General features: G+C 33.5%; 18 protein-coding genes, 1 long non-coding RNA gene, 1 other non-coding gene and 1 pseudogene across 25 annotated transcripts in view; 16 read left to right on the top strand and 5 right to left on the bottom strand.

The window, feature by feature from the left end:
• LOC120278658 (protein VASCULAR ASSOCIATED DEATH 1, chloroplastic-like) overlaps positions 1–1,181 on the top strand; it is an 8,110-nt gene extending 6,929 nt beyond the window's left edge. Inside the window, exons 9-10 of the mRNA XM_039285388.1 lie at positions 258–527; positions 903–1,181. Coding sequence (XP_039141322.1) covers positions 258–494 — 237 coding nt within the window. The 3' untranslated portion in view covers positions 495–527; positions 903–1,181. The remainder of the gene's footprint in view (positions 1–257; positions 528–902) is intronic.
• A 1,710-nt stretch (positions 1,182–2,891) lies between these two features.
• Positions 2,892–6,776, bottom strand: LOC120278657 (F-box/FBD/LRR-repeat protein At1g13570-like). Its single transcript, XM_039285387.1, has 5 exons — positions 6,648–6,776; positions 5,989–6,181; positions 5,745–5,904; positions 3,442–4,137; positions 2,892–2,963 (listed from the first exon to the last, which is right to left on the bottom strand). Exons 4-5 carry the CDS (start codon positions 4,120–4,122, stop codon positions 2,892–2,894), a joined length of 753 nt encoding a protein of 250 aa, XP_039141321.1. The 5' UTR covers positions 4,123–4,137; positions 5,745–5,904; positions 5,989–6,181; positions 6,648–6,776.
• Positions 6,777–10,784: 4,008 nt separating this feature from the next.
• LOC120278690 (transcription factor MYBS2-like) lies at positions 10,785–12,720 on the top strand. Its single transcript, XM_039285420.1, has 5 exons — positions 10,785–11,069; positions 11,703–11,914; positions 12,006–12,080; positions 12,157–12,276; positions 12,367–12,720. The coding sequence occupies exons 1-5, from the start codon at positions 10,835–10,837 to the stop codon at positions 12,547–12,549; spliced, it is 825 nt and encodes a 274-aa protein (XP_039141354.1). The 5' UTR covers positions 10,785–10,834; the 3' UTR covers positions 12,550–12,720.
• A 2,510-nt stretch (positions 12,721–15,230) lies between these two features.
• Positions 15,231–20,906, bottom strand: LOC120278656 (annotated as a pseudogene).
• Positions 20,907–21,709: 803 nt separating this feature from the next.
• Positions 21,710–26,032, bottom strand: LOC120279184 (GTP-binding protein YPTM2-like). The gene is made up of 8 exons (XM_039286050.1): positions 25,830–26,032; positions 24,230–24,302; positions 23,599–23,646; positions 23,471–23,518; positions 22,928–22,999; positions 22,691–22,846; positions 22,109–22,212; positions 21,710–22,018 (listed from the first exon to the last, which is right to left on the bottom strand). The coding sequence occupies exons 1-8, from the start codon at positions 25,841–25,843 to the stop codon at positions 21,922–21,924; spliced, it is 612 nt and encodes a 203-aa protein (XP_039141984.1). The 5' UTR covers positions 25,844–26,032; the 3' UTR covers positions 21,710–21,921.
• Positions 26,033–27,915: 1,883 nt separating this feature from the next.
• Positions 27,916–31,307, bottom strand: LOC120279465 (monooxygenase 2-like). Its single transcript, XM_039286396.1, is given in 7 exon segments — positions 27,916–28,377; positions 28,379–28,722; positions 29,205–29,433; positions 30,350–30,512; positions 30,592–30,657; positions 30,757–30,903; positions 30,973–31,307. Coding segments are annotated over 7 exon segments (1,311 nt in total). The 5' UTR covers positions 31,155–31,307; the 3' UTR covers positions 27,916–28,197.
• Positions 31,308–32,155: 848 nt separating this feature from the next.
• Positions 32,156–35,586, top strand: LOC120278835. Of its 3 annotated transcripts, none has more exons than XM_039285573.1 (7): positions 32,156–32,328; positions 33,000–33,088; positions 33,178–33,253; positions 33,560–33,609; positions 33,687–34,013; positions 34,772–34,810; positions 34,897–35,586. In XM_039285573.1, exons 1-7 carry the CDS (start codon positions 32,178–32,180, stop codon positions 35,083–35,085), a joined length of 921 nt encoding a protein of 306 aa, XP_039141507.1. In that variant the 5' UTR covers positions 32,156–32,177; the 3' UTR covers positions 35,086–35,586. The 3 variants fall into 3 exon arrangements, with proteins under 3 accessions (XP_039141507.1, XP_039141506.1, XP_039141509.1); XM_039285572.1 differs by having other exon boundaries at positions 33,687–34,025; XM_039285575.1 differs by lacking the exon at positions 32,156–32,328 and adding an exon at positions 32,354–32,449 and having other exon boundaries at positions 33,687–34,025.
• Positions 35,587–52,173: 16,587 nt separating this feature from the next.
• Positions 52,174–53,971, top strand: LOC120279471. Its single transcript, XM_039286407.1, has 2 exons — positions 52,174–53,268; positions 53,347–53,971. The coding sequence occupies exons 1-2, from the start codon at positions 53,059–53,061 to the stop codon at positions 53,512–53,514; spliced, it is 378 nt and encodes a 125-aa protein (XP_039142341.1). The 5' UTR covers positions 52,174–53,058; the 3' UTR covers positions 53,515–53,971.
• Positions 53,972–54,857: 886 nt separating this feature from the next.
• Positions 54,858–56,397, top strand: LOC120279524. The gene is made up of 2 exons (XR_005541942.1): positions 54,858–55,046; positions 55,811–56,397. It is a non-coding gene; the product is annotated as an uncharacterized LOC120279524 (long non-coding RNA).
• A 7,828-nt stretch (positions 56,398–64,225) lies between these two features.
• Positions 64,226–65,602, top strand: LOC120278655 (uclacyanin-2-like). The gene is made up of 2 exons (XM_039285386.1): positions 64,226–64,358; positions 65,229–65,602. Exons 1-2 carry the CDS (start codon positions 64,226–64,228, stop codon positions 65,600–65,602), a joined length of 507 nt encoding a protein of 168 aa, XP_039141320.1.
• Positions 65,603–65,959: 357 nt separating this feature from the next.
• On the top strand, positions 65,960–68,127 carry LOC120278654 (stellacyanin-like). Its single transcript, XM_039285385.1, has 3 exons — positions 65,960–65,977; positions 66,826–66,949; positions 67,537–68,127. The coding sequence occupies exons 1-3, from the start codon at positions 65,960–65,962 to the stop codon at positions 67,950–67,952; spliced, it is 558 nt and encodes a 185-aa protein (XP_039141319.1). The 3' UTR covers positions 67,953–68,127.
• A 193-nt stretch (positions 68,128–68,320) lies between these two features.
• On the top strand, positions 68,321–68,393 carry TRNAA-UGC. Its single transcript has one exon. It is a non-coding gene; the product is annotated as a tRNA-Ala (tRNA).
• Positions 68,394–68,571: 178 nt separating this feature from the next.
• LOC120278712 (50S ribosomal protein L19-1, chloroplastic-like) lies at positions 68,572–71,187 on the top strand. Its single transcript, XM_039285439.1, has 4 exons — positions 68,572–68,988; positions 69,692–69,778; positions 69,867–70,000; positions 70,850–71,187. Exons 1-4 carry the CDS (start codon positions 68,641–68,643, stop codon positions 70,956–70,958), a joined length of 678 nt encoding a protein of 225 aa, XP_039141373.1. The 5' UTR covers positions 68,572–68,640; the 3' UTR covers positions 70,959–71,187.
• A 1,026-nt stretch (positions 71,188–72,213) lies between these two features.
• Positions 72,214–76,505, top strand: LOC120279270 (vesicle-associated protein 2-1-like). 3 transcript variants are annotated; one of them, XM_039286158.1, is made up of 9 exons: positions 72,214–72,297; positions 72,624–72,705; positions 72,842–72,912; positions 73,415–73,496; positions 73,609–73,724; positions 73,798–73,944; positions 74,038–74,064; positions 74,695–74,769; positions 76,240–76,505. In XM_039286158.1, the coding sequence occupies exons 2-9, from the start codon at positions 72,651–72,653 to the stop codon at positions 76,372–76,374; spliced, it is 708 nt and encodes a 235-aa protein (XP_039142092.1). In that variant the 5' UTR covers positions 72,214–72,297; positions 72,624–72,650; the 3' UTR covers positions 76,375–76,505. The 3 variants fall into 3 exon arrangements, with proteins under 3 accessions (XP_039142092.1, XP_039142094.1, XP_039142093.1); XM_039286160.1 differs by having other exon boundaries at positions 72,251–72,407; XM_039286159.1 differs by lacking the exon at positions 74,038–74,064 and having other exon boundaries at positions 72,273–72,407.
• Positions 76,506–77,213: 708 nt separating this feature from the next.
• On the top strand, positions 77,214–84,465 carry LOC120279268 (probable serine/threonine-protein kinase cdc7). The gene is given in 17 exon segments (XM_039286156.1): positions 77,214–77,763; positions 77,853–77,926; positions 78,800–79,400; positions 79,494–79,807; positions 79,950–80,013; positions 80,512–80,574; positions 81,276–81,339; positions 81,430–81,523; positions 81,597–81,680; positions 81,759–81,848; positions 81,961–81,985; positions 82,813–83,292; positions 83,415–83,476; positions 83,564–83,673; positions 83,743–83,830; positions 83,908–83,946; positions 83,948–84,465. Coding segments are annotated over 17 exon segments (2,760 nt in total). The 5' UTR covers positions 77,214–77,489; the 3' UTR covers positions 84,182–84,465.
• A 789-nt stretch (positions 84,466–85,254) lies between these two features.
• On the top strand, positions 85,255–89,383 carry LOC120279269 (peptide methionine sulfoxide reductase A3-like). Its single transcript, XM_039286157.1, has 2 exons — positions 85,255–85,803; positions 88,877–89,383. The coding sequence occupies exons 1-2, from the start codon at positions 85,297–85,299 to the stop codon at positions 89,126–89,128; spliced, it is 759 nt and encodes a 252-aa protein (XP_039142091.1). The 5' UTR covers positions 85,255–85,296; the 3' UTR covers positions 89,129–89,383.
• A 6,687-nt stretch (positions 89,384–96,070) lies between these two features.
• LOC120278955 (ELMO domain-containing protein A-like) lies at positions 96,071–101,159 on the top strand. Its single transcript, XM_039285733.1, has 10 exons — positions 96,071–96,256; positions 96,345–96,619; positions 97,403–97,512; positions 97,869–97,937; positions 98,604–98,719; positions 98,834–98,888; positions 99,437–99,557; positions 99,715–99,762; positions 100,695–100,789; positions 100,881–101,159. Exons 2-10 carry the CDS (start codon positions 96,535–96,537, stop codon positions 100,980–100,982), a joined length of 801 nt encoding a protein of 266 aa, XP_039141667.1. The 5' UTR covers positions 96,071–96,256; positions 96,345–96,534; the 3' UTR covers positions 100,983–101,159.
• A 226-nt stretch (positions 101,160–101,385) lies between these two features.
• Positions 101,386–103,452, bottom strand: LOC120278956 (nucleoside diphosphate kinase B). Its single transcript, XM_039285734.1, has 4 exons — positions 103,296–103,452; positions 103,145–103,193; positions 102,815–103,046; positions 101,386–101,772 (listed from the first exon to the last, which is right to left on the bottom strand). Exons 1-4 carry the CDS (start codon positions 103,344–103,346, stop codon positions 101,658–101,660), a joined length of 447 nt encoding a protein of 148 aa, XP_039141668.1. The 5' UTR covers positions 103,347–103,452; the 3' UTR covers positions 101,386–101,657.
• Positions 103,453–105,866: 2,414 nt separating this feature from the next.
• LOC120279029 (dol-P-Man:Man(7)GlcNAc(2)-PP-Dol alpha-1,6-mannosyltransferase) lies at positions 105,867–123,942 on the top strand. 2 transcript variants are annotated; one of them, XM_039285864.1, is made up of 20 exons: positions 105,867–105,963; positions 106,067–106,152; positions 106,710–106,751; positions 106,846–106,891; positions 108,083–108,169; positions 109,140–109,195; positions 109,877–109,994; positions 110,884–110,942; positions 111,681–111,752; positions 112,581–112,644; positions 112,753–112,856; positions 113,379–113,450; positions 114,262–114,348; positions 114,438–114,505; positions 118,437–118,505; positions 118,586–118,668; positions 119,184–119,283; positions 120,199–120,264; positions 120,472–120,565; positions 123,612–123,942. In XM_039285864.1, the coding sequence occupies exons 1-20, from the start codon at positions 105,897–105,899 to the stop codon at positions 123,690–123,692; spliced, it is 1,521 nt and encodes a 506-aa protein (XP_039141798.1). In that variant the 5' UTR covers positions 105,867–105,896; the 3' UTR covers positions 123,693–123,942. The 2 variants fall into 2 exon arrangements, with proteins under 2 accessions (XP_039141798.1, XP_039141799.1); XM_039285865.1 differs by lacking the exons at positions 105,867–105,963; positions 106,067–106,152; positions 106,710–106,751; ... (1 more) ...; positions 108,083–108,169; positions 109,140–109,195 and adding an exon at positions 109,219–109,676 and having other exon boundaries at positions 109,837–109,994.
• An 8,104-nt stretch (positions 123,943–132,046) lies between these two features.
• Positions 132,047–137,368, top strand: LOC120279255 (GATA transcription factor 26-like). The gene is given in 10 exon segments (XM_039286133.1): positions 132,047–132,566; positions 133,885–134,096; positions 134,098–134,257; positions 135,475–135,877; positions 135,967–136,039; positions 136,121–136,224; positions 136,302–136,368; positions 136,370–136,489; positions 136,600–136,714; positions 136,785–137,368. Coding segments are annotated over 10 exon segments (1,674 nt in total). The 5' UTR covers positions 132,047–132,526; the 3' UTR covers positions 137,165–137,368.
• A 3,671-nt stretch (positions 137,369–141,039) lies between these two features.
• Positions 141,040–141,070, top strand: part of LOC120278854 (cyclin-P4-1-like) — a 1,979-nt gene continuing 1,948 nt past the window's right edge. The window contains exon 1 of the mRNA XM_039285595.1: positions 141,040–141,070. This exon is cut by the window's right edge and continues 378 nt beyond it. The gene's annotated coding sequence lies outside the window, so the exon portion shown is untranslated.

The raw sequence follows: 141,070 nt of genomic DNA, 5'->3' as shown, positions 1-141,070 counted from the left end.
TGATGGTGGTGTTTGTCACAATTGGTAACACACATTAATAAAAAGCTTTGATGAATGTCTCAAACTGAGTCTAGATGCACCAAGATACTTTTTATTAAAAACTGCACTCAAATAACTTTTCTGGTATTAGATGCAATATTGTGCATGGAAATTGTTATAAACTTCCAGTGAAGTTGAAGTTTAATAAGTTGATTAAATTTTCAGATCTTCTCCAATTGCTCTGAGTTTCCTTTTTGGTTTCTGTTTGTTGCTGACAGGTTAGCATCATAGTTATACTGACAAGAGTTCCTGAAGTCCGCATAGTTACCGAAGGAAACTATATAAGCGGCCCTGGTAGTTACAATTTAGAGAATGCAGAGTGGTTGGAGAGACGTTTCAACTACCTAAAGGAGGAAATGCTTATGTTAGAAAGTAGGATGGAGAGGATGCGCCATGAGTATACATTGTTGAAGGCAACGCTACAAAGCATTGAGAAGTTAAAACCCAAATCATAACAGTCCCTTATGTTATCAAGCACACAAATTTAGGTAACCTTTCTTTCTTTCTTTCTTTCTTTTTTGCATGCCAAATAATATGGAAAATAGTTTCCTTTTGTCATCATATTTCAAATTTACACCAGGTCAAAGTTTGCTGAATGTGTTACATACTGCAGGGGCAGCATTTAGAAGCATGTTTGCATGATTTTGAATCAATTTTTTTTTTTCTTGCTCAATATTGTTAGGTCTAGGTCTAAAACCCGCCCGGTTTTAACTCTGATGCCTATGAAAATTACATTTATTTTGGTTCATCCAATACATGAAATCAGATTAAATCATGTAAGCATAGAGGTTTTACACTGGTTTATTTCACTTACTTAGCTTACTAATTTGTTTATGATTATATTGCCCTTTTTTGTATTGTAGGGGGCATGCCGGACATTCAGTTCCTGTGGAAATACTACACTTTATACTCCTAAAGGAAAGGCTTGCCCTCATCTCTGTTTAAATTCATCTGGTGTATATTTTGTGCCTTCAGTTCCTTTTATGTAAAATTTTACTTGTTTCAAGCATAATATATGAAAAGCTGTAATCTCAAAAATTGTGAATATAACCTCAATTAAATCCTTACAGTAAACAGGGGATGATATAACCCAATTGATGCAGTTAACCATAGTTTAATTTCCTCTTTATTGGGGGTTCTCATGATTTCTATTTGATTGATAATATGCACCATGATGCGCTTATTCATGAAATTTAACAAAGTTTTTGTGCATAGCTTTCAATTTGATTTTATTTTTATTTTGTATAAATGCGATAAGTGTTGTCAATGTTGTAGGGGTGTGTGTCCTGGTTGAGTATAAGTGTGTGTACTGACTAAGAATTGAGCATCCAGCATATGCATCTTTATCCGATGATGTGAAATTGAGTTGCAAATCTAATTTATAATCAGGGATTTGTTATCCCTGATTTTTGTTATCATTACAATGTTTGAATTTGGGATTTTTTTTAATATCCCACACCAATGTGTTTTCCACTGAATTTTGAATGATCCACGTCAATGCTTTTAATTTGATTTAGTTAATTTCATTAACTAAAAGTTGAAGAAAGATCTGAAAGGCAAATATAAATATAAATCGTTATGTTACCCCCCCAAAAATATTCTTTTATTAGTAAACGTAATATTTTAAGAAATAAGGAGTATATAATAAATTACATATTTGCAATTCTAATGAGTTTTTTAATTAAATATTAATAAAAGTGTTAATTTATAATCAATACAAGCCTGTGTGTAAGGAGGAAAAAAAAAAAAAAGAAATTGATATTTAGTATCATTATATGTTAATCGAACTTTCGAACTTTGGAATCCAAACCACGAAGAAATACATTAATTTAGAGGGGGCTTGGGATAAAAAACCCTTCCCAATTGAGCTAGCCTTAAATCAAACATTGTTAACTCTCCTTATTAACAGAAAACCAGGATCTGGACATGGACACACACAAAATTGAAGGAAAAAAAGGAAAAGAAAACTCTAATAATTCAAATGTAATTCAGACGTAGTGGAAAAGGATCGTAAGAATTATAAAGGGGAAGAAACCCCAAACCCTCCTCTTCTTCCTAATCACGGGGTGAAAGAAGAATTCATCTGGGCTGGATTCGATTTAACTGCTCTCAAAACTTTGAATTTTAGGATAATAATAATAAAGGGGAGAGGTTATTAGTTATTAGTGATTTTTTTGAAATTCTGTTGTTTTCTTACCTGCCATTCAAAATAAGAGCTTTTGAGAGAAAAATAATCATTTAAATTATATAGAGAAAAGTGTTCCTGTAAAAGCTCAAAAACATCACTTATTTTATGTATAATTTAAATAAAATAAAATAAAATTTAATTTAAATGTTTGACCTTATTCTTATAAAAAATGTTTTCTTTTATAATGAAAAGAAAGCAAGCCCCAAACACACCAACATGGTTGCCTGAGAAACATATCACAACATTGACCTCTCTTTTACAAAACCAAAGGGCAAAAGAAAGGACTAACAACAGCTGCCCAAACACACTACCTTTGAAAGAACAGAAGATAACAAAAATATCGGATTCATAGGAAAGGTTTAGCTCGAGCCTTTTTCTGTTAAACATTTTTTCTTTTAACTTTTCTACATCTACACTGAGCTGAGAAAATAAAACATCCTCAGTCCAAGCATATAATTTCAGCTTGGGTTGAAGCTCTTCGAAAACGCATTATTTCCTTGAAAATCCTTGCATCTTCGTGAGGATCGGTAATTACTCTTATGTTTAACGTCTCCAGCACCGGGCAAGCATTTACGTAGAACAAACTTTATGAAAGTCCAATTCAGGAATCTCACCACATATTTACGACCAGCTTCACTTAGTTCGGAGATAGTTTGAACTTGATTCAAGCATCCGCTCTCCATGCTGCAAAAGCTTTCTCAGCTGGAACAATCGCCATTGAATCATCAGAATCAGCCTGCAAAATGAAAAAAAAATAAAGAAAAAACTTGAAATATACTGGCATTCAAATAATTAAGCATACATTGGTTTCGAGTTCTTACCCTCAATTTTCGAAGGTCACGCAAGACCGAGACGAAAAGAAGCAACAGGATCATCAAAGGTTATGTCTCTCAGGTCATGAAAGTGACCATACTAAGGTATGGATTTAGTCAAATAATTGTAAAGATCGGAAGTTTTTCTAATATGCTGCACCTTTGGCTACAAAACTGCCATAGAAATTGAGGAGAAAAATTAGCTAGTCATAGGAAAGTATGCACCGGGAAGTCGGACTGATAAGTTTATTTACCTCGAACGATGTTAGTCTGCAACTCTAATCTCTCAATTTTTCAGAACACCGCTGAGGAGATTTCTCATAAATTATGATATTCTCCATTTCCGCGCAAATTCATCCCTCTCGAAAATCTTCTTCATTATCACATGATCTTCTTCTTCACCATCCTCCAAGCCAACAGATAGAGTAGCCTAATGATGGTGTATTTTCTAGGATCTATATCTTCAAAGAACCCATTCACAAACAATTCTTTCAGATTTGGTGCATTCACCTTGAGATGAGAACAACCATAGAAATCAGAAAACACCAATTTCCTCAGAAGCGGGCAGTTGGATATCAAACTCTCAAAATATTCATCAGAAATGGTAATATCTTTAAGAACCAGAGTTGCAAGGTTGATGAAGCCCTTGGAGACGCAAGGAAGAATAAATTCACAATCTTGTAATTCTAAAAAGGTCAATGCTTGACAATTGAAAAGAGTCGTTGGTAACTGGTAGAGCCGGGTCGGACAAAAGTTGAGAATCAACTCCTTCAAACCATTTCTAGATAGGTAGACTAGCCATCTGTCTACTCTTGTGAAGCTGTCATCATAAGTATACCCATCAAATGCGAATTTCTCAATAGGGCCAGAGTGAAGAAAGAGAACTTGATCGACAATTTCACCAAGTGCATGCCGTGAAGGCAATGGGAAACTATGTCTATCAAATACGAGTTGCGGAATGGTGCTCCACTCATATCTCCATTTGCTAGATAAAATACTTGATCTAACGGCATCCTTTAAAGGAAGATCCATGAGAATGATCCCAATGATATTGCTAGGAAGACTACTTATTCTGTCTTCCATTAGGGACCTGCGCCGCTGCCCATTTCAGAAAAAAGACCAAATCACAACTCCAGCAAAAAAATTATCATACATGAAGAAAGAAATAGTTTACAAGGAAAATCATCATGAAAGTAAAGGTTCCAAATTGACCCATTCCAAAATCAAAACTACAAAATTTTCATAATTTATCGATGCCTAGTAAAGGCGAGGATGCAATAACCAAAAGGGATAAAAAAAATCTAGGAAAAACTCGATAATGTAATTGTTGTCCAGTAATGTCAAGCATGCAATTAAAAAATAAATCTAGCACCAACCAAAAGCTAAGCTAGACGACAAAGTACCTTTATCCGCTTCTCTCAACTTCCCTACATCCTCCATCAAAAAAAAAAATCCAAAAGAAAACAAAGTAGGAAGGTAAATGAATGGGAATGAACACAAAATAGGAGCTAAATAATGGAAATCATTGCCAACCCCTTCCTTATAAGAGACGATCGAGATAAATAGATAATGGTGGAGACAAACAGAGAAAGCGATTAAGTAAGAAGATTCAGCTCATTCACAATTTCCATATCTCGATTAATGGCAGAAGCTCCTTAATTTTATTCACATTATGTGCTTTCTCTGAGAAACTAGGAAATTCATAGTAACAAGCAAATAGCCCTCCCCCTCCTAGTTCCAATAGCAATCCATTTCCATAATTAGATCTGATTTAAAATGTGCTCATTTAACGAAAACAACCTTTCAGATAAAACCAGAATGTAATTTCCTAGAATGTTGAAACTTTGAAAAACATAATACAAGTTTTTCTCTCTCAAAAACTACAAACAGGTATCACAAAGCAACAAATCACAATGAGAATGTGCTCTCTGCAACAAACAAAACAAAACCCAACCAAATACAAAGAATCACTTAATGATCACAAATCAGAAACCATGAGTTTTTCTTTTGAGTGGTTCAAGATATATTAACAAAATAACACTCTATCCAGGGCATTACATATCATGAGACCTTGATTTCCAAGTAAGAAACCTTAAAATGGAAAGCATATGATGTGCATAATCTATATAAGAGTAAGAGCAAATACAATATAAACTAAAAGGTGTATTAACCAAATATTTGTGCTTTGAAGCCCGTGGCTTTTAATACCACGATTTTTTACCAGTCGTCCTTCAAGTCTTAAGTGTAAAAATCAAGAAAATAAGCCTTTTACTTCTTCTGTTTCCATGAATCCCAATGCATTCATTAAATCACATTTAACACTTGAGTAACTAATCAAGCAGGATTTTTCAAGTCAAAATCACAGGTGCAGTACTGCAATTGAATTTACAAATGGCAATCAGGCAATCAACTAGCAGAATCCACTACACCAGAATGTGGTGAAAGGCTAACAACATATTCCAACAAGACAGTATGACGCTAGAAAAACGGAGCAACATGTGTACAACATCTAGATAAAACAAAATTATTTGTTTTATCGCATGAATTCGCGCCCTAACAGATCATTACAACTATAAGAAATCCAACAAGTACCAGGGCTCAACCTTCCCTGATCCTTTCGAAAACGACAATCAAACGCTAAAACCAAAACACAGATACAAAAAAAGGAAGGTGGAAAAATCTGACCAAAAAAAAATTGTCATTACCAATATATCAGGACTGACAAATAGATAGGTGATAGATCAAAATTCCTTCTTTGGCTGCAAAATCCAGTGCCCTAACAGATCAAACACCACTGGTGGTAACCACATTAGTCCAGCTTGGTGCCTAGGATCAATATTAAACTTTTCCCAATCCTTTCAAACACTAAAAAATCAATCCAAACCATGAGTTGAAACTACAATAAATATCAAACCAAAGCACGGATAAAGAAGAGGAAAAGTGAAAAACCTTAGAAGTTAAAACATACACCACCCATTTCTCAAGGTCAACACGTTAGAGTAGACCAAAATAGACCAAAATTCTTGCGGTTATCTTTGCCCTAAAGGATCACTCCAACAATGGAAAAAAATGCATTATTCTAAACAGTGCCCGCAATCAAGCTTAAATCTTTGCCAATCCTTTCAAACAAACCTATCAAAAGCTGGCCAAAAAAAAATCAAAATCAAAATCAAACCCCACAAAAACATCAAATGGGGGAAAATCAATCAGAAACACACATATAGAAAAGAAATAGAGTAAAAATCCAAGAGGCCAAACATACATTGCTCTTTTCACAAGGTCGACAGGTCAGAGAAGAGCTAAACAGATCAAAGTTCCTTCTTTTCTACCCCAAGAACCTATACCCCAACGGATCACACCAGCAATAAAAAAAATGCACTAACATATAATCCAGTTCCTGAGATCAAGCTTCAATCTTTCCCAATCCTTTCAAATAAAGCAATCAAAAACTAGCTAAAAATCAAAACCCCAACCCCTAAAACCATCAAAGGTCCCAAAAGGCAGAACAAATCAGAGAAGTACATGTATAGAAAAGGGAAAGTGAAATGAAAAAAAATTCAAAGAGGCAAAACATACATTACCCCCATTTCTGAACGTGGATACTTTACCTTGACCTTGGATGAGTGATTAATGGCGTTTGCCGTGATTCCGATTCAATATCCGAATTGTTGTTCCCTCCGCTGCCCTCTTTCTCTCGATCGACGAGAAAAGCCGAAAAAACGCAGGGGTTATCGAGATTTATAGAAAGAGAGCCTTTTATAGCCGTGAAGAAGAGTTGTACTACTTATAAATTCATCAGCTCACGGCTCACGGCTAATGAGCCATGGCTCTTAAATGGGCTGGGCCGTTTCACTCATGACATATGGGCCAAAGTAGGTCTAATGGACGATTGGGCTTGGTTTTGACTTGCAAGCTCATCTTTTACATGGAGCCCAACATAAACTCTAAATGTCCGTTGCGGATTTAATGATTTATCTTACCCACACCAGTAACGTATATATATATATATATAAGCCAACCCATCATTCATAAAGAGAGTTTCAAGGTTGATCCTAACACGATCCATCATCATACACAGGTGCGCTCAAACAAGCACGCACACGACATGTTACACTAATAATCTTTACACGATAATTACGCATAGATATTTATATATTACGAATAATAAATTGGCTTTTGATTATCATCCATCATCATCCAACACTGTGAAATAAATTTCATCCTAGTTGAACTCATATATAGGTAATTACAGTATTTAAATTATTAAGTAAAGTATTGATCTTTTAATAAATATGTATTGTAGTTTAGGTAAGTATTATAATATTTGTTTTGATATTAACTGTTAATTTATTTATTATTCTGCTTTTTATTGGGTGTAAAAAGAGAATTGGTAGTTATCATTATGAATTAATGTTAATCATGTTTTGTCATGAATGTTCTATTATTTAAATAAAAAAGTCTATTCACTTTCCTTTGATGTGATTTAAACATTTTAGTTAATATTATAAGTATTTGAGGTGGCTTTACATATCTTACTTTTTATTACTCTTATAGGACCAAATATTAAACCCAACTAAAACATATATCTTATCCCCACAGAGTCAGTGAAGTCTATGTCTTTATTTAATCAAAATTTAAAGTCAGCTAAACTTTTAACAACCACATTAGAAAAATAAACTAATAAAGGTTACATAATTATCATAGGTAATAGGTATTACATCTTTTCACAAGAATCACACCTTATCCTAGTAAATAAATTAAAATAAAAATAGAAATAGGCATGCAAGGATTGATTTTATTCCATTTTATGGTAGGTAGAGAAGATAAGATAAGAAGATATGTATAAAAGAAAAAGGTTAAGCAAACCAGACAAATGGTATGTGTTCTTCCAAAACTGGATGGCCATAAAAGATAAGTTATAGAAAACAACATGGCAAACATACATTTCGGATATTCTTCCACTTGTCTTGCCTTTTTAACCTATTTTGCCTTTTTAACACGTACATTTCCATAATACTAATTTCCTAAAAAAATTATATATATATATATATATATATATATATATGAAGGTGAAACATAATAATAACATATAATAATACCATTATTCAGTTTAATTAGATGAATAAATGTCAACCATCACCTACCTGGTTGAATATTAGCATTGCCGTTTCGTATAAATCGTCAGTTCTACTAATCAAGCAGCTCGAATCTCACCTCACGCAGCAGTACAACTGCCTCACACGCAGACTGATGCTCGACACGCGATTATTTTCATATTTATATTATAATTAAGAAATTATTATCCTTTAATAAATTTATAATAAAATAAATTTCTCACCTTTTTAAAACTCTGCTATTTCATGTTTATAATTTTATTATGCATTAAAAATTTTTGTTTGAAGTTTAAACAAGAGTTAATTAAAATGGAAGAGCTTTGAATCATTTAAATAAATAGTTTAGTTTAGAATTCAAATATATATATATATATATATATATTAAAAATACTGATCATAAAAATCTATTTATTATAAAACCCATTGAATCTCATCTCAGCATCATGCACTGTACTATAGGTTACATGATATAAAAAATATAGTTTAATAAAAATAAAGAGAATATATTTTTAATTCATCCACTACAAAGATGATGTACTCTAAAGTGATTATAAAAACCTCTCACTATATTAATTTATCTTGATAGTCTCATTCAATGTCCCCTTAAAAAGTTAGTATACAAAGTTCATGTAATCAATGAAAAAATCTTGCATAAAATAATATTTAGCATAAGAAATGCCATCACTTGTTTCTAAAACTTTGTTTGCTCCATTATTTGTACTCAAACTTGTCACAACCCATAGATTTAATTAAACTCAAAGAAAGTTTTTATTTACTATTTTAATCATAATATTATTATTATGTCCTCGATATTTCAAAGGAATTTCCAAAACACCAATGATTATAATTGAATTTCTTATCATTTCATATTTTACATGTTATTTTTGAGAAAATTTAGTTACATGTGTAGTCATCATTCTTTAATTAATCAAACATATATTTAATAAAATTTGGTAATATGTTATATTTATACTTATTTTATATTTATATTTTTAAAGTCTCTATGTTCAACATCAATTGGCTCATATTTTATGTAGTCTTATTTTAACACTAGTTAAATGTCACATGATCAAGTTGCTCACTAAAAATACTCAAGCTTTTAACTAAAAACTCAACTCAATATATATACAATTTTTTTAAAAAATAAATCATTTCATTCTCAACCATATATATATATATATATATATATATATATATATATATATATATATATATATATATATATATATATATATATATGAAAGGATAATCTAGGTAAGAACATTTAATCATAATTGTTGGATCATCATCCAACTGATATTTATTATATATGTGATTATACACCATTTCATGTTTACGTCACGCGCTGATCATCAGAAACGCGATTTAAACGCGCTGCGCGATGATAATAGCTGTTAGATTACCATTTGACGGCTATTATAAACATCCATAGATTACTCATTTTACTTATTTTCTGTGCATATGTATATTAAAAAAACCAAATAATATTAAAATTGTTATGAAAATTCAAAAGGTTTTTGAAGAAAAATTATCAAATGACAAGAATGGCCCTAACCATAGTTAGTTGGTGGAACCGTGTTGGTGAGGTGGGCCAACTTGTCCCAAGGAAGAATCCTATCCGTCCAATGCCTTGATAAGAAATATATTTGATTGGGAACCATTAGCTAATTACAGTTGGGCCACACACCTCCAAAGTTTGTCTCCCTCCTTGATACTAGGGGTGGCATTTTTTGTCATTGTCAGTTTCATCCATGGGCATTTGTGTAATTTGCTCTTTGAGATAGTGTCACCTCCGGTGATTTTAATATTTTGTTAGAGAACATCTACCCACCCCTTCTTAGTTGGATTAAATAATTTTAAATTATTTATAATTGTCCTTTATTATGCATAACATTTTGTATTACTTCATGTAAATAAATAAATGCTTCGGAAAAAGTTGCATATAAATGAATAGATGTTTATTTTTTTGAAAGATATCTTCTTTTCTTTTTCTTATTTTTCTTATTATAGTTTTTCATTATGAGCTTTTTTTAATAAATTTATTTAATTAGAATACTAAAAATACACATCTCTAAAAATTATAATAAAAAAATATAATTTTAAATATATACTATTTGATAATTACATAACAAAATTTATATATAAACAATGCAGTTTGAAAACAATCCCTAGAATTTGATATATTTCATATATTTCTAAAAACGATAAATATTATATACATCGAGAGGATTCATGGCATTTGAACTGAAAAATTAATCATTCAACTACATGACTCTCATCTTAGAAGAGCTCGTTTTTCGTAATAAAAAGCCCAAGTACTAACTAGAGCTATGAGCTCTTTTTTTCATGTTAGTTTGAATATAAATTTCTATTTCTAAAACCATTAAAAAAATATATATAGGAAAATTATAAATACATGTAATTATTTTGTAATGACTAATGAGTAAGATTAGTGAGCATTGCTAAGTCACACCGGGTGGTGACCATAACAAGCGATGATGTCATGACCGCGTGTAACGCCCACGAGGATAAAGGGCATTCATCGTAAATAACTACAAAGCCAATGGCATTTGTCGAAAGCAACCCACTATATATAACAAAGACGGGTGGATGTTTTCGGTTCTCATGAACCTCTGTGTCTCTTTGCCTCCGTTGTTCACAAGAGAAAGAGAGAGAGAGAGATGCGCCAAGATTCGTGCATGGCGGAGAAGGGGTTGAAGCTCTTTGGGGTGAGGATCGTCGGAGATGCGGCGGAGGATGAGGAGGAGGAGGTTATGAGGAAGAGCTCCAGCATGGGGAACCTCGCAGCAGCGGCGCCGGCGCCGGCGGAGAGTGGTGGAACGGAGCAAGGATACCTCTCTGATGGTGGACTTGTTCAGTCGTCGAGACGGAGAGGTGGAAATGAACGGAAGCGAGGTGATTCATCGATTGATTTCTCTTGTTTCCTTTTCTTTGCGAGATTTTGAGAAATATATATATATTTTTTTGTTGGGTCTTTTAAAATCGTTTGAGAAATCCGCTGGAGTTTGGATGGGTTTCATGTTTTAGGGTTTTTTTTTTAATTTATTTAAAGATTTTTGTTGTTTGATTTTGAATTGGAAATCTGGAAACATTGAATTGAATTTCAGAGGGTTTTTGAGACCATTTTGTTGCTAATTTCTTTACAATTTGTAGTAAAAAATTATGAAACACATGGACAAGTATTGTGAATTTTGTTTGATGTTTGATGTGTACTCACTGTTTGGTGGGAATTTCATGCTGTCAGAGGAATTAAGACTATTTTGTCCTTAATTTTCATATTTAAATTATGAATTAAAGACCAGTGCTTTGAATCTTGTTTCAGTTGCAAGTCAATGCATGACCTTATCTAGTTTGTACAAAGGACCATTATATTTGATGACCAAATGTGATCATTCATATCATAACAATTTTTTTTTTAAAAAAAAAAATGTGCTTCACATTAGCAATTTTGTACATTTATATGTTTCAGATTAGATTGTATTATTTCTGTAAATTTTATGTGGTATGTATTGCTTACATTACATGTAGGCGTGCCATGGACCGAAGAAGAACACCGAACGTTTTTAACAGGACTGGAAAAACTCGGCAAAGGTGACTGGAGAGGAATCTCAAGGAACTTTGTGACAACCCGAACTCCGACTCAAGTCGCCAGTCATGCCCAGAAATACTTTCTTAGACAGAACAATCCTAACAAAAAGAAACGAAGATCGAGTCTCTTCGATGTCGTGATAAATGACAAAGTAATTCCCTAACATCGACTTCTTCGACTTTTACCATGTGTTTCTGATGATTTTTGCTTCATTGTTATAATCATTGTCTTGAACTTAACAGGCTCCTTCAACTGAACCTTCAAATGAAGTTAAAGAAGCAACCAGTTCTAATCCTTTGCCGGAGGAGAACTGTTTGGTATGTCTTGCGACGTCGAACAACACTAAAGTTGATTATAATTCTATTGTGTTCTAAATTTGTTGATTATCTACAGGTTGGAATTGTGCCATCCCCTGCAACTCAAACAACATCTCAAGTTTTTGAATGTCCTGCATCCTTACCACTTGTCATGAATCCCATTGATATACCAAATTTCAGTGCTTCTAATGTTATGGTGATACAATCACACAATATAGTCACAAAACATTATATGCTGTTTGTTTCATTGTGTACTAATTCTAATTCTCAAGTCTTTATTTAACAGGTGACTTCTTCAAGCAATACGAAGTCGATCTGCGTCCCAGATTTCCTCAAGCTATCCTTATCTCATCCACATTGCTCGGCCTTGTCTACGGCCACATCTCCGGCAAAAGACATAACTGATCTCGAGCTCAGTATCGCCCCGCCTCGCCCTCCGGGCTCCACCGGCGCAATCAGTGTGATCTAAACTTAGCTATGTTTCAGCCTCTTAAAGACATGTTTATGTTTAGTTATAAACTAGATAAAATTGTATTGTATGTTTGTAGTATCAGTAAAAATGTCAAATGAGGTGTGAAACAAATAAAGAAGAGAAGAATGCAAACGTGTCTGTTATAATGTCATGGTTGCTATTGTTTTCTTTTCTAGTTTCTAGAGAAGAGCTATAACTTTGGGAAGATAAGGTACATGAACGGGTGGTAAGGAGTTGTCCTCATGTGACAAAATGAGACACCAGAATCAAGAAGAGATCATGAAGGAAATGGATTGGTGGATATAGATTGATAATGTGGAGCTTTTTTTCATAGCGTAGGGGATTTCTATGCCTTCTTTCACATGGTGTGGTTCAGAGGATGTTCCTAATTCAAAAACCGATCACTCCTTTGCCCCTCATTGATTATGTGGGGGATATGTTGGGATAAAGGTTCTTTCTAGAATGCGCTTTTTAACCTCTTATCACTTTGATGGATAGAACGGCAGTCAACTCCTTAAAAAAAAAAGTGAAAAGTAAGATTTTTTTTTTTCTTCCATTTGTACCCTTGCACAATTTTGTTATTATATATATATAAGAATATTGTATAAAATTCAGAATGGAGGGTATATATGTAATTGCAAATTTTAAGAAAAAGAAAAAAACTCAAAAGTCAAAATGTTAAATGGCTCATAATCATCTCGAGCAACTTTTCCAATAAGTAATGCTTTCGATGCTGTAAAAATTTTTAAAGTTACACATCTGACATCACTCATAAAAATAAATTTTACATACATAATTATTATTTTTCATCAAACCAAAATATTTGAGAGAATAAAAATTTTATTCTTAAAAACCATATTTAAATAAAAATCAATTACAAGGAGACTCGATTATATATAAATGTTATTTACCTTAAAAATATTTCACCTCTAGTTAGAGCCTTTATGTTAAAGAACTATTTTTTGTTTGATTTTTTTTTATTTAATAAATTAAAATAAATAATAATAATAAATAAAATAAACCAAAGAAAACATGTATATATAAAAACCTAATTTCAAGAAAAACTCTGCTTAGAATTTCTACATTAGGCACTCCCATCAACAAATATAGGAAAATAAGATAGATAGCACTTTTCTTAAGAATTTTATCAACAACATAATCACATATCAACAAAAATAGGCAAACCTATGCTTTGAAAAATATAATTGCACAAATAAAATAATCTCCCATAAAAAAAATAAATAAATAAAAATAAAAGTAGTAAAATGTTTGGCTAAATAAAATGAAAGAAAGATCATAACTCCAATGAACATTCAAAAACCTATTCACAACAAAAGAAGATGCCAAACATGCTAAACCAGCCAATTCCAAGTAGTGAAGGAACAAAGGAGTGGAGAAAAGAAAAGGGTGAGAATCCCCATCAGTGATGAATACGTTTGTACAGTGTCCCAATTCTAAGTAACAATGGCAGCCTATGTTTGTGAGGTCTTTAGCAAAGGCCAGGTCCTGCAAACCTTCAGCATTCAAGGACCTTTCTAGTACTGTATAAATTGGAAGCTGGTGTGTCCTGGGGCCAACCTCACCTTCATTTCCAACTTTTCAAAGAAAGCTACATTTGTGGTTCCTATGCCCTTATCCTCAACCTGTGTCCCCTAAAGAACCTTACCATCATATCTTGGATAAATAAGGTGCCATTAAGTTATCCTCAACCTATGTTGAAATAAGAATTGAACCTATAATTTACATCCAGAGTTACTCCTTATTTCTCATAGGAAAAACATTATACAAGAACAAACTACAGCCTAAGATTCCATTCAAACAACATAATCAACTGATCCAAAAAAGTTTAGGTGGAGAGTTGGTATTCAAATAGTTGTCAGAGATGAACAGAAAATTTCAGTGTCTTCTCTAGAAAAGTAAATGGATGCATATGCATATAATGGATCACTTAGTTTCTGCATATTATGGCAAATGACTTAAAAAAAATAAAGAAGTCTGATAAATTATAGGAATCTAAATGAATCTTATCAAATATAGGAGTAATTTACTTTATAAAAAAGGATCAAATAACAGATAAAAGTAATGGGCATTGCCACCCCTACACCCTACAAGGCTACAAGTCCAAAGCATCAATCCACATCAACTTTTTAAGGACCTCAATAATTCAAGTTCAATCATTCAATTTAGCTTAAATCAATGCAGTGAATAGAGCCATATTATCACATAAATGTTGCAATACCTGTGGGCTCCCAGAAATCAGCTGGCGGATATTTCAAGTTCCTGTAGATAGATTACAATAGAAAATGAGTGTATTTGGATGCCAATTACATCAGAATCTTGAGAGGGACAGCTAACAACCAATTTGAAAGATGTAGAGAAGACTTACAGCAAAAATTTAGGGACCATAGTGTCAAGTTATGATGGACGTTGCTTCTCACTCAAAATGTGGGCTATAAATAGAGACTTAGTAACACCTTTGAATTTGATCATAACCTGGCAAAAAGTTCTTTTTACTCTAAACAACAACAATATATAATCTCAGTGACAAAGTCTTGCCTATTGGTCATACATAAAAAAGTCATCCTACACGAATTGTAGAACTTTTAGGGGCCCTGAGAAGCATTGCTGTCTAATAATAATCATCATCATAGATGAACATAACTAGAAGAAGAATCAAGTAATGCAAAAAGATTCAGGAATGACAAGTTGCATTGCAAAGATAGCTTTATGAAAGCATTTGCAAATATACAACATGATATAAGCAGAAAAGAGTAAATTTCAGTTTGTTTTCTTTGAATATGTTAATGTAAAGCCAAGAAAAATGTAGATGAAACTACCAACTAATGCTCTGAAGGGACCGTTTCTTTCTTAGTCCATTGTTTGTTTTCTATTAGAATATGCATTCTGCTGTTGCCTTCTTGAATTATGATATCTGTTCTTCCTTCTGGTATTCTTGTCTCTATGCTTGCTTGTGGTGGCTTTGTTTGACGGAATATTGAAGTCAGGAGCCTCTGAGGCCGTGCTAGCACTGTCCAACTGCTGCTCAACAGCAGAATCAATAGCTGTGGATGCCGGAACAACCGGTGCAGGAAGATACATTCCAGGTAATACCACAATTTCTTTTCTTGATTCAATCAGGCCACTGTTTTTCTTGTTGGAGTTGTAATAGTGACTCAAATTTCTGTCTTCTGTTTTTTCTGACTCAGACTCTAGTAACTTTCTTTCATCAGCATCCATTTCCTCTGCTGCATTCTAAAAGCAAATGGATAAATGACACTGATCAGTAGATAGCTTAAAAAATGAGGATGTTACAGCAACTAATCGCAAGTCTCCATGTGACAAACATGAGCTGATTGATTGTGCATTTTGAAATAAAACTAAAAGCTTTTAATACACACCTCTTGCAATGAATTTGTCCCTGCATAATCAAGGATATGCTCGATATCTTTTTGCCTCAAACAATTTGCGGCAGACAGGACAGTTATGTTGTTGCTGTTTCATTTCTGTACAAGAACCCATGTCAACAGATGATATTCCTTGATGAGAACAGAAAAACTATCAAAAGTATGGCTAATATAAAAATTCAACCCAAAAATATCACTTGGGAGTTAGATGTTGTTTAATTGTGAGACATTATCAAACGAGAAAAAAAGGAAAACAGGAAGCAAAAAGCTCTGAAGTGAAGTATGTCTACAAATAGGATAAAAATCATGACTGGCAAAACCGTGACATTAAATTATTGATCATATAGAAGATTTGTTCAAATAGAAAGATTTCAAAAAGGACCATTCATAGGCAATGAAAATTATGTTGTTAACTTTGAGTAAATGGTAATGGGTTCTTCTAATAAGCAACTGCAAATAACTAGTTGGGTTTCCTTTTTGGTTTCCTATTATCCATCAATAAGACAGGAAATTTTTTATAACAAAATAAGTGAAATTTCAAAATTCATGCATCAATTAAGCATGATTCAACTTGATTTAATAGTACATTCTTACTGCTTTGGTCATTTCTACTGCTGCATCTAAACAAATCAAGTAGCTGGTGATTTTTCAGTTTAAGAAGTCTCTCTATATTTAAATAGTGGCTTTCTTAATGAATTAAAAAGTATGGTCCTCCTTTATATGAGCATAAAGCACAATACAACTGAGCCTGCAGCAGAATTAGTGAAGAGGGTTATACTCATATTCATCATAACAAGTGCTAAAAATCAAGCTTTCATTTTTAATTCTCCCAAGATGATCATAAAACAGGTAAAGAGGCTTCTGCATAGATTTCTACAGATGCTCAGAAATTATAAATACAAGAAACATTACGTAAATTGAATGCCATAACCTAATCTCATTGCTTCAACATGAACTGACAAAGAAGCAAATACGACAGAGGAGCTACCTATTTGGATTCCTACAGAAGCCATCACTGAATCACATTGCTTACGATCATCTTGGAGCCATTGCCACCACTGAATAATGCACTCACTGAAGGGAATAAAGTATAAAATTAAAATGCAGTAAAACAAGGAAAATTTCAAGAGAAAAATAGAAAGCAGGTGTCAATCTTACCTATGAAAGCAATGATAACAGGACATCAACTTCATAAATGGCGGTGAATTGCCAGATTGGTCTTCTACAAGCAAAGGGTGTAAACAGAATGGACAGTTACCTTCTGGATGGTTCATACCCGTCAGAAGATCCACAGCTTCCTGATATAATTAAATGAATCAGATAAAAACACTGAAAGCACATGAAGAAAATACTGTACATATTAAAAATAAATGATAAAAGTTCTAAAACTAGTGGAGCTTAAAATTTGTAAACAACATCTTGGAGTGAATAACAACGTTGGAAAAATAAAAATATCCATGACAGAAAGAAACCTTGAGAGTAAAAGAAAATTTTATCTACTATTAGATAAACCAAATTTGACTTCAAACTTGACCTTATTTTCTTTTAAAAAACCTCCATGTGTTTCTGCCTCCATCTAAAAATAGCGGCCAGATGAGATAATAATGTATATAATAATCAAGTCATAAATTTTTAATTTAATAATTTTTCTTTACTGGACCAGAGACAAAAGATTCAAGTGTCATGCACCAATGTTTCCATGGAAACTTTCACTTTCCTATAATGCTAACCCCTTGTTACAGTCACTAATAAATCTCAGCACGCTAAACCACATGACTAGTAAACAAGGATCAAACAGTCACATATGTGGTGAACATAAATGTTTTCAGAGCTAAGAACAAAACAAAAGAGATAAGTGCAATGTTAATTCCCTTTCCAGTGGCTTAAAAAAAATAATAAATAAAATAAAAAATAAAAAAATACAACACTGAAACCTTAACATATACATACCTCACAGAGTTTGATGATCATCGAGCATGAAGAGAGTTCTTGAGATTTGTTCTTTATGATTGTGATCAAGTGCTTTTCTCGATTCTCATCAAGTCCCTTCGAGTCCACAATATGCAAATGAGGAGGTTTTTGGGGGTACTGTTCGAAAAATGAATTCAGAATATTTTTAAGTAAACTGATAAACGAAACAGATAAACATCAGGCAAGATACATGGAGCAGTTATGATTTCAATGCAAGGGTACCACTTTCTAGCTCTACATTCTGCGAGAATAATGCCAAAGACCACCTTTACAAAGAAAAAACAGAAAGAAACAATTTGCCAGAGGCATCACATCACTTTCATACGAAATATGTTAATTAACTTCTTCGACTTATGCAAATACAATGAGGCACATCTATTTTACCATTCAAACTCATTATATTGTTTGGTTATAATATAATCATAGTTTAAAAAAGCGGTTGTGTCTTGAGGCGAGGCGTTAGGATTTTGCCTCAAGGCGTACGCCTCCTATAAAATGCATAAATCTTACGCCGCTCCGCCTCAAGACGCTCTGCCTAGAGGCGCACCCACCACCATTTCTTTCTCCCTATCTGATGTATACATAGTTAATATACCAATATATATAGATAGATTGCTAAGTTTCTATTTTGTATAAATGAAAAAAATCTTAATTTATTTAATACTAATTTTAAAATTTCATCAAAATGAAATAATTATGTATTAAAAAAAACTCACCACAAAAGATTTGACATACTTATTAATCAATCAGTAAATTGCCAAGTAACCAACTAATCATTTAAAAATAAATTCTAAATCTAAGTTATCTAACTAATCATTTAAAAATAAAATCTAAATCTAACTAATCATTTAAAAATATAGTGTACCTAATCATTTAAAAATGGAATCGTAACTAATCATTTAAAAATGAATCGATAATTGAAAATTTGAAATCAATTATTCTTTGCTTTTTTTTTAAATAAATGGATATACAAGAGACCCATTTAAATAACCCTTAATTTTTTTTAACAACTATATTTCTAAAAAAATTATAAAAAAACTAGATTACTATTTTGGGGCAATTACAAAACAATTTCTTAGAAACTAAAATGAACTATGAAGTTTAAGTTAAAAACTATGAAAAACCAAAGACAATTAATCTTTTTATTATTAATTTCATGACTATTTTGTCAATTACTATTTACATTTATAGTTTTTGTTGAGGTAGACTGCCTCGAGGCTTACGTCTCGCCTCATAAAAGCAAAACGCCTCAAATACGTCTTTCGCCTTTTTAAACATTGAATATAATACAAGCTTCAGACACAATATGTTATTTTTGAAACACACTTCTGCCTGCTAAGGGGGAGAATAAGTTATAATTGAAGGTAGAATGAAAATAAACTTTGCATATCTATTAACAAGAAAGCATAGTTGTCAAAAACGTTATGCGCATCTAGGCACAAGGAGAGTCCTGGGGCCTAGGTGCATGCAAGCATCTTGGAGACACTAGGCGCACTAATTAAAAAAAATTAAAAACTAGTTTTCATGTCATATGTTTTAAATTTTTAGAATGTCTTAAAAATTATATCATAGAAGACATAAAAACATATATAGTAACATATAAACTTTTCAAATGTTCAATACAAAATGCAATAACATTACATAATACATGCAGCGAGTCCTAAGTCCTAACTCGAATAATAAAATCTAGTGACTATCATCAAAATCATCAAGTCCATCATCATTATCATCACCACTAACACCATCAATTTTCCCTTCAAATTTATCATTATCTTCATCTAAATATCATCTCCAAAATTTTCATTCTCATCATCACCATCTCTAAGAATTAAGCAGGTTCCCAAACTAGCAAATGCCTTATATTTCCCCTTTGATGACCTCGAATAAAAATGTTAAGTTTTGTGTTCTACTTGGTTGTGCTTGCATTAACTTTGAGTAGATTTTGATTGCATGTGTTAATTTTATGTAAGCTCTTTTTATTTTCAGTCACCAAGATGTATGGACAAGATTAAAAATCAAAGTAAAAATAAGAAAACGTAGCAAAATTGGTAGATGCTATAGAGGCGCGCCTAAGCCCTTGCTAGACGCCTAGTGCCTAGGTGCAGAAACATGCGCCTTCTTGACACTGCCAGCCTAACATGCATAAAGACGCAAGCCTTTGAGCCTTGTGTGCCTTGCGCCTTACGCACGCTGATAAAGGCACAAGCCTTTGAGCCTTGTATACGCCTAAGAGGCACACATTTGACAACCATGCAAGAAAGTAGTTTTGCCTACATATTGAAATTCCAAAACACAAGAAAAATAGTCATGCTATATATATCAAAGTCATACCTGAGAATCACACAGAATTCCAAGAACAACTTCCACAAACTGCAAAGGAACACAAACATAATTCAATATCCACAATAAACTTCAACTTAACCAGAAGACATAGAAAAACATTCCTAATGGATGATGAAGCACAGAATTTCATAGCAAGATAACAGCAATCAAAAAAACTTCAAATATGCTTTTGCATCCAAACCCCAAAAACCATAGTTTCGAATTCCTTGGCAACATCAAACACTGCAATGCAATCAAATCGCCCTAGATGGAGCTCAAACCCTTCCGCTCTATACCAAGATAAAAACAATTCGCAATAGAAACAACAAAATGGAAAACCAAATCCCAAGAACCACAAAACAGATAACAAAATCAAGCAACAAACCGAATAAATTAGCAAGATTTTATGAGTCTGATGATGAATAATTCAACTGGAAATTCATCAGAAGCATCAATGGAGATCAAAGGGGTAGATCACCTGCTGGGACGAATCACCGGCGGTGCGCGGGGTGATGTGAACGTGGAGGTGAGGAGGGCATTCACGGATGATCTCGCAATCATCGCCATAGAAGGCTCGGAACGCCTCCACCTCCATGCGGACCTCCTCCTCTTGCTCCTCTGCCGCCATTGTTGATCTCCGAACTCTCTTCGGTGAGCGAAGACAACCTTCAGAGTTTTTAAACCGTAAAAATAAGGATTTATTTATTTATTTATTCATGAATTATTTTTTTTACAAATACCCTCTCAAATTTTTTTTTTTATTTATACTGTGATTTAAATTAATATATTAATTAAAAACAAAAGTAATATGTGGATACTCTGCGTTGATTAGGATTAAAAGAAAAAACTTATATAATTATATAACAAATATATTCACTTATAAACACTTTATTATCCCTGATTTTATATATTTATTGTGATTATATATATATATATATACATAAATTAATCATTAATATTTAATAAAAATCTCAGTGCTTTAAAGATTGACAATGGCCTTATAATTAAATATAATAAAATATAAATCCATAATCATAATAAGGACAGCTCAAGCCGTGTCATTTGTTGGATGCAAAATGATTTTTGCAAGTGCAGGTTGAAAATTTGGTGTGATGTTTTAGTGTCATATGTTTGGTTGATTGTTGGGAAGGTTGAAAATGGTAAATTTTTTACCATCCATTACTTACGAATATTTTAAGAAATCCTTGAAGAATTATTTTTTATTTGCTCCACAATGGGGCATTTTAATTACATTGAAAATAATTTCCTTTTTCTTTTGAAAAGCCACTTTATTTTTTTAAAATTTGTTTGAAAATCGCAAATTAGCTGTACGGTAAAACAGTCATTTAATTCTTAAAATTTAATATAATTCAAATAAATTACAATCTTCTAAATATTTATCAAATAATAATTATTAACCTTAAGATTGATACAAATATATTTTTATATATTTAAAAAAATGCAACAAAAGACACTAAGGATAATACTTGATGCATGAGAGTCTGTTTAACAAGGAAAAATAAAAGAAATCAAGTGCTATCATCAGGGAAGAGATACAGTTTGGAAAGAATGAACTTATATGAGGGGCAGATACTACAAACGACCACAAAAGCAAAGTAACAGAATAGACAAGAGACTGAACAAAAAGGAAAAATAAAAAAGAGTTGAATAGTTAAGACGAGCAGCAGGTGGTCTTCTGATTGACGGGCTGACCACGGATCTGGACGGTGGGAGGTCTGCCGGCGTTTGAAGCCGGTTGGCTCGCCATCCTGACATTACAAAATATAATGTATCATGTGAACTGAATTTTAACCAAATTTGTAACATAAATGAAATGAAGATATGGACCCATTGCCTACCTGTTCTTAATTGATGCAGCCATGGCCATGAAGGCTTGCTCTACATTAGTAGCATTCTTTGCGCTTGTCTCCATGAATGGGATGCCAATTTCATCAGCAAATGCCTTTACATAGAAACAAGAGAGTGTGAATACATAAATTCTGGTAAAAAGTATGTGTGATTATTCAAGAGTCATGTCCACTGGCCAATTGATGGTGTCTAAATACAACTGCATGCAGGTTAAACGATTTTATCATGCTGGATGGACAAAATTCCATCTGATATATATATATATGCTAATCTTGGAGCAAGTCTGTGCAAAAATAAATAAATAAATGAATGGGGATAGCATCCAATTGGAAGAACTTCAGACATTCATTAGGCATGCTGGTTTGGGATAAGGGCAAAATTGAATAAGTAACATGAAAAAAAAGAGAAGATTCAGTCACAGTATAAGCTCATTTCAGTCTCAGTATGGGGTAGAGAAAAAAGCCAAATCACTATCAGGGCATAGAACAAAAAAAATAAAATAATAATATAAGTAAAGGATCGAAGATTGCAGAGCATGCTAGGCACCATTGAAGTTATGAGGAATATGTTACCTTAGCAGTCTCATATGATACAACTTTATTAGCTGTAAGATCAGACTTGTTTCCAACAAGGAGCTTGTTGACATTTTCGCTGGCATAACGGTCAATCTCATTTAACCATTGCTTTACATTATTGAAGCTCTCTTGGTCTGTCACATCATAAACCACCTGCAAATCAAGCAAAAATCAGTAACAACAGCGGAAACCAATATGGATTGTAGTCGCAATAATACAGTCAGAAGTACGTACAATGATTCCATGTGCGCCTCGGTAATAGCTGCTAGTGATTGTTCGGAACCGCTCTTGCCCAGCAGTATCCCACTATATGGTTAACAAACCAAAAATAAGAGTGATATTGATTAGAAGTCCCAACAGAAATTGCAAAAAATCCAAGCAAATGTAAAATTACTGAATTCTCAAAGGCAAACAGAAAATTTAGAGATCAGTTGGAAATTTGAAAATCAAACATGAACAGTAATCACAGAATCAGTAGAAAGTGATGCCAACCCAACCATGTTCTGAAAATCTAACATGATATCTTCTAAATCAAATTATGATCATCAAGGACCACTCCAATGAATTTGCAAAGTTGCGCGTTGGATTAAAACAGCAGGCCCCTATTTTCCAGCCAAATATTAGTCACATTCTGCTACCCTACCCATGCTATAAATCCTTTAAATTACACTATTTCTTGTTTTAAAATTTAAAAAGGTGTGCACATAAAAAGAGCCACAAAAAGAATAGCACAACAACATATAAGACAAAGAAAGGAAAGAATTTTAGGGAACTCACAATCTGGAGTTTTATGGTCTTCCCATCCTGCTCAACAGTGCGTATTTTCTACAAAATATAGATATAAAATCAATATACATTAAACTTGAAAAAGTCAAAATCCTAAACGGAAACAGAGCCAAACTTACAAAGTCAACTCCAATTGTGCTGATGTAGCTCTCCAAGTATGAATCATCCTGCCAATAATAACACATAATTAAACAGTAGTTCCTTGCAGAAAGTTGTGTTAATGTGACAAAAGAACACCGAAACATAAGAACTCTGCATTCAAAACATTATAGAGCAGCTCAATAAAGGTACACATAAAACATTACTTAGCCAACAAGTACAAGGTTGAAAAAAAAAAACACAAGCACCCACACAAATGCATACCAAAGTTTGACAAAACAACTACAGAGGGATACGATGATTTGCACTTTTTTTCTATGCTGTCTTTATCTTAGGATCTTTTTGCTTTGAGAAGATATTTTCACAATTTACATCACACTTCTCCAGGACACATCAACAGTTTATTAATACCATGGAGCTTAAGGTTATATGAGATACATACATGATTTCTGTGAACATAAAAAAGCATAGCCTTGATAGAATTCAGCAATTCACATAGTTACCCCACCACAAATAACCCAATTGGCATGTTAAACACAAGACATACTAGTCAAGATGTGGAGAATAATTATCCATAGCAGATTACTTCAAAATGACACATAATTTCAATGAAAAACATACTGCAAAAACCAAAAGGCATTTGTTCCTTACCGCAAATCTCAAAAGGAGACATGATTTGCCAACTCCAGAATCTCCAATAAGCAGAAGTTTGAACAAATAATCACTGGAAAAGAAAAAAAAAAAATTCCAAATTATCATGAAGGATGATTACAGCAACGGACTAACAGAATCCCACATTCAGAATAAACCAATTAAAAACAAAAGGATACAAAACTCAAAGCACAAGCCTAGATTGAATTTGATATCCATACTAACTAAGAGAAAGACTATAGCTGCAATAGAAATTTCACTCAAAAAGCCAAAAAATATGGGTAACCAGTACCACCAAATGAACTATAGAAAATCACCCATGTGCAAAATGACTAATAAAAGAACTCAAATATGTTAAATGCCCCATTCCAAATACTTGTAATCACATGCTTGATAATTTATAAAATAAAAAAATAAAAACAAAAAAAGACACCAAAAATGTAGTTGATCATCAGATCGCAAGAAGATTGAATTTGTTTGTATTCATATCATGGCCACAAAAATGTAATACACAATCCAATGGTTTCAGATACAATATAATATAGGGCAGAGATGTAAGGTTGAGTACACATTTCACAGATACACATCAAAAAAGCGTATTGTGTGGCCAACAAAACAACATGCATCTAGGAAATAAGGAAACCTACTTGTGTTTGTCATTTACAGATGATGAACTATCACAAGCTTTATATACACAGAGTCTTGTCCAAAAACCAATACTAGGCATATATTACATAAAATAAGTGGCGCACTACATTAGAAACCTAGCAAACACCACTGCAGCAGCTTCCCAACAAGCTGTCAGGCATTTCAAATTTCAAACATGCTTGAACTTAGCATCTTCACATTTTCCTCATTCTCTCAAATTTGCAGATGACAGATAATAAGATAAAATAACATAATAATACCTATAAACCCAACCCACACAAAATTTTGAGGGAAAATATATAACAAAGTTTTGTGATTTTTAAAGAGGTTCAAAAAACCTGCTAGATCTATACAAAGATTATAAAGAAAGAAAGAAGATAACCGCTACATTAGTGAAATGAAGCAAGTGTATATCACTACCAAACAATGCCTTCCCAAAAACAGGTGTGATGACTTTGGTAACCAAACATAGAAAATATCTATTAATATAAACACACCATGGGCTTGTACTGTGTTTCTTAGCTTTTTCTCTCCAAAAATCATCTCATCCATTCATAGACCCATATAATAAAAATCACAAAATACATACATACATACATTTTTTTTTTCTTTTCCTATAAAAAAGACGATGAATCTAATTACTTACAGAATAGCAGAAAGAAAAACAGTGAAATTATAAGAAACAATTAATGCAACGCAACAGTGCCACAAATCACAATATATATCCAACCAAACATCCAGATCTACAACAATAACGCCAGATCTACATCAACCATCGCTAACAAAAGAGAACACAAACACAAGATCTCAAACAGAAACCAAAGAACCAAAAACATCAAACAATCATTTCATCAGATCCACCAAGATCGCCATAACCTAGCAATAATTCAAACCGCAGCATATCAACAATTAGAAACAAGAACAAGAATAGCATGGTTTCCAAGTGTCTTACTACTCCGGATTCATGGCGAAAGCGAAAGAACAGCTGCTTCACCGAGGATCAGAGTTTCCCAACGAGATTTCTCAACGGAGCTCCGCCGGGGATGAGAAATGCTCAAAATTAAGCGATGGAGCACCTCTGGAGCTTAGGGTTTGGAGAGAGAGAGAGAGAGAGAGAGAGAGAGAGGAACGAAGGAAGAGCAAAAGAGAACGATGGAATCGCGGAAGGAGATGGGCTATAAATAGATGCGACGTGGGAAGAGGAAAAGCCCACCGCGTTAGACGGAGGTGTGAAATTACGTAAGTAGCCCTCGAAGGAATCTAAAAATTACATTTTTTTTTTCTATTAAACCCTTGTATAAATTGATATTTTAAGTTGTTTATTTTTTATATATATATATAATAAACTATATAAGTTGAATAATTTCTTTCCTTTGTTTGTGGATAAAAGTGATGTTCCAAGATTGTTGCCACTCCAATTAAGCAATTTCCAAATGAAAAAAAAAGTGGAGTACAAATCTAATTAAATATTTGTAATTTATAAAATATTTCAAATAATTGTTTTAATTAATTCTATTTTAGATTTATTTTCATTTTTATTTTAAAAAAATTTTTTGAGGTATTTGGGTTTATTTATCCTCGCTCCTACTAGAGGTTGAACTATAAATAACGAAAATTGTGGTGGATTATTTTATTTGCAAAAGAATATTTTTGTGCTGTTTGTTGCCATGGTCTGAGCTGTCCGGTCCACAACATAAAGGGATTCAATTTTGACTCGTCTCTTAAACAGGGTTCACACATAACTTTGGAATAAAGTGAAAATTATGGTCTTCCTTAAAAGTTTACACTTTCTCGTGTAACACGTTGAACACATATATGTCTGATTCATTTCAAAGATTTTTCTTTAATACTAAAAGAACAGAAATTTCACAAACATTTGAATTTAGTAAAAAAAAATAATTAGAAAAGGATAAACCAGTTCAACAATTGGTATTCTGGAAGCTTTTTTTCTTGATTGGGGTGCCATGGGACCAAATTTAGGAACCTTTTGGTTGATCATCACCATTGACACGTCTTTGACCGAGATTGCCCATCCATTCCATCCCTTAACCAAAAACAAATCACCATCTAGAATTCCCTATTTCATTTGCACATTTGTATGTCTAGTTTCTTTGATGAGTTAATTTTTATGAGATTTTTCCATGTCTAAACTATTTATATTTACTACTTATTATTAATTCTATCCAATATCAAATAATAATAATATTTATATGATTTTTAAAAACCCATAAAAAAGAAATCCTATTATTAAAATTTAATTTTAACTATATATATATACTCACACTAAAAGCCACATGAAACAGAGAAACATTTGACTAGAAACTTTTTTTTTTACTGTGAAAAGAGTTAATAGACCACTGTTATATTGGTTGCAAGAGAGACTACCATCAGAAGCAGTGAAAAAACAATAAGAAATTCCCGAAAAATGTATAAACTAACAGATAAAACAACAGACTGCAAAAGCAAATAAGGTAGTAACAATCTAAGATGAAACATATATAATTACATTAACACCAAAAAAGTTTGAAAGGAAAAAATATCACATAAAGAATGTAGTAAAAGTCAGTTTGTTTGAAAGACGCTTTCTTGTGATCATGTAAAGCAGGATAATTATTATATCAGAAGGTTCAATTGCCAGACAAAAAGAAAAGCTTACTTTTCTTTACAAAAGTTTGCAGATTAATTAGATTTATTATAAGATTGAACACCTGGCAAAAGCTAAAATACAAGAAAACATTGCAGTTAACGCAGTGAAACCAAACAAACTTGTTTTGATAGATAACACCGTCAGGGAGGTTTCTTAATCAAAAGGGCAATTGGCTGGCAGAGGATTTGCTGTCTGGAAATCAATTCATATATTAATGCTATGAAAGCAAAGCCAAAGTAATCAACTAAAAGCAATCCTCCATAAATAACAGTTATGGTAATGCATGTTCCAGCATGATCCAATGGGAAATTGCATATAGACCCCTTTGAACAGTTTATAATTGCATATACACTCCTACTTAAAAAAAACATATTTGCCTGTGTTTGTATAGTTTTGACCAAATGGATGTATCTTTAAGTATAGAAGCAAATAGGATTTTTATGTGGATATACACCCAATTATGCACACTTCTGTGAGAGGTATACACACAATTACCTAAAATAAGCAATAACAATAGTACAAATAATTAAGTTCCTGATTATGACACTTTCAGTATGTATTTTCAGATTGCATGGAAGAGTATGGGCATGTATAATTGATAATGGCTATGTATAAAAAATTAATGGTTGAAGTTTCATTACCTACGGAGAAGTGCATTTGAATTTGATCCAGATCAAACAGATGCTACTGGTTCCAGCAACTCACATTCAAAATTGGTGTGCTCCAAGAAGGGTCCCAGTCTCACCAGCTTTGGAATCATGATGTTGTTTCTGAATGCACACACAACTGGATTGTCCCACTGCAATAGCACCCCCACAAGGTTGGCACGGATTGTTAATGGGAAAATCCGAGGGCCATCTCTCCAGACTGTAATCTCTGAGAGCTTTATCTATGCTTTCTGGTCCATTCTTGATTGCACCTGCGAGCTTTCTTGATAGAACAATGGCATCTTCTAAAGCACAACAAGCGCCTTGACCGAGATTTGGTGTCATAGGATGCCAAGCATCACCAACTACCACAACATTGTCTGTAGTAGCTGGTGGGCTTAAGCCTGGCCAAAGCCACCGATCGACAAGTGGTGTCTTGATAACAACATCGTCAGGGGTTTTGTGAATGACATCTAAGAGCTCCCGAGGCCAATTACTCACCAGCATTATGGCCTCTTTCTTCAGAAGAGCTGGATCAGTGATCTTTGGCCCTAGCACAGAATGAAAAATTTTAAATGCTTGGTAGGAAGAATATCTTTCAGGTAATATAATAGAGTACAGAAAGCAGTGAAAATAAATTAGAGAGCAACCAAATATGGAGACAACAAAAAGCAACCTATAAAAGTCCACTGAGAAGTTAATGTTGCTAGGCAGAATCTGACATATCATTTAATCAAATCTGTGGACAACTGTCAGGAATAACAACCTATATATGAACTATCGGACAAATGCTCTTGATATTTGGGATTAATATGACTTGCAACATAGACTCGTTTCCTTAACATACAGCAAGAACTTGATAATGTTTCCAACTAAACAAAGATCATGATCTTTCAATGTGATCTGTTATGCAAGACAATTAGACTTCCAGATAATAGAGAATTGATCAAGACAGCTAATAACTTTCTGTTTCTGAAACAGCTGAGAAAATATTAGAGACATTTTCAACTATAACTCAAGAATAAACAAAAACCTGGAGTGGGGCGGTTGAAACAGATGAACCAATAGACTTTTGTAGTAGAAACTGGGACATAACCTGCCCGCAAGCCTCTTCCATAAATATAATTAACTTTTTGTTTGAATGGTTGTCCTTCAGGATAGAGTGCAAGGCCTCGGAATGCACAATGGCCAACATAGTTAGGTCCTGCAAATCCCATCCATTTTGCTATTGGTGAGCGCACACCATCACAACCAATCACAATCTGTCACCAAGAGTAGCAAGAAAATTATTTTGTTGTCCATGACACCAATAATAAAAAAAAAAAGTAAGATATTGCATTTAACTTGAAATATTTATACAAAGAGTCTAGTTAAATGACATACGTGGTTCTCAGAAAATCCAATAAAAGGCAAAATCTAGCAAATAAATCCATCATATAACATTATCTGCAAGGGAAAGATTCATACGGTCAACCCAAAATAGTTGGGACTAACAGCTTCTTCTTCTTCTACTTCTTCTTGAGATAACAATACCCATTCACAAATCAGATTGCCTTTCAGTCTTAAAAGATCCATTACCATCGATTGTAACAACAGTCTTGTAGGATTCTCCTGGTATGAGACATATATAATGGAACTAAACTGTGACTGCCCTGACAAACCAATTTTGTGAGCATTCTTAAATGGGTACAGACATACAGTCCAACAGATAGTACGAATCTCATAATTCCAAATGCCCATGCAACCCCACCTTCTTGAATTTGCTTTCCTGCTTTTGAAAAATTCTAAGTTATTTCCAAAGAATTCTGCGATCTGGTTTCTCCATAGTAAGTTAAGTGACACTTGTCGGGTTTACATTCCATCACAACTACAAAAGTCTAGCATCAACAATTGTGAGGGATTCAGGCACCATCTTCTCATTCATTACTATAAGTTCAAAATTCATCCAATCCCACAAATTAGCCAGTGATCATTTCAAATCAGTTTCTAAGATTTATAACAACTAATAAGCAAAATTCTCTGGACCACCTAGTGTATTTTAGACAAGCACCGCAAGAAAACAAGGTGATATAATAAGCAAAAACAAAGCAATTGTGTGTTAGTGTATTCTGATAGAGCACTGCCTGTAATATGCCTACACAATGGATTACTTGCTAATCAATAGAACACCACAATCACCTTTGCAAGTATTTTGTTGCCATTATCAAGTTCCAGCAAAGTTTCATCCATCCCCTGCTTCTCGATTTTCCTCACTCTTGACGAGAAAGATATTGCACCAGCGGGCAAACGACTAGCAAGAGTCTCCAACAGCAGCCTTCTTTCAACAGCTCGAACTTCTTGCCTGCTTTCCATCCATGTTTAGATCGCACTACATGAGAAAATCAAACAAATTCCTACTAAAATCAAACTACTTGGTTTACCCAGGAGCCTCCTCTTCAAACATGAACGATCGCAGCTCTCTCCCATCCTCCGATCTCATCACCATCCTGCAAACAGCTGACGCCATTAACAACATCAGAGAAAAAAAAAATCCAAAAGAAAAACAGTAAACAAGATAAAATTGCAGAATTAGGGATTCTAATCACCCCTGAATCGGGATGAATTGGCTCCTGAGCTCATCCCCAACTCCAATAGCATCCAAAACTCGCCACCCATTCTTGAAAAGCGTCAGCGATGTCCCTCCCGTCCGAAGCGATTCCCCCTGCTCCAGCACCAGCGAGCGAACACCCAACCTACTCCCATGATCCAAACTCATAAACCCTAACACAAAAATTTCAAAAGCCAAAGGATGAGGACAAGACCTATGAAGAGAGAGAGCGGTGGCGAGGCCGGCAATCCCGCCACCAACGATGACAACCTCCTCCCGCCGCGCATCGGTTCCAAGCCCGGCTTTCAAGGTGAAACCTAGCCGAATCGCTTGCCTCCTAGATCCAGAATGAGATGGAGATGAGGAGAAAAGGAGAGCGGAGGCCATCGCCGCCATGGACGAGGAGCTCTGGGTGTATCGAAGGTGAAGCAATGGGTGGAAAGGAGGGAAGGGTTTGTATGGAAGCCATGGAAAACGAGAGGCTGAGGAGCAGCGACGATGAGCTTCAGTGCTTCTTCGATCGTTGTGTGATGTGGCGTTTCTTTTGTTTTTCACTGATGATTTGGCGCCTTTGATTTGATGGCGGTTTTCTTATATAGTTCGTCAAATTACACATTAGTCCCTGTATTTTTTTTTTTTATACTCATTTTAAAACCGAATTTAATATTTTTATTTATTTTATTTTTTTGGGGAACATAGAAAAAACATATACCCGAAGGGCTTTTGGTGTAGCGACACTGGCACTCCTATGAGAAGAATATGTTGCGGGATGCTTATTGCCCTAGTTGTGGAGTAGACTTTCAGCTCAATTTTTATCAATTTGAGGAGAGAGTTTATAAATGGGGACTTATTGTCTTATTATGTAAGTACTTAAAAAATATTAAGTTAATTTTTTAAAAATAGATTAATTAAGGTTAAAAAAATAAATCCTAGTGAGTTATTTTCTTCAATTTTGTTTATTTATTCTATTTTAGAGTTTTTTTTAAATTTTTTTACTTGTCCATTTAAACAATTTATGAATCATTAAATATTATTTTTCTAAATTTACCTTTTATATACCCCTACAATTTTCAATAAATATATTCAACTACATATTTATTAAATTATATTTTAAATATAATTAATTTTAAAAAAAATTATAAATTTATAAATTTTTTTAATTAATTTTAACCTATTTTTTTAATTTATATGAATTAGTTAAAATACACGACAGAGAGAATATTATTTAAAAAAAAACGTTTTTAATCACAATATTCAAATATTGTGGTGAATTGGCAATGCCTATAAATAAATAAATAAAAGAAGAAGAAGAAAAAAAAGAAAATTAGATTTATGATACAAATTATTTAATATTTCAAATTAAAAAATTAGAGAGCTATAAATGATTTCTAGCAAGAGCCTTGCAGCAGAGCTTTGGCAATGGAGAATCGCAATGCCATCACGAGTGGCCAAAGAGAAAACTTGGGCTTCGCTCTGGAGAATCCCTTCAGCTTCAAGGTTGGCCAAGTCTTCACGGGTTTTGGCGTGGGATGCGGGGTTGGTATCGGCGTCGGTCGCCCTATATACTTAGGTACTTCTTTCATCTCATCACTCCAAGTTCAATTCATCGGAAAAGATGGATCTTGGTGGGTTTTTTAATGGGAAAGACAAAGATGGCAAGGAGGGATCAAAATCCAGTGCTAGTGGCTCAAGTTGGCATTTTTTTAAAAATTTATAAGTCTTTGTTTCTTAGAAGCATTTTCACAAACAGTTTATGTGCATGAAGTTTTGAGTTTGTGCAAGCGCATGAATTTTATTTGTTTGTATATTATCTTATTTTTTTAGATTTATATTCCAGTTGTGATGTTCTTTAGATTTATTGAAGGCTTTAGCAGTACTGGTGGAGATTTCATTCAGGATTTTTGGGTTATCAGTTGGTGTTGCAGTTGATACTTAAGACCTTTCTTGGATCACTATTAATTCAATTGTTTGCTGGTTTATATTTTGGATTCTGTGCTGATATAGAAGTCTTAAAATTATCGATCTTGTAGCTCACCATGAAAACGATATTCAGGTTATGCATGAAGTAATGAAAAACTTAAGCATTATTCTCAACCAAGCCATTAAGAGAATGAAATATCAGTTATAAATTGTTTCTTATATAAACAAAAAGAAAAAATTATTATTGAAATTTTCATATGTGGTTCTGAATTTTGTTATTAAGATTTTCTCCTGCAAATTTTCATCTACGGCATTTATTAGGTGCTATACCAATGGTGCAACAAGTCTTGACTGCGACAAGAGGTGCTACAGATGTTCTCTCCGGTGTCGGAAGACATGTTAATGGTTCTGTATGGCCTTTCTTGTTATGTTTACATGCCTAATTATTGCACGACTACTGGTGTCTGTTCATCACACTATTGATTTACTTGCCAATCAGCTAAAAAAATTCGGAGTGAAAAACGTTGAAGCAGGTGTTGGATGCGGTGTTGGGTTCGGCCATGGTTTTGGAATAGGTAAGTCTTTTCTGTTGACATTTGTAAGTCAAGAATATATACTATACATTATTTTCTTATGTTCATGCTTTGATGTTCACATTTTACCTTGTGTACCAAAATCAGTTTTTTTTTAAAAAAAACACTAGAACCATCTCCTAATTGTGGCTCCTTTCTAAATGATCTGGGATGATGCTAGTGGAATAAAGTCATTAGCTTATTTGTTACCACATTCACTATTGCCCCTTTCTCTCGTGCGCTCACATTAACTAGTCTATATATGTTGATGTGGATGGAATGGTGTGATTCTTTGTTCTCCAACTGCAGGACTTGCCTTGAAGCCTGGAGTTATTCAGCGGGTTCAATCTTCCATTGCTGTATGTTGATAACTGATGATTGATCTTTCTCATTAATTTTATAGATCCCTTCTAACACTACTTTATTTATCCTTTAGCTAACAATGGCTAAAATCATGATGCGTTTGGGAATTGCTCCCAAGATCCCTTCAATTCAGAATATCATGCCTGGGTCATTTCCTAGCAATAGTTTGTTAAGTGGGGCCTCAGATAAAAGTGTTAAATCCTCAATTGGCAGTGTACTAAATTTGGGAACAAAAACTACTGGAAGTACACAGCAGCATTTACTAAGTGATAGCCCCCACCAGGAATCTATAAGTAGTTCTCCTGAATCAAAAGAAACATCAAGCCTATTTGGAAGCAGGTCTGTAAAGGTTATCAATGAATTCTTACAGAATCCAGTTCTCAACAAGGAAGAAACAGAGGTCAGTGAATTGGTAAGTGGCAGGAGTTGCTTATGTTATTTACAAACAGTCATATATAAGATATTTGCTTAATTAACTTACTTTCCTCCAGTGCTTCACTGAATTTTGATCTGTTTCCTAATAAACAACCCTTTGCATGATATGATTATGGTAACTCCCAGAAGTGACAAATTCACAGGTGAAGCATTGCCCATAAAATTTTAAGCCAAGTTAAACAATTCCCCTAATGCAAAACTATCATTCCCTAGATGGTCATGGGGCAATGGTGAATGCCATAGTGTCCTGAAAAGGGCAAGGTTGCTTGTTTCATCTGTAATTTATATTTGTTCAAAGTACAAACTACCACTGAGATGACAATTTATTAGTTACCAAAACAACTTATGTATTTCTTCAAATTGACTGCAAACTTACTTCTACCAATAAATATGCATCACTAGAATGTTATGATTTACCTTTATCAAGTACAATAATTCTGAATATTCAAATAAAAGGCCAATTTATCATTGTTGCTTTTCATTTGCCATCGGATGAATAAATGTGGTCAACTTGAGATGAAGGATCTCACTATTTGGTGTAAATGATTAACATACAAGTTCAGTCAGTTGATTATTCATTTTCTTTTTTTAGCTTTTATTTGATATCTGTAAACAGAAGTTGTGAATTAAAAAATTTTACAAAATGTCTTCATTAGTCAGAGTTAATAACTTTTTGCAGTTGACTTCTGTAATGTGAACTATGCTTGTTAATGTTTCTTACAGGCTGAAAATCTTCATGCTCAGAATAATGTTCTTCAAATGGTAGGTTCACGGCTATTATCCTCACTTGTCTTTTATAAGCAAATTCTATAAACAATCTAATACACATGAATTTCTTATGGTATTAGTTGCTTAAACATCAACAAGTGATCGAACAATTGATAGAGGAGAATCAGATGCTGCGCCGTGTACTTACTGAAGACTTGCATGTTCAACCTAGCAAGTTGTGCTCTAGTAGGGAGATTAAGAAGGGAACAAACTACCAATGTCCTGACTGTTTTGAATGCCGCAGAAGAGAAAGAAAATCAGCAAGGTAATAGAGTTACACACTGCCCAAATTTCTTATTAACCAAAGGTGAGATCTCTATCCCACGGCAAGACAATGATGAGAAGAATTAAGAAAACTATGTCTGATGTTGTTTGCCCTTACTGAGATAGTGTGAAGTAGATTGATTGCTGAGGTATATTTTATGGTAAAGAGAATAAGGCCATTTTCCTCATTCAATTTGTCCTGTCTTGCTTTATTCAAGGATTTAAATTTTTTGTTATTTCCATTATGAAAAAATTATAGTTATGTTGCATAACTGAAACAATACTTGTACAAAATACACTTTTGAGTTTTCGATGGAGAAATTTTCTGTGGCTGTTTAAAAGAAGTGATTAGCTGGTTGGTATTTATCAACTCCAGGGCTGTGTATAAGATCATAGAATGTGTTGTCTTGTATCTTTCATTTGGTCCAACACAATTACAACTTGAAAGTAGTCTGCAAACAAACATATTCATGTATCATTTTTTATTTGTTGACCTAGTTTTTTCATACAGTTTTAGTCTGATGTTGTGCATTTACGGACAAAATAATTTTCTTTTGCTTTTTGGTTCTTTTCAGTTATTTTCTTTCAATCCAAAATCATGGAATGATTTGTTCTTGGTTTCTTTTGTTTTCCTTCAAACCATGACATGTCTCCGTGAATCTAGGGTTTTGAATTATGTATGTCAATTGTTCATTGTTACTTGAAAACCATTTATTCAATGTTCAAGAATCAAATTCCATGCAGGAGTGGATATTTTTGCTAGTATTTATCACTTATTCACATGGTTCCAGCTAGGGTTTTGACATTTGCACATTAGGCTATCTTTTGCATAGATACCCTTGTGAAACCTACTAATTGTATATTCACCCTTGTACAATTTTACAAACCAGGATTCTCAAAGGTGTTAAGGCAGGGAATAAAGCTTTACTGAGGATAATTATAAAGTTTACAGGGGTATATATGCAACCAAAAAAAACCCATATTATTTAGCTAGTTTGGTGTTTATTTAAACATCTTACCAATTATCCCTCAAATAAAATACCAGTATTTAATTATCCAAAAGACTAAGTCAGAAGGGATCAATCATGGCAACTAATTAACAATAATAAATGGTCGGTGATTTAAAATTATATACATATGCTTATCATTATTTTTGAATATTATTGCTAAATATTTGTAGTTTATTTGCAAAACTTATGTCTTGGGAAGGATGTCTATAAAATTGATTCTTTGAAACATGCAATATTAATTATAAAATGCTAAAAAAAATGCATGTAATTGTTTCTAGTATTGATTTCATATCACTTAATTAAATAAATATCTATGTGATATGTGAATAATCTTATACTAATAACATCACCTATATTTTATTGAAGTCAAATATAAACCTTTATTTTTCTTATACGTTACCAAACTATTCCAAATAACAAATAAGGAAACAAATACATACAAAACTTATTTATAAATTTGTATTCCTTTGTATATAAGTAGTGAATGTCTTCTTATTTTTCTACTTTTGTTGGTTGTGCAACTTGTTTTTTTCCATTTATTATAAAAGAATTTTTGTTTTCAATTGAGAGAGAGAGAGAGAGAGAATATGACCACAAAAGGATCACATTTAAAAAAAAACACATTATATATATATATATATATATATATATATATATATATATATATATATATATATATATATATATATATATATATATATATATATTTTTTTTAAAAATTTTTTAATAAAATAGATAAACTATAAATTTATTGAAAAAATTAGACAAATATAATAAACAAGATACAAGAAAATAGTGAAGGCAACACTAGGGCCATCACCAGTAATGATGCACCACCTAAACGTACTAAACAGGAAACAAAGCTACCAAACAAAAAAACAAAGATTAAAAAACACAGTTTTGAAAACGAAAGTCCACCATAAAGTGACAAAAAGTTTTCATCGGCTGACAAGTAGGAAACGAGTCTATGTTGCAAGTCATATTGCTCTCAGCTGGTAGGAGATAGATGATGGAGAACGCTTCAGCTTTTGGACCAAATCAAGAGGTATTTGTTTGCTTCTTCAGAAATAATAATGTTTTTTTAATATACCCCTCTAAAAAAATAAGAAATTGTTTACATACCTATATAATTGTTTATAATTATATAAATAATTATTCGCAAATAAAATCTCTAAAACACCACCACGTATCATCAACTCCACCCACTCAAAAATATCATATTTATAACCAAATATATATATATATATATATATATATATATATATATATATATATTTTGACAGTAGTAAAGCAAAAATATTAAAAAATAAATATACTAAATGTTATTACACTGTTTTTTTATATACCCAATAGAAAGGTGTTTTGAAAATAAAATACGATGAAAAACAAAAACCACTCCAATCAGTCTAAAACCAACTCTTATATTGGAAGTACAATTCTTTTTTTTTTTCCCTACTAAGGGAGAAGTTGAAACATCTAATTAACCCTTTTACAAAATAAATAAATAAATAAATAAATTTATTAAACTGTGATGCCAAACAAAGCAAGCAAACTGATATATGAAACGGCAATGTCATGTAGAAAAGAAAAGAAAAGAAATTTAACAGTGACTTCAAACACTTGATAATCTTGGACGAAAAGATCCTTTCATAGATAGTCATACTGTACCAATTGAACCAATTGTTTAAAGGTTCCACACACTCATTGTTTTGGGGGTAAAAATAAAACCTCCTCAATATCGTCATCTCAAAGTCAGTGAATTGGGTCGGCAGTGGGGGTAGAAAATGATGATTATCAATATTATTCCAATCAATGGAGTTATATAAGTCCATGAGTCTGCTAGCAAAACAATTCTTGCTTAGAGTTTTTTGAAATAAATAAACTCGCGAATCATAGTTACCTGGATAATTATAATGAGGGAACAAGTGGTGGAAGCCGAGATCAACAAGAACAAAGCAAGTGAAAGTCTCGGCAAAATCAGCGCGGTTTCTGAGAGGTTGTTTAACAGATATTTGAAGACAAAGGGTGTCCGTCTACAATGTCTATATGCACTCGCCTTTTTCTCGTAATCCTTTAAAATGGGGAGGAATTCTTCGTAGGATTGCCCGGATGAAGTTACTGGATGAGCTTAGTGATAACTTTGTTCCGTAAGAGATGAGACATGATTTCCAAGAGATTCAACCTCCTCCCTCCTCCTCCTCCTCCCTGCTGATGATGTTCCTTATGGTATCGCTTATTTCATCATCGGAATCAAGCATAAGTTATTTGACTTGTTACTTCATCATCATCATCATCATCATCGCGATCAACCACGGTGGTGCCTGGAGTCAGGGTCTCGAGTCTCAGTGCAATAATGGACAAGAAGCGCTTGATGAAAACCCAAAGGAAGACGGAAAGGAGATCACGAACGATAACTAAAAAGAGCAGGACCATGATGCCACATAGTACAAGGAGGAGTCCAAAGATAAATAGTTTCAACTCATAGATGACATCCATGCTTCTTAATTAATTAGCACTTCTTAATTTGTTTGATTTTTGCTATATATGCATTAATGGAGCACGGGAGGGAAGCTATTCCCAGAGCTACAACTCTAATTCAGCAGATCTACAGCTCTGTGAGCTTCTTTTATCCATTTGTTGCTTTGTTCTGAAGATTTCTATTCCTGTTCTGTTGATTTGATTGAAGAACGATTCTATTGTTGTGTTGTTGGTAATGGTTGAGATTTAAATTCCTGAAGGTTGAATTGGTGCTGAGTATGAAATTCATATATGTTTAGTTGATTGAGAATGTTAGCTTTGTGATTGAGATCTGTTAATCTGTGATTTCAATTGAGCTTCAATCCATTGTTCATAACAGCATGATATATTTGTCTTCGTAAAGAGGGCTCTTTTTTTTTATGGGGTTTGTTTCATTGTGGTGCTAAAGCATAAATTTTTCTGTACATATGTGTTTAGTATCAATGTCGAATTTTTAGTCCATCTTTTAGGGTTAGGGGAGTATATGGATGCAGTATAAAAAATGGAATATCTTTCTCTGTGTTTTAGAAGCTTAAGTTTAATACTATGATTATGTGAGCTGTAGTCTACAATACAACAGAAGCAACCTTTTTACTTTATTTCAATGAGGTATATGTGTTGAATGAGGTATATGTTGCCTTAATTTTGCTAATATTCTTTTTTTCATTTATTTTCTGTTATTTTGTGTTACAAATTGTGAGATGATATTAATTTCTCAAGCAGTTCAAGACAAAATTCTGTTCATGATCAATCACATCTTGTTATGGCTGACAGGAGAGACTGCAAGCAGCTGCGGAAAAGTTTTGAATCTAAGTCACATGCGCGGGACAAGTCGGCAGAGAATATGATCATTGGGCGGAGGAATGAAAAGAAGCAGAGAGAGTCTTGGCCTGGATCTGAGTTGCAGGGAGCTCTGGTGATCGGAACAGAAGGTAGGTGTTTCCTTCCATTTATCTTACTGTTTTCATTGTATGTGAACTCTATTGTTGGTTGATTTGTCTCTGTCATCTGTGGATTTATCTGGTGATTTGTTCTGGGATGATGAATCTTTATTAGATCTGGAGTGAAGGTTTAACATAGATGGATATGCATGATTGAGTGGTGAACTCTTAAGGAATTACAGTTTATTTCTGATATCTCTTTGAGTGCTTAATAAATTCATCATACATTTCCACAACAAATATGGATCGTAAAGCAAAAGAATTCTACTGTGGTTCTCAAAGAGCAGTACTACGCCTGGTTTGCACAGTACATGGTTATGAAAAGGTCTGGAATCATGGGTCTTCAGCATGATATTTATTATTTCAGTTGTAAAAAGAACTTGTCTTGCACATCGAATTTTGTATTACTGATCAAAATATTTTTGGCAAAGCAAGCATCAAATCAAATTTCCATGATCTTTATCTGAAGTCTTTCCTTTTCTTTTCTCTGTATGAATATATGAATTGGGCTGTGTGTGTGTGTGTGTGTGAACTTCTGATAGCCATCCATATGGTGTATTCTATGCAATGCATCTTCAAACCAAGTTGGGACTGGTGATGCTATGGTCCAGCATGGTGCTGAAGTCAGTTCGGTCATGTCCTCATTTTCTGTTGCTGCTACTGCTTCAGAATTGCACATGGAAGCATCAAATATGTCATCACGATTCATTTGTGTTTGCCATTTTTGGATTAACTCTTACTTTAGATCGGCATGCTGATTCATGTTCTTTTCATCTGGTTATAGGAAATTGGAGCCTGTTGTGCTTCTATCACCTGTCACTACTGTGGAACGGTTAGGAACAACGGTATCTGAATCACTATTAACTGCCAGGGAGGCATTAGAAAAGTACCAGCTAGTGGCAGAAAAGGTATAGTCTTTGGAGATTTCTGTGATCTTTTTTCATTTCCTGTAATATATTTCGTCCAATTATCTTAACTCTTATTTCTCTTGTGGATGATTCCGACTTCATTTAAATTTTTTTTTTTTTTGAATTAAATGTGGATAAACCACAGATTTATTAAGCTAAAACGATAGTACAAAGATAAAGCCATCGCTCACCAGAGGTGAGGAGGAGTAGGGAAATAAGAAAAAAGCAGTGCAAGTAGAGAAATAAGCTAAGTAAACGGAAGGAGCCGTCTGGCAACTCAGGTCTACTTAGACAAATGTGGAGAAGCAAATACTCCTAAACAGAACCAAGGTCAAGAGTGCCAGCGGAGGAGGAATCTCTGGCGCTGAGGAAGTTGAGAGAACGCTTAATTTTCTGAGAGGCTTCGTTAAGGGCTTGCTGATGTTTGTCTGCAGCAGTAGAAATCCAAGATAAAAGCATGTTAACAGATTTAAAAATAATGACTTGCTGCGATAAAGCATTCAAATGAAAAATACGATTGTTTCTTTCGATCCAGATATTCCACAAAACAGCACGGGAAATGAGATCCCAAAGGATTTGATACTGGGGGTTGATGGATGATAACCAGTTCGTCCAGAGTGAGGGAATAGATTGTGGAAGATGGATGAAGGCTAAAGCTTGGGAGAAAAAAACCCAGATGCGTTTGGAAAATTCACAGTTAAGAAAAAGGTGATTCAGGTTTTCAGAAGCATTGTGACAGAGGACACAGGTGTCAGATAAATTGTAGGAAATACACCTTTTCGAGAATAGGTTAGCAAGAGTAAGAATTTTGTCTTCCCCAGCGAGCCAGCAAAAAAGAGTGATTTTGCTAGGGCATCGAATTTTCCAGAAAGAGGAATAAAGCTTGCTTCGTAAACCACCATCAATAAGAAATTTGTAGAATGATTTTACGGAGAAATTTCCACTTTTTTTCAAGGATCCAAAGAGGGAGTGTCATCCGAGAAGTGGAGCGATCGGGAATAATTTCTAAAAGAGAGGTTAACGAGCCAGGGAGGGTCCTGGGGAGAAAAAGGATCTCCGGGTTTTTAGATGTAGGAAGAATTGTCCGACTGGATATCCGAGGAGTTAAGCATCGGGAGAAAAAGGTCCGCCAGAGATCTTTGAGGAGAATCCCGTATACCAGGGTCAAAACCAGAGGGAGGTGTTAGCACCACTTCTGATAGATTTTTTTCAAGCAAGAGCGGAAGGCGGGCAGGATGGAGGTGACACCTGCCCAGAAATACGATTTATTTCTGGGAGGAGGGTGGGACAGGAGCCCATTTGGATCGCTTGGGGAATAGTTGGAATGAATGATTTTGGCCAAGCAATTGTTAGGATGACAGGAGAATTTCCACCACCATTTCCCAAGCAAGGCAAGATTGAAATCATAAATATTGAGGATTCCCCAGCCTCCCATGTTGCGAGGTCTAGTTATCCTGTTCCAAGCAATTAATCTGATTCCTCTCGGGCCCAGGTCAGGGCCTTTCCAAAGGAAGTCTCTACGAATCTTGTCAATTTCTTTAATCACCCAGATAGGTAGTTTGAAGACCGACATCCAATAGACAGAGACAGTAGAGAGAATAGAATTGATGAGAGTAAGGCGGCCCCCAAGGGATAAATATTTGGCTTTCCAAGGAGTTAGTCTAGAACGAACCATACTAATCAGGTTAACCCAGTCTAGACGTCTTGGACGCCGGCCAGAGAGAGGAATCCCAAGGTAAGTTATAGGAAGACAATTTCTGGAGCAGTTTAGGATTGACGCTGAGGATTCATGTGGTTGGTAGCCAAAGTTGGTTGAATACAAGCAACTTTTCGAGAAGTTAATGGATAACCCAGATGACCCCTCAAATAGATAAAGGATAAGTTTGATGATTTGAAGGTCCTCTTGACCTCTAGCAGAGAATATAAGAAGGTCATCAGCATATTGGAAATTACAAATATTAACCGACTGATTTAAGGGGACACCCACAAGGACTTTGGAATTAAGCGCGTGATGAAACATAGCGCTCAGAACGTCAGTAGCAATAGCAAAAAGGAGAGGGGACAGAGGATCGCCTTGTCTTAGTCCCCGTTTGCATCTGATATAACCCTGAATGCTACCATTAATGATGAATTGGGATTTGGCAGTGCTCAGAATAATGTGAATCCAAGATAGCCATTTCGCTCCAAAACCTCTTGCAGCAAGAATTTCTAGGAGGAAATTCCAATCTAAAGAATCAAAGGCTTTAGCAAAGTCAACTTTGAAGGCGTACCCAAGAGATTTCTTTTTCTGCAAGTTGAAAATGATTTCTTGGGCCCCAACAATATTGTCCGCGATGCATCTACCTTTGATAAAGCCAGATTGCGATTCATCCACAAGGTCGTTAATAACATTACTAAGTCTGTTGGCAAGGAGCTTGGAAATGATTTTACAAGTAGAATTGATTAGACTGATAGGTCTAAAAGTCCTGCAATGTCCGAGGAGAATTATTCTTAGCAATGAGAGCAATGTTGATCCAGTTAATACGCTCAAGGTTTAATGAGCCATCGAAAAAATCACTACAGAGAGTGACAATGGAATCCTGAAGAAGGTCCCAGTGATTTTGAAAGAAAAGGATAGGAAATCCATCTGGACCTGGGGTTTTGTCAGGATTAAGGTCAAAGACAGCTTTTTTAATCTCATCGAGGGAGAAAGGGATTTCTAGAAGGGAGAGATCGATGCTTTCTTTAAATTCAAAGAGGAAATGCCAGTCGATAAGGAATCTATTGGTGATGGGGGTTCCAATGAGGGAGCGATGAAATTGATCAAATTGGCAGAATTTTCACGGACCATTTTCGCTCCCTCGGTCGATAAGGTTTTTCCGACCACCACCCTCGGTCGTCGTCGTCGTCACTAGCTCTCTCTCTTTCTCTTGCTTCATCCACTTCTTCTTCAGCACCTCATTCTGTGCTCTCTTCTTCATCACCGGCAACCCCGTCACCGGTAAACCCATCATCGACAAGCTTCTTCTTCACGCCCCCATTTCCACAAAAAAAGAGGCCGGCCACCATCCTCTTGCAAGTCATCGACGTCGGCCACCTCATCTCCGTTGCCATCAACCCTCTCTCCACTCTTCCCTTGGAATTAAACTTTTACATTTTCCAATACTTCTCATTCCAGGGTTCAAAGTCGTCCTCACAGTGCTTGTAAACTCGTTGGTAAATCAGAGACTGAGATTGCATGCCACCCAAATTTTTCTCAAAACTCAGGCTTCTTCCCGGAATGAAGGTTCTCAAAACACAAAAATCTAGAAGAGCATATTTCCAAACAACAAGAAGACAGAGAAGCATACTTCTCTCATTCCAACACAAAGATTGAAGAGCATCTTTCTCATTCCAAGAAAGCATTTTGCTCGGGCCCGCCTCATTTGAAATATATATATATATATATATATTTCTCTACACAGCCAAAACAAACAAACAAACAAACAAACAAACTGGACCCCGCCATTATATATATATTATTATTATTAGCCACAAAGTGGTAGACAGCCAAGGTTCATGATGGTGACCACTTTAAACGTGTGAATTTTTTTATTATTATTATTATTATTAAAAAAAATGGATGTTTTTGGATCCACTGTTGCTCGTGCTGAAGGAACTTGCCTCCGGGCTTTTCTTGCAGGGGATCGAGTACTCGCCTTCCCGATTTTTCTTACGTGCTTCCACCGTCGCTCGCCTCGTTGTTTCTTCACCGGCTCCACCTCTTCTTCCAACACCTCACTATACACTGACTTCTCCTACTCCACTGTCTCCTGCAGATCAGCAGTTTTTAGCTATGATTCTGGGCAGTCCCAGATCCCTATCCGTGCGACTCCATCTCTTCTACTGGACATGCAACTTCCACTCAGGTTGCTCCATCTGCTTCAAGTAGTCTCTGTCCTCTCTGGCTTCTTGACTCTGGTGCTTCTCTCCACATGACCCCACGATGCTACCCATCCGCACCATTCCCATTCACCATCTCACGTCACCCGTGTTCGCGACCGCTGATGGCACACTTCTTCCCTATTTCCTCCACCGGTCATTTCTCTTCTAGTGATTTTTTTCAATTCCTTCGATCTCTCATATTCCTCGCTTTATCCATGAATCTTATATCTGTTAGCCAGCTTACTGATCATGATTGTCAAGTTATCTTTGACCGTATCTCGTGTCGTGTGCAGGATCGTAGTGGGACGGTGATTGGAACTGGTCGTCGTCAAAATGGAGTTTATGCGTTGGATTCCCTTCGTCTTCCATCATCACCGAACACTGTTCATCATTGTTATCTCGGTGTTCGGTCTCATCATAAGTGGCATCATCGTCTTGGCCACTTATGTCCATCTCGTATGTCATCCCTTTCGTCATGGCGTTTTAGGAGCTGTCTCTCCTCCTTCTGATGTCGTCTGTCTTGGATGTAAACTTGGTAAGCAACTCCAACGTCCTTATCCTTTGAGTGTGTCTCAGACTTCTGCTCCTTTCGAACTTATTCACTCTGATGTTTGGGGTCCCGCTCCCTTTGTCTCTAAAGGTGGTCATCGCTATTATGTTCTTTTTATAGATGACTACACTCGATTCACCTGGCTTTATCTTAGCCTCACCGTAGCCAGTTATTGTCTATTTATCGCTCTTTTTCTACTATGATGCACACCCAGTTCTCTGCCTCTATTAAGACATTTCGGTCTGACTCTGGTGGTGAGTACACCTCTCACGCTTTTCGTGCCTTTTTGTCTTCTGAAGGCACATTACCTCAGTTATCTTGTCCTGGGGCTCATCCTCAGAATGGGGTCGCTGAACGTAAGCATCGTCACTTCTTAGAGACGACACGTGCTCTTCTTCTAGGTGCTTTTCTTCCCTCATTTTTGAGTTTGAAGCTATCGACCTGCAGTTTATCTCATTAACCTACAACCCTCCTCTCACCTTAATGGTCGTAGTCCGGGTGAGTGTCTTCATCAGTCACTCCCACGCTATGATCATCTTCGTGTTTTTGGTTGTCGATGCTTTGTTTTACTTTCACCTCGGGAGAGAACAAAGCTAACGTGACCCGATGCATTTCATGTGTTTTTCTAGGATATAGCCTTGAGCATAAAGGCTATCGTTGTTATGATCCGATCAGCTAGTCGTATTCGCATCTCCCGTGATGTCACGTTTGATGAGTCCACACCTTTCTATGCTTCTCCTTCTTCCACTGAGTCCCCATCTCCCTCTGTCCCTCTGTCGTTTCCTTTTTCCTACCCCTTCGGTGAGCGTACTCCTCGAGTGTCTTCCCTCTCCTCCATCATTCAATCCTCCTGCCGAGGTTTCTTTCTCACTCCTCTCTTGACTCTTCTCCTCCTTTATCTGCTGAGTCTCCTGCAGTGTCTTCCCCTCCTTTATCAACTGAGTCGCCTATAGTGTCTTCCCTCCTCTCTTGCTTCCTCTTGCTCACCCACTGTTCGTTTCACATACCAGAGTCGGGATCCCACGAGCCTCCATCTCGAGGCAGTCGTCTCGGCACCCTCTCCTACTATCGATCCGGCTCACGAGATACACTCTCACACTTATTCTTTTCTGCGATCGCTCTACTTTTACATCCCACTGTCGTTTTGCTTACGCTAGCACCGGTGTTTTCGAGATGTATTTGAGCGGTACCTACTGAAGCCGGTTCGATTACGAGTGGCGGACTGCCATGGCAGAGGAGCTTGATGCTTTGACTCGGACTCATACGTGGGATCTTGTTCCTCTTCCTTCTCATGCCGTTCCTATCACTTGTCGTTGGATCTACCATGTGAAGACTCGTTACAGCAGGGTCTCTCGAGCGCTATAAAAGCGCGTTTGGTTGCTCGTGGCTTTTCGGCGGGGAGTATGGCCGTGACTATGAGGAGACTTTTTGCCCCGATGGCCACATGCACACCTTGTCGCACTTTGGTTGTTGTTCTGCTGTTCATGGTTGGGTTCTTCATCGACGATGTGAAGACGCGTTTCTTCATGGGGACTTGAAGGAGGAGGTTTACATGACTCCTCCCCCTGGCCTCCGGGTACCTACGGGGTCTGTTTGTCGTCTTCGCCGGGCTCTTTATAGTCTCAAACAGGCTCCACGGGCCTGGTTTGAGCGGTTCAGTACAGTAGTTGAGGCTGCTGGTTTCACTCCGAGCATACATGATTCAGCAGTCTTCATTCACTCTTCTTCTCGTGGGCAGACCATCCTTCTTCTATATGTCGATGATATGATCCTTCTCGGGTGATGACTCTGCTCACATTACCTTTGTGAGCGAAGTTATGTGAGACTTTCTTGATGGTGATTTAGGTCCCCTTCGTTACTTCTTGGGTATCGAGATTACTTCTCATCCGATGGTTACTGTCTCTCTCGGCGTTATACTCATGACCTACTTGCTCGCTCTGGTTTTGGTGATACCCGTATTCTCTGCTACACCGATGGAGTTACATTTGCAGCTTCGTGCCTCTGATGGGATTCCCTTATCTGATCCTTCTCGCTATCGACATTTGGTTGCCAGTTTGGTCTACTTAGCTATCACCCGTCCAGACATTTCCCATGCAGTTCACATTCTCAGTCAATTCGTTGCGGCACCCACTTCATTCATTATGCTCATCTTGATTGGATGCTGCGATATCTTCGTGGCACTTGTATCTCGTGGTTTTGTTCTACTCACGTCGGTCCGCTCTTCGATTGCGAGCCTATTACGATGCTACACGGGCGATTCTCCCGATGATCGGGGTTTTTACGTCATCTGGTTATTGTATCTTTCTTGGCTCTTCTCTTATTGTTTGGAAGACCGAAGCGATCCCTCTTGTTGCCAAGTCTAGTCTTTGAGGTGAGGGTTCGATGCGTTGGCTTCTCAGCGTCGGGAGGTGCTTTGGCTACGTTCGATTCTACAGGACTTTGGTGTACCGATCACATCTCCTATTCCTATTCAGCTGTGGCACGATCTGGAGCCCTTCGATTGCTGCGAGATCCGGTCAAGCATGAGTCGACCAAACATATTGGTGTGGATGCACATTTCACACGATGCCGTATGCGTGCCGGGGTCGTGTCAGTCCACTATCTTCCTCTGAGAGGTCCGGTGGGCTGATTTCTTCACCAAGGCGCAAACACGTGATCACCATCTATTTATGTTATCCAAACTCAAGACACATGATCCGCCTTGAGTTTGAGGGAGGGTGTTAGATGTATTGTTGTATTGTCTATATATGTATACATGTATATGTATGTACAGACGTATATGTATACTTATCATATTCTATATGTAGACCCAAAGGGTCACTCATGTAAGGTGTTCAAGCATATACACTTGTTCCATTCTCTCTCTCCTCTTCTAACAGCCTCCAATTTTCACCGCATCAATTTGCATGTTGCATTTTCATCTGCCATACGGGATGTCTGCAAGCTTGTTGTCAAGGAATTGACTAGCTGGGTATGCACAACTGATTTCAATTGTTGTGCCTGATTTTTGCAAATGCCTGTATATAAACTAGTTTACTGTTAATTACTTTGTCTAATTCTGTATCAGCCATATTATTTCATTTTTATCTTAAATAAATTATTTTCTATTTAATTAAAATGTGCATCTACAAGATTGGTTTCTAGCAATCTTGGAGTTGATAAGATCTTTGATTTACCACTAAGTATTGTCATATATGCTATTCGCATATTCTCTTCAAAATGGGTATTACTTTTTGTGTGTACATCTGTGAGCAATCTAAAATAGTATCTGGTCATCTTGCGGTTATTGCATTCTCTTGTGTTTAAATTGTCATAAATTTGTTTTTCTATTTCCAACTAATTTATAGTTAGGGAGCAAATAATTGGCCTTTGAATCAGGGGTTATCTAATAAAAATGATTTTTAAATATATCTCAAAAGATTTTTAGTAGCTCAATGTTAGGGTTGATAGATCCATGAATAGCAAACTGTGAAGTATGCCATGTCTTCTTAAATGGTGTTAGTTGAATAAATCCCATCATCGGTCCTTGTGCTTAGTGATGGTCTTTATTTAAAAGTCTGGACAATGTTGTTAGCGCATCCTGTTGTCTTTTTGTGGCTTGACATTATATATGAGTTCCCTTGATTTTTGGCCAACATCATCTTTGTTCACTTTGTTAATACCTGATTTTTTTAGGCAAGCAACTCATCAAAAATGTTTGGGGCACTGCCTATTTTTCTCTTAATCTATTTCACGAAAAACATCCTAGTCATGGTTTGTTATTGTACATGATGTTAATTCAGGTCAGATATCAGCAGGGTGAATGATGTCTGAAATATCTATTCATTGACACCACTTTTCTTTCGGATGTGTAGGTGATTTACTTAGATGGGGAGTGGAAGTTCAATGCAGAGATTACAATTGCCCTTATTCATTCTGATTTCCTAATTCTTGCAGAGTACAATGTACATCTTGCTAAGCTTATTGATGGAGGAAGAAATAATATGTTTCAGGCTTATATTAGTTGGCTTGTAGTTTCATTGCACTTGAACTTTTGTTGCCATTCAGGGTGTACTGTCGTTTAATTAACTTTTGTGACTACCATTTTTCGGAAGCTGCTTTGGAGTTCTTCATTTCTCTTGTTGGAGCATTGGTTGTTCAGGAATCTGGAGTTAGCATGTCAGAATTGCACAATCTAATTGATGGTTTGGCAAAGGCATGCATATTATTTTGTTATGAAATTTTTCTTATGACCATTCTTGTTCTCATGTAAATTCTTCATTGGAATTTTCAGTTAGCAATGAGGCCGGGATGCCCAGAATCATTGCAACTTGTTGGAAAAACTCTGGCAATCTGATTACCCAGTCTGATTTTACTGTCAGCAAAGAAGAGATGGCTAAGCAGTTTAAGGATAGAAAGGTCAATTCATTACATTTAATATGAGAAATCTACTCTTCAGCCCATCTTTATGGCTTTCTTGTTGATTAAATGATTTCTTCTATAAAATAGGTTTCTTCTAGTGTTACTGAGACAACAGCAGGGGATCCAGCTGGTTTCTGTGATTAGGTTTCTGCCCATATTACATCCTTCTGTTTCTATTTCACCAATACACTGTCCTTTTCTGGTTTTTTTTTAATTAACTTGTCCATTACTTGTTCATGATAGAAAATATCAACTGCTTTAATTTTATTTTAGATGCTTCTTGATTGCCTTTGCTCAGACATGGGAAACTTTTCATTTGTGAATTATGAATTGAAAATTGATTAGAAGTTCACCATGTTTCCATGGTATCCTAAATATGATGCACTATGCATTAATTTTGGGTGTTTTTATTGACTAATTTACCCATCAGAGAAACCTAACCAGAAACATGGATAACCCTATATACTCCCTAATCCTGTCATTACTCAATTCTTAGGAAATTCTTCATCTGTGAATAGTAAATTAAAAATTGATAAGAAAGTCACCACAGTTTCATGCTATACTAATTCTTATAATCTTCCTCACTGAGTCTCTGTGTGTGTGTCAGTGTGTGTGTGGTTGTGCAACAGGGATATGAGAGTCCTGTGGGAGATAAGTTCACTTATTTAATTTAATTTAATTTAATTTTTTGGTGATCTCTCTGAAATCAAACAATCATTTTAGAGTCCTGATGGGTTATAATTTTATTATCACATGGGAATGAACTAAACATTCATGTCATATTTGTTGATCTGTTGATCCAACTTATGGCACCTTCATGATCTCATTATGTGAGAGTAAAAATTTATTTTATTTTTTTTTTTTTCTGTATTATAAGTGAAACTGACCTGATTATTTAACTTTATATTTTGTAATATATACCTTACAAGAGATCCTATTAATGACTATCAGACCATTATTTTTTCTCTCAACCTCTCTGTGGTTTGATGCAGTATTATTCTTTGGGGCTACGCTTGGTTATTGCTGCCAGTATAATGTTATTTTTCCTTTCACAACATTTCTTGCATAAGTATTTATTTGAGCACAGCTTTCTAGAAAGCAAAACAAATTTAAGTGCTTTTCTTGGACCATACCAAGTGGGGAGGATTTATTTGCGGTCGCTTTTCCTACTTATATTGAGATCAACATTACACCTTGATGTGAGATATGAACCCTCCGATCAAAAGCATCTTCTCCAAGTTAACATATATATATATATATATATTACATCATAATATTATTTTTAATTTTTTTTTTAAACTTAATTTCAAATTATTTTCAATAAACAGCCCCAAAAATATCTATTAACAAAATAGAATGATGTCAAGAATGCACCCATCTGAGAATGGAAAGTGAGTATATCCTTAAAAATTTTACAAGGCTGATACAAGATCAAAATACACTGAAGTGAACTAAATTTCTATCCATAAAGTACAATGATGTTACAATATAGAAACCAATCATTATACAATGGGCAGAGTAATTTGTCACTTTTCTTGAACTTCAATGAAATTGAGTGGCTTGGCAGGTGGCCCAACAATCTTAATTATTACAGGGCCCATTTATCAACTGCAGCACCTTTTTGTTCAAATTTTCATTAATATCTTTAATAGAAAAAATAAATAAATAAAACTAGTGTAACTGGGCAGCTGGGCTTGTGTAACTGGGCTTTTGTGCAATTGAGTGGGTTGTGGTTTGTAATAAAAGCAAAAGCTTGGCAAACAATTGAGAGGTTGTGGTTTGTAATTAAAGCAAAAGCCTTGTGGTTTGTGGGCCGGCCAGCCCATGGGGCTACAAATTATCAAAACAATAGCTTCTTGAAATATTGTTTCCTGATTTCCAAGTTTGAATATTGGTTGGTTGGAGCCTAACTATCTAAGAGTCTTGGAGATAATAGTAAGTTTATTACATTATTATTATTTTTATTATTGGAATGAAAATGAATGTATTACTCCTTGAAATGAGAATGAATGTATAAAATTCATGGGTGAAAAAATAGAACATGAATATTAAACTTCATATTTATAAATATGACCACAATGTGTTTGATTAAATGCCTCAATGAATTAAAATGTTGAGAATATCAAACATCAAATATTAATATATAGCTCATAATGTATATATGTATAATTAAATAATGTTTAGTGTTAAATCTATATAACAAAATGTATAACAAGATAGACTTCAATAAGACTAGTTATACCAATTACCAAAGGTTTCATATTCATTGACACATAACAAAATGGATTCAATAGCATAACAAAATTGGTTTCATAGGACATATTCAATCATTTAGATGCATGAATGTTAGCATTACCATGTTCAAACAATTTTGTGTTTGATTCTTCTAATGATGTTGGTTGTGTCATGATTAATGTTTTTTTGCTTGTTATTTTTTATAGTCTATAATTAAAGTTTTTTTACTTATTTTTTTATAGATTATGGACAAATTTTTGATCAAACGACCAAGGAGTGAAGAGTCATCAAATACTCCTAAAGTACCATTGGACTCTAAATCAAGCGAGGAGAATATTAATACAAATTTTAATTTCAACGACATTGTTAGTGACCCCGGATTACAAAAACCAAAACAAAGTGTGTCACACCTGTTGGATGTGCATTCACATGAGATGGAGGTTGCATATCGTATTCATTTGACGGCGGTTTTGGATGTGACTCGTTTTTTATTGAAGCAAGGTTTACCTTTCCATGGAAATAATGAGTCTTTCAAACTCACTAAACAAAGGCAATTTTCTTGAGTTGCTTGAGTGGTATAGCCTAAGAAATGAAGAGATTTGGAAGACAATCAATCAAAACTGCCCCTGGAAACAATCAATTGACTTCCCCAAAAATTCAAAAGGAGTTGGCAAATGCTTGTGCAACAGAGATTACACGTGTTATTATTGATGATATTGGGAGATAGTTATTTTTCTCTTATGATTGATGAAGCCCGAGATGCCTCAGTAAAACAACAAATGGGAGTTGTTTTGCGATATGTTAATAAGAATGGGCATGTGATTGAGCGATTCCTTGCATTGATTCATGTCCCTGATACCTCTGCTATTTCTTTAAAGAATGCCATTGATTGTTTGTTTGCTAAACACAAGTTGTCTCTTTCGAGGTTAAGAGGGCAAGGATATGACGGGGCTTCAAATATTCGAAATGAATTCAATGGTTTGAAAGCACTTATTTTAAAAGAAAATCCATATGCAAGATATATACATTGTTTTGCTCACAAACTACAATTAGTAATTGTTGCCGTTGCTAAAGACAATCGAATTGTGAGTGATTTTTTTCAATATGTTAATATGATTATTAATGCCACCGGAGCATCATGTAAAAGCAGAGATCAACTTCGCCAACATCATCATGATAAATTGGTTGAGCAATTGGAGAAAGTAGAGATAGTCAATGGCAAAGGAAAAAATCAAGAATCCAGTTTAGCAAGACTAGGGGATACTAGTTGGGGATCGCATTACACTACCATTCTCCGGCTAATTTGTATGTGGACCTCAATTTTAGAGGTGCTCCAAAATGTGCATGATGATGGGGCTTCTAATGATAATAGAGGCATAGTAGCAAGTTTGATTGACAAAATGGAGAATTACAAGTTTGTGTTTGTGATGTACTTGATGAGGCGTTTATTGGGGATGACAAATGAGTTGTCACTTGCCTTACAACAAAAGGATCAAAAAATATTGTTCAAGCCATGCGATTGATCGAAGCGGTAAAAGCTCGACTTCAACACTTTAAGGAGACAGGTTGGGAGGAATTTTTGGGAGAGGTCACCTCTTTTTGTAAGGAGAACTCAATTAATGTGCCTAATATGGAGGATAATATGCTAATTCGTGGTCGTTCTAGGCGGGAAAGACAATTCATTACTCATTTTCATCATTATCGTGTAGAGATTTTTTGTGAGGTAATTATTTTTTTGTATTTATCATAAATCTCATTAATTTATATTTTTATTAATATTTTCTATCTATTTCAATGATAGGTTATTGATTTGATTTCTCAAGAAATGCACAACCGCTTTCCTGAAGCTAGCACGGAGTTACTTCTTTTAGTATCATGTCTTGATCCAAGGGACTCATTTTCTAAATTCAACATCCATAAGCTACTCCGTCTTGCAGAGATGTATCCAGAAGACTTCTCGGTGACTTAACATATGATGCTTGAGGATCAACTTGCTACTTTCGTTTATGATGTGCGACATGATGATGATTTTGCAAATGTCAGGGACTTGGGAGGTTTTGCTATGAAGATGGTTGATACTGGCAAATATGCTATTTTTCCACTCGTTTATCGCCTTATTGAGTTGGCATTGGTTTTGCCAGTTGCGACAGCTAGTGTTGAGAGGGTATTTTCGGCAATGAATGTTGTGAAAACTGACTTGCGCAACAACATGGGTGATGAGTGGATGAACGATAGCATGATTGTTTATATTGAGAAAGAGGTTTTTGCAACTATCGACAATGAGATAATTCTACAATGTTTTCAAAAAATACAAACTCGTCGTATTCAGTTATCTCCTCTGAGTAGCATGTGTCGCACAAATGACAGTTCTAGCTCGAGTGTGCATAGATAAACGTTTTATATTTTTTATAATTGTTTTAATTAAATGTCACAATGCCACACTATTTTATATTGAAAACAATTATTATGTATACTATTTTTTGTTTTTTTTACATTTTGCCCTCAGCAGCCTTAATCCTGGTTCGGTCCACGCATCCAATGTTTGGATTTTTTTTCCTGCTTTTCTTTTGCTGTATACTTATAAATTTCTCAGACAAAGCACAATGATGCCCTCAAAGGTACCACCTTTTTCTTCTGAGGTTATAATTGTTGGATGTAAATAAATGTTTAGTTTGCCCTAACAGATACACCTCTTACTATTCTACCAGTGTATAGTAAATTACACAGTTTATCAAGAATGACAGGCAATGGGTTCAACATGTAATCTATTTATTTGCTTATGGTAGCAATGTTTCAAATTTTAGTTATTGCTTATGCATACTGATTTAGGTGTTTTGAATATATATATATATATATATTTGTTTTTTTTAAGGTTCCACAGCTTTTCACTGAATGGGGAAAAATTTCAAGTCTGCCGGCTACAAATGATTCAGTGTGTTCGCATTACATCTCACAGCTGCAGTAACTTTATAATTTGTTTCAGTAGATCTCTGTTTCACATTGCCTAGCTACTGAGCAGGCCATTACCACAGGCCCTTTGTTGCTTCAATCTGTTCAACAACCCTTGCTTCTCACATTTACTGCAATTGATGCATATGCAATGCTGGTAGTTGTGATTTTGAAGGTAAGTTAGATTGTCAAGTCACAGAATGCTGCTTCCCTGTAACGAGTTGCATCACATGCTGTTTATTGCTTCTGTTATTAATTTTTTTCTTTTGGTGTTTTCATCTTCAGTTTTTGGTTCAATGGATCATAGGCCAAGTAAAATTGCTATTCTTTCTAATATGGGATTTGATTTCCGTTCATTTTTACTTTCACGAGCATTATATGCCATCATTATTTTCGTCATTAGTTTTTTCATGGTCAGGTTCTATCAGTGACTGTTAGAGTGATTCAAAGGGATGCAGAAGAAAAGAAGTCAATTTTCAACCCAAGGCCATATTTCAGATTGTTTATTAACTGGCTTCTCCAGATTCGGTCCTTGATGGTGCCAACTTCCAGGTTAAGTGTTTTCTAGAGATTAATCAGTAACCTTTTGGCATCTTTGCTAATCCTAATGCATTCTTTCTGTCTGGTGTTGACTTCTTTTGCGAATACATTTTATGCATTGCAACCTCTAAAAGTTCCTGGTTGGAGGTTCTATAATCCTTAAAATTAGATTTGTTAATTATGTTTGAGTCAACATTTTCCTTATTGCTCATAGATGGATAGAATTAATATTATGTTTCTCCTTCATTTTACCCATCTATTCTAGTTTGTTTGCACTATATTGAAGTTGGCCTTGTGCAGATATTGCTAATTGCCTCTTCTGATAATGAAAACAAGGGTCATTTTATTTAAATCTAATGTCTTCCTGACTTCTTGTGCTTTTTCCCCATGCATATGCTCTTTAGAAGTTCCATTTACCTTGATGTCAACCTTTTCCCCCTTGGGCCTTGTTTCTCTTCTTTCACCATGTTCATTCATATAGACTGGCAATTGCAAAGTTTGTTAGTCTACTTGCACCAAATGATCTCTTATGCAAACTAACCAATTCTTGTCCATTTGTTGATATTATTGTTAGCACCATTTATACTAATTGCTTTCAGCTTGATCTCTGTATATAGGATGATTAATTTTGTTCTAGTGAAGAACATAATTTTCCTGGTTTTTTACTTTTTCTTTGTTACACATTTTCTTGTAGCATTCTGCTGTTTAAAGTTGCTTTTTCTTTGTTACACATTTTCTTGATTGGTTACTAGCTTTCTTCAATATTCTTCTTGTAGGTTCATTTTTTGTACAAGGCCACTTTGAGGGTGCTACTCATGTCGCGGCATGATTTTTTCTGAGTTCCTCTGTGATTATCACTTCAGCTTTTGTGATGTGATTCCTCCTAGTTGTATCCAAATGCGGAATGCCATCCTCAGTACTTTTCCGAAAAACATGAGGCTTCCTAATTTTTTAATAGGTCTCACTTCTGTTATATTTTTCAAATATCATTTTATCTTTAATTGTAAAATTTCAGACAAGACCAGATGGATCAACTTTCTTGACAGAACTGAAGCAGAGGTTATTACTTCCTCAGGCTGAGGCAAACATGGCCGGGATCACTACAATGTCCACTTGATAAACTCTTGTTCTGTATTTGGGGATGCAGGTAAATTTTACTTCACACTGATTACTCTCTTATGCAGTTTCTTTGTAAAGAAATTGTTGTGGTAGCACTTAAGTTTTAAGGATTTTCTGTATCAGCAAATTTTATGGTGCAAAAGGCTTATGATCGAAGTTTTGTTTTTTTATTTCAAAACCATGTTTATCTGCAGGCCTAACCTTCCTAATATAATAAGGCTTTAAATCTTTTAGTTGATTTATAGATTTCCCAGGAGCAATAGTGAGATGTTAGGTTTTAAGAACATTTTTATTGCATGAGTATGTCAATGTAACTTTGTAATATTCAATACCAAGTGCTTTAGTAAATTTGAAATTTGTTTGCTTACATGACCACACACATTACATTCTTTCATGTTGGTGGAGTTTCTACATCTACTTCTGCTTACATTAGATTTGCCTTTTACATATTAAGTTACATTTTTGCATTTTAGACAGAATTAATCACTGTTTTTTTTAAAAAAAGAAGAAATTTTGTGGATAAATAAATCCATTCCTGCAATTCTGAAGCTAACATATATACTCATATCAAAAAGCTATTCGAGTCTGTCTCTCGATCATGCGATGCGCCACTGAATGATGACAGCGTCGTTGCCAGTGGATTAACTGATGGCAGCCACTGAAAACTAAATCACAATCTTATTCTTGCTCTTGTTCTTCAGAAGAACCAAATTTATTAGTTGATATCTTATGGTGTATGATTAGAACTTCTCCTTGGTCTCTAACCAATCTACTCTTACAACTTTTATATATTGAATTATTATTTCTAACAAATGTATGATGCAGTGTATCCATCTATCAATATCCCTGCACTGTAATATATCTAAATTACTTGTATTTAGACAAAGATGATTCAACCAACAACACTAGATGAGCTTCCATGAGATCTTCCTGGTGTTGATGCTGTTGAATGGCTTGCTCACACTAGAGATCTTCTGGGCTGTTTGTCTCTCTTTCCATCGGCATCTTTTGTTCGGCACGTTCCTTTCCATGCCTGATCTTTGTATGCATTCACATCATCACTCTCAGCTTCTTCATTCCTCAACCTTCATTCAAAACATTCATAGAGTAACCAACGACCAATTGGTCTGTTAGTAGCCGGGTCCTTAATAGGACTTTTCACAAGTGGTGAGAGTTCGAATCTTGTGTGAGAGTACATTTCTGGGAGTGCGAGTAGTGGTTATATACGGGTAGTCCCAACACTCATATGTGTGCGGGCCCCGCTCCCACTTGCTCTGTTGAGAGTTGTGCACGCCCCTACCTTTCTTAACGGCTAGGCCGCTCAACTTTGTTAAAAAAAAAAAACATTCGTAGAGTGTGATCAAAACACAAAGCATGTAGTAAGATATGCATTAGATTGCACATACATGGATAAAAACATATACTCTAATTTTTCAGAGTTTTCATCATATTCTTCACTGGCTTAATTTACCACCACTATACTGCTTTCAGTATAATTAATACTCAATCATCATCTGTATTACTGTGTATTCAATCCAATCTAGTCATCTTCAGCTATATTAATTTATATATACAAGAAAAACTAGTTAAATTATATAACAAGAAATGGTAGCAAATAGTTAATCTGTTCCTGGAGGGAGGTGGTAGACTGGTAGTCTCCTTTGTTGCAAGTTGCAACCCTTATCATCTTTCTAGCTATTCAACCAAAACAGGCAACATATGACTGTCCTACCATCATCCTCACAGTTATTATTTATTTTTGTCAAGATGAGCAGCCTGGCCAAGAAAAGGCAGTGAGCGTCTGACAAATCTCGCTGAGCAAGTGAGAGCGGGGCCCAGTACACATATGGGCGCTGGGATCACCTGCACACAACCACTATTCACACTCCCAGAAATGCACCCTCACCCAAAATTCGAACTCTCACCACTTGTAAAGGGTTCTATTGGGGATCCAGCTACCAATAGACCACTTGGTGTTGGTATCCTCACAGTTTATTATTGACACCTATAAATAAGCTCCTTGTCATACTGTATAAGTACCTATAAGCTGATCTAGATACCCTACTTGCAGCACTCCCATTGGACTTAACTTTAGTGTCCAACTTTGCTTCTCCCCACCACCTTCACCACACTAGCTCTTCAAAAAAACATACCATTTACTTTTAATCTAAGACTGATTGAATGAATATTAATCAAAGAAACAAGAAAATGGAAAAGAAAACAAAATAAAAAGACAAAAAGAAGAAAGCCTGATGAATGATGATCACCTCTAGCTCTGTAATTGATTAACAATCAAACACATCAGCATCATCAAAACCAAATATAATTAATTAATGTATAGACTATATGTATACACCCACATAAATATATAAACAAAGAAAAAAAAAAGAAATTAAATTAAATGAGCCTGGTGATCATGATATATGTACTAACTACGTGGGTATTTTGTTGACATGCTTGGAATGAGAATAGTAATAGAGTAAACCCTATACATATAAAATTTTGAAATAAATAATTTAAAGTATTTAGATAAATAAATAATTAAATTATAATATTAAAAATTATATTTTTATAATTTTTAAAATACCTGTGTTTTTACTAAAATACCCTTATATATAAAAATTTGAAAAATTTAATTTAAAGTATTTATATAAATAAATAATTAAATTATAATTTCAAAAATTATTTTTTCACAATTTTTTAAAATATTTTTGTATTTACCAAAATACCCCTACATATAAAAATTTAAAAAACTTAATTTAAAGTATTTAGATAAATAAATAATTAAGTTATAATATCAAAAATAATAAGAGAAAATAAAAACTAGGGAGTGTAATAAGGAATTAGATTAAATGAGTGGGGGCACAATTGGAAAAAAAAAACATTACACATTACCAGCAACTTGGTAATCTGGATGGACACCTATTTTGGCTATTGGTAATCTCACATCACCATCAAAATTACCACTGCTACAGTAATCAACCATGGTAATCTGAACACATTACCGCGAACCAAACACCACCCACTGTTAACTTTTGTTTGGTATCCAGTAAGTGAGTGAATAGTATTTTCATCAAGTAATAAAATTACTTGTTATGGATGAATCTTATTCCCCTAAAAAATGAGGGGAGTCTCATTCTTTGGGTTAAAATGACATTTTTGCCCTTGTTTTAAATAACTATAGTAAATTATTTAAATATATTAATAGTTATATAAATTATTTTATTTAAATATTTAAATATAATAATTAAAATGAATAGTAATTAAAAATATATAATTGTACAAATTATTACAATTAAATATTTTTAATTAAATAAACCCCTTTAATTACTATCCATTTTAATTTTATTTATGCATCAATGACGATAGATGCATTCGCCATAGTTCCAGCATTACGGCAAACCCGTGTCATATTATACTTAAATATTTAAATATAATAATTAACCATTATCCATTATTTTCTACAAAATATATAACAAATTATTATGTAATCTATTAAATTTAATTACTATTAATCACCCTCCATTATTTTCTGCAATATCACATGTTTAGTAAAAATATAAAAAATAAATTTATCACATTTCTCAATCATATTCCTTCTAACCAAACACTAGTTTATTACTATTCTCATTCCTCCCATTTTCATTCTCCATAATCCCGTTCACCCAAATTCCTTTTGTCTTATTTCCATTCCACGAACCAAACGCGTCCTAAATTAATCGAATCCAAATCTAATGTAAACCTAGACAGAAAGTGGTATAATGATGATCATGCATCCTGAAGAGAGAGATGGAAAGAATGCGCTTAAGATTTTTATGAATAAGAAGCAAATTAAGGCCATCATCGTCTTGCAGCTCTTGCTGCCACATTGATGTCTAAAATTGGATACTGGAAACAAGCAAGAACTCACATTTATATTCCTAGCAATGAAATAATTAGCAAAAACATTTACAGAGGCATTGTTATATAAGTACGGAGTTGCTGGAAATTAAATCCTTGGAAAGTGATGTATGGCTTCGTCCATGGAACCACCACCTTCTCTATAGTTTTCATTAAAGAAACAATAATTAAACGATGAGTGAAAAATGAAAGACTTAATTTGTTGAAACTTCAAACTAATATAACCTGTCCTATTTCTACTGAGATTTTTACAACACAACCCCCATTTAATAAATATTCAAAAAAATAAAAATACACACAAATCCTCTTCTAGTTGAGATCAGGGGCGGACCTACATGGGTGACAGCCCGGGCTGACCGGCCGAAAAACCTTAGAAGAACAGTGTCCGATGAAGGTTAAACCTTAGATTTTTATATGAATATTAATGTTTAATAATATTTTGTTTGTGTCAAACCAATATGTAATGGATATGTGCTAAGTGGTTTATGGGAGTTGGATGATAGGATCCCAACATGATAGTTTTTAATAATTTTAGTAATTAAAAACAAGTTTTTTAAAAAAAATTGTGAAAATTTTAAAAATTATAAAAAAAAACAATGTTCTAAACTTTATGATTTTTTTTATAATTAAAAAAAAATTAAATTGATAATGTGGCATGACAAATATATAGAATTTTAGTAATGAAAATTTTTTCTAATTTAAAAATTACTTAAAATTTAAGTTTTAATAAAATTTGAAAAATTGTTCAAAACATCCCTCACAGTGATAGTAGTTGACTTCAACCTCTTTTTACCGTGAGTTCTGGTTCTGCCATTGTCGTGGTTGGAATGAGGAGAGGCCATTATAGTTGGGCTAAGAATGCCAGAAAATTAAAAGGTGACAAATATAAGAACATTAATTTTTATTTAAGCCCGGATTGAACTAAATTCCTGGATCCGCCACTGGTTGAGATCGACCTCTCCGCGGCTTATCATCTTGTAGTGCTAAAGGTTATATTGAATTGCCTCCAAAGATTGCTAGATAAAAGCACAGATGGTGACGATGGTGCTAATGGATGATGACACTGGAGTTGGTGGACGTAGGTGCTGGTGGATGACGGTTGAACATCGGCGGTGTTGGCAACGGTGGTGCCACAATGGACACTAGCTAACGGCGGCACTAGATGCATCGGCTCGAACAAGCACAAGACCGACGGAAAAAGATACCCGACCATGACATGCCTATGATAGTTTTACATTAGTTTAATTACAATCGGAAAATATGACCGACGTTAGACGGAGAGATTATTATTATTTTTTTAATAAATAATATAGGAAATCTTTAGTGGGCGAAAAATAATAAATAGATTAAAAGGTCATTTGAAACTAAATTGAGTATTAAACCTAATTGAATCAATAATTGCACAACATTGAGAAATTTTTAGTGGCTATATAATTAAGAGAAGTGATTTAGCTGGTTTAGTATTTGGTAACTTCACGGCTGTGTATAAGATCGTAGAATGTAGTTTGCAAAGTGCAAACAAACATCTTCACGTATCATATGTATTTTGTGTTTACCGACAAAATATTTGCTGACAGTGCATATTATACAATAGCATCTGCTACTATTCACATGTTATTCTGAAATCAAAAGAACTAGATATACAATTTTGAACATCCTTAAGGGCAGAGATTAGTACTTGAAAACCATATGAACATTTCTTAATTTCACATGCCAATATCTCTCTATGGTAAAATTATACTGTATTTAGATATCTGAACCTTTTGATTGAACGTGATTTATCTCATTTTTTTAATATATATATATATATATACATCTGAACTTGAAACAAAATATTATAAATCTGCATTCTGCCTGTGCTTTTTGGAAATTTTTTGAATAAATTTTTTTTTTATGCTTTTTGTTTTTTTTTTCAATCGAAATTTTTTAATGATTTGTTCTCTATTTCTTTTGTTTTAGTCAAATATAAACATCTATGGAAATGCGGTCATGAATCTTCGGTTTTGAATAAAATATATCACATGTTAATTTGTTGTTAATTGAAAACCATTTATTCAATTCTCATGAATCAAATTCCAAGTAGGAGAAATAATTTTTTTGTAACTATTTATATTACTTATTCACATGGTTCAGTGGCGAAACTAGAAACAAAATTTAGGGGGTGCTGAATTTAAATTTAAAAATTTTATGAATATTAAATAACTTTATTAATTCAAATTGAGACAATAATAATCAATAATTCAAAAATATAAAATATACATCCACTAGAAACTTTGGTTTAATTAGGTGTAAAAACCTATCATATTTGCATAATTAGCAAATAACTTAACTAAATATTAAACACTAAATTGACAAATAATACAATTAAAAAAACGACTTAGCACAAATTCACAATATAAATTTATATATGCAACAATTATTTAAAAAATAATCTATAAATAATCAATTTATTATAGCAAATCATCACAACAAATATCTAATCGTTTTCAAAACAATTTTCATAACAAATAGTCAAATAAATATTTAACAAATATCAAATACTTATTTAATAAATATCAAATATTTTTTAAACAACAAAAATCACACAAAAATTAAACAAATTAATTCAAATATAAAATCAAATTTTTTTAAAAAAATGCATAACAATTCTCTGAAAGATAAAATATAAACTCGAAAGTCGGAAGAGATTGAGCAAATAAAGAAAACTCACAAACTACAATGATTGTTTTTAGAGATTTTGAAATAGCAATAGTATTTTTTTATATAGTTTTATTTTTTATATTTATTATTAATATTTTTTACATTAATATCCTAAAAAATTGATAATAATTTATTGATAAGTTGAATAAAAATTATATCTAAATATAAATTATTTTAAACAAAATATTTGAAGATCCATGTTTTTGGTTAGCCATATTATTTATTATGGTCACCCAATATCAATTTTATTTAATATAATAATCTTATTATTTTTATTTAATTTATTTTAAATATTGTGGATTGAATTTTGAAAAAATAAATAAATAATATCAATGATTATTAATATTGTAATAATATATAAATATATATATATATATATATATTTATATTTATATGGGCAAGGGGGTGCTTGAGCACACCCATTGGCCCCTCTAAATCCGCCACTCCAGCTAGGGTTTTGACATTTGCACATTAGCCTTGCTTTTGCATACATACCCTTGCAAAACCAAATAATTGTATTTCCACCCTTGTAAAGTTTTACAAACAAGGCTTCAGGTTTTCTGAGACAAATGTAAAATTTGCAGACGTATCTATGCCAAAAAAACATATTATTTAGCTGATTTTGTATTTATATAAACATCTTCTCAGTTATCCCTTAAATAAAATAATCCAAAAAACTAAATCATCAATTTAAGTTGGGTGCTTTGATGGTGGCTTTCTCCTTCTAGGCTGTTATTTATTTATTTATTTTTGTTGATTTATTTTTTGTTGTTTTAGTGCCTCACTTCTGGTGAGAGGCTTCTGGTTTTTTTTTCTTTATTTGCTAATGTTTGATTTGTTTTTCTTTCAATAAATATGTGGTTTATCTATTTTTTAAATCTAAATCAGAAAGGATCAATCATGGCAACTAACAATAATAAATATTTGTAGTTTATTTGCAAAACTTATGTCATGGCAAGGAATGATGTCTATTAAAAAAATGCATGCAATTGCTTCTACTAACGATTTCATAACATTTAATTGAATAAATATCTGTGTGAATTTATAAATGAATAATCTTATACTAACAACATCATCAATATTTTATTGAAGTCAAATGTATATCTTTATTTTTCTTGTTATACCTTATCAAATTATTCCAAATGACAAATAAGAAACAAATACATACAAAACATATTATGTGAGAAGCAATCTAAATAATCTAATAATTTATGAAAAAAATTAGGTGAGCCAGAAAGATGGGGAGCTGTTTCAATAACTTTAAAAACATAGAAAATTCAATGGCTATAATTTATAATAAATTTATAAATTATAAAATATAAATGAGAGCATGTTATGGTGCACCATATTCTTAGCATTAGTTAGACCAAGTTGGTGTTTATAAAGATCAAGTTCAAACTTGAAAGGGAGAAAGAAACTACATCAGAAATGGCTTCTTCTTCTTCTTCTTCTTTTTTTCTTCTTGTGTTGCAATGCTAGTTTTTGTTTGCGTTTTGTTGGTTGTTGTTCCTGTTTACTCTGTGAATTATGGTATTGATTGGAGTCAAGGAGTCAATTATGATACTTGGGGTTCAGAAAAGACTATCAATGTTGGTGATACTCTTGGTTAGTAACTTCATTATATATATATATATATATCTTTTTCTCCTTTTTTTTCTAATTTTTCAGTTTGTTATTTTGTTAATACTTGTTTGTTTTGGATATGTTTTCTCATTTATGTTATTGACTTTTATTATAGAAGAATTTTTATTTTCAATTATTGAGAGGAAAAAAAATGAAATGTTGGTATAAGAAAGTGAGAATGGTGATGGAGAAAGAGGAAAATATTATCATAAATAGAAAACATAATATATATTATATTGAGATAAATAAAAAATAATAATTGCTTTAGCATCATCCAAGCAAGAATAATAGTGTTTGTTTTTCTTATATGCTTATGTAAAAATAAGGAATTATTATTTAGTTAGATATTTTATAAATCATTTTTATTTGCTTACTAACCAAAAAACAACCCAAGAATTTTATCGAAAAATCAAATTATTTTTACTCTCTTTTTCCGCATCATTTTGAAAAAAAAAAAAATCTAATTACAAAAATTGGTAAATTGATTATTTTAAAAAAAATACAAATAAATAAAAACATAATGTAATTAAATAAATAAAGTTTTTACAAAAATTTATTAACTAACAACTGCTCTTAGCCTATTAATATATACCGAGCCTTTTCATAGGGTCCTCCTTTCAAAAAAGACGAGAAATCGAACTTCAAAACCCATAAAAGTGATGATATAGGTACTTGTTGAGTTTAGAGCTGTATTAACATTTGTACATGTTAATGACTTCTTTTAAATGGGTGCTTGTTGTTTGTTTGTCAAATATATATATATATATATTAACAATTATCTACTTTTATTGCGTATAGAATCAATTTTTTTCCAATAATAATCAGCCATTTTCATTAAAAAATTGATCACAGAGTTCAAGTACGGTGCATCTCACAGTGTAGTAGAAGTGAGCTCAGATTACTACAATGCATGTTCATACAGTAACACAGATCAAGTGCACACAGACATGGACACAACCATCACTCTCTCTACACCAGGGACTCACTACTTCATCTGTGGAACACCCGGCCATTGTTCCGGTGGCATGAAGCTAGCCGTCTCCGTCTCCGGCTCGAGCTCTGGTAGCCCTTTGACACCGTCTCCTCCGGCCGGGGATGGTTCGAACAATTCACCAACACCACCTTCTTCTTCTTCTTCTCCTCCGACGAATAATTCTTCTTCTCCGGCATCTCCGGCGAAGAAGAATGGTGGTGCAATGTTGAGAGTTGATGCTGCTTTTGGTTAAGTTGGTTGTGCTTGTTGTTGTTGGTGGTGTTCTTGTTTTGGGCTAGGCAAGAGGCAGTGCTATTATTTAATTACTAGTGTTGTTGTTGTTGTTGTTTGTTTGTTTTAATTGATTATATATTGATGTTTGATTTAGAGTTTGTGTTTGTGGGCTTTTTGTAATAAGATGGTGATTTGTTTGTGTTTGTATAACTTTTTGGTTTGACACATATATATAAATGTGGTGTTGTTTTTAATAATTCATAATTCATAATTATTTATTTATTATTCATTAGTTTTGAACTTAGCTCTTCTATTTTTTATATTTACCATAATGATCTATGACTATTTTAATTATCAAAATGAGCCATTTTGTCAAATGGCCAATCAACAAGAGGTGCTGCTAGGCACTAAAAAAATCACTAAACAAACTTTTTTTTTTTTTGGTGAGCTTTTGGCCTTTTTCATTTTTTATCTTTTAATTAGTAATGATTTTTCTAACTTATTAAAATTAAATTTTTAAATAACTTATTTGTTAAAAAAATTATTCTTATTATTTTTACAATGTCAAGCGTTCCTTTAAATTTTTAAAACCTATTTGTGTGTTTTATTTGTGTGTGTGTGTGTACATAAAAAACTATAGTAGATAAAGATTAGTGAAAGAATGTGGTTCATTCTGTTGACCATTTAAATATTTGAGGATTTTTTTTGTTTGTCCTTGGTATCTCGTTTAAAATTTTTTTTAAAATAATTCAATATTATTTGATTTGTATTGAACTAGGGGCATCAAAAAATAAAATAAAAAATAAATAATTCAGTGAATTAATACCCATACGCCAATGTTAATATAGCCCAATGATAAAATATAAAAATCCTATATAAAAAGTAAGGAATTGAATTTTCCCCCAAATATTTTATCAAAAAAACATTAAAAAGAAATTTAAAAACCAAATAACATACAAGAAAAACCACATATACCTAATCCAAAAAAAATTTAAAAAGTTGCTTAACTTCCATCCACCATACCATGTTCCTTCAACAACCCCCCCACCCATAAAAAATACACATTACCAAGAATAAGGCCATTATTGGTAGCTAATTATTATAGTTAGGTTAGCTAATACAACAAATTAAGCTCTTGCTCATATAAATTAACAATCCATGAGCTTTGAGTTTAAGTCACCATTCATTCAATCAATAAGTCATGGCTAAGTTGCTAATGAGCTTGCTTCTCATTCTTTTTAGTTACTTTCTATTCCAAGCTTGAATGCCACTTTGTACATTGTTGGAGACACCGCTGGTTGGGATATCAGTGCAAATCTCTGGTCTTGGACTACCAACAAGACCTTCCATGTTGGTGATGTTCTATGTATGCCTATAACTTTTATTTATTTATTTAAATCTTATTTCTCCTTGTTAAACATAATCATGTGCATATAATATATATATATATAAACAAGTCTAACAAATGTTTCATTATTTACCTGTTATTATAATTTTGAGACATGTTAAAATTGTCATTGCAATAACATAAGAGTTAATATTTCATTTCCCTCCCAGTTCAAATGTTGATATTTTAATCGAAACCTTGTTAACAAAAAAATTTTTAAAAAAATCATGTATTTAAAATTTATGAAAATTTGATTTTTTATTTATTTCAATAAAACACCCTTCCATTTGGTTTTACTCTTTCTAAACTTGTTATATACCCTTTGTCCAGTAATTGTAATAACATAAGTAATTTTAGGAAAGAGCAATTAAAATATAAATAATTATGATGAATTTCTAGATGAAGCACCAAACTACTTTTTCATTGATTACTTGTTCTTATTGTTTTCTAGTGAAAACTACATTTTTTTAAAAAATAAAAAAATTAAATTAAAGGTTTGATTTTCTTTATTAAATTTTTTTTATTCGGTTTAATTGAACCTAATTAACATGTATTTTCATGGCTAGTATTCCAATACTCAAGATATCATAGCTTGATGGAAGTAAACAAAGAAGGCTTTGACACATGCAATACTAGCAATTCAATATTAACAAGCAACACCGGAAATACGTCGATAACTCTCACTGAACCCGGAGATAAATATTTCGTATGCGGAGTTTTGTCACATTGTTTGGGAGGAATGAAACTTAATGTACATGTCAATGGAGATGGTTCTTCATCGGGCCCGGCTCCGGCCGTGTTGCCGAAGGCTGGTGTGTTATCTCCGCCGTCATTGCCGCCACCGCCGGTTACCAATTTAAAGAACAATGATAGTCCTTTTGCTTCTGCTTCATTTGGACATCTTCATGGTGCAAGGGGCTCATTGTTTTTTACTTGGATTTTATGTGCAATTATTTCCTTTTTCTTGTTGATTTTAGTGTAAAGATCTTGATTAATTATCAAGTTTTGTAATGTAGATACTAGATACATGTAATGTGAAAAAAATGAAGAAAATTAAAAAGAGTTGTTCTTCACATTGGTCATGCTCACAAGTCACAACAAAGGTAGGTAATATTTTCAGTTTATTTTTATTTTTTAAATGCTTCATGGATTTTATAGACCAGATTAATAAAAAATGACTTATTTAGGACGAATGTTGCATTTACATATTTTCCTAAATATTGTATCCCATTATTCGTACTGCACAAAAAATGTTTCAATATTAATATAATATTCAGCTTTTTAAAAAGTTGTTTTTACTAATGAGAAATAAACTATAAAACTTACAAAATATCAGGCCTCATCATCGCAGGGGATGTAGCTCAAATGGTAGAGCGCTCGCTTTGCATGCGAGAGGCACGGGGTTCGATCCCCCGCATCTCCATTTATTATTAATTTTTTTTTATATAAAACTTAAAATTAATTTTTTATGGATTTTTGAATTAAAATAGACTATATAATAAGCCCATTAGTTTAGGGCCCGGCCCACCACCATTCTCGAATGGTGGACCCCACCCTCTCTCTATCCAAAATTTTTTTCCTCACCTTCGTTCTCATCCTCTCGATAAAGAAAGCGCTTCTCCCCCGCCTTCTCGCTAAATCTCAGCCGTTCATCATCTAGAGACGCAGCAATGGCGGCACTCCTACATCCCCTGCTCACTCTCCCGGCGCCGCCGCCGCCTCCTCGCCTCACCGTCGTCGCCTCTCTCCGCCCTTCGCTCTTCTCTCCCACTAAGCTCTCCATTCCCAGGTCTCCTTCTCTGTGTCTCGTCTCCTCTAAAGTTTTTCGAAGATCGGAGCTTCTGATAGCGAGAGCGAGCACTGAGGAAGGGGATGGAGTAGTCGTGGAGGAGTTCGAAGCCCTGGAAGATGTGGTTGTAGATGAGGAGGATGAGGAGGGAGAGTTGAAGAGCTCTGAAGGAGAAGTTGAAGAGAGGCCTCCGAGGAAACCTCGAATTAAGCTTGGTGACATCATGGGGGTAACTTCTTTGCATTTTTTTTTGCGGGATTCGTTTCACTCTAGAATTAAGACCCAAAAAAATTGTTCCTTTCTCTGATTTATGTGTTTAATTTATCATGTTGTTATTCTGTAGTGTTCTAACTTTCAAGCAGATGAAAAATCTTATTATTTTGTATAGCGTTAGTAGTTCCTTGTTTATTTTAGTTGAAAATTTGTAATTTTTTGTACTTCCAAGTGGTGGGGAAAAAGAAAAACATTTCTTTAAAGATATGTTTGGTTGATTCATTTATTTCATGGGCTATTTGTATTGCATAATTGGATGCTTGATACTTCTCTTGTTCACTGTTTAATTAATTATCATGTTATTCATTAACTTTTCTAATTTTCAAGTAGATGAGCTTGTAATTTGTATGAGGCCAGTAGTTCCTTGTTTATTTTAGTTCAAATTTGTAATTTTTTTGGCACTTCCAAGTAGCAGAAAAAGAAATTTTCCAAACAACTTTTTTGGTTGATTTATTGGTTTCATGTACTATTTGTATTGCACAATTGGATGCTTGATATTTCTCTTGTTCACTGTTTAATTAAATATCCTGTTGTTCATTTGTTTTTCTAATTTTCAAGTAGATGGACTTGTCATTGGATTCCTTACTTTTGATTGTTTAATTAATTCATTATTTTTTGAGTGATTTGATGAATGTGTTTATTGTCGTATGGTTTGGTAGATATTGAACAAAAGGGCTATTGAAACATCAGAGCAGGCGAGACCAGTGCCAGATCTGAGGACTGGAGACATTGTTGAGATTAAACTGGTAAATATGAGGCCTTTTGTTTGTTGTTTTATTTTTTCTTGATTTTTTCTTTTGTAAATTGAGTATTTGGTTTTCAATGCATTTGCAGGAGGTACCAGAGAATCGTAAAAGGTTGTCGGTTTATAAGGGTATTGTTATGTCAAAGCAAAATGCAGGCATTCATACCACCATCAGAATTAGGAGGATTATTGCTGGCGTCGGTGTTGAGATTGTTTTCCCTGTGTAAGTTCAAATCTCTACTTCTGAAACTATTCTAAAAATTTTTGGTATCAATTATACGCTAATCGAGTTTATTGCCTGGATCGAAAGAGTTGTGTGTCATAAATATGAGGTTCCATGGATGGCTTGTTTGCTAAAAACTATGTTGTCAATATAATCTTCAATTTTCATATATATATATATATATATTGTAGCTTTCTTCTTATGTCTATTTATTATTTATGGTAGTCAGCAGATGCTCTGCTGAATATTCTGGTGTTGTGATTTGATTAAAGAATTCATGCATGCTTAATGTGTTAAATTTCGGTTCTATTTGGTTGATCTGCTTGTCGAGATTTATGTAAGCAATTGTCTAATAGACATCTGCCATCCAATGTTCTGTTGGCTGAAATTTCTAGCTGATAGTGATGACTTTGTAGTAGCAAGAATTTCAATTACTCTGGTGGTGAGTTTATGAGTGTTTAATACTTGCAAAGAGTACACTTATTCGGTAAGTAGATGGAGACTGTTTGTTACGGTGCTATTTGTTTAATACTGTAGAGTTTTTTTTTTTTAAATGCAAATTGGAATTTAACAACCATGGGTTCTCCTTCCATTGCCGATTAAGTTTCTATTTTGGCCTGTTGCTTGGTGTACAGATGTTGCATATATGCTCGCATATTTACATATATTTAGCAATCTCTGAAATCATCGCAATTATTTATTTATTTTTCTCACATTGCTACTATATTCAACTGAAAAGACTTGTATTATCATCGATATTGTTCTATTATAGGAATATCATGAACTCCACATTGTATCACTTTTATCAATATATTCTTTTCATTGTTAAGGACACTGGTTATCTTTCAGGTATTCACCCAATATTAAGGAGATAAAAGTGGTTAAACATCGGAAGGTCCGGAGGGCAAGGCTGTACTACTTGCGGGACAAATTACCCCGGCTTTCGACTTTCAAGTAGAACACATGATCAATCAGCCGATAATCTCGCAGCTTCCTTTCGGCAATTCATTCGGAGGATGACGGATCTTTAGTCTTGTAACTGTTTATCTCAGCTCATTCTTTTCAGTTGTCTAATTGCTTCAAGAAATGTATTGATCTTGTAGTTTTCCAGTTTCTGTGTATCTTAAGCATGTTACAGAGTTTAGGATCAAAACAAAGCTTCTCCAAATGTTTAACTCATGTGAAAATGCAATTTTAGTCCTTAACCTAAAAAAAAAAATTAAACAAAAAGAACAACTTGACCATGAGCATAAACTGCATGATATTGAATATGCTTGTGCTTATTGATGTTGATCTATCATCTTTTGAGTTGTACAGGTGAAGAAGCTGATTCCCCTGAAACTTTTTTCCATGTAGCTGTATGAATGTAGGAAAAATGCTTTTCACACTGCATTATGCAAACACAACATTATCTGCAAATAAACATATGCAGACTCTTTTTGTTTTTTGTTTTCTTTGACTTCTTGGGTTTTTTTGGGCACCATATTTTTTTCACAGTGTGTTTATGTTTTTATGTCTTTTTCATTAATAAATTCCTCGATCATGTAATCTTAGGGGATACAAAATATGATTTTTCAATAGCATTTAAAAGGTTTTTAATTTGAGATTTAGTAGATTTAATGGTGATAACTGGTGTATAGTTATAGATGTGAGTTTAGAGCCCAAATTTTTTTGTCGGTTTTTGTTTTTATTATTGAGTGTGAGTGTGTTGGTTAAATGTTCAATTTCACTATAAAAATAATTAAAATAATAATTGCATAGAGTAGTGCATCTTTTGCGATGATTCAAGCATTTAGAAGTCTATTCTTCTCTGTTTGTTTTTATTTGTAATATTAAAAATTTTGTGCAGTATTAAATAATTTTTTCTAAATTTATTTTTTAATTTAATATAAATAGAATAATTTTGGAAAGTAATAAAAATTTTTATAAAATATAAATAATTAATTAATTTTAATTAATTTTTTTTAATCATGTGAGTTAGATAAATATGATAAATAAAGTAATAATTGGTTTATAATTGTAGGCACCGGTTTATTGCCTAAAGTTAAACAAGATGGCTTTTGTTGTCTAGTGGTGTGAGGGTTAAATGTTGAATATTTTTAATTATTATTATTATTATTATTATTATTGTTATTACATACAGTGTGCACCTTTTTTGTGATGATTCAACCCATTTAGAAGTCTGACCGTCCAAGTACTTTGCTAATAATAATAATAATATACACAGACACTGACGCAATACAAAGCCGAGAAAGAGAGAAACAGAGCGAAAGCGAAGGCATTCAATTCAGCCACAGGTGTTGCTCCTCCGTCCTTCTCGCACTCGCTCTCTCAACTCTCCCTTCCAATCATCTCTCTCTCTCTCTCTCTCTTCATTGTCTTTTCCGCTTCTTTGATTCGCATCGAGGTTAATTTTCTCTGTTTTCTCTCTTTCTCATGCCCATTTTATTGAGTTTTGATGCTCCGATCTGAGAATCAACTCTTTCTAATCCATCCATTTGGATCTTCTTCTTCTTCTTTGTTGTTGTTGTTGTTGTTGTTGTTTTTTTGAATGAATTCAATTGGGTATCTTAATTAGGGGTTTGATTGCTTGATTGATTGATTGATTGATTGATTGATGTAGGGTTTGGATTCGGCATCTGCTGCAACGATGGGCACTGGTGGGCAGTTGATCTCGGTCTATCCTGAAGAGCTAAGCTTTGAATGTAATGCACTTTGGTGCCTTTTTGGTCCCTTCTCCTGTTTTGGTGTAGTTTTTGGCGAAAAGTTTGGATTTTTTTGGTTTTTGTTCGGCAACCTGTGAGTGATTTTTGTTGGTAATGTTGTTTGCGATGAGTTTAGTTGAGCTTGGGAAGCCAGCGTATTGCGATCTCAAGGTCGTCAACAATACCGAGCATCATGTTGCGTTCAAGGTAAATTAAAGCATTAATTTCTTTTATTTTTCATCTCTCTGAATTTTGTCTGTTTTGTCAATTGATATAATTTTTTTTCTTTGTTTGTTAAGTTGCGCGAAAATATTTTGCCCTTTTTCTACAGAGTTGTCTGGGAATTTGAAGTGGGGATTCCTCTGAGATGAATGATTTTCATGTTTCTGTTATTGGCCCTGATATGTTTTGACAATGATTATCATGAATTAGAGGATTTAATATTCAATTAGTGACTTCAATGCTCCTATGAGTTAGCTTTTTACTTCGATTTAGCTGTCTTCATATTTATGCACAAATCTTCTGATAAAGGTGATTGTTCCTTAGAATTGAGCGAGTTATTTTGTTTGCTTATTGAGATTGGTTGCAATATATCTGAACTTTGCCTGTGCTTAAAATTGTGTTTTGGGTTATGGTGTGGTGAAATTGCAGACAGTGGTGAATTGGATTCCTTTTCCTGTTAATAGATTTCTTATTGGATTTGATTTAGGTTAAAACTACTTCACCTAGGAAGTACTTTGTTCGGCCAAACACCAGTGTGGTGCAACCGTGGGACGCTTGTACCATAACAGGTTCTTATTGGCCTTGTTTTAAGATGCATTTATTTTCATTTTGTTATGGGTATTCCAGCCCTGTTTTGCATTGAAGTTATAAGCTCTTTTATTTTTTATTTATTCTGTGAAGTTACACTGCAAGCCCAGAAGGAGTACCCGCCTGACATGCGATGCAATGATAAGTTTCTTCTTCAGAGTACAAAAGTGCCACCTATTACTGATGTCGATGAGCTACCACCTGAGACGGTGAGTGACTGTGGGCCATCATCCTTGTCTTGATACTTGATTAATGGACTTCTTTTTCATCTCTTAAACACAGTTCAATAAAGAAGGTGATAAGGTTGTACAAGAATTGAAGCTTAAGGTCATTTACAAAGCACCAACACAATTAAATGATGGAAACTCTGAAGAAACAGGCCTAACTGGAGCACCTAGGGGCTCAAGGCAAGGTTCTGATAGCATTTCGGTGAGCCATTCACTTTTTTCATATTCTTTGATAATGACTTCATTTTTTCTCAATTGAAAATATAGATAGTTATTCTGTTCCCCATTATTGTAGGTTCTCAATAACTCTAGCATGCAAGAGGTGAGTGATGATCTCTTCTTCTTGTCTTGTTTCTTCTTTCTTGCTTTTATGTTTATGCTTGAATCTTGCTTTGGCTAAATAATGCTTCTTTAAATTTCTATAAGTACCTAAAGGAAGTTAGCAGAATAATAGTTTTGTATGTATTGGGAAACTTGATATAAGTTATAACTGGATGATTGATTAACTTTTCCTTGAAGTATCTCATTTTTCTCTATCCAAAAAGCATTCAATATGAATAAATTATGAGCTAGAGTTCTGTTATTCTCTTGTCAGACAGCTTCAGGACTTGTTTATTATGGAACCGACAATATTTTCATAAACTTATTTTTGTGAACCATGTTTGATGTTTTGGCATTTAACTTGTTTTGTGCACTGGTTTTAACCTTTAAAAAGACCCGTGTAATCTCTGATTCTCTATGGTTATTGTTGGGATATGCTTTTAGTCAAAATTCTCAATGTTCTTGCACTTTGGATGGTTTTACATTGATTTGGATAGAAAATGTGGAGTTCTCCTTATAGATGCTTGTCCATGCGCTATGCATGTATAGTTGCACCATTAACTTTACAAGGGTAACTTTAATAATAATGTATTGATGATTAGCTTGATGCCTTTTTTATTTATTCATGCAGATCCAAGCTGTACAACATTTGAAGTCTGAAAGAGATGCTATTCTCCAACAAAATCAGCAGTTGCAGAGGGAACTTGTAAGCTATAATATGATTTCTTGTTAACTTCTGTTAAATGCTAATAAATATTTTTGTGAATATGCATAAACAGGTACACAGATATGTTAAATAGTTTTTGTTGAAGGATGTAGCCTTTCATGACAAAATAGCAGATTATTTTAGTATATTGTTAGCTGATTAGGGATAAAAGGACTTCTCTTCACCGTTACCCAACATTCTGGTGAATAGTCAGTCAACCAAAACCAAAAATATATAGTTTGAACCTTCATTCTTAGCTGGGCAGTGCATGGAAGTCTTCTAATTTCATGGGTGTGCCATTGTCTTTTATAGTTGATTTCTTTAGTCTAGATAAAGCAGCTCATGGGACAGTTGCAATATCTAATTATGATTTGTTTGTACTTTCCACATCATGTAGCAACTTGCAGGATATGTAAGTTTCTTTTGATTACAAAGCTGTGGTTCCATTCATTTCTCTTTTGGTGCCCTCTTTTAACTTTTGCTTGCCTTTTGTGTTGTTAATCGATTAATGAATAAAGTTTTCTGCACAAAAGTATACAGTGCTTGTGATATATGCTCTTTATCTTGCATATGAATTACATTTGCATAGATGGTTAATCTCAAGGTTGGCTTATCCAAGTAATATGCAAACTACCGCTTGCCCAATTAATTGACATCGGTGACATTCAATTTTGTCCCTAATAAGTTTCAAAAGTACTTCTAGGTCCCTACTATCTAAATACCCATTAAATCTTTAGGTTTTCAAAAAAATACCTCAGCCTTCCCTCATTTTTGAAGTCATTATTTTATCTTTATTATTTTTTGTTTTTATTTGTTCCATTTTTCTCAACTCCCTGTTGCTGGCCGAGCTCACGGGCAGGTGAGCTTGGCTAGCCACTAGAGGCGCGGTTTCAGGGCAAGCCCGCTTAAGCTTCAATGACTTAGACTAGCCTTGGCACTGGGGCCCATGTAGGGGATCAGCGGGGCTGGCCGAGCTTGCCTAGCTGATAGGTGCATACTGTCCCCGTGAAGTCATGTGGGGGCTCGCTGGGCCGGGGAAGCTCGCCTAGCCCTTGCCCTCATGGCTTGTTGGGTAAGGGCAGGCTCGCCTCGGCCATGGGTAGGCTTTCTGTGGCCGTGGCAAGCTTGCCCAGCCCCGAGGAGTCGTACACCTGCTTGTTGGGGCTGGGCAAACTTGTTTACAGGCCACAACTTAGGCCTGGAATCAGCTCACCCGGCACCAAGGAGCTAAGCAGGGTTTCCCTGAAGCCGCGGTGAGCTCACTGCCGTAAGAAGAGAGGAGATGAGTGAAAGGAGAAAGAAAGGTAGAAATGTAATTTTATAAAAAAAATAATTAGTTTTTTTTTAACTCTTGAAAAACTTAAATTCTATTTCACATGTTTATTCCATTGTTTCTGTGATGTTATCATGTTAAGCTCTGGAGCATGTCAATCTTTGCTTAACATATGCTGTACATTTGAGGATTTTCAGGAAATGTTTAGAAGACGCAAAAGCCGGAGAAATGATGCAGGCTTCTCATTAACCTTCTCAGCTTTTGCTGGATTAGTTGGTCTAATGCTTGGTTTCATTCTAAACCTTGCATTATCTTCACCACCAACCGCATGAAGCTACTGCATTTTATGAACTCTGGAAAAAAGTCAATGCTCAGGAAGTGTATCTTTTGTGTTTGATGGTGCTGCCATTTTCACTCTCTTTAATGTTTCAAATTTATTATTATTATTATTATTATTTTAATATGGTTTTGGGATTTGGTGATTGTGGAATTCTTTTTTTCTTTCAATGTTCTTTGTTCTTTGTATTGTAATTATTGTTAAAAAGGAATGGCCTTGGGCTTAATTTTAAGTTCATGTGCAATTGAGTTTTCAATTCTTTTTCTGGTGTGGTTTGACTTTGTTTTGTGGAAGTGTGTGAAATTAGAAAGTGCAGTTACTTTAATTTTGCAATAGTTTTATTTGATAATTATTTATAAATTTTTTTATTCCATTGATATTTGGGATAGTGATTATATATATATATATATTTATGTTTTTAGATTTTAACTGAAACTTAAATATCAATTTTAGTAACGATGGATAATATATATTTTTAATAGGAAGTGATCCATAGCAATAATACAAATTCTCATTTAAAAATACACGCACATGCACAACTTATTTTATTTTATTTTTCCTTTCAAAACAAAAAAAAAATATTGTTGAAGAAACAACACATCCAAAACTTGATAACTTTAATATCTTTTCTTTTTTTAGAAAAAAAAAAAACCATTTTCCTTTTCTATCTATAAAAAACAAGATAACTTCAACATCTAAAACTAAATACCAAAATTTCCAAGTATTTCAATGCAAATTTCCCAAAAAGTGATAAGATAAAGATAAACAAGAACAATCACGTGACCGGAAATTTGCGCGGGAAATTCTCACGTGACGTCGCTCGAAAAATCGAGACTCAATTGGCGCCATCTTCCACAGTTTCTCTTCCAAAAAGCTTTCGTTTTTATTTTGTTCTCTCTTTTGGCCTGCGGAGATGAAACCCTAACCCTAGATCTCCAATGCGAATTCTCGAGATCCCTCTTCGATCCTCCTTGATGACCTCTACTTCGGACCTTGACTCCCAGATCGAGTGGGCATGGCACCTCCTCACCGTCCTCGTCCGCTTAGGCCGCCCAGTGCTCCCCGCCGAACTCGCCGTCCGATGCCCTATCTCTGTAGCGGCGCTGCCTGATGTCGTGGAGCAACTGTGTCGGATCCCCAGATCTCCGCTGCTGCTCAATGACTCTGGCTTCGTCACAGTCTCGGAGACAGCGATTAGGGCTTTTGGGGAGTTTGCATCGAGTGTTATTTGCCCCTTTTGTGCCGAGGTCTACAGCTGCGGTATGGGAACTGATGCGGGCGCGGAGTGATCCTTCTTTGTTTTATGTGAGGAAGCGGAGAGCGGTGGATCTGGGGGGAGATCTCCCTGCGTCTAAGAGGAGGTTGATGTTAGCTTTGAGGAGAGGTGTGTGAGATGAGGATTCTTTTATAATTGGTGTGAAAATTCATGGTTTCATTTTTGACAGATGTTTACTTTTGTGCTGGACTTTGTAGATCTTTCGGAGAGTAGGTGGAATGATGGCATGAAGCATCTGGATTTTGGTAGTAGGACTTTCAGTTTCTCGAAGGTATGGATTGAAGCTGATTTTAAGAATTATAGAAGGGATTTATTTATTTATTTTTTTTTTTGGTGTGAATGTTTAGAATTTGATACAATATTTCAATAGAATGTAATTAAGTTTTGTGATTATGCTTGTTGCTAAAAGTTACTTGGGAAAAATTTGGGGTCTTGTATGCTTGAATGATTTAGTTTACTTTATTCTGTTTTTCTTTGTCCATTCTAAAGATGTGTTTCCAATTCTTTCTAGTTAATGTGTGCCCGAGATGGTTGTCACATCTCAGAGAATTGATCAGTCGTTGAGGTTATTCTGCAAAATGAACAATTAGAATGTGGAATGCTAACTTTGCTAAGAACACTCTAAATAACCAGTTGATTTTAAGGACAGTCCGATATATGTACACAATATGGGAGATAAGATTTAAATCACACTGGACTCACTGAGAGCTGCTTCATTGCGTGTTGAAAAGTAAAGAGTTTAATCATGCTGGATGCACTGAGAGCTGCTAAATGGTAAATCTCATTGTATTGTTCCTCTTTTTCACTGGAGTTCATGTTGTTTTGTATGATATTGTTTTTTTCAGGGTGTTGTGCCAATAGATGCATATATGTACACAAGCCCAATATTTTTAAAGGATTTCAGCATCCTGTGGGTCTTACCTTTTGCCTAATTCTTTTAGGGTTTAGAATAGAAAAGGGTAATGTAGGATTTTATCCTTTTCTGTTTGGCATCAGCCTTATCAGGCATGATAGCATCCAACTGAGCTTGTTTATTAAAGTTAATGATAAATGTTTGTGAACTTGCTAGCTATCTCTATTGCAGTTTTATATTTTCACTTTTACATTTTTATGCAGTACAACTAAATCTCATCACTCTTTGCAGGTTCAAATTGAAGTTCCTGATTGCCTTGCAAAAGTTGATTGTGCCACTGATATGACTGCTTTGCAATATTCTTCATATTCATTATTTGAAGGTAGTACTTCCCTGCCATTTCTCAGAAGCTTCAATCATGTTCAATCAAATGTCAGATCAGAAGATATTGGCCATATAATGGGTGTGGAACGGAGCTGCTCAAATGATGAAACACGTGCTATAATTGTGCATAAAGAGTTACCAATACCATCAAATAATAGTGTACATGTATCTGTTGCCTCAGAAAGAACAAATGCTTATGAAGAAATTGCCAATTGTGAAATGAAGAAATGTGCGCATGATGAAAGAATGAGCCACTTTGATACTGGTCTCAATAAATCTAAGGATGCAATATGCCTCTTGTTAGAAAATAGAGTGATATCCACTCCCATGATTTTTCCTGGAACTGACGAGTCTCATAATGGACCTTTGACAGTGGTTTCCTCTGCACTTTCTCATGAAGCAACCCTAGTGGAAAATGTTAGATTTGATGATATAATCTTCTCTAATAAAGGATCTCTGCTTGATACTAGTCATTTGAGAATAGTCCCAGAAGAAGCCACAGGAAAAGGTAATATGCCTCAAACTTAAGTACTTTGATCTATTTGCTTTCAATTATATCAACTTTAATGTCATAAGGATACTTTGGTTATGAAAACAACAGCTTCTGTTTTAGGATCTCGTGTAGTTTCTCCTGTAGAAACTGCGACTGTCCAGAATCATCAGTCAAAGACATCTGATAAACTGAAGGTCATGGGTGCGCAGGCTTCAACAGCAGATTCCAAATGTTCATTGGGCTTGTTAGATAATACAACGGATGACAATTCTTTTAAGCCACTGGATGCGGTAAGAGATAGAAAGAATGCCTCGGTGAATCAAAAACCAAGAAGAAATTGCAAAAGCAACTTGTCTCATAAAGAAGTCCAGTTGAACACTGCAAAAGAGTGCAAGATTGATGCTAGTTACAAGGCACCAAAGGTAAGTTCCTCCCTCTAGGCAAATAATAATAGATGCTTATCAAGGGTATCTTGTCATTGTGATTGGGCCAAAGTTTCTAATTTTAAATGTGACTTATGCACGTTTTTTCCCATTCCTTTGAAATACACAATATGCTTTACAGGCTTTGGAGTCCAAATCACTCCCGGAGTTTGAATCTTTTGTTGTAGAGGAAGAAGAAGGTGCAGGTATTGAACAGTTTATTTTTGGTTGTTGCTTGCCTTCTATTTTGATTTCTGACTGATTATAATAAATCCTAAACAAAGCTAGAAATTCAAAATGTAATACGAATTCTGAACAATATTGGAAATATGAGCAAAGAATATCTAATTCCCAAGGCCAAGCTCATTGATTGAGATATTAGGTTTGCCTGTTTTAGGTATGCCACATTATTGGATAAGATCCCCAATTCAGTTGGTCTAATTGATGATTCAATTAAGAGCAAATCACATTCCAGCTGTTACTCTTATTAAGATGATATGGACCCCAATCATCTGAAACTCAAAACAGGTGTCCCTTCGACTCACTCATGTGCAAAAATGATCCGCTTTAGTGTAATGATTTTTCTTCTGGTGGATTTTGAAAACATATAACAGACTACATCCTTACTGATCTTCAATGTGCTTTCTCATTTTGTCACTGTGGTTTATCATAAGCTAATTTTGTTTATACAAACATGCATCCAGGTGGTTATGGGACTGTCTACAGGGCTCGAAGAAAAGTAGATGGCAGGATATTTGCTATTAAGTGTATGTGCTGTATTGACCTTCTCTTATTTTGTTCTTCTTCCATGAGATTTTCCAGTAGTCTCCATGCATGGATTTGTTTAAATCGCTTAATCTTGTGTAATGGTGCCTCAGATAATAATCCAATTGTAAAAACTAAATATATCACAATCACTTTATTCACCAGTGGTCTATGATGGAACTTTTTCCATCAGTTTTGTCCATACGGAGAAACTCTTACCATTCATCTAACTAGCATTATTAATCCTGATTATGTGAGGTCTTTTAAAATCAAACCTTCAGATTAAGTTTGCCTTCATGTGACCTGATTAGCCAATCCTTTTGTTGTTAAGATTGAATTTGAGATTAAACTTGTACTAATGGCAGTTTCATTCAATCATCCCTGTCAAAAATTGCCTGATCAGGCATCAAAGTAGTACTCCTAATCATAGAATTTGCTTAGCTGTATTATGCGTACCCTTGTACCTTTAATATGTAATACATATATCTATGCCTATCTATCATTGCTGCTTTTCTGTTTATTAGATATTGGGTATACTACCACAATTTCTCATTTGGCTGGTTGTTTCATTTTTACGATAGTATTGGCATTATTTCACCTTTCAGTACTCTCTGTTTGAAATAATGAAATCTCTCAAAAATAGAAAGTCTGTCCTAAGCTGAGATTGAGTTACATGCTAAGAGATGCTTCCTCCTTTCTGTAGGTCCTCACGCAAATGCTCATTTGCACCATGTTAATAATGAGTTGAAGATGCTCGAACGTTTTGGGTAGGATTGGACCAAAGGTTTCTCATTTCTTTTTTATAATAACTCTATTCAGATCTCATCTTAGTTACAAACTTATGTCCTTTGATGCAGAGGTAGGAACTTTGTGATAAAGTTTGAAGGCTCCTTTAAGAGTGGTGATGCTGAATGCTTTGTTCTGGAGCATGTTGAGCATGATAGACCAGAGGTAGTTCTTGCTTACTTATGTGGCCTATGTTAGTATTTGTGCACACTGTTGATAATCATTGTTTCAAAAGCAGCTATTGAAGAAGGAAATTGATATATTTGAGCTTCAATGGTATGGCTACTGTATGTTTAGAGCCCTTGCAAGCTTGCACAAGCAGGTAAGAAAATATTAAGTTGTGTTATCTGAAACTATTTGCATATACTCTTTTTCATTTGTTACCTTGCTATTTTCCCAGGGAATAGTGCATAGAGATGTTAAACCTGGCAATTTTCTCTTTTCCCGCAAACTCAACAAGGGATATCTCATAGATTTCAATCTAGCTCATGTCAGTTATTCTCTGATTCTCTCTCTCTCTCTCTCTCTCTCTCTCTCTCTCTCTCAAAAGAATTAGCATTTTGCTGGTCACATTGTAACTATCTCATTTGTATGTATGACAGGATTTGCAGCGGAAATATTTTAAAGGTGATAAGCTCCTCTTCATTTATTTTCTTCTGTAGATGCTATAGAAAATCTAGCTTTTTGTCAATTTGTTTAATGATCCCAGAGGAAACCTTCACTTTACAAAGATAAATATATAAATAAAATTTCAAATAAGTTAAAAAATCTTTTGCCAAGAGAAGCATGTATCAACCATGGGAGAAGCATGTGTTAACCATCAATTTTTTACCATTTGGAAAGGCACATAAGAAATTGACATGCAAATTCAGCATATTGTTGAGAGGATATGTTTGTTTCTTAACACACACACACACACACACATGCATGATATAGATTCTAATTATTGCTAAACTTGTCATCAATTTTGTTTTAAATTTAGCCATTTTCTGAGAATTAATTGAACTACCAAATGCAATAATTTGGTGTGCTGCAAACTGATACGCATGACGGTCTAGCTTCAAGCTTGAGATATGACAGAAGAAGCCCTGGATATTGAAGGTTTCATGTGAATGTTAATCAAACTAATTTGCTGGTGTTATGTGAAGTTTGACAGCCATAACATGTTAAAATTGAAGCCCTTTTTGGCTATTGTCATTCATTTAGTGAATGCTTATGTTTTGTGACTTTTATAGGTTGTATATAATGCTTTAGGAATAACCCTTAGTTAATAATTGAAAATAGTCAGGTTAGGAAAATTGTTTCACGATTCAGGAATGTATTGATATGTTATGCTCCATTCTTGTTGAACATAATCTTGAATGTTGATGTGCAGTATTATTTTAATTATTTGTTCTCATATAACATAAAACCATCCTTTTATGAGCTGACTAACACCAACCTGAATTTTACAGGTAGAAAAGAGACCATGTCCAAGACGAACACTGATTCAGTTTCCCTGGGCAGTACAAAGCCCACATCATTTTCCCAGTCAAGAAAAAATGTCTATGATGGTATTTTGGCACAGATTGATGATTCAAAAAAGGCTCTTGTATCCAAGAATATGAAAAAAAAATCAAGACAGGGCCAAGCAGAAAAAATTGATGTTATTGACTTAAAAAACAAATATGGAAGCCAAGCTGCTGATGTTTCTGGAGTGACTTCCGCAAAGGATCCAACAAGCACGAAAACGTCTGGAGATAGGTTGAAGCAGCCCATTCCTAGCAAAGGGCGCAAGGAGTTGATAAATTTTGTGCATGAGGCAATGCAAGTTCCTAATCACAAGGGAGAGTCAGCATCCATTCCAGTTTCACATAGAAAGCGGGTAACTGTTCCCATGGGCAAAGTTGATAGACGAGGGCTAATGCCAACTCCAATGCCATTGCATCCCGGAGGTATTCCATTTCTCTCCAACTATGGCTTGTTTAAAAGTGCAAGCATTCTCTATTGTTTCATTATGTTGTCTTTCATCTCTTTTCTCTCATGCACATGATATCAAACCAAAATTTACCTCCAGAAATTGGAAAAGTGAAGAGGGAAGGCCCTTGTGTTGGAACTAAAGGTTTTCGAGCTCCAGAGGTTTAGTGCTCTGCTAAAATTTGATGTTAATTGTTGCTGTGTAAGGCTAATTCCTCAGTTAACAGGTAAACTCGATATTGTATCCAGGTATTATTCAAATCTCATCACCAAGGCTGCAAGCTTGATGTCTGGTCTGCAGGTGTTACTCTACTCTATCTAGTGATAGGAAGAGCACCTTTTGGCGGTGATCCTGAGCAGTAAGTTTCACTTGACTTTATATTCTTTACATTCCAAATTTGCTACTAATCCTGTTCTTGCATCCAAAGAAATATTAAGGAGATTGCAAAATTAAGGGGTAGTGAAGATCTTTGGGAAGTAGCTAAACTACATGACCGCGAGTTTTCATTCCCTACGGTACTGATTGAAAACATCAAGTTATTGATCAATGTGTCCAGCAAGAAACTGAATGTGATAAAAAATTTTCTTCACAGGATTTGCTTAATGTTCAATCACTACAATCAATGAATCTGAAAAGACTGGTGTCTCATGAACACAAGAAGAACTGGGTTTACTGAACTAGTCCCACAATCACTCTTCGATCTTCTCAACAAGTGTTTGACAGTGAATCCAAGGGTTAGAATCAATGCGGAAGAGGCACTAATGCATGAATTCTTTACTCCATGTCATGAGATCCTGAGGAAACACAGGCAGCTTAGAAAAGCAGCTGGTTCTGAGAGTAATAAACCCCTCAGGCTTCTTGATTAGCAGGTAATTACAAAGTTTATATTGCATGAAAATTCAATGTACTTGTGATTTGTGAAGAGAGCTAGTGTTTTCAAGTGATTAACAAAAGTAACATCTCATCACTATCCAATGCAAAGCTGATGTTTTCATTGTAATTACATGATCTCATAAGCTTTGCTATTGTTAATCTGTGAATTACCCTCCTTGTTCCTATCCCTTGCATTTGTTGTACACTATTGTTACCAAATTATGTATTTATTTATAGCGGAGGTTGTAGATGATGCTCAACAAATTTTGTTCTTTAATTAATTATGTGGGCTTTTTAGGTAATGATGTTACAGCTAAGTTTGTGATTAAATAAACTTAGGTGGATTTGTGTTTGTAGTGGAGTGTGAAGCTGATATTCAACTAATTTATTTGTTAAACAGACAACAGAGCCTGTGAAAAAATATATTGAGGTGGATTAGATTAAAGCAAATTTCTAGTATTATCATGTTCCTTGTTTTGTTTTTGGCATCTTATTTAAGAATTTTGAAAAGGAATTTATTATCAACATCTCATTTGTAAAATTAATTAATTTGTTTATATTTGAATTTTAAAATTGGATATAAATTTGGGGACCAATAACTGTTGGTTTCATTAGTTCAACAACCAAATTAAATAATTTTCCTTCTAAATATTAAAATAAATTATAAATGCATAACTTGGTCACAAAACTTAACACGTAAGTCCCAATCCAAAATTTTAATTTTAGGAACTTAATTTATATCATATAAAAAGAAAAAAAAATCTAATTTTTTTTTTTGAAAAGAACAACAAGCGCCTGTCTCTATAATTACCTGTGAGTTAATTCTTCTAATAAAAATTTGAATTCTCGTCACTCTGTACGTCACATAAATTAATGCCGCTAATCACTTGAACCAAGTAGCTTTTGACTTTCTTTTTAATCTTAAAAAAATCTCAACTTAAACTAGTAACCTCCCATATTATATATATATATATATATTATTTTTTTAAAAAAATGAATATTAATTTATCTTTAAAAGCCGGTAAACATACCGACGGTGTTCAAACCTCGTCCTAAGGAAAGCACCTCCAAATCATCCACCCAACCATTTCTCCTCGACTACGCCGTCATGCCCTTCGTCTCCACCCTCTCCATTGCCCTCCCCTTCTCCTTCTCTCGCTCAATCCCTAGATTCCCTTTCAAAGCCTCCATCTTTTCCCCCAAATCCCCCAATTTCTCCTCCCCATCCTCCCCTCTTCGCCCCATGAACCTCTTCAAATCCCTAGGAATCCCCTTCGGCTTCAGCACTGCTGGTGTCTCCTCCGACCCTGCGGGCGCCGCCATCGCTCAGGGCCCCGATGATGACACCCCAGCGCCTGGGCAGCAGTTCGCGCAGTTCGGCGCCGGGTGCTTCTGGGGCGTTGAGCTCTCGTTTCAGAGAGTACCCGGAGTGACGAAGACCGAGGTCGGGTATTCTCAGGGGACTGTGCACCAGCCGACGTATGAGGATGTGTGTACAGGGACTACGAATCACTCGGAGATCGTCCGTGTTCAGTATGATCCTGGGCAGTGTGCCTACGAGGATTTGCTCGAAGCATTCTGGGCTCGCCATGATCCGACCACGCTTAATCGCCAGGTGAGCAGACGCCATTCTTGGGGCTTGTGTTTTCTTTCCGGACATGCTTGTTTGATTTTTCTTGTTTGTTTGGCTATGTGTTTGGTGAGTCCTGAATTCATTTAAAGCGTTGGCCTTTGAACTGATTGTGTGGGGATGTTTGTATATTGAATTCACTGTACAGTGTACACCTGCTGTCTGAACTCCAATAAAGTTTTGACCGTAAAACTCATATAAAATATTGAATTCCCCAAAATTGTTTGGTGAAATGTGGGTAGATTAGAAAACCTGATGTTAATTGATATGTTATAGACTTATAAGATGATCCTGATGGGATATTATCCACTGTAAAATGTGCCTTAAATTTGTTCGCCCATTAACATGCCTGCACCATAGCTTAGCTCTCAGACATGCATGTATGAATGCACAAAATTTTTGACAAATTAACATGTCTAGTGTCTACGCTATAGCTTACCTCTCGTTGCTTGAGATGCATGTACAAATGAGAATTTTATCAAACGATGAGAGCTAAGCTATGGTGTGGGCATGTTAATTTTGTCAAAAATGGTGTGCTTTCATACATGCATGTCAAACAATGATAGTATCTAGTTTTGTTAGAAACACAGAATTTTAACAAAGCACTAGCTCATTTCTCTGTGAAAGTTTTTCATGTTGTATGTACTGGTCGAGAGGTGTGCCTGTGTTTTCTATAGATTGATGGCAGAAAGCTGAATCAGCAAGTAGTGAGTGAGTGCTCTCCTTTTAGAAAATTATAGGGATAAGATAGTTGGGGCTTATTTGCGTTGTATTTGGACATAAGTCACATGTTCTTGTTGCATGGATATAAAATATCTGGGTAGGCATGGGGAGTTGCTGAAATTTAAAGATGAAGTTTTTGATGTAGCATATAGATTTCAGACTTGAAATTGAATAGAAGCCAAGGGCAGCAGAATAACTTTTGTGATATGTTTATTAATAAATGTCATTTTCTTCATAGGTTAATGATCTGGTTATTTTTCTCAAGCCAATGTTGTTTAACTTTTTGTTAATTTGGTAAACCTAAAATTGAACTTTAACTGAGTATGCATTAGGTGTCCTGCAAATTTAAACCAAATTATTGGTTGATTCCTAAAAAATTGGGACCTTGATCAAGATGTGATCATGTGAGAATGCGACTGGGCTTCAAATTAATGTGTCATGCTAGCTAATTTGTTGAATGTTTTTTTTTTATGTTAATTAAATAAGAATATTGCTGTTGCAAAATTTCCTGATTTTGCCTATAAATTGATTTTATCCTGTGGATCATGGTGGGAAGAAACCTTATTGGGATTGGAGTTTGAAATGGTAGCAAAATTTAGTTTCAGTTAAAGTTAAATTAAATTGAGTTTGGTAATCTTTCCAAACTTTTGAAGAGGTCAAAAAAAGAAACAAAAACCAAAGAATTGAGACATGTCTAGTGTTTTGTTTTCATGTGACTGAACAGAGAATGGTGACTAACCAGGATAAATTTCTCGTCTTGTCTACTGACTTTGAATAATAGAATGGAAGCATTAAAATTAAGTAAATAATTGGATGATGTTTAATATTCTTGTGAAAGTTAATATATTATCATTTTTAGAACAAGGAATGAAACAGAGCCTATGTGCTGGTTGCAATATGTACTAAAAAATCCGCCAGTTTAAGACATCACAAAAGATAATAACTTATGGGGATATAAACCCTTCGGGACTTTTTGTTTTTTCTTTTCTTGTCCAAAGTTCTTTCATTTTTGAATGCTCAAAATATTACCAATGTGGTATCTGACATGGGTGAAGAATTCGAACGGCATTACAATTTGTGGTTAACAGTCTCAACTAACATTTAGAATAGAACTTGGGATTGACATGCTTCGCTTTTCTGCATGATGCAAGGCTTGAATGAAGGGTAAATCAAATTCCAACGTCCAGAGTTTAAATTGGTTGTGGGTGATACTGTGATCCTTTGCATCTAATGAGTAAAGTTCCTTTTCTTATTTTGCAGTTGGCAATGTGTTTCCTGGAACCACATTGTGAATTGGTTGATCTGTTGTTGTAATCTGGAAGACGATATTTCCGTGATCCATGTCTTATAGAAGTTGCTTCAGCAGACTGCAAGTCTCAAAGTAGGGATTATTTGTGTTATAATATCATTTAGGGATCAGGGGTTCAATGCTGGGCAGCTCTGTTTGAATTCTATAATAGTGTGAAGCCCATAACAAGGACATGTTAGTGGAGATGGTTGATAAACCTAATATGCACATAGTGATCATCACGGAAAAGTAAAGGATTCATTTTCGATGGGCCTAACACTGTCTATATGACAGACAATATTTTTCTAGTATTATTTGCGAAAATGAGCATGATTGATCTTTAAAAGTGGAAATTCAGCTGAGTTAACCGAGCATATCATCTAAATGAGTAACCCGAGTTTATATATTCAAATCCATATTTTACAAATTGATTGATGTAGGACTATTAGTTACTCTAATAAGGAAGTTCTTCATCTGTCATCTGCATTGGGTCTACATGGTGATTTTTATAGTTTGTAGTATGTTTTTGCTGCAGGTCTACAAAATAACTGTTTTATTATTAAAATTTCTAGATGATTCTTTGGAGTGATTCAGCAGTTTTTGCTAGACTTGGAATGCGGAACATTCCTTCTGGAAAATGACAAGTGAAAATAACTAGTGCTTTGCTACAAGAGGTGCTATGTTACCTTCTTTTTAGTCCTCTAGTAACTTTTACTAATTGGATTAGCTTTCTCCTGAATTATTACTTGGTTTAATTTTGAGAGGTCAGGTGGCTCCTATGGCCCATTGGTACTTTTCCTGATGCCTTTCATTTTAATATACTTTGGAAAAAGAAACTTATGCCTTGTTAAATGCCCTTTTTATTTGTATAAAGCATGAGAAGAATATGTAAGGCTTCAGTTTAACTGAATGCTTCCTGAGACATTTTTCTCTAGTGTTATTATTATTATTTATTTATTTATTTTTCTGAAGGATGTTTTTCACCCGTGTCTCCAGTCAATTTTTTGTGGTCACTGCTGAAATTTACACCTCTCTCACTGCATGCAGGGCAATGACGTTGGAACTCAATACAGGTCTGGCATATATTTCTACACACCTGAGCAAGAGACAGCTGCAAGGGAGTCCTTGGAGAACCACCAGAAGCTCCTGAACAGGAAGATTGTCACAGAGATCCTCCCAGCAAAGAAATTCTACAAAGCCGAGGAATACCATCAGCAATACCTAGAGAAAGGCGGCCGCTTCGGTTTCAAACAATCTGCTGCCAAAGGTTGCAATGATCCTATCCGTTGTTACGGTTAACGCACTCTAATATTACTATCAATCATTGATTACGCACTCTAATATTACTATCAATCATTGATTATATCGACTGCCCTAAGAGTAATCCTTTCTTGTAAGTATATAAACATTATTGAGCCTTTTCTTTGTATAGTAGTATCTCTGCACATGCTCATCTGAGCAGCATATTACTATTTTATGTTTTTCTGGTATTGTTTATATGGCATCAAACAAAGATCAGAAGTTTAGTATTTAATCTGTCTATTGTTCTCTGTATTGTGGTGTATTTAAACCTGAGATCTGGTTCTTGCCTGCCTCTTCTATCTGCTATTCTATTTCAGATAGAGTAATGCTATGTGTACGTAATAGGTCACCCGAAATGTGATCCGAAAGCTAACCCTGAAACTGGGGATGCTAACCCCGGAGCTGAGAATCTAACCCCGGAGTTGGGGTTAGCTTTTGGTCACATTTCTGGAGATCTATTACCAACACATAGCATTACTCTTTCAAATATTTATTGCCCTTGACAAATACACCATAATTGGGGTTTTATCTTATATGGAGAATGTTGTTGTATAGGTTCATGTTCTTAAAATTTCCATTTGAGAAAAAAGACATGCTTATCTTTTTATTGTTTTTTTTTCTGAAAGGGAATTTGCATATGAACCCCTGGAAAAGTTTAATATTATGTACTCAATCCTCTAAATTTTGTGTGTATGCTCATGTGTTTTGTATTTGGTTATCATGCCTACCAATGACTATAAAAACAGGGTGAATGCATGATTTCATATATAAGAGGGTTTTGACTATGGTTTTACTCCCTCTTTTTCTTTTTATTTGTCACATTTACTTAATTCACACCGATTAAAAATTAATTAAAAATTAGTTGGTCATCTATGTTTTATAAAAAAATTTATTATTTTTTAAAATTACTCTTATTTAAAACTCTACTAATGAAGTATATGATTTAGTATTTAGTTGATTATGATTTATTGAAAAATTGTATAAGTACATTAAATTAAATGGTAAATTTGTAGAGAAAAATTATTTAATGTTGCATAAAATTTTTAATGTGATAAATTAAAAAAACATAAAAGAGTTTTAAAATATGACAAATAAAAAGAAATGCTAACTAGATATTTTTTTTCATGAGTATATAATGCATGTGATTGTATTATTCAGAAGGGTATATGTATAAAAAAAATATCCACTTTTGCAGGGGCATATAAGTCATTTTCTCATTCGGCAAAATATATATTATTCTCTCCATGCAAGTTGGAGAGAAAGTTGGAAGAATTAACAAAAGTAAAGTAAAGGGCTTTTCAGAAAGAAGAGAAAAAGGCTTTTCATCTTCATCACTTGCACTCAAAACCACACCTTTATTTTTTAGGTATCATAATGGTCCATGAGTGTGCCCCACACTCACTACTTTGAAACTTTTTATTGCACTCATTATTGTTTTAAAGAATTGAGATTGATGACTCTTTTCTTCTTAACTTTTAATGAAGGTTTAGTACATAAAAATTAGAGTGAGTGATGCTTCATTTGGTTGTTGGAACTCCTTCAGACTTGGAAATCCTTTGGTATTATTATTATTATTAAACTCTCCTTAAATGACTAAAATGCCCTTGTGAAATCATTCACTTCTTTGAAGTTTCCAAGGCAATAAAGAAAATTGCTTGTTATAAACACAATAAACCTTTAATTAAAATATTAGAGTAGTGACCAAAACCATCAACTAAATAATAATAATAATAAGCATAATAATAATGAGAATCCAATGGGTAATGTATCATAAACAAGTACATACATACACAAACAACAAAGCTCCTTTAATTAATTCTTAATTAACTAATTAACTCTTAGAGTTAATAAACAACCATCAAGCATTGGGAATAACTAATCAATCAAATACTAATTATACAACCAATGCTTAATATATATATATATATATATAACTTAAAAAATGCTCTATATCTATATCTAGATATAAATATTCACATTCTCTTCTTAATTGCCCTTTAGCAAGGTTTTGAATCATTGCTTTTTTCAAGGGTACATATTTAAAACCAAAATAATCATAGCCAATTAACATGCCATGTGAATTTTTTTATTTTTTATATTATATATTAATAATATTTATTAAGTTTCCTTACTTTTAATAAATGTAAATAAGTTTTAAAATATATATACACTGTTATGTAAATATGGCCCTTAATAGAGGGTATATAAGTAAAAGGATGTACAAAAATAAAATTCATGGTTTTGCTCTGAAATCAAGAAGAGAATCTTTTGGTTTACTGTTTGTCTCTATGTATCATATAAGTCAAAATCCATACCAATTTTTTTTTTCAAATTTATTATTTCCATTTTTCAAAGTATATTTCTTGTTTAATGTGTTGATTGTACTCCAGTGGATAAATTAATTAAATATTTTTTTTCTGCCCTTTTTAAATTATTCTTAGTGACTTTGGAGAGAATTTTTGTCTCTTGGTTTGAGGCCATAACATTATCCTCTCAAAATTGTTTGAATGGGTATATATATATATGATTAAAATGAGAAATTATTTTTATATTTCTTCAAATTTAATTTTTGTATTTCCATTATTATTATTATTATTATTATTATTTTTAAGTCCCTGCACATGGGTGAGGTCACATGTTTGACTCCGTTACCAACAAATGATGGCGAGTAGTATAATTAAAAAATGCTATATATGACAGAACACTTTGTTAAAATATATATTTTTTTTAAAATTAAAAACATGATTTAATATGATCCTTGGTTTTAAAATTAAAGACATGCAAAAACTCAAAAATATTTACTGAAATTCAATGTATGTATTGAGAGTATGAAAAAAAAAATATTTTGAAAAATTATCAAGCATCAAATTTAAAATCATAAAAATAAAATAATCCTAACTTTTGAGTTCATGAATGATAGACACTGAAACATGGAAGAAATATTAAAAAAAAGGTAATATATTGTAAATACACATAATGAAAATACAAAAACAAACAAACACTATAAAACACTAAAACTATCACTCATTGAATCAAGATGATAATAAAGATATAACACAACATTTTAAATATATATTTTATGAAACATATATTTTAAAAAATCCAACAAGTAATATAACATTTTATAAAAACCATCAACTAAAAATACTTTAACAAAAATCCAACAAGTACCTACCAAATGAACATAAATAAAAATCTAGGATTAAGAAAGCCGGTCAAAATCCAATCTAGACATAGATATATAGTTTACATCCTTGAAAAAAAAGTTAGAGACCAAATCCAACAAAGAAAACCTATGAAAATAGTAGTTAAAAATAAAGAGCCGGCTTTTTTCTTTTTTAAATTTCTGTTTCATGATGTTCATGTTTGGTGCCCAAAAATGACATCAATTTGTTCCATAAAAGCCCTTACAAGAACATGCATGCCTTTCTCTTGTTCATACAGTGAATCTTATCTTAGGTGTACCGCAATGTCATTTGTCCACTATCTAACACTCATTTTATGGACCACTTCATGATTCTTGTCTTTTGGTTCGGATTCGGATTAGATTTTTTTTTTTTTTCTTCTTCAAAACATAATAATTTTATTTTAAAAAAAATCATTATTTTTATGATCTTGGGTGAATTTATTTTTTTCTTATAAATTTAATTTATAAAAAAATAATACCATACGCATATATGCAGGCATTTTTAATGTCTTCGGATCTTATATCTCTCTTACACATATAAATGTTTAGATAAATAATTTTAAGCTTGTCACTTTGAGACTGTAAAATATTTAATTTAATATGAGAAATGAAAGTTCGATTCCCTTTCAATATATAAACTAAAGGGTAATAGGTGTGAGAGATATGTCTATGTTATTAAATAAAAAATTTATAAGAAAATTTATGAATTATGAAAAAAATAAAAATTTAATTTTCATAAAAAAAATAAAGAAAAAAAGAGATTCGGGTCCTATTCAAGGGAAAAAGGTTATGGTTCTTAATACTTCATTAAATAAGGTTATGGTTCTTAATACTTCATTAAATATTAAGTGATATCTAAAACTTTCTATGCCATGTGAGTTTCCTTATTGCACCCAAGAAAGGTTACACATAAAGCGCACCCTCGTGCAGAAGCAAGGGCCCACCGTTGATTCGGACGGATGGACGGCTGTGATGGATGGGGATTAGACATGTGGTCCCGGGCACTAAGTTTTTGGTCGGTGCCTTTTGCCTTTATATGTTCCAATTAGAATTAGAACTAGAAAGAAAGGAAATGAAAAGCTATCACTTCACTTGGACCATTTCATTTGTTAAGTGCTCCCACCCTAAGAGCTCCCATCTTGCTTGTCCTCTTCATTCATATATGTATATATATATATATATATATATATATATATGGAAAAACATCATCTAGGTAAGTCCCTAGATTTGAAATCTAGAGACGTTTTAAATCTAAGCTGTTGGATCATCATCCGATGGTTGATTGTTTATATAAATATTGTACACCTTTTTATTGTTACGATCATCGACATCATCGTATGTAACGCGGTTCTCACATTGCTCATAATCGTTTAAGAGCCAGTCGATTCTGAGTCAGATCACTGGCTACATGAGATTTGAAATCTAGGGCACGTCTGGATGATGGGTCCTATATATATATATATATATATATATATATATATATTTATATATATATCGACGTCCAATTATTAGTCGTTGGATATGATATTACTTTTTTTTTTATGTTCTAAACGGTAATTACTGCATTTATTACAGTATTAACTACTATTTATCACTGATAATGAACGTCCATAGATTTTTTATTTATGGACGTCCATAAAAGAATGGTACTTTGTATATATATATATATATATATATATTAAAATATATCATCTTTGCATGACTCTATTATATGTATATATATTATTATCCTTGATGTTATTTGTTTTTATTTAAATATTTACCGTTTCATTGTAGACTTACCGGTATGTTCAAGGTTTTCATAAATTTTATATATCCATATGACAAAAAATGACTCTTTTTTTTGTCTCACTTTATAACAACAAAAATAATAATATTTTCCATATATATCAAGTATAGGTTTTATTGATTATTCTATTATATATTATTTCATACAAATATGAATACATAGAAATTTGTTTGTTATAAGAATAATTAATGCAATACCTAACTTAATGAGCAATTTTAGTTTAATAGTGCATCTCAATCCGGGACTGCCATGCTTATTCTGTAACTGTTCTTAGTTAAATTATTTATTTATTTATACTTTTTTCTCTCTCGTAGCACTTGACTATCCCATCTTGTCGAGCCGTTAAATGGAAACATGGGGAAAAATTAATGAATCAAAATAATTGAAATTTGATTAATGTAGCAATAACCAGTCATGTCATTAAACATCGAGAAGAGAAATTTGATTAATGTTGAATGAACCATATCCGCCATTAAAAATAGTGTTTTTTATGATAAAAAATTGTTGTTTTAATTTTTAGTTAATAGCTTATTTATTTATTTTCATCAATCAAATATTAAGTTTTTGTTATATATATGTAACATTTTAAGGATCTCAAAAGAAATCTGCAACAACTAATCATCTTTAGACAATTTAAGTTATTGAGAAACTTATAATTATTTTATGTTTTATTTTGTATCTAAACATTTTATTAATTTAAATTTATTCACATTACTTGCATACCTAACATTTAAATTTTTTTTCTTAAATTATAAGAAATATTAATGAATAAATGTAAATGTCAATGTTAATACTAACGATTTTTTTAGCCTATTAATATCTAGTTTTTTGCATAGGATAATTATTTTAGAGTGAACTCTAAGATCAAATTCCGAAACTTATACAAGATAAAATTTATGCGTTATTGAGTTTACAATCGTGTTTTATATTTGTACATATCGGTGATTTTTTTAAATACATTTACTGTATCTGTTATGAAAAAAATTAATGTCAATGTTTGATTAGTAAAAAAGGACATTAAAGTTTGAATATTTAAATGATGTTGACCACCATGGGCTCTTCTTTAATACAACGTACTTAATAAATGACATTTAGATCAAATGTGTCTAATAAATTGATTGCATAAGTACGGAATTATTTTAACATCTTCACAACAAAGTCACTTGTTCTAGATGGCATAGACTCATAGTCTAGTTGAATTTTATCAATGAAAATGATTTACAAATATTATTTAAAAAATTAAACTTAATTATTGCTATCACGAGTAAATGTTCCCAAAGTCAAGCTCATAATTATTACAGTATTACTATTACTCTTGATATATTTATTGATTAAATCAGGAAATAAATTAATATGGCATTTTATACATATAAATTTATTTCAAATTCAAAACATACTCAATCCCCTCTAAAATAGAAGAGTTGGGTATTTCATTGGTGGTATATTTATCTTATTAATATTTGAAAAAAATTAATTAATTAATATTAATGATATATTTCTTCTAATTTTTTTATTTGTCTATTTTAAATAATTTATATAAATTAAAAAAATTGATTAAAATTTGTTGGTAATATAAAATTTATTAATAAAATATGTAGATGAATATGATTTATTAAAAATTGTAAAAATACGGAGTATATATAAGGTAAAATTGAAAAACTAATATTTAAAATAATTGATAAAATTTCTAATCTCTAAAATAAGACCAGAAAAAACAATCGGAGTGAGTATATAACTAATTTTCTTTAATAAATAATCATAATTTATAACTTTTTATTGTACATTAATGTAATATTTATTTTTTACAGGGACATAGGTGAAAAAAACCCTTTAAATAATCATAATTAATTAGGAAGAGTAATTAGCAATTTACTTAATTGCTAATTTAATGATGCCACGTGTAATTTGTTTTTTTATTTTTTTAATTTAAAAAAAAAACACATAAAGATCCCACCTGAAAATGGGTTGAGAGCGAGAGAGCCTGAGCCAGAGACGATATCCAGAACGAAGGAGAGAGAGAGAGCCCTCTTCGAAACCCTAATTTCATCCCCAAATTCTCCGATTTGGATCCATTGCCCCTTTTTCCGGTCCATTGAGAGGTGGTTCTTCGCCGGAATTGGTTTTTTTTCATCGCCGGAGATGATCTCAGGTTTTGTTAATCGTTTGATTGATTTGTGTTTGGGTTTTTGTTGATTTTTTTTTTTTTGGGAATTTGAGATGGGTTTTGGTTTCTTTAGCTTGATTTGTAGATCTCGGTGGGTATGGGAACCCTAGGAATTGGTGGATTTCTTGGTTTTGATGACATGTGGTTCCTCGTTCTTGGGGGATGAGAAGGGTTGGTTCGTGAAGGTTCGGCGTGAGGTGATGGGTTTTTGGGTTGGTTGGAGTTTGTTGGTTTGAGATTTGTGGGGAGAGGAGGAGGAGGAGATGGATGAGAACGGTGCATCATTTGTGGCGGTGAGGAGGTTGTCGCAGGGCTTGGATCGAGGTGGCGGGTGTCATTCATCTTCAGGTGATTTGTCGTCGATTTGCTTGACGTATGCATGCTTAAATGCTTGGAATTTTTTTTCCCGGTGTTATATATAAATAGTTGAAAAAAGTCAATTGGTCTTTTTCGTTTTTGTTTTTGTTTGTCTTTTTTTGTGTGTAAATTATCTATGGAAAAACTTGTGTTTTTTCTTTTTAAAAATTTGAGCGAATAGCCTTTGCGTTTTGAGTAATTAATTAGCAGTATAGAGCCATTTCTCTACCATTAATCTAGTTTGCACTTCATCAAACAGGTCCTTTTTTTTTTGATAAAAATACAACAGATTTCCTTTCGTGATTGTTTTTTACTTTTTATTGCTATATTATATTTCATTTCATTTTTAATTTGGTTCTTTTTCATACATTGAAGTCCAAGTATTGTAAGAGAGACATACTTACGAAAACAGAACGAAATTAGTGTTTTTGATTGCCGGATTGTTGTGTAAAGTATGGAAATAGTATATTAAGGACCTCACCATGGAATTTATGAATCTAATTTACTGTTTGCATGCACAGATCGGAGAGTCAATTTCTTGTAAAATTTCTTTTACAGGGCGGATTTTTTTCAACTTATTTTGATAAATTGATTTATCCTACTCGCTAAAAAATTAATTTTCAGTAATATCTTGTGGCATCACTAAAGTCATGACGGTAGATCTTACTTTTGTTCCCTTTTTCTTTCAAGTTTAGTAATGTTAAGTTTTGGTATATGAAGACTCAAATACCTGAAAACTTACAGTGGATTGTATTTTGTCCTCTCTTGCTGCAGCTGAGGTTGTTCATGGGTCATCAGCCTGGATTGGGCGAGGGCTTTCTTGTGTTTGTGCTCAGAGAAGGGATAGTGATGCTCGTTTATCATTTGACCTGACTCCGTCTCAGGTAATAATGCACTGCAAGCTGGGGTATTCTTTTTACTCGAGCATGTTGTATCTATCTGATTAAATAAGAAATATCAGAGATAAGTTTACATCATTTTCAGTGTACATCACGTTCCAAATGTGCTGTCGTTTTTCTCTTCTATTTTTTACCTACATTTCATATGGTAAGTGTCGTCATTCATTTGTTTTGAATGTTAGTACTTGTTAGCACTTGGAAATTGACTTGCAATTGTTGAAAAGGACAGCTTCACCTTAGCCTGTCAGTAAAAAGATGTGACCAGGCTACCATCAATCACAGAATTATTATTCTCTGAGTAAACATTTATTTGATTATTTATTTATTTATTTCTGCTTCAGGAAGAATGCTTGCAAAAGCTACAAAATCGCATTGAAGTTTCTTATGATAGTTCCAAGGTTGAACACCAGGTATTTAATCCGAATTCTGGATTATTCCTGAAAATTCTCCGCTGCTTTGATTATCTGATTTGCTTTATAATGGTGCTAATCTGGTTGTGAATCATACCTAAACTTTTCTTGTGGTAGAACTTTTACTCATTATTACTCAATCTTCAGTTTTAAGACTTAGGTGGCCAATTCCTGTGCTTAATTGTCTTTGTATACATGTTGTATAGTAGAAACTAATATTGCTTTGATCTTCATGAAATGTTGCCATCCATGATCCATGAACTTCTTAACTATGCTCCTGTGGTTTTCTTCCTCACGGCTTAGGTAATGGGATCAGGAGGAGGTCGTATACGATTTAATTTGTTTAACCTACGAAGGTTGATCCTTCAAATGTAAAATCTGGTGGTGGGCATGATGAAATTCTGAAATCTTTAATAAGTACATGAAAGATACAGTCACTCTCTTACCTGCAGATCCTAGGTAGAGCATGCTAATCTAATATAAGTTTTCAGATTTTTTCTATGAATCTAATGAATCCTTACAAGCATCAAGTTGTGTTGCTATATGTAAGTTAGTTAGATGTTGTCTTTCTATTGCATATGTGGAATCCTTGACCTAGAAATGTAAACGGCAGGTGTTTTCTGTGATCGTCATTTTTTTCTACCATTAACCACTGGAATATTGCAGGAAGCTTTAAGGGCCCTGTGGCATGCTGCTTTTCCAGGAGTTGAGCTTCGTGGCTTGATATCTGAACAATGGAAGGAAATGGGTTGGCAAGGAAAGGATCCATCTACAGATTTCAGGTAATTTTTCTGTTTTTAACAGTGTTTCTGTGCCTTGAAAGCAAAGTTTTTCTTTTTCTTTTTTGCTATGTTTGTTATTCTCTTAAAAGGTTTTTTTTCTGTCTTTCTGTCTAGGGGTGGTGGCTTTATTTCATTGGAGAATCTATTGTTCTTTGCTAAGACCTTTCCTGTAAGTCTTGGCTCGTTCCTTCTGAGTAATACTTTATTGACGTTCATATATACTTTTCTGAATTGAATATATGATTGTGGCATTATTGATTAATGGGACACGAAATTTGTGGAAGGGAAACAAAAGAAAATTTTTAGAAAGTGCTCCCTTCATTTACCTATATAGCTTGTTCTCTTCTTCCAACCAAACACAATAAACAGTTCTCTCCCTCACCCACTCTTTTTTGGCCTTCAATATCCCTCAGTCCAAATGTGCCATTAATTGCATTCCTCCATTCAGAAAATGCATAGTGGTGGATAAGGATGAAAAAACTTAAATATGACTTGTGTAAGAAAATCTGGCAGATATGGTTTTGATCCATTACTTAAGCAACTCTAAAGGCCTTTGTAAGCATAGTTGCTTCTTGAGGACTTGGTCGTCCCCCAAGAGTTCCTAAATTTGTGGCTATGTAACTGGTAAAATAAGCATTTTTTCATGAAATGAATCCAACTTGTTATTTCATGGGGCACATACTGTCCATCTTCTCATGTTAACTCATTATTGTGCAGAAATCATTTCAAGATCTTCTTCGTAAGGAGGAGGGTGACCGAGCTATGTGGGAGTATCCATTTGCGGTTGCTGGTGTGAACATCACTTTCATGCTTATACAGATGCTTGATCTTCAAGCTGGTTAGTGCTATCTATTGACCATTTAAGGTCTCTTCTAATTGTTCTCTTGGGGAATGGCCAGTGGGGTGTGGTTGAACTCCAACTTTTCCTAAAATATAATATAACTTCATCAGTCACTTCAGGTTCTACTGAACATAAAATAACATGTTGATTGCAGTTAAACCAAGGACCTTGATGGGGGCAATTTTCTTAAAGCTACTCTCAGGTATGTGTCTTTATTGATTAGTCTTAATTCAGAGGCCGTTATGATTGCAAAGGATGTGATGATGATAATGGTAAAAAAACTATTTGATATCAGTTTATATATTATTATAGTATTTAGGGTGTACTGATTTCATTTTGGTTTTAGTATATAGATGGCATGAAACAAATTGACCTGTTTCTTGAAGCAAATGGTAGTATCAACCAATTTCATATTTGAATTTCAAGGCAATGCATTAGTGATTTATTATCTTATGTTTCATGGCTCATCATTTGATTGCATATTTACTAGCCTATGTTAAGCAACAACATCATGAAAGAAGGCGAATTTTGTCTAGGGTTTTGAAACTGGAGGTTCTTATTCAAAACGTGAGATATTTGACTAACCTTTGTTAGCCAAAGTGGTGGAAGAAGTTGAATTTTATTGTGGTTTCTGAAAGTAAAGGAATTTTTTTAGAACTTTGAGATATTTAACTAGCCTTTGTAAGCAATATTGTGGAAGGTGGATTTTGTCAAAGCTCTAGAAAGTGAAAGAATTTATTCAAAACATGAGATATTTAGTTTTATGAGTTTATGAGGGACAAGGGCAAAGTTTCTAGCTAATTATTTCCTGGGGAAAAAAAATTGCATGAGCCTTTTGCCATTTGATATTAGGTGCGCATAGCTGAATGTTTTCTAAAGTACTGGTATTGCTTCTCATTGCCGTAAATGAAGTTGTCGTGAACTATGCTACCAAGGTCGTACTGCTCTTTTCTTTGTTGTTCTTGTTCTTCTAGCCCTTTTCTCGGTATATAGTCATAACTCACCCTCATGTTGATCAGGTTGACTAACTTCTTTTTTCTTTTTTGTTTACTTTAAAGTAATTGTATGGCATTGCTGATCACCAAGTATACGTATAGTTCTTATCTAAGTCTATGTCTTAAAAACTATGCACAGAAAATGATCGGGCCTTTGATCTTCTTTACTGCATTACGTTTAAGTTGATGGATCAGCAGTGGTTGGCCATGCACGCATCCTACATGGACTTCAATGTATGTTGCTGTGATTATTACCAAAATCTGATTCACATATCCCCATTTTGGATTCTAACAAGTGTTTCCATTCACTGTTTCGACAATTCAGGCAGTCATGAAAGCCACACGGCGCCAGTTGGAACGAGAGCTGCTGCTCGAGGATATTCAATGTCTGGAAGACATGCCTTCTTACAAGCTTCTCTCTCGATAAAAACATAGTACCTATGGCTTTGGATCTCATCTAACAACCCTTTTTTTTCGCCTTTCCCACTTTTCCTATATTCCATGTTATTTTCCTACTGTCATTGTTGTTGTTTGTGATCTTTATTTCTGAACAGGAATGGGTAAAATTTTCATTAGCAGGCGGATTCACTGCTAGCTTTCTTTCTGGCTGGAAATGTAAGCCATCCACACATTGTATGGCAACCAGAATTGCAAAATTAGTACTTTCAACGGTTGAAATGAACCAAATGAGAGAATATTTTCTGGCAAATTGTTTAACAAATCTCTTATTTCAAAACAACCAATGTATGACTCAATCTATTCTTACTTTGCTTGCAATAATCATAATTAGAGAGCCTGGCTTGCAACAATAATAATAATAATAACAATAATACAACCAGACAAGGCCTCTGAATTTTATTTAAAAACGGAAAAGCAGACATCTTAATTTACTGGAAAAAAATAACCCAAGTCTACTGCTGGAGACCGATTAAATATACCACTCAACAACCGTCCATACACATAAGCATCACATTAGGACCATAAGTACTGATGGTAACATAGCCAAGAGCGACAGAATTTAAGTTCCATTAATGGAAAATCAAGCATATAAAAATCAAGACTCGGAACTGGTAGCCTGGTAAGCTAAAGCTGCATGCAAGCTTTACTCATAAATCCAGGGGTGTTGGCTGCTGTGCCATGCTGCAATGCCCTCTGGAAACCACAAGGCGATTTCTTTGCGTGCACTCTCAATGGAGTCACTTCCATGAATGACATTCCTACATCATATAATATAAAAAAATATAAGGTATTATGCAAATAAACCACTCACTAAACATTATTAAGAGCAGCTAAGTCACAGAAGAAACATGTCTCAGATGTATAAAGGTGTCCAAAATGGGCAACAAGCCATAGAAAATAATGTGTGTTTTCATAATCAAGTATATTTAAGGGTACACGGGCAATAGTGATGCTAACTTCATTAGAACTTTTTTAAAATTAAATTACAAAAAAAAGCAGCTATTTCCAATTAACACACCTTGTTTCAGGCCAAACTTAAAATGCTCAATCTAAGGCTAACATAGTAATCAAAAAGGAAATTAAAAAAAAAAACTTTGGTTCTACAACTGAGTCATTTATCGACTATCAAACATGTACAACACTAACATAACAAACAATCCAAACTTATTTATTTTAGTATGAACGTAATCTGAATATATTTGGCTTGACAATAATATGAACTAAGAAAGAAAAAGATCAATTGAATGAATAGAAAAAAACTTTTCAAATACCTTTTTCTTCAACACACACACACACACACACACACACACAAATTTAAGTAGTAAATTAAGCATCGATTAATCTTCTTACAGTGCACTTTCTTTTTTAATTTCTTCACTAAACATGTAAATTTAGCATCAAACTCATTTATTTTAGTATCAAAGTAATCTGACTATATTTGACTTGAGAAAAATATGGAAAAACAAAGAAAAATCTTTTTGAATGAATAGAGTTAAAATTTTACAAATCCCTTCTCTTCCACACACACAGTCACACACACATTTTTGAAGTAGATTTAGCATCAATCAATCCTCTTACAATGCACTTTCTTTCTTAATTTCTTCAGTAAAACATGTGTAAATGGGAAAAATGGACCATTTCAATGAAGGGAACTAAAATTTTAGCAATATCTAATCTTTCATCCAAACATTGTTTTCTCATCTTCTCTCATAATGTACAAAACGGAACCAAATCAACTGAAATTCAAAAATAATAAAAGCAAGAACATGAGCAAAAACACAAAGATGGTTAAAATCTCACCTGCCAACTTCGATGGCCAAATCACCACGGATGGTACCAGGGGCGGAATCAGATGGGTTGGTAGCGCCGATGATCTTCCGGCCAGTCACAACAACGTTCTTCCCCTCCCACACCATAGCGACCACTGGTCCCGAAACGATGTACTCCACCAGCCCTGGAAAGAAGGGCTTTGCGGAGAGGTCCGCATAGTGCTTCTCCGCAAACGATTTCTCCACAGTCAAAAGCTTCATCCCTAAACCATCAAACCATCAAAAATACCCAAAAAAAATTCCAACTTTCATCATCAAATCGACCAAGAAATTACAGAAAAAGCACAAGGTTCGGTCTCACCTTTGAGATAGAAACCTTTCTTCTCAAATCGACTGATTATCTCACCAACCTAACCAAAAACATAATTTATAAATCGAAATTCAGTCACAAGATGTGCACAAACATGGAGAAAATTAGGGCAAACTGAAATTTCAGAGAGATATTCGTGTACCAGGCCGCGCTGGACGCCATCGGGCTTGATCATGATGAAGGATTGCTCCATTTTTGAATCGAAGAAAACCAAAACCCTAGAGAGATGAGAGGCGGAGTGACGATAGTGCTCGATTTAGGGCTCCTTTTATAGCCTCCAGTTAGAAACCCTAATTGAATAAATAAATCTACCCAAATATTTGCCCGAATAAACGGCATTTTCCTTTTTTACCCTGCTTCTGTTATTATTATTATTATTATTATTATTATTTATACTCCGAGCGTTTCAAAAAATAATTTTAATATTTTTTTAATAATATTTAAATTTTTAGTTATATTATTTATAATATTAATAATTAAAAAACATTAATTACATCTAATTATTTATATAATAAATGATCCTAAGTCTTTTGAAATCTAAAGTATAAAATAGTTTATATGCTAGGAGTTGTTTAATTATATTATTTAAGATATGATATTATCTCAAAACTCTTTACAAAATTTTAAAAAATCCGATATGAAGCCGAGAAAATACATAGTTGTTGTTATTATTATTATTACTACTACTATTTTGATTTGATATTTAAGCTGGTTTTGAGATTTAATATAATAATTCAAAATTTATTTTTTTTTAATTTTTTTTTTGAATCATATAAATTAATAAATTACTCTATTATTACGAATTTAAGGCCAATTTTCTCATCCATTCTCTAGTATATCCTTATTTTTTATGTGGATTAGTGTTTTAAAATACATGAAGATATCCCAAACCAATTTTGACTTTACCATTGCTATGAAAATCAATTTTGTATGGAAAAAGTAATTATTAGAGAATATTATCCTTTTAATTCACATTAGTGTTAATTTTATCAATGAAATTTTATACATATTTCAAGAGTAGAAAATAATTCTTCTAGGCTATGAATTTTGGTTTTGAGATTTACTTATTACATTGAACAACTCTCAAAAATAAAATTGCGAACTAAAAAAACATAATATTTTTTTTTAAATTATTATTAAAATACATAATAATGGTTTGGTAGACTAATATTAGATTCCAATCCATCACTACATTTCCTTTTCCTATAATTTAATCTCAAAAAACACCAAACCAAACACATCACTTGATAATGTGGCTTTAAGTGATTGAGATGGGTTTGGTTCCTAGTTGTTTAAAATTATTCCTTTTGCACGCGTGTTCGATGAGAATTTTATTCAAATTATTTTAAGGGAAACATGTAATAAAAAAATCCTAATAATAATTCTTTAATTATTTCTTTGTAATTTGATTTTACGTTGTTGTCCTTTTCCAAAAAGTCACGTGCAGAACGAGTGGTCCTTGATGAGCTGTGAAGGTGACAGCCCATTAGTCCATTATTATGACTTTGAGATTCGGATCGTTAGAGCCCACGTGATCTTTTAGGATGCGGACAGTTAGAGCCCATAATGCTTTACGAGTGGCATCAGTGGAGCCCATCTAATCTATAGACCGATAAATGATTTAAGATTCGGAACATCAAAGCCCATATGATCCGCTACATTTGGACATCAGAGCCCATAATGGCTCAATTTGTTGCGTTGTCCTCCTCCGACTCCCTTTGCCGATCAATAAGTTATTTTTTTGACTTTTTAGAACTTCAAACTTAAGATTGAATTTTTGGTTTGTTCTTCACACCGGCTACTGTTCATCTCTCCGCCACAACTCATCTTTCTAATGCTTGCAATCTGATCTGTGTTCTTTACTAAACTTTCTCCATATTTTATATAGCCTTGTTTGGATTGGGTTATTAAAAAAGTGTTTTTTTTTTTAGTTTAGATTAGCTTTTTAGTAAAGTAGAAAGTTCAGAAAAATAAAGCTAAAGAAAAAGCAGTTTTTTTATAAAGTTCTAGGTAATGACTAACTAAATTTGAAAAACGCTTTTTTGTTAATTTTCACTGACTACGCTTTTTTTGAAAAAGTCCCATACAGACAACGATTTTTGGTCAAAAAGTGTTTAACTATACAAACAACTATTTGTTTTCCAAAAGCCAAACCAAGCAAGACCTGTATTGTTATCACGGTAAAAAATAAGATAAAAATTAAACAAAGAGAGATTTTTTAATATAATATACTAATGTGTCAACTATTGGATAGCGCTAATGGCATGACACCAAAATATAAGGGGAGGTCATAGGTTCAAATCCCTCCCGGACAATATTGTTTATCGTAATGTTCATACACTGTTCACCCAGGATTTATTATACTATTCTTATATTGTACATACACTGTACATCCGGGTTCCTGTTCAGTACTATTTATATTTATATAAAAAGGACGTTTGTCGTCTATTATTAAAATATATATATATAATATATTAATGTAATAACAAAATAAAAAGATAAATAAAAATAACTTAAAATTTTTACAAGCTTGATATTCAAATTTAACTGATCTATGGAAGGGACGAGGGAGAGGGACATGACTTAATTTTATTTTTTAAATTTTTTAAAATAAATTAGTGATGTGTCAAATTTTAATTGGATGGGAAACCAGCTGATGTGGCACCCCGTTTGATAGAAACCCTCCTCTTTTCTCAGTAGGATATAGCGCGAGATCGAGAACTGGGGTTTTGAGCTCGGAGCCATGGCGACGAGAAGAAAACCCCATCAGGAATCGAAGGGATGGCTTTCCAAATTTGTGCAAGAATTCGGTGAATCTCTCCCATTCTCTATCATTTTCCCAACGATTCATGTATTCATCCCTCGATTTCTTGATTGCTTATGGTTTTAAGAGTTTTGAGGATTTGAATGCAGGTTGGGATGTGCTTCTCGGATCAATCGCGGCTTTCTATGTGTTTATGGTCCCATACACTAAGGTGGAAGAGAGTTTTAATGTCCAGGTACACCCAAAAACCCTATGACCATTTCTTGTGATGAAAGCCTACGAATTGTTCTCTTGTTCAATGATGCGTGTGTTTTATTTAGCATTGATTTTTTGTGGCCCGATTCTTGATTATTTTTGAGTTTCTAATTTTTTTTAAATGATATTATCAATTAATTGTTTCAAATTTAAAGTCCGAGAACTGCAGTTTCAGTAAAAGCAGTGGAAGTGAGGTGCCAAAATATTGGCATTATGTATATCAATTTGTTAATTTTACAACTGATTTTAATCCAGTTATACTCCAAAGGCAATGATGTCAAGCCTATCACCATCTTCTGGTTAAACAAGTTATTGAAGACATGATGTTCATTCTACACAGCTATCACCATGTTAAACACTTTCTCTATTTTGTTGTTTAATTTGACTAGTTGTAGATTATCTTGTGACAATTTTTCTTCAGTGTTTGAACTTGCTCCTCTTTACTGTCATGCTGCAATTGCATTTCCAATTTATATTTCCTGTTCTGTCGTCGATTATAATTTATCAACTGAGTGATGCTTTGTCATGTTTTTTCAGGCAATGCATGACATACTTTACCATCGTCATCATATTGGAAAGGCAAGATTATCAACTTGCTTCTTGGAACTAAGTCTATAGCAAGCTTCTTTATTTCTTGATAGCATACTAATAGTTCGATTAATTTATCTGACAGTATGATCATTTGGATTTCCCTGGTGTTGTTCCCCGTACTTTTATAGGTAATTCTTTTTTATGCTCGAGAAACACTACCTCACATACTTGCATGGTGAATTTATTTTAGATATGAAGCAACTATTTTTTTTTTTCTTTAGATCTGTTGTTGCTATTTGCTTTGTGACTTATTAGTGCCTTAGAACACATCAAATTTATTTCCTGCATCCTGTTTTTCCCCCTTATGGATTATTACGACTATTATTTTTTTCTTTGACTGAATCATCATTTTTCAGTTTTGAGAATTACTTTCTTCTTAATTTTTAGATATACTTTGAAGTGCATTGTTCATCTTTTCTTGTCTACCTTTCATTTAAACCATGTGCATTTGTCTGTTTTCTAAGTACCTATCATATTTTTGTAAGGTTTCAGTTTTATATAGCATCTGTCAGACCTTTTAGGTAAATCAGAGGTTATGCTTGCGACATAGATTAATATCCACTGTGAATGATAGTACAATTGTAATTATATTTAGATAGACCAAATATAGTGGGCAGGAAAGATGTTCAAAGACCTTTTTATGTCTTCACTTTGGCTCTCTTACCTTTGTTTAATTCTGTGCGAAAGGTTAGAAATCTTTTTCTAGGTTGTTTATCCTGTATAAGTTATTGCCTGTGTGCTATGTTGCATATGTTTGTTGAAATATGATTTCTAGAAGAGGCAGATTGTTGCTTGCATGTCTCTTGGTATACTGACACATTGCCAATAGTTGAGATATCTCATGCCTCCATTGTTTCAACAAGGAACAACAACTGTTTGAGGCTCATGGAGAATCATGTGAAAGGGTACCTTGCATTTTGTAACTTCATTTCCTTAAGAAAATTCAAAATTGTGCATCCATTTCTTAAAAGTAAAAAAATCATGCTATGCTGCTAGATTTCCTTGACTATCCTGGCCTATTTTAGTAGATATAACATTCATGTTTTCTCGTATTAATTTATCTATTTCTTTGGTTGCATCATGCATGTGACTGGGTATATCTTAAACCAGAAACAAAAGATGAACTTTTTTTGCCATTCTCAGTGAAGGGCAAGATAAATAACTTCGTGGCTTTTGATTTTCTATTTTGAGCCCTGAGCTTCGGTTTTATGTTAGATATCCAGTTAAAATTTCCATTTTTTATTTATTTTGTTTGGTATTTGATTTGACTATATTTGCACTTGTTTTAACATTGCTGACAAGGTACGTCTGTTATCCAGGTTCTCTTTTGGTGTCTATTTTGGCATCACCAGTGGTGTTAGTGTTGCATCTTTTGCATGCACCAAAGTTTTACAGCCTTTATGCGGGTATTCCCTTGTTATGAAAATTTTGATATTCTCACAAATTTTGATTCACATATTTGGATGTCTCATCAGTCCTTCTGCATCCTGAAGTAAATGTCATGAAAACACTTAGCCCTTTGAGTTTTTCTCAGAACGGATCTAGATGAACCAAAACTTGTCCATCTTAAGTGTTTAGTGTCCGCCTCTGTTAAATATGTGGATTCTAATACATTCATTAATTATTAGAAACTTTGTCATCATTTCATTACAAAATCTCCATGGGAATATTGTTGGCCTTGTAACTGCCAATATTTTCAGCCTGGTTCAATTATTCTTATGAGAACATGAGGTAAAGTATGTCAAGTATTTACAAAAGAAGTTCTTATGTTGTATTTTCTTGTATACAAAGTCAAATACTGCTATGGGAGGAAAATCCTTCCTAGTTGCAACTAAGAAAATTGTTATTTGTTGTCTAAAGTACCTTAGTAAATCATATTTATTTACCTTTTTGTGCTATTGTTTAAATTGGAGATCTGAAAATTTCTGATGCTGTCCACTTTTGTGTTAAAGAGGTGATTGTATTTAACTGGTTCTACAAATGGGAAAACCACAAAACATGTCCTTTCTCTTCATTTTCTTGATATTGTGGCCTTCTCCCCATGCCCTTTTGTGTTAAAAGAGGTGGTTGTATCTATATACAGGGCTTTGAATAGGCTAAATTTTCTATTTTTTCGCAAAATATTCGGTGATATTATTTCTTAAATGGTACTATTTATTTTATTGTAAGTGATTAACTTTATGATGGCTAAGCCATCTTATTTGACAGTGCAGTTACAATGAACCCAATTCTCGACATATTTCAGGAATTCTATATGTATTACCTTTCATAGAAGATGTTAGCTTCATAGAAATAGTTTTTTCCCTCCACCCTTTCTGTCTTTGAATTTTATCAGTTCAAAATGCTTTCATGCTTTTCTTGTCCTTCTGTCTACAGTCCGCTTGGTCTTAGGATGCATTACACTGTCAAGTCTCCGATCACTTCGGATTGAGGTAATTACCTTTTACCTTATATTTGATAATTAACATTAACTTTGATGAACCAGTATGACTCTCAATCAAATGCTTCTCTTTTTCATACAAATAACATTACATTCCTATTCTGGGGATATCAGTATTGTGGCTATTGCCAGTATAACAACATTGTTGTTCATATGCTGTACATTTTCTTGGTTAATGTTCCCAAATTTCATCCTTGAAAATGGTCTTTCTGTGCTCTGGCCCCTATGAAAACCATACACAGGCAACTCTTCTTACGTTCAGGTGAGTATACATTGTATCTAGGGAAAAATTTTCATGATTGGGACCTTCACTATTAACAGAAATAATCAAAATTTCACCTCATTATTACGCAGCTTTAATCCTTTTCTCAAGACATTTGCAGGTCCTAAATACAATTATGTTTAATAATGAAATCTTTGAGCAAATTTAGAGAGGCTGTCGACTACATTTATCATGTTGCTTGTAGTTTTTGGTTAGTCCTTTTCTTCTGTTTTTGGTGCTTTAAATCAATTCGAGAGCTCCTGAATTTCTTGTCCTCGTATTCATTATCAAACTGCATGCTATTAGACTTACAAATGCACAAAAGTTATGTTTTTTCATTAATCTGTTTACTTGCTTTTTCCCTCTTAAAGCTATCAAAGTATTGAAAAGGCTACCTTCATTTCCAAGCAGATAAGAAGGAAATTTGGCTACCATGTTGAAGCGTTCTTTGTTATATTAACTTCTGCACAATTTCATTTGTTATTCTACTCTACACGACCGCTGCCCAATATATTTGCTTTTTGTTTAGGTAATCAGTTTTGCGCTATATAACTAGCATTTACCTTACAGTGGTGTTTTCCATTGCCATGAACTGATTTTAAGTGCGTAACTTACATTTTACTAATTTGATTTCTGCCCAAATGCTGTGCATTTTTCTGGATTTATTGGCATTCAATTCTGAGGTTTACTATCTATCTCGTAAAGCTTGTTGTTTCAATAGTTGTTTTCGATTTGGTTGTTATCTTGGTTCTTCTGCATTAATTCATGGTGGCTTGAACCTTAGCCTTGGGTGATTTGCTCATTGCCGAATCAAGTTAACCATCATGTTGTTTACTTCTGGAGATGTGATTTGAGCTCTGAGGGAGTAGGGTGAACTCACACTCAGGCTAAATGTCTTGTGCTAGGGGGTGGGCTGTTTTTAGACATGTGAACTTTAGGAGTAGGGCTAAGAACTTGTACTCAGGCTATCAACATCTTGTGCTATAGGGTGTGGGCAGATGATGGCCATGCGATCTTGAGGAGTAGGGATTACAACTTGTTCTCAGGCTCAATGCCATGTGCAAGGACGTGGGCTGTTAATAGACATGTGATGCTGCTTGCAGTGGCATGTTATATATGTTGCTGTTCTTTTCTATTTGTGTGTGATCTCTGGTATGTGTAGGCAAATTAGGTGGTATTGGTTGTCATATCGGCATGCTTAATGGGGACCTCTTTTTATCTGTATCATTGCACATTTGGTCCCAGAATTTTGAAAATTGATTACTGGTTTTCCTTATTAAAAGTATCTGAATGACCGTTCTAGTGTTTTGGAGTGACCTGTTTTATTAGGTTTAGCAACATTGGAACAAGTACTAGCTACATACATTGCTTTCTATTTGCTTTAAGTGGCTACTGATTTTTGTTGTCTGCTGGTGCAGTTACCTTGGCGTATTCTTCCTGGTTCAGGGGAGATGCTTTGTCAACATTGAAATGTCTGGTACAATTTTTCTATTTTCTTATATAAGATAAATATAGAAGTAGCTGAAATGTGAAAAAAAATGAAAATATATCTGCTGAAATGAACAAGTTAAATGATTAATGTATGAGGCTATCTAAGCTCACATAGCCCTTATTTGGAGACCATGAAAAAACTTTTCAGGGATTTTGTTTTGTTTAGATTTAATTCATGAATTGATCATACATTAAGTAAGTTGCAATGTTCAAGATATAAAAGGCTCCAAGAACAATTTAGAAACTTAATACACTTTAGTATGATATCATTCACTCTATCAATCACACGCTCTGCACAAATGTTGGTATTCATGTCAGTGAAGTTTTTTCTTTTCTATAGCATATATGGATTGCATGAAATCCATGGATTTTGTTTTGTATAGATGTGATGTCAAAAGCTTGATCTCTTGTCCTCAAACTAGTACTCACAATAGAACGAGGCATCATGAACAATTTTGAAACTAACAGGTATAAAGCATCATATCATTCACCATATTAGTCACATGATTTGCAACAGTTTTGGTATTAATGTTGATGAAGTTTCTGTTTGTGATAGCTTAAATGGAACACATTAGTTTCTTGCTTTATGACCATCTACTCCAAATGCTGGTGTGTATTGTTTATTTATATGCATACTTAAAATGCTCTGTCAAGTACATTAGTTTTTTCCTGCCAATATCAATTTGGTCATCTACTCTGAAACACTTTGCTTTTTCAATGGCAGACCATTGCTACAGCTGTATTTAGATGTGATACTGTGCTGCTATTTGGAACTATTGGCATTTCGCTTTTGCTAGTATGTTACCTCAACATTCCTTTGAAAATTTCAACTGTTTTTACGAATCAAATTGTTATAGTTCATAACACGTGTTTTTCTTGAATGATTGTTGTCTTACATGTACAGAACTTTTGAATTCTGGCTGTTACTTTTACGTGCATCCATAAACAAATTAAACTATAATCTTGCTTTTTTTTTGTGTGTGTGTTGTTTGTTTCTGTTTTCAGTTGAGGTCTTGTTTTGCTGAAGGGAATGATGGTTTGATTGTCAGCTACTATAATTAGGATGTTCTTCACTGAAATACCTGCTTTAATGTTTTTCCCCTCTAATATTTAAAAGGTTTTTTTCTCAATAATTGTGTAAGGGTCAAACCTTAGATTCTCATATCATTTAATAGATAATGATCTTATTGTTTAGGTTGATGAAACTGAGAAAATACTGAGAAAAGACTTCATCTCACCAGATGCTTTCCACTTTCCATGTGACAAACTCACTTTCCATTTGGATGACAAAATAGTTAAGTGAAAAGTTTTAATTAGTCCTTAGTTAATTATTCCTACAAGCCTATAAAGGAAAGAAGCCATCTTCCTGTTAATATTTTACTGCATTTTTGTCTCAGGATTTTTTGATGAAACTCTAACCTTTTCTTTTCTAGCTAGTCCCTTAGATGGCTGTACTATAGAATAGCCCTGTTTGTCTATTCTAATCCCTTACATGGCTATACTATAGAATAGCCTTGTTACGTTGTTAATCCTCTATCTTTCTCATCTATATAAATTCAGTAAGTTCAGAAATATCTGATTCCTTGGTCCATGGCCCCTTTATACTTAATTTGTCCTTTTACAGAGCAAGTCAGTTTCAATGAAGGAAGCTATTAAATGCTGCATCAGTACTGCATTTCTTTGCATAGGTTAGCTTCATATTTCTAGCATTTATGATTGTATGAGTGGGAAGAGTTCACTGCTATTTCTGCTTATAGTTCTTTCTTCATCTGTGGTTATGTCTCATCTTTGTGCAGGTTTGACAATTCTGGTTGATACAATAATGTGGGGGAGAGTTCTGTGGCCTGAACTTGAAGTTTTCTGGTTTAACTCTGTTCTAAATCGGAGTTCAGAATGGGGTGTATCCTTGGAAATGAATACAAATATTATAACTTTCTGTTATGTTGATGCGTAAATCCTAGTTGTTAATTGTAGGAACTTCTAGATAAATTAAACTGCCATTTTATTGATATTCTTGAAGAACTATGTACACGGTTTTTTGTTTGAAATTTCACCATGAAAATGATCTATCAAATAGCATATTGTGGTTTATGTATCCGTTCGCAGTTATCCCTAGTTCATGCATAGATGGTTATATGGCCATGCAAATCACACTTTTTATTCTCTGGTCTTTCATTTACATTCATTCTTGGTCTTGTGCACATGTGACCTCTAACCTTTCACAACTATGTGCTTCAGCCCCTTTATGGCTTTTGTTAGCATGCCTTTTCTCCCCGTCATGAGGGAAAAATAACATATGGAACTTAAATTTTCTTTGCCTTTCGACTTAGTATACTTGTATTTGTTTTATTCTTTCTGATTCCATTGCTTGTTGCCATTTATTATCTGCTTCTAGTTTTCTTTGATTTTGTTATTGGCCTAGACACATGCATTTCACTGGTACTTCACTTCTGCACTTCCCCGATCTTTACTTGTAGCATATCCACTCTTCATGGTGAGTTGATGTAGTATAAAGTTTATTGTACTTTAACTCATAGTATTATTTAGCAATTCATGCCCGATGAACAGGAAATATATTTCGATGTGCCTTTTGAAATAAATTAACTTCTTAGTTCTGCTTGTAAATTAATGTGCATGTGATATTTAATATCAAAATCTGAAGGTTTCATTGAACATAATGGAACAGGTGAATAGGGAATGCAAATTGCTTTGCAGTTGATTGGTCGTTTATCTAATTAAAATTATTGGTTTGCTCTTTTAGTTGCCTAACAAACTATGCATGTGCAGTCTTAGAACTTGGCCATGAGGAAAATGAAGATTGATTGCTAATTTTCTTGTTGCTAACTTTTGAAGTGTCCTATTTATGCCCAGGTTTTGATCAAATCAGGCTATAATCTTCCTTTTTTGTATTCTTGTCTCAGCCTACCTGAGAAATTATCACAACAGTTCTTGCAAGATTTCCCTTTAATCTGAAACTTTTTTTACCCATCCACTCCTTTACTATGAAGCCAATACCAAAATCCTTGCACCATGATGTGTTACTAACTTGATTTGATTTTCTGTATATTGCATCATGCTATCCTATTTTGTCATTCTAGAAATCATTACAGGATCATTAGTTGATTCATGAAAGCATATGTGTGAAAACACATGCTTGCAAATTTATCTAGATAGTGTATTTTGCCTTGATTGCCACATTATCTGAGAATGTTAATATGCATGGCAACTTTATCTATGAAGTTTCATCATGTGGTTTTGGTGGCTACTCATCTGACTTATGAATTGACATTTTGCATTTTTTGAAGTTAGCATTGCTGCTTGACCGCCGACTTTGGCAGTACATTGTCCCTGTGTTTTCTTTTGTTCTAATTTACTCAAAACTTCCGCACAAGGTACATTTAAGTACTGTTACATGTAATTTAGTTGAAACTCATAATAACTAGCTTCAGAAAAATTATTATGCCTTTCTCTGTGACTGTAGGAACTCCGTTTCATTATAGGTGCTGTTCCTATTTTTAATGTAGCAGCAGCAATCACAGCCAGCAGGGTGTAAGTGAATTATTATTGCATTTTCTGTTATATGTCCTAAAATTAGAAGATGAGGGGAATGCATGTGGCATGATCTTAGTATAGTAGCACACTTGTTATTGATAATGCCTTCCTAGTAGTACACAAGTGTAATTTTTTCATTCAATACCCACCGATGATTTTGTAGAAGGCATTATCAATAACATGTTTGGTTCATAGTTATTAAAAGTGTGCCTCAGGCTCAAGACTCCCTAGTCTCCAGCCTAAACACCTTGGAGCCTCAATGGCGTGGGTAAAAAGGCGCCCAAGGGGGCATGCCTTGCCTTGAGGCTCGAGGTGATTTGAGGTGTGCCTTGGTAAAGTGTAGCCTTTTTTCTATTTTATTTTTAAATTTTAAGTCTAAGAGCTTGATAAATTTGAGCCATTAGATGATCATCAAATTAAATCTCAACTTTTAAAAATAAAAGTTTTTTTTTCCCAGTTTTTAAGAGCTAGATAAATTTGAACCAGTAGATGATCATCAAATTAAATCTTAACCCTTTAAAACAAAAGGGATTTTTTTTTTTAGTTTTTAAGAACTGGATAAATATAAGCCATTGGATAATATCAAATTAAATCTCAACATCCACTTCAAGTGTTAGGCCAAGTAAAGTGCAAAAAAGGCCTTTTGATAATTGAAAAGGGAAGCTTATTTATTCTTTTGGATTTAGAGATGAGGGGTATGAATTTGACAAAGAAGAAGAAGAATATCAAGATGATGATGATGAATATGAGAGTGAGTGCAAGAATAATGATGAAGCTATTGAACTTGATAGCGTTTAGGATTTCCTAGTGTAATAGTATTCCTTAATAGCAGTAGAATAGTAGTAAATCGTAATCGTAATAGTATTTCTTAATAGTATAGTAGTGTGATGACTTTTTTGCTACATTGGTGATATGCTATTTCTCTCTCTATATGTTTTATCCAAGTTTGAACTTTAAACTTTGATTTTTCTTATTTTATGAAATTTTAGTATTTATTATGAATTTTATGATTTTTTAATAATTCTTTTAAACTTTTTTGCTCGTTGCTTTGCAAAAAAGCGCTCTTAAGTGTTGCACCTTGCGCCTAGGCGATTTGACCCTTTAAGTGCCTTGGCGCGCCTTGCACTTTTAATAGTTATGGTGAGGTTTTCTTCCATGTCATTACCTGATGAGATGCACTATGACATAGCAATTCAATTGATTATGACCACAATTAGTTCATTAAGTCAATTTTTTATCTATGAGAATATCCATTTGTTTCTTATTTACATTTTTTTAATTATGAAAATGCTCATCTCAAAAACTTGGTCGACTGTGTGCAATCCCACAAGTATGCGGATCATCAAGTAATACATCTCGTGCGAGCACGAGAGGGTCATATTCCCAAGGGCCCGAGAATCTACTCTTACTTTCTCTTTGCAATGTTGTTTAACCTACAAGTCCGAATGTGATAGAGAGAATACTAAGAAACAAAGTAAATGCAAATAAAATGCTAACAACGAAGGTAAAATACGGGGAATAATCAGGGCAAGGAAGTGGTCATGGATGAGGATCCCCTCAGGGGCTACTAAAGTGTGTAGGATGCTAAAACTAACATGCCAGTGGCCAGTTGGACTGAGAAAACCCTAGTTTAGGCCAACCTGATGGTCACGGCAATTAACACCTGATCCGGTACGAGTATTGGATACGGAATCGCTTCCGCCCAAATCATCCTATGATTGCAATGGGAATGAGTGGTTTTCTTAAGTTAGGGTTGAAACACATGCTAGTACTCATCCCTAGAAATCGAGGGGTACAAATACCCGATGGTCACGGCGTACTTATACGTATATCCCTTTCAAGCTTGGTGAGTCTAATACTATGGCAATAGTCATGCAACCTAGTACTACCTAAGAATTGATACACAGAATTCTCATGCATCCAAGGAATTAAAATACACCAAACATGGATCACAACCAAGCCAAAATGCAGTATATAGATCAAACATCCAAACAACACAAGTTCATCCCCAAGGTTCATCTACATCCGGTGACCTTGGGGGTTTAGTTGTTCATAGTCACAAAATACACCAAAAAAGTCATGAAAATAACTAAATAAACCATAAAACAACTCCCTCAAGAGATGGAGGCCGGAGAAGCTTCCAAAGACGCCACTCAAAGGAATGGCTTTCCGTCATCTTCAACCTCTCAAAACCAAGCCCTAGGAGTAGATCTTGCTCCAAATCACGTTCTCCTCGCCAAATCCGCCGTGGAAATGCCCTCAAAACCCTTCTTCTTCCTCAGATCGGCAATGGTGGTGATGAGCTTCAAGAAGGAGGTGTCTCTTCTTCTGTATATTGAGAGTGAGGCCACCCGTAAGCCATCCCGAAGCCACTCTTTATAAGCATCATTAGGGCATTTCTTTGAAGAGGAGACGCCCCCTTCTTGAAGCTCATCACCACCATCTGAGGAAGAAGATGGGTTTTGAGGGCATTTCCATGGCGGATTTGGCGAGGAGAGCGTGATTTGGAGCAAGATCTACTCCAAGGGCTTGGTTTTGAGAGGTTGAAGATGATAGGAAGCCATCCCCTTTGAGTGGCGTCTTTGGAAGCTTCTCCGGCCTCCATCTCTTGTGGTAGTTGTTTTATGGTTTATTTAGTTATTTTCATGACTTTCTTGGTGTATTTTGTGACTATGAACAACTAAACCCCCAAGGTCACCTTGACCTTGGGGGTGAACTTATGTTGTTTGGATGTTTGATCTATATACTGCATTTTGGCTTGGTTGTGATCCATGTTTGGTGCATTTTTAATTCCTTGGTATGCATGAGAACTCTGTATATCAATTCTTAGGTAGTACTAGGTTGCATGAGCATTGCCCTAATATTAGACTCACTAAGGGATGCACGTATAAGTACGCCGTGATCATCGGGTATTTGTACCCCTCCATTTCTAGAGTTGAGTACTAGCTTGTGTTTCAATCCTAGCTTGAGAAAACCACCATGCCCATTGCAATCATAGGATGATTTGGGCAGAAGAGATTCCATATCCAATACTCAAACCGGATTAGGGGTCAATTGCCGTGACCATCAGGTTGGCCTAAATTAGGGTTTTCTCAGTCCAACTGGCCACTTGCATGTTAGTTCTAGCATCCTACACACTTTAGTAGCCCCTGAAGGGATCCTCATCCGTGACCACTTCATTGCCCTGATTATTCCCCGTATTTTGCCTTCGTTGTTCGCATTCTATTTGCATTTACTTTGTTTCTTTGTATTCTCTCTATCACATTCGGACTTGTAGGTTAAACAACATTACAAAGAGGAAGTAAGAGTAGATTCTCGGGCCCTTGGGAATACGACCCTCTCGTGCGGGTCTCGTGCTCGCTCGAGAGGTGTTACTTGACGACCAGTATACTTGCAGGATTGCACACGCACACCAAGTTTTTGATGCAAAGGCTGTTACTATCGCATAGAGACTTAAAACCATAGAGACTTACAAGGGAAAGTATTTATACTTCCAATGTGTTTTGTGATAGTCTTGGCTTATAGCTGCTTTGCAATCTGGAAATGCTATATGTTTCACAGTATTAATTAATTTCAGCATAAATTGTAGGATTTCTCTCAAAGATTTTGTAATTTTAAGTTGAGTGGTTTCTCTTGTTTTTTTTTCTCGGGAAAATGATTTTCTTTTTTTCTTTTGCCAATTTTATTTTGTAGGTTATTTATCTATAAAAAGTAAATATACAGGGGAAAATTCTTTTGAAGCTAAGATATGCACCATTAATTATCAAAAGGAAAACATGAAGAAAATCATTATTGTAATTTTCAGCTTATACTTGTTCCTTTTATTTAAACTAGTAGATAAATGGAGTTGCAGTTATTATTGAAGATAAGAGTGTATGAAGGATGAGAAGACAGTATTTGTTGATAATTTTGCTTCTGAATGTTCCAGATATAACAACAGGAAGAAAACTCTTTGGAGGTGGCTTTACATCGGAATGCTTGTCTCCATTCTTATTAGGTTTTCTATTAAATGTGTGGTCTTTTTTTTTTTTATATTGTTGCCTATCATGTTTCCTATTCTCATTTATGGTTGTTTAGTCTAGGATGCTCCATTGTGACATTCATGGCATCTTATGAAAATTATCCTGGAGGTTATGCTCTAAAAGCTCTACATCAGTCTGGTAAATTCACTTTATGCCTATCTGTCTTTTTTACATCTTACCCAAGTAAATTAAGTATTTCGGCAATTTATTAAACATTTGTGGCTTATTGCTTGGAACCATTAATCAGCAATGACTTATATGTATGGTTCTTGTGAAATTTTTTCTGATGCAATGGTCTTTTATTTTGGCTTTCTAGTGATTTAAACCTTTTTACAAGCTACTTTTTTAGCATCGTTCTCATGATCTTAACATATGCTGCTTTTGCACTGGCTTAGGGTTGTGTGAACCGGAAGTTATGGCTTAAGGCTTGTTCTATTTTACGAATGAAGTGCTGATTGTTGCAAGCAGTTGTGTTACCATTTTAATTGTTTTTACATATATTAAGGAAGATTTTATACCAGCCATCCCAATTTGTCTCTGAATAAACATAGTATTTATTGAAAATAAAATAATATATACCTTGTTGTTGATATTGCAATTCTTTTAATAGTTCATTGAATGTTTTTTCATTAACCAATTGGTATTGATATCAGTTGGGACAACGAATACAACAATGGACAGGCGGGTTCATATTGATTCCTTTGCTGCAATGAATGGTGTATCCCGTTTCCTTGAGAATAACCCTCCATGGAGGTATGCTTCTCTTGCTGCACAGCTGATAGATATTCTGCTTGTTGGGGGAGGGATGTATAGGTGATCTATATATCTGTATATTTATTGTATATATATATTGTGAGTAACACATTTTTATTTGCTTTGATAGAACTTGCTCTCTTATCCTCAATTGATCATGTGCAATCATAACTTATAGTAAATTTCATGAATGCTCTTTTGCCCTAGTTTCTTCTTTAGGTCATGCATTCCCAACTGCACTAATAGTGAAGCTGACTAGAGAAGAACATTAATATGGATGTTCTACAAAATGAAGAGGAGATTGACATGGACCTTTTGATTGATTAGAGTCGCACTTCATTTACATGACGTCTCAGCTTTTAATTCTGCTGCAATGAATATGTCCACTACAACCTAAATAAATTGTTTCAAGTAAAAAAAGATGATACAAGTATTAACAATAAACTGTAAATTGTTCTCTTAGTGCTATACAAGGAAACTTTGAGTGCTTCTCATATATGTTTAATACAAGCAAAAGTATGAACATGTCCTTTGACGTAACCAAGGACCACATAAAGCAGTTGAATTACATTCATCATTTGGTTTGCTGAATAACTAGAGGGAAAGTTCCTATCAACATCGTCGATGGTCATTTGTGTAATCTGGTAACTCCCTGATATGATATCATTATTTAATCATGTCCTAGAACTACTTTATGGTTCAGTAGTTTTCTTTTCTGATTTTATTATTGTATCTTGGACGCAGGATTCTTGAACCATATTGAAGGAATTTTTCTAGTTGTTAATCTTCCATGTTTCATGTTTTGTAGCTTTCTGACGTCATTTCTTTGTCTTATTTTGTTCATAGAGCCATAAAATACAATTCTTGTAGTCTTTTTACAGTCTTTTTTACACTTTTTTTTCAACTCAAAAACAGGTATTCAAAAGAAGAAGGGATTACCTTGGCAGAGTACCATACCAGAAATTTTACCTACTTGCTAAGGTGAATTTTGACTTCTATTCTCAGTTAATCATAACTTGATGCAGATTTCCTCACAAGTTGTTGGCTTGGTTTCATACGAAAATGTTGGGTTGTACACTTATATACAGCCTTGCCGCATGTCTTCTAATGTTTTAGCCATTGTAAGACCTTTGATACTGTATTTGTCCTATATTTCATGACTTATTTTTCCTTTATTATCATGTGCAGTGAACATTCAAAAATTGATGGCTTCCAATGCTTATTTTTTGTTGATGGATTCTCAAAAGCCCGTCTTCGAATTGGTTTTCCACCAATTATATTGGTAGGTTATTCTCATTTCAATATTGCTTCAAGTAATCCAATAAGTCGCATTGGATTTTTTTGTTTTTTTGGTTATTCTAATTCCAGATTTCACAATCTTACTAATTGAGAAATGGCTGCTCCTTTTTCTCTTTTTGGCTTGTGTACCCCTGCCCCAAATGGATAATTGGTAGTATACCCTTATGGCCAGAAGTTATCTAAAAAAAATTTATAGGAGGGTCCCAAACTATCACTTACTCTTTATTGACCCAAATGATCACCCAACTATTTAAGTGTTCCTATTTTAGTCACCAAACTATAAAAGTTTTCAATTTGGTCATCCAACTTTGAAAATATGTTCAATTAGGTCACTCAAGCTCACACCGTTAACGATGTGCTGACATGGCGATACATGCCACCCATTTGCCATAAAATAGGGCAAAATACCTGGATTGTCACCCAACCATTTGAGTGTTCCTATTTTAGTCACCCAACTATAAAAAATTTCAATTTGGTCACCCAACTTTAAAATTATGTTCAATTAGGTCATCCAAACTCACGCCGTTAATGATGTGCTGATGTGGCGATACATGTCTCCCATTTTTCGCCATGCTAGCACAACCTTATGGCATAAAATATTATTTTTTTCTAGTTCAAGTTACCATGTGGCTTAAGTTACCACGTTGACATTCACGTGGCATGGAGAGCCACATATATAAACTGTAATATATTATATTTTAGAGAATTAACTAATAACAGCATTTGAAAACAAAAATTGCATGTAGCGAGTGAATTTTATTAAAAAAATTGCATCAACATGAACTTTAACAACTTGCAGAAAGTTCATGTGCTGCTTCACATAAAACAATTAGGGTGCCCAAATAATTAAATTAAAAAAAAATACATAGAAAACTCTTTATATCTCTAAGCCAATTGCAAATTTTGCCATTCATTCTAAACTTAGCACCAACGTTAGAATAAGAATGATAGAGGGAAATCGTCTCCTTCATTGTATACACAACTTTTCTTTTTCTTCGTTGGCAGCATCATTTAGTATCAACATCCAAAGTGGCATTATGATCATTGGTGTGGGCAACCCTCATCATCTTTAAGTTTGAAAAGGGAAAAGAAGGAAGAATGATAAGGGTTAGAAGTATTCTCTATACTTCTTAACAATGAGGTTTTAGGATTTTGAATGAAGAATGAAAAGGGAAAGAAGGAAGAAAGATGAACATCGGGAAAAAAAAGTAAAAATAGGGAAAAGCTCTTCATGCCACGTGAATGTCCACGTAGGCGTCCATGTGGCAACTTAAACCACATGGTAAATTGAATAGAAAAAAATAATATTTTATGCCACGTGGTTGTGCTAACATGGCAAAATAATAGGTGACATGTATCGCCACATTAGCACATCGTTAATGACGTGAGCTCGGATGACCTAATTGAACGTAATTTCAAAGTTGGATGACCAAATTGAAATTTTTTTATAGTTGGGTGACTAAAATAGGAACATATGAATTTTTGGGTGACCATCTAGGTATTTTTACTATTTTTATGCCACGTGGTTGTGCTGACGTGGCAAAAAATGGGTGACATGTATTGCTACGTCAGCACACTGTTAACGGCATGGGTGTGGGTGACCTTATTGAACGTAATTTCAAAGTTGAATAACAAAATTGAATTTTTTTATAGTTGGGTGACTAAAATAGAAACACTTGAATAGTTGGGTGACCATCCAAGTATTTTACCCCCTTTTTTTTTAAGGGTCTGTTTGGATTCGCTTCCTTTTTAAAATGTTAATTTTGTGTTTTTTAGATGTGTTATATGTTTTAAGTGCTTAAACTAATTAGTTTAATTTTTTGCATAGTTGCATGTCTTATTAGTTAAGCATTTTTGTTTAATGTTGCATGTTTGTGTGAATGTGGAAGCACTTCCAAAGTGGTAAATTACCACTAAACTGAATTCTCTTAATACTTAAAATAACCAAATTCTAAAACTCAACTAAGAGAAGCACGCTTTGAGTAAGAACTCATTTAGAGATTTTCAAAATTGAAAAGAGAAATTATAAAAAATCTATTTTGATCTCTAGTCTTTTTCTATAAGATGAAGAGAATATCTTTCTACTCATGCTAGAGGGGGAAAACTTGATTACTTGTCATCTATCAAATTTGCTTTGCCTAGGAACATTTAACTTCTTCAATAATGAAGCAAGTATTATGTTGCTATAAAATCTCTTAAACTATCCAAGCAGAGCTCAGCTTGAGAACTTGCTAGAGAAATCAAACTTCTCTAATGAACAAGTAGCAAAATTTGAACACAATTAAAGAGTAATATAACATGAAAATTTGAGAACTAGAATCACAAAGAATGTCACCCAATTCCGGTGAGGTTTAAAGTTGATTGCTAGCGACAAGATCTCAGTGTCCAGTTAGGCTTCAAGGAAATTGGGAGCCTTCAAACAAATTGAAGAAGAAAGTGATATATTAACTTTATATACGGATATGGTGGGGAAAACCTTTTTCTGTATCGGCATTTTGGTCACAGAAATATTTAATCCAAGTGTTTTTTGTACCTTTAGAACTGCTTTTCAAAGAGATAACGATCACCTTACTTATCAGAAAGGCAACAAAACACTTTTTTTTTTTTCTTTTCTTTTTTGTGTTTTTGCTTTTTCCCCCAAAAAACAATCCAAGCATGCACTTTTGTCTAAAAAAAACATTAATTTTAAAAGTTAAGTTTTTATTTAAGAAAAATAAAAAAAAGACTCTAAACAGGGCTAAGTTGACTTCTATCCATGAGGGTGTGTAAGCAAGCAAATAGAAGTGTTGTGTGGGGAAATACAAGTAAAAATAATTTTCATTAGGGTATATAACTGTATAAGCAATGATTGACTTTTATATGAATGCATAACCATATTTTTCAATAGAAAAATCATCTGTGCAATGGTAACTGGTAAGCCAACACTAGAGGAGCTTAATTTAGTGTTGTTCAATTAAATCAGAATACTTTAATGTGCATTTGATTATGCCTCAATTGTTCAATTGTAACTGCTTTTATTTTGACCACAGCTAAGGGAACCAAAAGTGTTTGTCCATGGTAATATAGGACATGAAGATATTGCCCTCTCAAACTGGCCAGGCTGCCTGTGATTATCATTATGGATGCATTGGCCCTCAGTTCAGAGAAACTTACAAAGAAAAGTCAGTGTTTTATTTTTAGAAAATTTTTGATTTTTATCCATGAATCCATTACAATGAATTATTCAATCCTCCAAAGTGCTGTCATATATTATATTTTTTATTTATAGGTTATTATGGAAATCAACATCATATTTATTTATGGGGCAACCTTATTAATGTAACTTTAGGGACATATATTAAACTGTTTGTTTGATGAACATTCTTGTTCTTTGGAAATCTTAGATTTTATTCTCATTCTAAGACGTGCACAAGAGTAGATATGGTTTTCCTCTAGTTTTCAGGTTGTATCATGGATGACACAACTGAGCCACAACCGGTTGAATCATTCCACTGAACTTACATCTGATGACTAAGTATGTTGATATTTTTGAAATCCTAGTTGGTTTCTAGTCCAAATTTGTTCCTCATTTTTTGTCCTAATTTTGTTGGTGATGTTATTCTTTACAGGGATTTCTCAACCATGGCAAGATTTTGTTACCTTATATATATATATTCCCAAAACCCGGTGTCGTCGTCTTCTTCTAAACTAACTGTCAAGAGTTTCAAAGAAATTCATAAAACTAATATACAGTTGAACTATTCAACTTGTTGATGTTTTAATTAAACCCTAATCCTTATAAAAATGTTTCTACTGATTTAAACCATGAAAATGAGAGTAATCTGTGTGAAGTGAAATTAAATCATCATATAAGGAGGAACTAAATTTGGTAACAGAGTTTTGAATGATAATCAAAATTTGAAGTGGGTTGTAATTCCCCCATGTGGGATTTTGAGTCAGAAAACTATGGAGGACCAGAACTAGTAACACTAAAAGAGAAGAGGTGACAAATGATGCTTTTGTTTTTTTTTGGAACTTTGAAATCCACTTGTTGGATTGTCTTTTTAAGAGTTAAGAGTGAGTGGTTGGTCCACACATCACACACACAATTCACACCCAAAATAAGAACCCTTAATAATAATTTTAAAACAATAAAAAAAGGAAGTAAGAAATGGAACAAAATATATGATATATATGATTCTTTCTTAATCTCATCCACAAGGTAAAACATTTTGTTATTTGAGGTTGACAAGGGCAATCCCAATTTTCATGGCATAAATTAGATCCATGATCTATGGATGCTGTCAACCAATCACTTAAATCATTCTCCCACTAATAATATAACTATTTGCATTAGTCTTTATTAGTTGAGGTTCATCATCAACTAGATAATAATATATAGCCTTGTCTTGTTTGGTTTGCACATTGTGAGTTTTAAGAACCAACTATCAAGTTTTAGGTATCTTCAATGAAGAAGAAAAAAATAAAAAATAAAAAACAAGTAGAGGACTTCATGACAAATTTTACAAGCAATAAAGGCTATAATTAAATGTTTATATGGATCAACAAGAGCATATTCTTTAGCTTTGTTTATTCTCTCCAATGTTTTCATAACTTGCACTAAAAACAACCATCACAAATGTACCAGTTTAGTAATATAGTTGCATGCCTTTAATAATTTGCTTGAATACCCCTCTAAAAAGAGGTAATCACTAATGCACTCTTCTAAAAAATCACATCTGCTTATATATATTTTCTTGGTTGATTTTTTATTTTTTTATTTTTTGAGAAAAATGGATAAATTGTTGTTTCATTGAAAAAGAAATAGACCAACATAAAAGATGAGTCACCATATCTGAAACCGAAGACGGTTGATTTTTTATTAGAAAAAATATTTAAACAAATAAAATCATATTCTATATTGTAATTCCACACATTACATAAATAAATCAATCAATAAATAAAATTGCAAGAATAGTTGAAGAAGAAATGGAAGGCACTACTAGTTAGCACCATCATATATACATATGTATATATATATATATATATGGTTCTTTATAGTTGGTGATAAAAAGAGTGGCATTGGCTTGGCAATAATAGGCATAAACTTTCAGAATAGACTATCCACTAAAAAGAAGGGTAATAGTGACTAGTGAGGGAGGGGGAAATGAGGAAATCTCAGTCTCCACTATACTAAAACACTGCTTTTAACTTTTGTCTATTAAGGGGGACAAAGCATTGTGTTCATAAGTTCATAGGGGTGATGAACTCCTCTTATTCCTATTCCTCCTCCTTTGCTTTTGTGTCACTAAGCCACCCACCACTTTAAAAGTATCACTGTTAAAAGAATGCATGTGTGTCACCATTTCATCTCCCTTCTAACTTATCTTCTTGTTTTGTTGCTTAGTCCTAAAAGCAATTGCTAATCTTTCTTTTTTTGTTGTTTGAGTCCTCAAAGCAATTGCTAATCTTTCCTTTAGCTACTCATTAGACATTATAGAATATTAGTGCAAAACTTGTTCAAAAATCAATATTAAAATAATATAATATAATATAATAAACCAAACAAGACAAAGAATGAAGAAAGGGGGAAAAAAATAATAAAATACATATAGGAAATTTATGTAGTTCACTAATTTAAGTTAGGTCCACACAGTTACTGTAGATCTTTATTGTAAGAAAAGATAAATTTTTTTTTTTTACAAGTATTTATAAATACTCATCCACTCATTATTCGAATCTAGAGTACACTAAATAAAATAATTTTTCAACTTTTTTTAGATAATTACTTCTCCTCACAAAAAACAGTTATATATATTTTTTTCATGTCTTGTGATATTTTCAATGAGAGGAGAAGCATGGCTCAATGTTTGCTATATATATATATATGATAATTAATTATCTTCCATTTCTTTATAAAGTGTTACAGTAATAAAGAAATGTTAATTTTTTTTTAATTGTTGTATAGGTCTCTATAATTATGTACTTTCTATCTTTTTAGTCCTTGCAATATTTTTAGTTAAGTGTAAATTGCAAGGATTTAATTGTATCTAAAAATTATTGCCGTGGACTAGAACGACCCAACTCGACCAAATATGAGAACTTAATTATACCTAAAAATATTAGAAGGACAAAAAGATAGAAAGTACACAATTATAGGGACATGTACAATAATTAAACTTTTTCAACGTAAACTACGTTTATGAAATTATAGCAAACCCATACTATAAAAATTTATTGGCTCATTATAACAATCCCAAATACACTCTAAAAAATAATTTTTTCTCTTACAAAAAAATTTTCATTTTTTTCTTAGACTGTACTTTCAGAGATTTTTTATGGTTTGGATCAGGCGTTGATTGACAACCTACTGTATTGAATAGTTAGTTGAAAAAAATATGTAGACCATGAGACCAAAGTGGGTAAGGGATACTAAATCTAGAAAACTTTAACAAGGTTCTTCTCAAAAAATGGTGGTGGAAAATCTCTTCAGACACTACTAGGGAAGACTATATTGGAACCTCTTTCTAAAGCTAGCCAATAGAAATTCTTTTTTTAGAAATGGAATCCTAAGTTACCTTCATGTGTTTAGGGCCTGTATCACACATGTTGCTCATGATGGCATAACGATCTCTTTCTGGTTTGACAGATGGGGAAATGGATCTGCAATTAATATTTGGCCCAACTCTTCATGAATTCCAATCTCCCCCAGGGCTCAATTAGGGATCTTGTCCACTCTGTTTACATTGATCCTTTAGCTGATGACCCAGTGATCTTTGATACTCTCACTAGGGTCTATAGCCAAGGAATTGACTTTAGTGACTTAAAGAGATGGGATCTAACAACCAATGAAAATTTGTTAGTAAAATCTTTTTATAGATTTCTGAATAATAGGAGTATTTACAGTCAAGTGACCCAAGTCATCTTGAAAGGTCTTTGTCCACGCAAAATTAACATGCTCAATTTGGTAGCATGGGACAATAGTCTACCGACAACAACGTGTGTGCTCTGTCATTAGGCGTTTGAATCAATAAAGCACCTGGTCCTACGATGCCCTTGTGCAAAGCAAATTTGGGGCTACTTCGATCAACTATTATGTTTTCTTCCCCTTTCTTGCTCCTTGGAGGGTTATGGGGAACTTGGAGGAATTCTTTGCCCTCTTAGCTTTAGAGAGATTAGGGACCTTCTAGTCCGTACAATTACTTGGAATATTTGGTCAACCAAAATGCACACATTTTTAATTCCAAGCTTCCCTAGCATTTTACGATTATATTGAAATTGAACACATGCTCCTCTTGTGGTTTAATGTATCATCAGAGCAAAAAGAGCCAAATTTGAAGATAGCATTGTGACTGTAAAATATAGTCTAGAGTTCTCAGGGCCCTCGTTGATACCAAGAGAGATTTTGGAAAGACTTAAAATATTCCAAATTCTAAGTAGTTGGCAACGCGACGGACCCCTTACAATGGGGTTTATCTTCTCTTTTCTTCTATCTTCCCTTGATATCTTGTTCATTGTTGATTCCACTGCTAGTGGAATCGTTTTTGTTATTTCTTGCATTGTTTGTTTCTCCATTCTTGTATTTCTATCCCTTTGAATTTTTTTTTTTATTTTGGAAGGAATGTAATTTATTCATTTTTCAGAAAAAAACTATAAATAAAAAATAATTTTTCAATTTAATATTGGGCTATCTTAATTACAGGGAAACCCACTATTATAGCTAATAACACCAACCTATATGTGGAAATCGGTTACTCTTTTAAATTTCTGTAAGCGTTATCACACTAACAGAGAAGTGTTAAGCTATTTATTTTCTTCAATGTATATAATTATATATATAGTTATCTTGTTGTCGATAAAAAAAAAAAGGAGAGAAAAAGATTGGTAATGCTTTTGTATAGTTGAAATGATATGTATATATATATATATATGAAAGTTAAGTGGATGAGGAGAAATGAACAAGAGAAGGAAAGATACAGAAGGTAGGCCATGGGGAGAAAGATTAGAAAACTAGAAATTTTTGGTGTGGCCTGTGAGGCTGAGCTCATTTAGTTTTTCTTTCTTTTAAATTTTCTTTGAAAATTTTGGTGGAAGAAGTCATGTTGATGATTCCAACTCCCAAGTGAAGAAAAGAGGTTTAGATTACTTGTTTGGATGGATAGAGATGGACACTATTTTGTGAGATAAGGTCAATTTGTTAACCATAAAGTTACAAAACCATCTTTCTCTCTATTTGCCTTCATTTATTTTTATCTTCTCTATTATTATTACTTTCACTTTCTTCATTATATACAAGAGTTTTTAAGTATTATCATACACTGCCATCTTATATAGTAACAATTTGATCTTTTGTTTTCACCTGTACATAAAAGATATAGTGCAAATAGATTAAGACTTCGTTGGCAAAATTAAAAAAAAATATATTTCTATGAGCTATCTCATTGACACCAACATATATAATAGAAACTTAATAAAATTACCATTTTATTATTAAAATAAAAAAAAATATATTTATAAATTTATATTTTTAAAATATTTGTTTAATGAGGGAGGACAATGATGCAAAAATTGTTTGGGTTTTGAGTAAAAAAGAAAACATAAAAAAGTTAAAAATAATAGGAAAATTAGAAAAATTTTATATTATTGTTTTTCTTCAATTTATTGCATCTTAGCTAGGGACCAAATGTAGGTTTGGTTACTTCTGTCTCAAGTCCCAATCCGCATGTTCTTCACTATTAAATGTTTTCACAAATGCCATTTTCTATTTTTTTTTAGTGGTAAATTATAATTTTGATGTTTTTTTTTTGAAAAATATGGATACCTTGTTCAGAGAGAAAATTACATACCAACTCTCTCTATTACATTCCATCATGTAATTTTTTTTTAAAAAAAAATACTAGGGTTAAAAAAGAGATGGCAGCCTATAACATTAATAATAAGAAAATAATTAAATATTTATTGACTGAAAACCCAAGGAGGATTCTTTGAGCTTAAGTATATGGAAGTTTCCTCCCACTACAAAAGTAAACATAAGAATTATTCTTATCAACATAGTAAAATTTTTTAATGTTAATATTTTTAGATTATTAACATTATAATTTTGGTCTAAGACCATAAACTTTATATTTAATTATATACTCCACATTAATATACTTTTTCTTCATGTGTATCTTCATCGCTAAAACTCAACTTAATTATAAATAAAAATAATTATATTTATGTTATGTTTTTTTTTCCATCCTTTTCAACTTAAGGATAATTTGATAATTTTATTTAATTAAGTATCGGAAAATACAGTGTTCATAGAGGTTAAAATAATAAATGACAAAAGTGCAAATTTAAAAATCTATTTTTCCCAAATAAATAACTAAATAAATAATTGAGTGTATGTTTGATCACCATTCATCCCCTGCTTTGATTTTTTTTTTATTAATTAGTGGATGTTTTGTTTGATTATCATAAAAAACAAAGGTGAGGGTGATGGGAGATATGATTTTCATTGTTTGATTTCATTCAGAACCAACATTTTTTAATTTAAATATCAATCTATATTTATATTTATAATGTCTTTTCTCAATCCCAATCCAAATCCAACACTAAAATTATACATTTTTTTTATTCTAATTGAGTCAAAATTTAGACAAGATACAATTATAAATATTTTCTCTAGTTAAATAATATCATGTTTTGCTTGCATTTTTGTTTTTGTTCTAACCACTTCATTCAAAACCAAGTATTTGAGCAATAATGCAATTATAAATATTCAAGTAATTAAGAAATTTTATAGGGTTATTGATGCAAAAATCAACGCCTTCAAGCATGACACGTGTCTATGAAGATTTTGTGCAGGAAATTAGGATGATATCTTTAGTGGGTGACCTGGTGTCTTTATTATACTTATTTTAACAAATTAATCCAAATTTAGAACTTTCACAGGGTCTTAATAAAATATTTTTTTTTGACATTCTCATCCTTATATGTTCTGGAAATTATTTTAGGTAGAGAAGTCTAAGGTCAATTTTGTGGTATTTTCATTTCAATAAATGATAAAATAAATGTATTAAACCACCATGGATGCCGAAATGATAGCAAATAAAATTTATTTTAAGATAAATGATGAAATGCAACAGAAGTTAAAAAATAAAAATAACCAAAACCATTTAGTTCAAATGGTTAGTGGCACAAAAAATAAATCTTTCGAATGAAATGCGAAGTGAGGGTTTAAATCTTAGTTCGAGAAATTAACTCACGAGTGATATCACATGCCACACTCATACACCATAGAAGACAGTTGTTTTATTATAACTTAAAAAAATAAAAAAAATCAATAGGGTTTAAGAATAGCATACCAAATACTTCATAATTTACTTTGATTACTTAAAGAAAAAAAAAAAGTATGAATAACATACCACCTAAAATTTTCACATTTCATTCATGAAAATTTTAAAAAAAATATATATTGCAAAAGAATCTCAAAATCATGTCCAAATTCAATGAATTGTATAAATAACATATGACCTAAATTTTATACCTCATTTACTTGAAATTATTTTAAAATTAAAAAATAAAATATTAAATAAGAACAAAGTAATCAACCACCTATTAATTTATTAGCACGGGTTTCTTAGATAGGGTGCAGGGATGTTAATGAGACTGGAATTCACCGAGTGTATTCCTCGATCATATCCCTGACTTGTCAAATCCATCCTTGACCCCGTCTTAGAACCCAGGTTTAGACATTCCTTGTCCCCTTTTTTTTGGCATCTATTAAATACATCATAATATATATATATATATATATATATATATATATATATATATAATATTAAAATTATATATTCGGGGATAAAGAGGGAAAAGATTTTCCATCCCTGACTCCATTCCCTGGCTTAGTCGGGATGAGGGATTGGGTTCCTTATCGAGTTTGTGGTAAATGACAATCTTAGTAAGGTGTTTTTGTTATTATTGATGAGGATGATTTGAATCTCAGCTCACCATACTTGTGGGTTGAATCATTAACTTTTCGTCTAGGCACCCTTAAAGTGATTTGTGCATATCCATTAAAAGGATTAATATTAATCCTATTTTTCAACAAAATAAAAAAAAAACACATATTGCTTAAAAAATAATTTCTAAAAATCAATGAATTATATTAAACAAATAATTGAATGAGGACATGATGGAGCAATACTTAATCCATCCTTGGGAGTTGGTAAACTATGTGATTAACAAGTAAAACAAAATAAATAAATCCTAAAACAATTTCCAAAAATCAAATGATTTTATTAAATAAACAATGGAATGCATCCATAATTGACTAATATTTAATCCCACTTTTAAGAAAATAATTATATATTTTTCTTATATCATACCCCTTAGTAAAATTTATTATTAAATTGTAGGAAAAATATATAAAAATTTATAAGGGTATAAGTACAAAAGGCAGAGAGAGCGATGGAAATAATAAAATAATAAAAAAATAAAAACAAGAAAGAAAAGGAAGGAGGAAAGGGAAGGAAGGACTCCCCCACCTATTCACCTCCTCTCCTTTTTCTTTGCCATCAATTTGATTCCACTCTTGCTCTTCTTCTCACATCCATTTTTCTTTGAGCAAATCCTCAGCTCTTCAATCTCATCTATTCTTGTTAAATTTGTTGCTTCATTCCTTCATTGTTTCTGCATCTTTTTCCTTATCTGTTTTGCTGTCTTTTTGGAGGTTTGGCACTGGATAAACAGAGGGACTTTGTTCTGGCTTCTTGCCTTGTGGTCCCTGTCACTGTTCTCTGTTTCTGAGAGCCTTCTTATACCCAGAAAAGGATTTTGTGGATTTTTAAAAGAAGTTTTTTTAATTTTGCTCTTTATATATATCTATATATATAGATAAATATAAAGTTTTTTTTTTATATAGTGTGTGGAGTGTTTTTTGTGTTAATTTTTGCTTGAGGAATTGAGGGAAGGGAGAAACATGGGAAAGCAGGGACCTTGCTGCCATTGTGGAGTCACAAGTGAGCTCCTTTTCATGGTTTTTGAATTAGAAGTTGGATCTTCTATGTTGTTCCAGAACTTTGCTTTAACTTGGATTTGTGTGTGTTGTGTTTGTGGTGTTTTATCTTTCCTTTTTTCCCCCTTTAGTTTTGAGTGTTACCTGTTGCAGAAGTAGATGTGATGTTCTTCTGGTATTTTTTGGATTTGTTGTAATTGGTTTTGTTTGAATGGAGAGCACCAACAAGAAGACTTAGCTCATGAATTTTCCCTTGTTTCCCTTTCATTTTCTAGCTCTAAACTATGTTTAAATCTCAGCATGGGCATGGTAATTCTAGGAAGAAAAGTGAGAATTTTCAATGGTCAATGCTCTTGACAATGTTTGTTGACTATTAATAAAACTCTCACTTGGACAATATTTTGGTGAAAAAGTCTTGTGCTCTATTCTTAGCAAATTATTCCCTGGTATTGGTAACTTTGGGAGAAGTTCTCAGAGAGCTTACATGTTATGAAATATAATTTTTGGTTGCATTTCTCAACTAGATGCCATGGTTATTTCTTCAGAAGAATATAGACACCAACAAAAATTTCCAATTGGACAGATACTGAATGTTCAAACAAGAACTCTTGTTCATTAATCTCAGTGAGCTATGAGTTCTTTTTCATTTGTAGATTGGATGTGTTTGTTGACAAGCGTAATTTTAGCTTACTGATGGATGTTCACAAGTTTCAGACTCAGAACAAAGTCTGAGTAAATAGAATGTGGATTTTCATGCCAAGCCTATGCTTGGTTTTTTATTGAAGTGAACCATGGCAATGTTTCGATACATTGCAACCGCTTTCATTTAATTTAGAAGTAGTGCCCACTTCAATTACTCATTCATGAATGCACATATATATTGTATTGGATGTCTTGTTTGCTTATTGAGCTTTAACTGTGAAATTTTTGGCCTATTACAAAATAATGCTCAATACAGTGGACTTGCTATTGTATTGGAAAACATCGTTGATCTCAATCTTCATGAAAGATGTGTACTTACAACATAAGAACTTTGGTTGTATCTAGCTTATGCATCTTCTTTTATAATTCACACATATATATATATATATATATTATGCAAAGAGCTTTGAGTATAGAGAGACTTCATTCATTAATTATGCTAAAACTACAAAGCATTGTTGTTAAACCATAAGAAAAGATGATTGTTGAATCCATGTTTTCTCTTTTGTTGATTTGTATGAGTGTAAAATAATTGCTATGTTATTCATTGTTTTTCATTACATAGATTTGTGTTTTCAGTTAAAATGTTTCTGTTACTGAGGCGATAAATAATGCAACAGGCACCCCTTTGTGGCGAAATGGGCCACCTGAAAAACCAGTGTTATGTAATGCATGTGGTTCGAGGTGGAGAACAAAGGGTTCCCTGCTAAACTACACACCAATGCATGCTCGTGAACTTATTCCTGATTCAGAAGAATTTAAAGCTGCTAGAGTTAATAAAAGTGTGTCATTCAAACCGAAAGAACAGAAGCTGCCTAAGAAGAAAGCTGATGAATGCTTCAAGTGAAATTGGTCATGAAATGCAATGTTGTGACCAGAACTTTAAAAAGATTCGTGAGGAAGATCCAAGCAACAGATCAAGCTCTGGATCAGCCATTTCATTTTCAGAAAGTTGTGCACATTTTGGTACTGCTGATGCTAGTGATTTAACAGGTTAACTATACTTTCGTGATCATTATTATTAATTTTTTTGTTCAATTTGGTAAACTTTAAGAATGCTCTCTTGCAAAAATAACTTAAGCTAACGCTACTCTTGTTTTCAAAGTGAGATTTTCCATTTGATACATTGAAAATTAATACTCGAGAACTTCATAGAAAACTAGCACATTTTGTGGTCACATTCTTGTTGCACTTCACTTGTTGCTAGTTTTTGCCTTAAATTGATCCTTGGCATTTTCCTTTGAGGATTAACATGTATATGGGGATAATTTATGTATCTTATTACATAATTTAGGTAAAAATATTTAATTTATATATTAAGATGGGTATCTTTATTTCATATTGGATATGAGTTTATATAAGGATATTTAATTTTACATATACTAGATGAGTATCTTCATTTTATGTTGGATATGAGTTTACGTAAGGATATTTAATTTTACTTATGCAAATAAGTATTTTCATTTCATGTCATTCATGAATGATACGTGGTGGACACGTGTTTTCCACATGATTCTCTTTTATGTTTTTTTGATTGAGGTCTTTGATACATTAGGATAAGATATCCCATTCTAAAAAGATTATATTTATCGTTTTCATTTATCCTTTTAAATTCCATTAATTTTTTTAATCTTTTTCTTATCTTTTTAAATCCTAATTTTTCGCATTTTATCTAATCTTTTTCAATTTGGATTGTTTTTTTTTTTAAATTTTTATAATTCGAATTTTCTATATATAAAAAGCCCATACTGGTCTTTTGTCTATATCCCTTGTTGTGTTTTGTTGCAATGTGTTATATTAGGATATTTCATTTTTTTAAAATAAATGATGTATTTTATTATATGCATGTGTATTGATACGACCATGTCCACATATTGTCTTTTACCAAATGAATGTGTTGAATCCTCATTTGTATCTATGTCCTACTAAAACTGTCCAAATGTATTCTATATGTTACTGAATTTTACCTCCAAGATGCACTATGACGATTGAAAACAATATAGAAGAGTATATCTGAACATGAATGACACTAATCTCTAAACTCAATAGTTTCAGCTTGATACATTATAAATGACAGCTCCATTTCTAAATTTTCAAACAATTGCAGTAGGATTTTTTTTTATTTGGAAATATTTTACTTTGATCAAGTAGATGTAAAGTCTATAGCCTGAAAACTGATAATTATCAATTGTTTTAACTTTCATGTTCAGCTCAATCCATTGTGTGGGATTCACTAGTTCCATCTAGGAAGAGGACATGGGTAGCTCGCCCGAAACCCTCACCTGTTGAGAAGCTCACTAAGGACCTTTACTCCATATGGCATGAACAGTCATTTTGCCTTTCTGCATCCTCCGAAGAAGATCTTCTTCTTGAAAATGAAACTCTCTTCGGCTCCGATGAGATTGGACATGGAGGTTTACTTATTAGGCATCCAAATTCAAAAACTCTGGATGAGGAATCAGAGGCGAGCTCAATTCCAACAGATAACAAGTCTTGTATTCACAGTGAGACTTTTTCAGGCTCTACTTCTTTTCCTGTGCATGGCGAGAGCAGGGTAATAGGTTCTTCTCATGCAAAGCCGACAACTCAAATGTTATTGGGACATGCAACTAGGTACTTCCCGACAAAATGATTATTATGTTTTTGGAATTTTGGTATCTCACAATGTTGCATTACTCATTTGTCGTGTCTGTGTTTCCCAGGGATAAATCATCTGATGAAATGCTACAATTTATCAGAAATAGGGATTCGCCCTTGAGTTCCTCCAATCTGAAAGTGAGTTTGCTTTTTTAGTATACTTGTATGTGTTTAATTTATAGGAGAAATGCTTCTGTTCATGACTTATTGTTGTGGCAGGATGTTTTTAACTTTGAGGTGTTTATGGCACACTTGACGCAAGAGGAACGGCAGAAGCTGATGAAGTATTTACCATCTGTGGATACAGCAAAGCCACCTGAGAGGCATGTTTGTGCTTCTTATGATCTTTATATTTTATTGTCTTTCTGGCGAATGACACGAATCTTTTTAAATTGCGCAGCCTTGAGAAGATGTTTTCTAGTTCACAATTCATCGAGAACTTCTCTTACTACCAACAGTTACTTTCGTGAAGGAGTTTTCGATCTCTCTTTGCTGGGAGTGAAGGCTGATGAGTGTAGAACTTTAAAGAGACTTGTTTTGCTTAATTTGAATAAAACCAAATGGGTAGAAAATCGTAAAGAACTACAGGTATGAGATTTGAATGAAATTTTTTATGAAATTTTGAATTCTTTTCGTGATTGAATTATTATAATGAAGTACTACTATCTGGCTAATTTTTTGCGTTCATTTGATATCAGGAAATACAACATAAAACTAGAGGAAAGGAAACAATAAACACGCCAAGCGTTGTCGCAAATTCCAGCTTGACTCCCCTCAAAAGGCTCTGTGATAGTGCTAACCAGAAATCCCGAGGTCGGTGTTCATTTTCTTCTACTATGCAAATAGAATTATCGATGCGGTCTCTCATAATGTGAAATTTCAGATACAAATGGTGTCATGAGAAGTCCTAAAAGAATAAGCAAAGCCGGTGTTGTGAATGTAGCATCAGCAAAGCCGCCAAATCGGAACAACAACGATACAAACTCTAAAGCTGTCTCCTACATTGATGAATTTGTCGATAATGAAGTCGATTGCTTCAGTCCCAGAAGCCTTTTTGCATCTCCTTCCACCCCTATACAGTTTTCGGCCATAAGCTCTGAACAGGATTTATTATTCGACGTGCCGAGCAATGGACCAACCCCGGAAGCGGAACTTCTCTACCATCCCTGGAAAATGAAAACGACGATGAATGGCATTGCCGAAGGAGAAGACAACCTCTCAAACTTCCCAGCTTCGAGTATCATCAGTGGCCAGAAGCGATGATGCATCTGTAGTTATTGTTGGGTCTTCTTCCATGTGCAACACTGGGAATTCAGTGATGCTGTTTCACTGTTTCAGTTGAGTTGAACTGAACCAATTGGGAGTGTTCAGCACTGTGGTTTCAGTTGATGTTTTTGTTTTTGTTTTTTTGTTTTGGTTTAAGAAAAATCTTTGAATCAGTTTGAATTGGATGTAATTTGGTCCTTATCTTTTGAATAGTCTGACAAAGAGTTGAGATGTAATATAACTTTCAATTACTGAATGGATTGACGTTCCATATTGTAAATTGTTTGCAAATAAACATGCATATATTTTTGCATATATACCCTGTCAAAACTGTATAATTACACCAGCTTGGCTACAAACTCTGCTGGACCACGACCTGGTCAAGCTTGGTTCATTATCATTTATGAGGCTAACAACCTGATGTACACTTGTATAAAGTTGATATTTGCACATTACCATCATAAAAACACAACTATTTGCTTATAGTCCCTACATAAAATATCAATATAAATCTTGTTTGAAAAGTGCCATTTTTTTTTTACACATGTTCAAATACACACTTTTTATGTGGATGCATATGTAAAATTCCCCTGTATTTAATAGAGTATTTTTATTAGTATAAATAAATGAAGGGAAAAATAAAATTCATAATTATTAAAAGTTGTAGGGAAGTATATGCAAAAATAAAACCAAAAAGTACTACAAATTGGAAGCGTAGGCAGCGGTGCCGTGGATGGCGGCAGTGATGAGATCTTTTTGTTCTTTGTGGGATCACATGGCGGGCACGTGACGAGATTCATATGAGCGTGTTTGCCTCCACGCTTTCCAGCACCTACGAGTTCACTCACCCACGTTTACCATTCATGTGATCTCTTCCTTTTGTGGTCCCCACCCACTGTGAGTTACACCATTGGGTATCATTTTCGGGTGCACTTAACTTAATTTTGATTTATATTACCAAACTTTATAACATAATTATTATGAGGTTTTTCTTTGTCTACCCACCATCAGAGCTCATTTTTGTTGTTGTTGTTTTTTTTTATATTGGTTTAAGATTTATAAAATGAACAAATTAGCCTTCACAAATGTTTTTATATAAAATTTTTTAAGGTTGATTTTTAATCATACAGATATATAAGGTTTCCGTTTTGGAAGAGATTCATGATCGAAATTCACGCAAAGTAAGGATATAATGTTATTGAGTTTACGGATGCGGGCTACATTAGTGCACATCCCTGACTATTAATTAATTTTAAATTGGGTGCTTGTGGTTTAGTATTAAAAAATAAGTAAAAGTGTTTTACAAAGTTATATAGAAAAAAATATAATTTTTATATAAATTAATTAATGATTATTTTGTATAGTGGGTAGTACTGTTATTTTTCTCCATTATTATTTGACTAAAATTTATTGGCAAAGTAAGATAATAAATAAATAAATAAACTATGTCGTCTATATTGTATGTACTAACAATAAAAAAAGAAGCAAGATATTAGACAGAGATCCAATGCAAAAGCTATTAATGTATTGATGATGGTAAGGACTATGATTTTTGAGATGAGAGATCACATGCAAAGACAGGTTGCACAATCCTTGGTTTTTTTGTTTAATTTGGTGTTTTCCTCTTGCATTGCATTGCATTGATGAAGGGGGTTTCCTCTGATTATTTTTGTACTTGATTAATTAGGTACTTGTTATGTAAAGAAATGTCTAAATAAAAAAGATATATATATATACATATATATTTAGAGAGAATATCAAAGTAAAGTTAAAGAATAAGACAAGCATTGTGATTTATTTAACCATGCATTATTGGAGTGAAACATTTAACTCGCTTAAAAAATAACTTCTTATATTTTTTAAATATCCTGTTTTCTATGGGACGTTGCATGAACATCTCTACATACATTGATAACATATTTTGAAAATATAAATCTATTATATAAGTAGAAAGTCATATTAAAAATAAATAATACACAAAATATAGTAAGAGTAGCATCAGTTACTAACAAATTAGATAAACATTGATTAAAAATAATCACTCTTATAAAATATATATATATATATATATATAAGTTTTTCAAATCAAAAGTTATATAAAAAAAAAATAGTACCTCTAAAAAATATTAATGTGAACTTCATTTATATTTATATAATCTTTCGGTCCTTGATAGAACAATGTTAAAATAGAAGGATTAATATATAGTGAGTCTCTAGTTAACTCCAAATAATTAGAACTAACTCATTGTGGTCCTAATTGTTGTTGTTGCCGCTATGGTTTGTATTATTTATTTTTCATGTTATATATATATATATATATTGTTTGAGACACTATTGAAAGGCAAGTTGTGCAACTGGAATGTATGGATTTCCAGCAATATCAAGCCATAATCTTAACCATCTATTAATATGCTGTAAAGCTATTTGTCCTTTTCTTTTCTCTCATTCAATTCCTCTCCTTCTTCACCCCCTCAATGCATGTTTCTTCAACAACAACAATAACAACACTCATCCAACTTTTCATAAACTATTATTATTATCATTATTATTATTAAGAAAATGATCAGGCACCACCGCTCATGGCATTGAGAATTTGTGAATGATTTGTTTCTTATTTTATCATAAAAATTAAAAGAGCATAGAACATTGAACATGGAACATTGAATAGGTTTTATCTTTTGGTGTTTCAGACCAAAGAATCCTCTTTTTCTTTAAGGATTCCTTCTCTTCTTATGTTAAACCAGGATAAGTGCTTTCCTATTCATGAAAGAAACTTAAAGTTTCTATCTCTTGGAGCTCATTAAGTTGACTCTGTATTTATTTATTTATTTATTTATTTATTTTTCTCCTCAAATCACTATTCTTTGTGTGGCAAATTAATGTAACCACACAAAGTGTTCTTTGATTTTTTTTTTTCTTAATTATGAGCATAATTTGTGTATGAGTGTATATATATATATCATGTTATAAAATGTGAATTTGTGGGAAAGAGGTTAAGTTAAAATAATTGGGTGTTTTTTTGTACACTTCTCTAAATGCTTGTACATTTATTTTTATGTAAGAATTTTAAAAATTTATTTATTTATTTTGAGCTTAATTTAGCAACCATATTAAATATAAACATTTAGTTTATTGACTGTAAACATCAGAGCTTAAAAATTAGTTTTAAAAAAATTAGAATGGCTTATTTTATCTATTTCATCATTATATGGATTATGCTTGATCAAATTATAAAAATCATCAAATTATAAAAATCAAAATTGATAAAATTAGGCCGAGTTATTTTACTTATATTAATACATGATTTTTTTTAGAATAAAATGGATAAATCACAACTTTTATTAAACGGAAAAGAAAACATTACCAACACGAAAAATAAAGAACAACGAGACAACAACAACACACAAAGAGCAAAAAGACTTTCACCAATGGGTGAGGTACAATATCCGAAAATTAACTATAATAAAACCATCCAAATTACTTATCCATTTAATTTACCTCAATGCAATAAGTTATATATTCAATGCATTAGAGAAATATTATTATACTACTCTTACAATATAGCAGTTGGTATTTCATTCTCATCTCAATTTTTAGAGGTCGAAAATTTAAATCCATCCATTTTTAAAAAAAATTATATATCTATTAAAATAAAAATCTGTCCTATGTTTTATTCAAATGCATTGATATTTGGAAATTATATATATATATATATATGCAAAAACATACCCAAAATAATTATAAATTTTTAAAATCCTAAATACGAAAAAAAACCATTCATAGATCTGTATCGCTTTCACTCTCTCTCTCTCTCTCTCTCTCTCTCTCTCTATATATATATATATAACAAAGTTTTTAATTTGGACAACACTTCACCGCCACCTTCCTCTGTTTTTCTCTCTC

Source organism: Dioscorea cayenensis, chromosome 16, assembly GCF_009730915.1.
Source record: "Dioscorea cayenensis subsp. rotundata cultivar TDr96_F1 chromosome 16, TDr96_F1_v2_PseudoChromosome.rev07_lg8_w22 25.fasta, whole genome shotgun sequence".
Taxonomy (NCBI): domain Eukaryota; kingdom Viridiplantae; phylum Streptophyta; class Magnoliopsida; order Dioscoreales; family Dioscoreaceae; genus Dioscorea; species Dioscorea cayenensis.
Note: the sequence above shows the minus strand (reverse complement) of the source record. Positions and strands in the feature narration are given on the sequence as shown.

What these genes read in the sequence shown, in the direction of transcription:
- LOC120279029 (XM_039285864.1), top strand. Translation starts at nt 105,897, where the DNA reads ATGGCGACGAGAAGAAAACCCCATCAGGAATCGAAGGGATGGCTTTCC. An exon ending in TTGGCATTTCGCTTTTGCTA is followed by an intron (nt 111,753 to 112,580) that starts GTATGTTACCTC and finishes GTCCTTTTACAG; the next exon opens with AGCAAGTCAGTTTCAATGAA. An exon ending in GTTTTCCACCAATTATATTG is followed by an intron (nt 120,566 to 123,611) that starts GTAGGTTATTCT and finishes TTTTGACCACAG; the next exon opens with CTAAGGGAACCAAAAGTGTT.
- LOC120278956 (XM_039285734.1), bottom strand. Translation starts at nt 103,346, where the DNA reads ATGGAGCAATCCTTCATCATGATCAAGCCCGATGGCGTCCAGCGCGGC. An exon ending in GAAAGGTTTCTATCTCAAAG is followed by an intron (nt 103,047 to 103,144) that starts GTGAGACCGAAC and finishes TTGATGGTTTAG; the next exon opens with GGATGAAGCTTTTGACTGTG. An exon ending in TTGGCCATCGAAGTTGGCAG is followed by an intron (nt 101,773 to 102,814) that starts GTGAGATTTTAA and finishes TATATGATGTAG; the next exon opens with GAATGTCATTCATGGAAGTG.
- LOC120278712 (XM_039285439.1), top strand. Translation starts at nt 68,641, where the DNA reads ATGGCGGCACTCCTACATCCCCTGCTCACTCTCCCGGCGCCGCCGCCG. An exon ending in AGCTTGGTGACATCATGGGG is followed by an intron (nt 68,989 to 69,691) that starts GTAACTTCTTTG and finishes ATGGTTTGGTAG; the next exon opens with ATATTGAACAAAAGGGCTAT. An exon ending in ACATTGTTGAGATTAAACTG is followed by an intron (nt 69,779 to 69,866) that starts GTAAATATGAGG and finishes ATGCATTTGCAG; the next exon opens with GAGGTACCAGAGAATCGTAA.
- LOC120278690 (XM_039285420.1), top strand. Translation starts at nt 10,835, where the DNA reads ATGCGCCAAGATTCGTGCATGGCGGAGAAGGGGTTGAAGCTCTTTGGG. An exon ending in TGGAAATGAACGGAAGCGAG is followed by an intron (nt 11,070 to 11,702) that starts GTGATTCATCGA and finishes CATTACATGTAG; the next exon opens with GCGTGCCATGGACCGAAGAA. An exon ending in TCAGTGCTTCTAATGTTATG is followed by an intron (nt 12,277 to 12,366) that starts GTGATACAATCA and finishes TTTATTTAACAG; the next exon opens with GTGACTTCTTCAAGCAATAC.
- LOC120278955 (XM_039285733.1), top strand. Translation starts at nt 96,535, where the DNA reads ATGGATGAGAACGGTGCATCATTTGTGGCGGTGAGGAGGTTGTCGCAG. An exon ending in TCTTTGCTAAGACCTTTCCT is followed by an intron (nt 98,889 to 99,436) that starts GTAAGTCTTGGC and finishes ATTATTGTGCAG; the next exon opens with AAATCATTTCAAGATCTTCT. An exon ending in TTTCTTAAAGCTACTCTCAG is followed by an intron (nt 99,763 to 100,694) that starts GTATGTGTCTTT and finishes AACTATGCACAG; the next exon opens with AAAATGATCGGGCCTTTGAT.
- LOC120278657 (XM_039285387.1), bottom strand. Translation starts at nt 4,122, where the DNA reads ATGGAAGACAGAATAAGTAGTCTTCCTAGCAATATCATTGGGATCATT. An exon ending in ATCTGTTGGCTTGGAGGATG is followed by an intron (nt 2,964 to 3,441) that starts GTGAAGAAGAAG and finishes TTCATTTTGCAG; the next exon opens with GCTGATTCTGATGATTCAAT.
- LOC120279471 (XM_039286407.1), top strand. Translation starts at nt 53,059, where the DNA reads ATGCGATTGATCGAAGCGGTAAAAGCTCGACTTCAACACTTTAAGGAG. An exon ending in GTGTAGAGATTTTTTGTGAG is followed by an intron (nt 53,269 to 53,346) that starts GTAATTATTTTT and finishes TTTCAATGATAG; the next exon opens with GTTATTGATTTGATTTCTCA.
- LOC120279270 (XM_039286158.1), top strand. Translation starts at nt 72,651, where the DNA reads ATGGGCACTGGTGGGCAGTTGATCTCGGTCTATCCTGAAGAGCTAAGC. An exon ending in TGAAGAGCTAAGCTTTGAAT is followed by an intron (nt 72,706 to 72,841) that starts GTAATGCACTTT and finishes CGATGAGTTTAG; the next exon opens with TTGAGCTTGGGAAGCCAGCG. An exon ending in AGCAGTTGCAGAGGGAACTT is followed by an intron (nt 74,770 to 76,239) that starts GTAAGCTATAAT and finishes GAGGATTTTCAG; the next exon opens with GAAATGTTTAGAAGACGCAA.
- LOC120278835 (XM_039285572.1), top strand. Translation starts at nt 32,178, where the DNA reads ATGGAGAATCGCAATGCCATCACGAGTGGCCAAAGAGAAAACTTGGGC. An exon ending in CGGTCGCCCTATATACTTAG is followed by an intron (nt 32,329 to 32,999) that starts GTACTTCTTTCA and finishes GGCATTTATTAG; the next exon opens with GTGCTATACCAATGGTGCAA. An exon ending in GGGTTCAATCTTCCATTGCT is followed by an intron (nt 33,610 to 33,686) that starts GTATGTTGATAA and finishes TTTATCCTTTAG; the next exon opens with CTAACAATGGCTAAAATCAT.
- LOC120279269 (XM_039286157.1), top strand. Translation starts at nt 85,297, where the DNA reads ATGCCCTTCGTCTCCACCCTCTCCATTGCCCTCCCCTTCTCCTTCTCT. An exon ending in CGACCACGCTTAATCGCCAG is followed by an intron (nt 85,804 to 88,876) that starts GTGAGCAGACGC and finishes CACTGCATGCAG; the next exon opens with GGCAATGACGTTGGAACTCA.
- LOC120278654 (XM_039285385.1), top strand. An exon ending in CCATGTTGGTGATGTTCTAT is followed by an intron (nt 66,950 to 67,536) that starts GTATGCCTATAA and finishes TTTCATGGCTAG; the next exon opens with TATTCCAATACTCAAGATAT.
- LOC120279184 (XM_039286050.1), bottom strand. An exon ending in GAGGCGCACATGGAATCATT is followed by an intron (nt 22,847 to 22,927) that starts GTACGTACTTCT and finishes CTTGATTTGCAG; the next exon opens with GTGGTTTATGATGTGACAGA. An exon ending in TATCATATGAGACTGCTAAG is followed by an intron (nt 22,213 to 22,690) that starts GTAACATATTCC and finishes TTCTATGTAAAG; the next exon opens with GCATTTGCTGATGAAATTGG.
- LOC120278655 (XM_039285386.1), top strand. Translation starts at nt 64,226, where the DNA reads ATGCTAGTTTTTGTTTGCGTTTTGTTGGTTGTTGTTCCTGTTTACTCT. An exon ending in CAATGTTGGTGATACTCTTG is followed by an intron (nt 64,359 to 65,228) that starts GTTAGTAACTTC and finishes AATTGATCACAG; the next exon opens with AGTTCAAGTACGGTGCATCT.